A 131459-nucleotide genomic window follows, 5' to 3' on the forward strand; every position below is an offset into this window, starting at 1 on the left:
CATTGACATTGGGAGGTCGAGTCCAAGGTCACAACCTATTGTGATCGAGGGAGTCGAGGTACAGACAGTGGACTCATTCAAGTACCTCGGGGTGTGGGTGGACACTAAGCTGGACTGGACTGTTAACACGGACCACTTGTACAGGAAAGGACAGAGCAGGCTGTACTTTCTGGGGAGGCTGCACTCTTTCAATGTCTGTAAAAAACTCTGGTGGATGTACTACCAGTCTGTGGTTGCCAGTGTTCTGTACTACATCGTAATGTGCTGGGGGGGGGCAGTACATCTAAGAAGGACAGCTCCAGACTGGAGAAACTGATCAGGCGGGCCGGTTCTACGCTCGGAATAAAACTGGACTCACTGGTGACGATGGCAGAGAAGAGGACTGTGGAAAAACTAGTGAGCATCCTGGATGATGCCAGTCACCCTCTGCATACCGTTGTCAGTAGCCAGAGGAGCCTGTTCAGTGCTAGACTGCTTCATCCCAAGTGCAGGACTAATAGACTAAAAAACTCCTTTGTCCCACACACCATTAGACTGTATCTCTGGGTGGGAGGGGGGGTACTAGGATGCAAAACAATAACAGTGCAATAATTTTTCATAACATGGTCACTACTGTCTAGTTTCTCTTGTTATATTCTTATTTTACTGTTATATTTGTATTCTCATTGTTGATTTTTATTTTTATTCTATTGTAATATTTTTCTATTTTGTTTCCATTTATACCCCCATTATTTATTTTTTACTTTTTAAATTCGATCTCAACTCTGTACACTGCTGCTGGAATTTTAATTTTCCTGAGGGAACTCTCCTGAAGGATTCAATAAAGTTCTATCTATCTATCTATCTATCTATCTATCCATCTATCTATCTATCTATCTATCTATCTATCTATCTATCTATCTATCTATCTATCTATCTATCTATCTATCTATCTATCTATCTATCTATCTATCTATCTATCTATCTATCTATCTATTTGAAAGGATCTGCTCCTTTACAATAGACGGCCATAACTACGCAATGCCAATGGGTCTTTTGTGAATGATCGGGCTCTTTTAATCAGGAGTAGTGGATTTAGTTTGGCTTCTTGTCTGTGTTTACATTAAAGCCACATGTGATTCGTATGTGACGTATTAAATATCCTATTGAGACTTCCTCCTCCCAATAAGCCTATGTCTTTCCCTCCCTTGCAGCAACCTTGCAGTGTGCAAGACAACCGCGAGGATACAAGTAAGGAGTTGTTCTCTTTTTGTATTACTTTGTCTTTTGATTTTAACATTTCATCTTTTTATTGCACTATTTTGTTATGTCCTTGTGTGTTCTGTGTTCAGTGTGAGTGACTTACATGTTGATTTAGGAACAAGTTTAGGTTTTTTTTGGGGGGCGGGGGGTCTATCAGAGGCATACAATCATGGAACAGGCTGCCAGCCCATGTCAGAAACTGTGACACCTATTTAACATTTAAAACTGCACCGAAACAGTGGTTGAAAACTAATCAGACATGCACGCACAATTAGGTTATTCACATGTTGTTGTTTTTTTGGTTGTTTGTTTTATTTTTTTGTCCATGGTCTGGTCTATTTACATTGTTGCTCTGTTTAAGAATATGCATTGTCCTAATTAAAATAAATAAATACATAAAGTTTAGACTTACATTGCAGTCGTAGAAATGGAGTTAGTTTGTAACCCGTCACATATTCCATATTATATCTCACATTAGTTCATGCCTTATCATATCTCATGTCTTATTATGTCATATATCTGATACCTTTTGATGTTTAAAAAAATGTTAAAGGTTGGTCATTCCAGACTCTTTTTAGGTTCCAAATTTTGATCATTTTTTTATTTTATTTGTTGCCATTATTACTATAATTATTTTCACTACCATATGTTTGTGTTCATTTATTATTGTATAATTTAAATCTTATTTTTACATATATTTCAAAATATGTTACTTTTTAGATATATATATTTTTTAGTTATTCTCCAGTGTGGATGCCTCAAAGGTGGCTTTTTTTTTTTTTAAAGGTTCAATTTATTACTTGCTTGAGGCACAAAACGAACAACAAAACCAGTCTGGGTGGAGTACCTGTCGATGCAGTGTCTGGAATTAAAAGATCATGTTAACATGTCTATACAATGCACCTTGTTTTTAATTGTCAATCTCTTCCAAAAGATCAGATGAAGACTGAATCGTACATAAACCGAAGCAATTTTTCCAAATAGGAAATAATGTAAATTCAATTCTCTCCAAAAACCGCAAAACGTTAACCAAAAACACATTAAATAATAGTACGAGTTTTTCATACAATGTGTTTCAGTTATGAGTAAATGGATTATTGATAAAGTCAGCTCAAAGATACAACAGGATAAAAAAAGGATACTGGAGGATTATTTTAAGCGAAAATTGACTAACTCAGCTCGAGCCGAGGTAATGAACTTGAAAAGCACATTTTATTTATTTGAAGATAAATTGTGCCACATCTATGAACTGACCTAGTATCAATTATAGCATAAAATTAAAGTGTAACTTTTATTCAAGGAACTGTACCATATTGCATAATTTTGCATCGAATTGTTGCAATTTAAAATGTATCCTGTTGGAATTGTATTGTACTCCATGTATCTAAATAGGACTGTAGCGGCTCAACACACCCCTAATAAATGGACATTTAACGTTACCGTTACCTTTTTATTGAAGACTCTCGCTGAAAAATGAAATTGCTGGAGAGGAAATACTGTATGAGCCTGAGCTACAGTGCTGAGATCCAAATAACACGTGTTAAATAGTGGGTAGAAACGGTAAAGTTGCGTGTTGTATTAGTGGGCGTGTTGCTGGTGGTCTACTAAGACTGTGTGTACAATTAACAAGTCTAAAAGTGATGCAGGCCGCCTTATTTAAATGAGAATTTAGCATGTACTACCAGCATTATGTGGACATGAAAACACTCATTTCCCTCCACATTCATGTTATCATAAACTCCAACCTGCGGCGTTTTGCCATGTAGCACACGCAGCACACATTTATAATCTGTGACACCTTTTCTGCAATATAGAATCGATATATAGACGACAAACGATTATAAGCACGCTGACGGTGCGTTGTGCAGAAGGTTGGCGGACCATCACAACACCACAGTGCATTCTTGTATTTGAAAATTATCCAAACACAAGAAAATGCATACTGCAAAATATGTTTTTTCATGTAGCTAATATATTATAATACTTTTCCTAAATGTAAAAACAAAAGCATTAAAAAAAACAAAAAAACACCAGCAGACACCAAAACGCATCAATTTAATTTGCTTTAATCAGCCCCTTGAGTCATTCAGCAGCTATATGATTTTGCTGAATTGACGATATGTACTTTTTAAAAAAATATCTGGCAGTCTGTATATGTACACACACACACACACACACACACACACACACACCCTTATATTTCTTACCTTCATGAGACCTCGAAAAAATGCCTACCTCTTTAGGACCACCCTTTCTACATATATAAAGATTTGTATTTACAACATTAATAATATATACATACTATGCAAATATAAAAAAGGTAAGCTTTGAGTTAATTTATTTATTTAATTTTTTTGTTTGTAATTGGTTTTTAATCTTCACTATTTACTTATAGTTATTACAGTATGTCTCTATATATATTTATTATTATTATTTTTTTTTCATTAATTTTGGCCAAAGTGGGCGCATTTCAACTTCTTACACACACTTGTTATTACATATGTTGGCCAGAGGGGGAGCACTTCAAATTTTTACACACACTTGTTATTTAATATGTTGACCAGAAGGGAAGCCCTTTAAAAACCGACACACAGTTCAATTTAAAAATCCCTTCTTTTTGGGACCACCCTCCTTTTGATAGATGTCACCACAAGGGGTGCAAATGAGATCTTTATTTTTTATTTTTTGTAATGATGACAAATGAGTCACGGACCACAGATCCGTGCCACACTTTGGGCAACCCATCTGTAGAAGCTAACTGTTAATGGCCACTATAGTCTTAGTACCGTAGTGTATTTATTCATCCTATGGTCACATATGTGACGCGGGTTGTCTTACGTCAGCACCGGAAGTCGTAAAATCAGCTGTTCATCTGGCGGGTTTTTTCGGGGATGAATAGGGAAGTCCTTCTTCAGCTGCCGTCTTGTTTTATCATATATTGCTTCCTTTGCATCTGTCAATGTTTACTTTTGTATGCACATTAAATCAACCAAAAATCCTGACTTTGGAGCAATGTTCACGGACTATAGTATTTGGCTCTCTATTAGATGCAATGGTTTTCCGTATTGGGACCACGACTTCGGTCCTAACTTGTTCACTGGTCCTCATATGGAAGGTACTTTTCCTTGTTGATGTCTCAAGAAAGGTAGAAATACAAGAACACGTACGCACGCACACACACACACACACACACACACACACACACACACACACACACACACACACACACACACACACACACACACACACACACACACACACACACACGTATGACGGTGAAGTCTGTGCGTAACTGTCAGTTTGCAAGTACTTTTCAGACGAGCTAAATAAAGACGCAACATAGCGCCCGTAGAACAGTTTCAGACTTGATAAATCACACTCTGTGTGCTGAATTATTATATTTGCATTTTTTCCTCCTGTATCTATTGGCAGGCTTAAATAAGTCAAAAATAGTATCAATAATTATCGATTTCGATCAAAATAAAAAACGTATATCGTGATATAGTTCTCGGCCACATCGCTCCAGCCCTAATGTCTTCTATCCCACTTTTTCCAAACCTGAGCAGCTATGGGGCGCCTGGACGAGATCATCGTAACGTTGTCAGAACTCTTTGAGGAGTATGCCGACGATGAAGCCGCCAAGAAAAAAAGTTTGGACAAGGATGAGTTACAAGCCATGCTGAAGAATGAGGTCGACATCGAAAAGTTTGACGTACGCCAACGCCGCAAACAGACTCACAACACAGGTCAACATAGCCATTGCTGACGTTGCGTAACTTGTTCTTGATTTGGCTTGGACAGGGGAACGTCACTATGGAGATGATGGAGGAGATCTTTGACAAGATGGACAAGAACGGCGACGACGAGCTCAAACTCAATGAGTTCTGCAGAACTGTGTGCAAGCTTGCAGTCGTCTACTACCGCAAGAAGAAAAAGGGGAAGAAGAAATAACAGGATATTGGTGATCCTTGCAGTGAATAAGCACTGCGAATAAATTTTTTTTTGATTCTGTCTCTTTATTGCATTTATAATATCATTCCCACTGGGGAAGGACTGCTAATGATCGTCCACAAAACCATCTGCTGTGTCAGTCATCAGGGGATTTGAATCAAAGGAAGGTTACATTTGAAAAATGTTTTCATTTCATATATTTTTATTCTTAACCTTAATTTTGATATGTCATAAAAATATCAATGATTGCTATCAACCAATCCAAAACACTTATACCATGATACAGTTTTCAGCTATCTCGCCCAGACCTACCCACACCTACAGTAGGAAGGGGATTCATATGGCCCTCATTCGTCTTGGTTTACCTGACACATGAAACATGATATATTGGGGGGGTGCACAATCCACTTTAGCCACCAGATGGCAGTAGTGTTTTGAATATCTTGAAATATGTTTTGTGGCAATTCCAAATTCGACCACAGCGTCAGTTGCTATGCAGAGTGGCGCTTTCCATCATTTTCAGCAGACTGCAGTGCAAAACGATTAACTTCTCACACGAGATCCACCAAGGAATGGGACCATATGATTCCCTTTGCTACTGCATAAAATACAGGTGATTTTCAGATTAAATTAAGAATCTTCTCTGGCCATAACATGAGGTAATTAACCTGCAACTAATGAGATTTTTAAAAATGGCGGTGAAAAAAAAAGAACCCCTGCCTTTTACATTAATGATAGTGTTATGTTTCGGTGTATATCTGGACCCCGGTACGCAGAGACGTTCGCCAAGTGCAGAAAAGAAGACATTTTAATGGGGGGAAACGCAGAATGTGCAGCGGGGAAGTGCACAAAGAGCAAACATTCGTTTGTATAAAGCACAAAGCAAGCAAGGCAAAATGATCCTGGTGGCCAATCAGGTACAGGTGAGGGAGCCAGCGCTCAGACCCCAAAAAAAGAGAGGGACACAGGAAATGGAACGAAAAATAAGAGTGCTGGACAGAAAAAAATACAAACAACTAATGTTAACTTTTTCAACCTATATTCAATTGAATAGACTGCAAAGACAAGGTACTTAAAGTTTAAACTGGAAAACGTTGTTATTTTTTGCAAATATTAGCTCATTTGGAATTTGATGCCTGCAAAATGTTTCAAAAAGCTGGCACAGTGGCAAAAAAGACTGAGAAAGGAACATCCCACAGGTGAACAGGCTAATTGGGAACAGGTGGGTGCCATGATTGGGTATAAAAACAGCTTCCATGAAATGCTCAGTCATTCACAAACAAGGATGGGGCAAGGGTCAACACTTTGTGAACAAATGCGTGAGCAAATTGTTTAAGAACAGCATTTCTCAACCAGCTATTGCAAGGAATTTAGGGATTTCACCATCTCCGGTCCGTAATATCATCAAAAGTTTCAAAGAATCTGGAGAAATCAGTGCACGTAAGCAACAAGGCTGAAAACCAACATTGAATGCCCGTGACCTTCGATCCCTAAGGGGGTACTACATTAAAAACCGACATCAGTGTGTAAAGGACATCACCACATGGCCTCAAGAACACTTCAGAAAACCACTGCCAGTAACTACAGTTTGTCGCTACATCTGTAAGTGCAAGTTAAAACCTACTATGCAAAGTGGGATATAAACTGAAAGGTTATGTGGTAAAAATGCCCCTGTGCCCCTTTTTGCAATGTGTTGCTGCCATTAAATTCTAAGTTAATGATTATTTGCAAAAAAAAAAAAAAAAGTTTCTCAGTTCAAACATTAAATATCTTGTCTTTGCAGTCTATTCAATTCAATGTAAGTTGAAAAAGATTTGCAAATCATTGTATTCTGTTTTTATTTACAAATTACACAACGTGCTAACTTCACTGGTTTTGGGTTTTGTAGTATACAGTAGTCGTTCTTAACCTTTTAGGGACCCCAAAAAATATCTGTTTCTCAGCTGTGGTCCATATGGGCCACAGCGGTACTCAGTTGTAATACACGTTTCCACCACTTGTGGCAGTTTTGACAATATAAAATAAACAGAACAAGTCTGGCGCTAAAGTCATAACTTCTTCAGCACAAAAATTATGACTAAAGTGGTGAAGCTGTATTTTCAATTGCACTTAAATTGTCTGAGAGTTTATAAAATAAACCCTATATGTTTTTATTATGTATTATTCATTTTGTTAGGGTGTATTTAGTTTAGCACAGCAAAATTGTATGTAAGTCTTTCATCATTTTGCAATAAGCCTGACCTAAGCCTTGATAATAATCTTTGTGATAAACACATGCTCTCATATCATTTCACAGGGTTTTTCATGTTAAACTATAAGTATGTCTGATATTATTATTACATATGACTAAAATTAGTCATTTAGATGACTAATTCAGTGTTAAAATGTGTAGTGGAGAAGTTGGGCCCAAAAATCAGAAAAGTATACTCTACTATTATCCACCAGATGGCGTCATTTTAGCCATAGCATATGTTTTATATGTATATGAATATACCCTTTAATAAACATTGTAATTTAATACTTCTGTGAGAGTGTCAATCATTGTAGTTGCTAAATTAACTTGTGCAGGTGTACCTAATATATTGGCAAGTTTAGCATCTAAAAGAGAAGGGCTTGTACACACATTTGAAATGGCAAATGTGTATGCAGCATAACAAATACATCGTCTACATTCAACACCAAGATACCCTACAGGAACACACACGGGGTAAAAGGAGTTAATGACCCTTGACCTTGTTCAAAACTAACTATTGTGTGTCGGGTGTGTGTGCAATAGTTCATTTTAATTATTGAAAGGACCAAACTGCAAGCCCGAAGGTGCGGGAGAGAACCTGTTGCAGACGAAAACAAGCAAAGGGGGTGTAAGGTAAATCCGACAACAAAAGTGCAGCTCATGTGCAATGACTCATTGGGTGAATACTTTCTTCCCGCATTTTTGCCAACAGGCGTGGCAGGAGGTAATGTTTGTGCCTGCATGACTCACAAAGCGGTTTGACTTTAGGGAGTGCCAGAGTGAAAACTAACAATAGAGTGTTAAAAATGTGGTCAATCGTGTCCAGTAGACATGATCGTGAGGAAGTAAATGGGGGTAAAATTGCAGGCAACAGAGGCGCTGTTGACATCAGCTAATATCCATGCAGAAGTCTATTATCTGGTCCATTATCTGGTCAGAATGCCCCCGAACACATGTTTAGGGTGTGTCCGACCGGTAGGAGACCACGGTACACGATTGAGAGACTATGTCTCCCAGCTGGCCTGGGAACGCCTCGGGATACCACCGGGAAGAGCTGGACCAAGTAGCTGGGGAAAGGGAAGTCTAGGCTTCTCTGCATAGGCTGCTGCCCCCGCGACCCAACTTCAAATAAGTGAAAGCTGGGTGGATGGATGGATGGATGGAAGTATTTTAAGACACAACTCCTCCAGGTAGCTACTGTATCTGTGACAGAGTCTGAAACAATGCATTATGTAATAAAGGTGCAATACAAAATACATTTTAAGTAACAATGCTGCATTTTGTAGTATAAATCTTAATCGCAGTTTGTAATTAACTTTGACACATTTTGAAATAAAGTTACATATTGCTTTCTTTATTACAAAATGTGGGTGCTGCATTTTTATTTATTTTTTTAAATAAAATGTAACAATATGGTGCATGATGTACTAAACCAGGGGTCCCCAAACTTTTTGACTTGGGGGCGCATTGGTTTAAAAAATTTTGGCCAGGGGCCAGGCTGTACTATATATATATATATATATATATATATATATATAAATATATATATATATATATATATATATATATATATATATATATATATATATATATATAAATATATATATATATATATATATAAATATATATATATATATATATATATATATATATATATATATATATATATATATATATATATATATATATACATATATATATATACATATATATATAATAATATATATACACAGTAGACACTCTGGGGGCCTTGTACACATGCATGGGGGGTTTGGGGTTCGGCGCACCCCTCATTGCCTCGTCGGCCGGCGGGGACTGCGGTCTGGTGGCCTGCCAGGCTTTTATTCATTTATTATTGTTATATATATATATTTTTTTAATGTATTTATTATTTTTATTTTTATTATTTACTTATTTTTATTTTATTTTATTTTTTATTTTATTTTATTTTTTTATTTTTTATTTTTTTAATCTTATTATTTATTTGTGTGTGGCGTCGCGCGGGTCTCACTTCCTGTTGGATGGGGTCCGTGCCCGTGTGGCCCGACCTTGCGCTGTGGGGTCTCTGTTGGTGACTTGGTGTGGTGGCGGCGCAGCCACCGTGTCTGGTCTGGATGCTGTGTCTCGGTTGTTTGGGCGGTGGTGTGTTTGTGCGGGTTTGGGTTGGGGTGGGGGGCCTTTTGGTTGGGGGGGTTGTTGGTGTCTCTTGTTTGCGTGTTGGCGTTCGGGCTGACCGGCGGGCTGGCGCCGGCTGGTCTCCGTGGCCCTGGTGGCGTGTGGTTGCTGGTCGCAGTTTTTTTTTGATCGCTTTGATTTGATTGGCTGGTGCTGGCTGTCTGGGGTTATTGCGGCTGCTGTTTCTGCTGCCGTTTGTTTGTGGTGTGGGCGCCCGTGGCTGCTGGGTCTGGTGCAGGGGTGTGGCTGATGTTGTGACTGGTGGCAGCGCGCGCGCGTGATGGCTGTCGGGGCTGACGAACTGTGTATATGTATGTATATGTGTGTGTATGTATGTATGTTTATATATGTGTATGTGTACATATGTGTATGTATATGTGTACATATGTGTATGTATATGTATATATGTGTATGTGTGGGTATGTATACGTGTATGTGTGTATGTGTATGTATATATGTATGTATGTATGTATATTTCTGGGGGTACGCTCTGGGCCTGCCTGTCAGACGGGGGTCGACGCCTCAGGCTACTGCATCCGAACTGCGTGTCTGGAGCTCCTGGGTCCCGCTGTCCATCCCTTCCGGGTGCCCGTCTTGGTTGGGGCCTGTTGGGCCTAGTCCCTGCGTCTATTGTGGTAGCTTGGTGCTGCAAGGTATTCCGAGGTGCTGCGAGTCGGCCAGTTGCTGGGGTAGTGACCTTGTTTGTCAGCATGTCTGTGATCTTCTTTTAATTCTTTTTTTTTTTTAAATTAATTAATTAATTAATTTATTTATTTATTTATTTTTTAATATATTTTATTAATATTATTTTTTAATTTTCCCCTCCCTCAGGGGGGGGGCTCGGCGGGGCGGTTGCTGGTTGTTCCATCTCCATCGTTGGGGTCCCTGCGGGTGGGGTGGGTGGTTCCCGTGGCCCTGTGCCTGGGTGGTCCTGCGGCGGCCGGTTTGGGTGGGGTGGCCGGGGGCTGGCCTCGCCGCGCTCTCCGGGGGTGGGGGGTGGGCTCGTGGGGGCCCGGTTGCCGGTGGGGCGGGGGCGGTCTTCCCGTCCGGTTGCGGGGAGTCTCTGGGTCCCTCGGGCGGGGCGTCTCGCCTTTCTGCCCGTGTGGGGTGTGGTCTCTCGCTGGCTTGGGGTCTGGCTGTCCCCTGCTTTTCTCGTGCCCTGTCCTCTGCCGGGTGCGTCTGTCTGCGGCCTGCTGCTGGCCCTTGTGGGCGGTACGGTGGGTCGGGCTCTGGGGTTCCTGTCGCTGGCCGGCTTGGCTGCGTGGGGGCGGTGGTCCCTGGTTCCCTGGGCACCACGCCTCCTGTTTGTGGGTTGGGCTCTCGGGGGTGATGGGGCCGTGCTCTGGCTCCCACGCACTCTGGGAGTCGAATGTATTGTACATGCAAATTCACATATGCTCACATACGTACATAGGTACCTACGCTCCCACATACATACACAAATACAGTACATATTTACCTACCTAATGTTCGTACATCCACACGCACATTCAATATACAAACATACACATACTGTACATATACATTCACTGTACAAACACATATACACATTCTGTACATATACATTCATTGTACAAACACATATACACATTCTGTACATATACAAGTACATATGCATACTTACACTCATGCACATAATCACGTTTCATCAAACATATATTAACGTTGTTGCCCTAGGGTAAACTGGGTGTAACACATGGCACACTGACAAAGCTTAACCTATTGTGACTATAACAATCTACAAGGTTAATGTAGGTTGCTTCTCTTTCTCCCCCTCCATTTTTCTGCATTCTTTCGTATCTCAAGTTATCATTACGTATATGTATTGTTGCATTTAAACAACTGTATTGTTGATAATAAAGGTAAATTATTGGTATTGTTCATTATCAATAGCGCTATTTCTATTGGTATTTGTATTGATCCATTTGTAGTGTAATAATGCTCATTGTCATTTCTGTATTATTTTTTATTTTTCGCTAACTGCTTATTTGCTATTACTTTTACCATCATATTTGTACATGTCATATTTGCTGATGTTGCTCTATTGTTGTTGTTGTTGTTGTTTGCTGTTGTTGTTTTTGTCTCTCTGTCTAATCCCCCTCTTGTCCCCACAATTTCCCCCTCTGTCTTCTTTTTTTTTCTCTTTCTATCCCCTCCTGCTCCGGCCCGGCTGCACTAAATGATAATATAAATACATTTAATAAAGTCAAATACAAATAAGGCAACAAGAGAAGTATCCTACACTTCTCTTTTGTAAAGTAAATCTGAACAGCCGACATGGGCATCTACATCAACTATATGATTTGCCTGAGAAGCTGGACAGGACAAAAAAAAAAAAAAAAAAAAATATATATATATATATATATATATATATATATATATATATACATATATATATATATATATATATATATTCCGAGCGCGATGATTTGCCTGAGTGGCTAGGAGACACTGAGAGTAACAAGTGGTAAAAAATGGATTAGAAAGGACAGATTAACAAAAAATAATAATAATAATAATAAAATTATATATATATATATATATATATATATATATATATATATATATATATATATATATATATATATATATATTGTATTTATTTATTTATTTATTTATTTTATTATTTTTTTTATAATTAATTTTTTATTTTTTTTCAACTTGGTACTTCTTGCGGGCTGGATTTTGGACGCTGGTGGGCCGTATCCGGCCCGCGGCCCGTAAATTGTGGAAACCCCTGTATTAAACCATTGAAATTGATTCTCGAATATTTTCTGTTACGCCACCTCTAGGAAGAAGTGAACATTTTGTGCCACTTACACTACAGTAGTATTATTATTTGTCTATAAAATTGTTATAAGTACACCTCTGCATAACATAGTATCCTTATCAATATGTAACAGAAATATTTAAAGTGCATCAATTTGACTATTTAAAAAAAAAAAAAAAAACTTGTTTAAACTATGCAAGATTTTGAGCAAAAGAACCACCATTAGATGTTATGTAGACCACAAAGAATGATTTTAAATGTAGAAAAAGATCATAATATGACCCCTCTAAAAGTTCCCTTTCTAGTAGAGACGAGTACAATTGAAATATTATTTTTGCTATAACAACACCCGTCCTGTTTCCTTTTCTCCAAGGGTTACAGAATACCGTATTTCCTTGAATTAGCGCCGGGGCGGTAATTAATTTAAAACCTCTTCTCACTCCGGCGCTTACCAAAGGCATGCGGTAAAGGCGAGCATGCGCTAATTATTTTAAAACCTCTTCTCACTCCGGCGCTTACCAAAGGCATGCGGTAAATTTAGGCCTGCGCTTTGAGTGTGATGTAAGGATACCATCATGAAAAGCACATTTAATAAAAAAACGTTATTATGGTCTTACCTTTACTTATAAATGAAGTCCATGCACAGCTCCTTCTGACCAAAAGGATCGATAACTTGTTTATAGAAGTCTTCCTTATCTTTTTTCAGTTTTAGAAGTCTCTCTGGAGATGGAGATCTTCCTTTAATTATTACCTCCTGCTTCGATTGTAAGTCCAGTTTAGAAAACTGTTTTATTTTAGATATGTAATCCTCCATGTTAGAAGTGCAAGCGAGAGGAAAAAAATAAACGATCGCTGCTCACTGTTGCTGCTTGTTGTCACTTCTTCTGCAGCCGAGTAGTCGCAAGAAGGATCACTAGCGCCCTCTACCACCAGGAGGCGGGAGTCATTTAATGACTCATATTTGACACACGCAGCTACGGTATAGCTGCTTACTGTTCTTTTTAGCATATTCAATAGCTTGAATCTTGAATCCTACTGAATAGCTCTTTATCTTCTTCCCTTTATACAATTTTAAATGATTGAAATCAGCCTCCTCCATTTTGAAAATTATGACAGGTGAAGTGTCACTCATGACGTGACGAGTTTGACCCGGCGGAAATTCTAGACATATGCTAATTATTTTGCGAAACAGGTTTGACCCGGCGGTAATTCTAGACATGCGCTAATAAAAATAATATTTTGCGAAACGAGTTTGACCCGGCGTTAATCCTGAGCCGGCGGTAATGCTAAGCATGCGCTAATTATTTTGCAAAACGAGTTTGACCCGGCGGTAATTTTAGGCAGGCGCATACTATATACCCGGTGGCAATTCAAAGAAATACGGTATGTCTGACGCATCCAAATAAATCACACTTACGTACAATTCTTTGATCATGGAATCTGTAGGTCTTTATAATCAACTAAATCAATCAACGTTCATTTATACAGCCCTTAATTACAACTGCCTCAAAGGGCTGCAAAAACCACAATGAAATCCCTTGATCTGAAACCCACATTCGGGCAAGGAAAAACTCAAAACCAAGATTAGGATAAAGCAGAAACTTTTGGAACCGGCCGCAGATGTGGGCACCACCTTCCTGAGTGACCGGCTGTAATGGATGCCAAGTGGGCACAATTATTGCATTATTCATGATAATAACTGGCCAAACAGAGGGTCATGGTCGGTCTTCATCCATGTCATAGAGGAGTGCTCCACACCGGGTCATGACTTGGAAAAGCTGGCGCCTTGTCCAGACTGGTACCTATCCAGGGATTATCTGTGGCTACCTGGTAACATCTCCAAGCGGGAGAGGGGGGGGGGGCAAAAAAGAGAAGCGGCGGGTCAACTGGTCTACAACAGAGTATATTTAAAGGCCTACTGAAACCCACTACTACCGACCACGCGGTTTGATAGTTTATACATCAATGATGAAATCTTAACATTGCAACACATGCCAATACGGCCGGGTTAGCTTACTAAAGTGCAATTTTAAATTCCGCGCAAAATATCCTGCTGAAAACGTCTCGGTATGATGACGTCTGCGCGTGACGTCACGGATTGTAGAGGACATTTTGGGACAGCATGGTGGCCAGCTATTAAGTCGTCTGTTTTCATCGCAAAATTCCACAGTATTCTGGACATCTGTGTTGGTGAATCTTTTGCAATTTGTTCAATGAACAATGTAGACAGCAAAGAAGAAAGCTGTAGGTGGGAAGCGGTGTATTGGGGGCGGCTGCAGCAACACAAACACAGCCGGTGTTACATTGTTTACCTTCCCGAAAGATGACAGTCAAGCTTTACCATTGGCCTGTGGAGAACTGGGACAACAAAGACTCTTACCAGGAGGACTTTGAGTTGGATGCGCAGACGCGGTACCGTGAGTACGCATGCAGCTGCGGCTTCCAAACATTTGATCGCTTGCCCGTACGTGCGTGGCGCTATGTGCATGTCACGTACGTAACTTTGGGGACTTTGGGGAAATATATGTGCTGTATGAACTTTGTAGAGGTGAACGGTACTTTGGGCTGTGGGATTGAGTGTGTTGTGCAGGTGTTTGAGTTGTATTGGCGGGTTATATGGACGGGAGGGGGGAGGTGTTTGTTATGCAGGATTAATTTGTGGCATATTAAATATAAGCCTGGTTGTGTTGTGGCTAATAGTCTTGTGTTTATTTACTGTTTTAGTCATTCCCAGCTGCATATCAGGTCCCACCCGCCTCTCACAGCATCTTCCCTATCTGAATCGCTCCCACTGCCCTCTAGTCCTTCACTCTCACTTTCCTCATCCACAAATCTTTCATCCTCGCTCAAATTAATGGGGAAATCGTCGCTTTCTCGGTCCGAATCGCTCTCGCTGCTGGTGGCCATGATTGTAAACAATGTGTGTGAGGAGCTCCACAACCTGTGACGTCACGAGCATATCGTCTGCTACTTCCGGTACAGGCAAGGCTTTTTTATCAGGGACCAAAAGTTGCAAACTTTATCGTCAATGTTCTCTACTAAATCCTTTCAGCAAAAATATGGCAATATCGCGAAATGATCAAGTATGACACATAGAATGGACCTGCTATCCCCGTTTAAATAAGAAAATCGCATTTCAGTAGGCCTTTAAAAGCTAGAGTATATAAAATGAGTTTTCAGGCACGATATAAATGGCTCTGAATTATGTCTAAATATAAAACAAACTAATAATCCTTCTTAAATCTTTACTAAAGTATTGGAGTTCTGTTGAACAGCACTTTTTACATACATATTTGTAATCTCGTTTTTTTTGGTACAGACATCCTCAGTGCAAATGAAGTCGCAACATACAGTGGACGCACGTTTGCTCCGTGAACAAATTTAGTGCAGCCCAGTTTATAACCAAGGGAGGCACAGCAAGGAGAAGCACGAGATTGAAAACCCTGCGTCTCTTGTATGGGAACACCTGATGTTCCCAGTGAACTTGGCAAACGGACAAAGACAAAAGCATGTGAATGGACAAGGTGCGGTTATTTAGTCCTTTAGCCCTACTAGGTGTGTCCGTGGCAAAGACAAATATGGCCGTAGGGTGGAAACTGTTGTTCTATTTGCTCTAGACTTTGCTGCTTAATACCTCCTGCCAAAAGCAGCAGTTGCTGTCATGTATTCAGTCATTTGTCTTTGCTCTGTTCAGGAAGCTGAAGATGACTGCTGAGTCCTCCAGAGGTGGCAGTACTTTCAATTTTTTTATCTGTTTTTTGTTTTTTTTCAGAATTCTATTATTTGAGGTTTGATTTTTTTTTTTAAACAAATAAATTATTCTAAGAGCCATTGTTCTCCGCAGTGGACATTTGTGTTTCGCATTACGGGGTTATAGTTTTCTGAAATTCTCTCTAAAAAAAAAGTAGAGTGGCTGTGCCAGCAATCGGAGTGTTGCTGGTTACTGGGGTTCAATCCCCACCTTCTACCATCCTAGTCACGTCCGTTGTGTCCTTGGGCAAGACACTTCACCCCTTGCTCCTGATGGCTGCTGGTTAGCGCCTTGCATGGCAGCTCCCGCCATCAGTGTGTGAATGTGTGTGTGGATGGGTGAATGTGGTAATACTGTCAAAGCGCTTTGAGTACCTTGAAGGTAGAAAAGCGCTATACAAGTATAACCCATTTATCATTTATCATTTATTAAAAAGTCAACTGCATAGGCTGCTAACTCTCAAGAGGAAATACGTGTTGTTGTTTTTTTATATATTGTAATTTAATTTAGTATATTGATATTTTTAAAGAAATGGCCAAATTGGGCACACCGGATTATAACGCACATTTTAAAGGGGTCGTTTAATTATGTTTTTTTCTAGTCCTCTAGTGACCGCACGTCACTGCATCACACGGACAAAGATAAGACCTTCTGGAGGAAAGGTCTGTGGTCAGATGAAACACAAATTGAGCTGTTTGGCCACAATACCCAAGTGTATGTAAACTTTTGATCGCGACTGTATGGTTATGGTCATGGTGTTAGTTTATTCCAAACCTGCATACAATTACAATATAATACATTACAGTTTACATCATGTCTGAAAAGGGGTACAATGTGTGAACATGTCATGAATGTCATGACAGGAATACAAAGGAATAAACGGAATACAATGATTTGCAGATCCTTTTTTTAAACTTTTTTTTTTAGACATCCTTTTTATTGTCATTCAAATTTGAACTTTACAGCACAGATAAGAACGGAATTCCGTTATATAAGCTCATGGTAGTGCAGGATAAAAAAGCAATAAGGTGCATATATAAATAAATAAATATATATAAATAATATATAAATATATATATATAAAATAAATAAATACATATAAATATATATAAATAAATAAATAGATTACTGTACAGATAAATATATTGCACTTTTTCACATGCGTCCACATTTATGGATGTATGTTACATTGTCTTTTTTATTCCAGCGAGTTAATCCATTTTGGGGGGAGTTGAGGGGATAATTTAATTATGATGCGTTCAAGAGTCTTACGGCTTGAGGGAAGAAGCTGTTACAGAACCTGGAGGTTCTGCTTCGGAGGCTGCGGAACCTCTTTCTAGAGTCCAGCAGTGAAAAAAATCCTTGGTGGGGGTGGGAGGAGTCTGCAGATTTTCTGAGCCCTGGTCAGGCAGCGGCTTTTTGCGATCTCCTGGATAGGAGGAAGAGGAGTCCTGATGATCTTTTCTGTCGTCCTCACCACTCTCTGGAGAGACTTCCAGTCTGAGGCATTGCAGGCTCCAGTCCAGACAGAGATGCTGTTGGTCAGCAGGCTCTCTATAGTGCCTCTGTAGAATGTGGTGAGAATGGGGGGAGGGAGCTGTGCTCTTTTCATCCGACGCAAAAAGTGCATGCGCTGCTGAGCTCTTTTTACAAGAGCTCCGGTGTGTAGGGACCAGGTTATATTGTCAGTTATCTACACCCCCAAGAACTTGGTGCTGCTTACTATCTCCACCGCTGTGCCGTTGATGTGCCGTTGATTTTCAACCCATATTCAATTGAATGCACTACAAAGACAAGATATTTGATGTTCAAACTCACAAACTTTATTTTTTTTTGCAAATAATAATTAACATAGAATTTAATGGCTGCAACACGTGCCAAAGTAGTTGGGAAAGGGCATGTTCACCACTGTGTTACATGGCCTTTCCTTTTAACAACACTCAGTAAATGTTTGGAAACTGAGGAGACACATTTTTTAAGCTTCTCAGGTGGAATTATTTCCCATTCTTGCTTGATGTACAGCTTAAGTTGTTCAACAGTCATAATGCGCCGCATATTTTCAATGGGAGACAGGCCTGGACTACAGGCAGGCCAGTCTAGTACCCGCACTCTTTTACTATGAAGCCACGTTGATGTAACACGTGGCTTGACATTGTCTTGCTGAAATAAGCAGGGGCGTCCATGGTAACGTTGCTTGGATGGCAACATATGTTGCTCCAAAACCTGTATGTACTTTTCAGCATTAATGGCACCTTCACAGATGTGTAAGTTACCCATGTCTTGGGCACTAATACACCCCCATACCATCACAGTTGATGGCTTTTCAACTTTGCGCCTATAACAATCTGGATGGTTCTTTTCCTCTTTGGTCCGGAGGACACGACGTCCACAGTTTCCAAAAACAATTTGAAATGTGGACTTGTCAGACCACAGAACACTTTTCCACTTTGTATCAGTCCATCTTAGATGAGCTCAGGCCCAGCGAAGCCGATGGCGTTTCTGGGTGTTGTTGATAAACGGTTTTCTTGCGTAGGAGAGTTTTAACTTGCACTTACAGATGTAGTGACCAACTGTAGTTACTGACAGTGGGTTTCTGAAGTGTTCCTGAGCCCATGTGGTGATATCTTTTACACACTGATGTCGCTTGTTGATGCAGTACAGCCTGAGGGATCGAAGGTCACGGGCTTAGCTGCTTACGTGCATTGATTTCTCCAGATTCTCTGAACCCTTTGATGATGTTGCGGACCGTAGATGGTGAAATCCCTAAATTCCTTGCAATAGCTGGTTGAGAGAGGTTTTTCTTAAACTGTTCAACAATTTGCTCACGCATTTGTTGACAAAGTGGTGACCCTCGCCCCATCCTTGTTTGTGAATGACTGAGCATTTCATGGAATCTACTTTTATACCCAATCATGGCACCCACCTGTTCCCAATTTTCCTGTTCACCTGTGGGATGTTCCAAATAAGTGTTTGATGAGCATTCCTCAACTTTATCAGTATTTATTGCCACCTTTCCCAACTTCTTTGTCACGTGTTGCTGGCATCAAATTCTAAAGTTAATGATTATTTGCAAAAAAAAAATGTTTATCAGTTTGAACATCAAATATGTTGTCTTTGTAGCATATTCAACTGAATATGGGTTGAAAATGATTTGCAAATCATTGTATTCCGTTTATATTTACATCTAACACAATTTCCCAACTCATATGGAAACAGGGTTTGTACATTTAATTCATGTTTGACCAACAGAACATCCTACTAGGTTCTTAAAAGGAATTTGAATGAAGATTAAATGTTTTTTGTTGCTATGATAGTTTGTTCCAATTAATTTGATGCCCCACATTGTTACATTTTACTTAAAAAAATGCAGCACCCACATTTTGTAATTTGTCATCAATTAAAGCAAGTTTATTACAAAAATGTGTTCAAGAATTGTATTACAAAATGGGCCAGATTATTACAAAATGTGGTGTTATTAAATAATAAGGTGGCAAAGTTACACAATACATCATTATTGCATAATGTGTTGTTAAACCGCACCCACCTAATTTTGACAAATATTATTGTGTATAGTGGAATTACAATTTACAAATTTAGTTGGTTTTTGAACAGGGTTCGTAAACAAACAAGTTTGTATTGTGAAGCAAATTTCTCTATAGGAAACAATGTAAATATAAATAATTGGTTCCAGCTTTGACAAAAGTCCCTATTTTAGTTAAGATTTGTACACTTTTAGCACAATACAAAGTGCTATACAGTACTGTATATCAAACAAACATAACCGGAGGTGAGTAATTAATTATCTCTGTATTAATACGCGAAAAACAACAACAACGGCAAGCTGAACTGTGCTCTAACCTCTGCTCTGCCATCACTCAGACACACAGAAGTCCCATTGATGGCCTCACAAACAATCAGAAATCACAAAGATCCTGAACATTAACAACCATATTCCAATAATAAACATTTTAAAAAGTAAAATCCACTTACAGTATATTAACATCTGCAAAGGAGCAGCTCACGAAAGGAGGAAAAAGCAGAGGGGGAGAAGGGAAGGGGTGGGATGAGGGGCCGTGTATGTGTTTGTGCTCTTGGAAGAGGTGTCACTGAACAAGAGGAACAGTATTCTTCTTCGCGGCTGTGAAATAAGTCAGCTTTAGCATCCTTTTCCAAAAAAGTTGTCATCACAACTAAAAACTTGTCTGCTTTCTCAATCTCTTAAATACGAGCAAGCACAAAATGGCCACCAGCAGGACAAAAAATGAATGAATGAAGGGTCCCTCATAACTGCCTTCTCTTCGGTGCAATAACCCATTCCACCAACCACCCTGTTTTTTGTTTTTTTTGTTTTTCATGTATATATTCATTTCACACCATATTCATTGCACTTCTACATTTTTTATATTTTTATATATTTGCACATTGTTTTTCTAGCATGCACACATCGCACTGTATGGAATGGCCTCAATCTCGTTACCTTGCGTAATGACAATAAAGCTGATTCTGATTCTGACACACAGACATGGTTCTCACACAGAAGCATATTTGGCGCAATCTAAAAGTTTGTCAACCGGAGAACTCTTTGAGCTCGGTCTGCGTCCTTCTCTTCGTTCCGCTCGCTGAAACGGCTGAAGTCGTCGTCTTCGGCGTTAGTGGTGGTGGATTTACATTTTTGGCCTTAGGCTTTGGGGCTGCATCGAGTGCGTTTTGTCATTTATTCTCCATAACGAGGGTGAGTCCTTAACGTACTAAATGGCGTTTGATTTAATGTGACCAATTGATTTGATATCCATCCATCCATTTTCTACCGCTTGTCGCTTTCGGGGTTGCGGGGGGGGCTGGAGCCTATCTCAGCTGCATTCGGGCGGAAGGCGGGGTAGTCGATATGACTAGGATAAATGTACTGTCGGCATGTTAAAGGTCTATTGAAACCCACTACTACCGACCATGTAGTCTGATAGGTTATACATCAATGATGAAATCTTAACATTGCAACACATGCCAAAGTGCAATTTTAAATTTTGCACGAAATATCCTGCTGAAAACGTCTCGGTATGATGACGCCTGTGCGTGATGTCACGGATTGTAAAAGGACATTTTGGGACAGCATGGTGGCCAGCTATTAAGTCGTCTGTTTTCATCGCAAAATTCCACAGTATTCTGGACATCTGTGTTGGTGAATCTTTTGCAATTTGTTCAATGAACAATGGAGACAGCAAAGAAGAAAGCTTTAGGTGGGAAGCGGTGTATTGCAGCCGACTGCAGCGACACAAACACAGCCGGTGTTTCATTGTTTACATTCCAAAAAGATGACAGTCAAGCTTTACCATTGGCCTGTGGAGAACTGGGACAACAGAGACTCTTACCAGGAGGACTTTGAGTTGGATGCGCAGACGCAGTACTGTGAGTACGCATGCAGCTCCGGCTTCCAAACATTTGATCACTTGCCCGTACGTGCGTGCCGCTTTGTGCATGTCACCTGCGTAACTTTGGGGACTTTGGGGAAATATATGTGCTGTACGAACTTTGGGGAGGTGAACGGTACTTTGGGCTGTGGGATTGAGTGTGTTGTGCAGGTGTTTGAGTTGTATTGGCAGGTTATATGGACGGGAGGGGGGAGGTGTTTGTTATGCGGGATTAATTTGTGGCATATTAAATATAACCCTGGTTGTGTTGTGGCTAATAGAGTCTATATATGTCTTGTGTTTATTCACTGTTTTAGTCATTCCCAGCTGAATATCAGGTCCCACCCGCCTCTCACAGCATCTTCCCTATCTGAATCGCTCCCACTGCCCTCTAGTCCTTCACTCTCACTTTCCTCATCCACAAATCTTTCATCCTCGCTCAAATTAATGGGGAAATCGTCGCTTTCTCGGTCCGAATCGCTCTCGCTGCTGGTGGCCATGATTGTAAACAATGTGCAGATGTGAGGAGCTCCACAACCTGTGACGTCACGCTACTCGTCTGCTACTTCCGGTACAAGCAAGGCTTTTTTATCAGCGACCAAAAGTTGCGACCTTTATTATCGATGTTCTCTACTAAATCCTTTCAGCAAAAATATGGCAATATCGCGAAATGATCTAGTATGACACATAGAATGGACCTGCTATCCCCGTTTAAATAGGAACATCGCATTTCAGTAGGCCTTTAAGCTCATGAAAAGTTCAACACGGAATGGAAAAATAGCAACTTATAGACCGTATATTTCGGTAGATGTTTTTTTTTTAATGACTCCTTGTCTGTATGCGCCTTGTCATCAAGTCCCCAAGGTGTCTGATTACTCTTCTCTGTTTTTGTCTCCTCTTCCTTGGGCTGACTTAGGCCATTTCCACCCGAACATGGGTACTTTAAAAACTTGTATACGCGTTTTTGCTACTTGTGTCATGACTCTTCATGGCTGTTTGAGCTGAGGTTTACTATTTTACTGTTTTGGTGTTATTTCCATTGCAGAGTTTCCACTTCATGTGTGGCATTTGCCTTGTCTGCCACTGAGTGCAGATAGGCAATCAGGACATACCTGTTCTTGGTTGTCAATCAGAGTGGTTCTTTATATGGCAGCCCTGTCCTTTGAACACGTTTTGTTGTGTTTTGTGCACTTGCTACGCTCATGTTATCTAAACATCTAAACATTTTTGCCACCACCTCAGGCGTAGCCTTTTTTGTGCACTCCCGAGCTGCACTAGTTTCAATTTGCATTCATTAAATATACTTTCACCTTAATTCCGCTGGTCGTCTCTGCATCTTGGGGGTCACGCTGCAAGCAACTCAGTCAGTTCCTAATCTTGCCCACACCCAAATGTATTCTTTTGTCCTTAAAGGGTCCCTTTTATGCAAAACCAAATTGTCTTACCTTTTGGTACCGGCTGTTGCATATTTGTAATCTGTGTAAACTCTGGACTTTTTAAATCAAACTATAGAGGCATGATGGTGATTTTTAAAAAACAGTTTTGCACACGAGCCATTTGGAATTTTCCCATTTGGTGACATTTTTCCCAATTGTATCTGGTAGATATTTACCCAAAATGCTTTGTGGGGTCCGCCATTGTAGCCTGGCGCTGTAATCAATAAGCTTCTCTTTCTTCATCCTCTTGTTGTGGAGCAGACTTGCTCGGACATTTCTAAAACAAAGTAACGTATGGTGCAAACATAATCTGTTGGTAGACTGGCTATGAAAGCGCTAAAAACTATAACGTGGAGAAGACGCAGTTGAGGTGGAGGCACTTAAATGAGACCGCCCACAAAACGGCGCATCCTGAAGGTCAGAAAGCGGCTTGAAGACGATCTGTAAAACATCATCTATGCAACATTTTGACCAAAAAAACACAATAGTATTTTATGTAGCCCACAAGGAAGTGTTTTAAATGTAAAACAAAAAAAATCATAATATGACATTTTTAAAATCATACACTTTTGAAAAATCAGGGTATGAGATAGTAATGTGCAGGTCGATACTCGAATATCGATACCACCGATAACAGATCTTTATGCTGTAATATCAATCCTCAAATCAAATTAACTTTTGATACTTTTGGTTCAACTTTTTCCACCAAGGGCCACAAAATGCAACGTCAAAGTATGAGGGAGCCATATTTACATTTTTTTGTAAAAAAAAAAAATGCTAAAAACAGATATTGTTTCAGCTATTTATATAGGTGACTAAGTATGTTATTATTGATTATTAGAACATTTCAGCTTTTTCTCATTACATACCAATTTTTTTTGCTCTTTTTTCATACATTTTTGCCATTGTTTTTTCCCCCATGTAAGAATAGAATAAAAAAATATATAATAATACGATTGTGTAACTGCACAACCTAGTGTGCCAAAAATTCTGCCTGTCCGAAAATATTAATGTTCAGTTACACATTTAACAGTCTTTATTATGGTTGTGGTATTTTTTTCTAATTAATTTAAAAGTTAGTATATATTTTTTTAAATTAACTAACTAAACTTTGTTTATAATTTAAGTATATTTTATTTTTATTTTGAGAGCTGCTAATATTTTAGATCAGGGGTGTCTAAACTTTTTCCACCAAGGGCCGCATACTGAAAAGTCAAGTAGGAGGGGCCATTTTAATAGTTTTTTTTATTTCTAAAAAATAAGAATAAAAACAGATATTATATGTATCTAAAGACAAAGGTTTGAGTTATAAGTGGCTCAGTATATCATTATTAATTATTAGTTTTAAAAAGTCAGCTTTTTTTACATTCCGATTGTTGGCTCTTTTTTTCTTACATTTTTACTGTTGTTTTTTAGATGGAAATGTTACTTTTGAAAATACACAACTTTGAAAATTTTAGACAGTAGGGATGGGAATTGATAAGATTTTTCCGGTTCCGATTCCAATTGCAATTCTGCTTAACCATTCGGTTCCTTAACGGTTGTCTTATCGATTCTTATTTGGAGAAAAAACAGAAACAAAGGGTTGATTAGCATTAGCATTTAGTCTAGTTTAGAGGTAACATTACCTTACAAAGCCTACAGTGAGGTATCAAGAGGCACATACAAAGTATAGGAGAAAAAAACAACTTTTTTGTAAAAAAAATATAAGAAATTAATATTCTTCTATAGAATTTAATCATGTGCAAATTACACGAGAATGTAACATTTAGTAACATGTGATATAAACTTATTACATGCAACATGAGATATGTCAAGCCTATATATATATATATGGGTATAATGTTGATGATTATGGCTTACAGTTTTTTAAAACTTTGACTTGAAAGTCTCAGAAAATGCAAGATTTTAAAAACTGTAAGTTAAAGTTAAAGTACCAATGATTGTCACACACACACTAGGTGTGGCGAAATTATTCTCTGCATTTGACCCATCACCCTTGATCAACCCGTGGGAGGTGAGGGGAGCAGTGGCCGCGGCCGGGGATCATTTTAGTGATTTAACCCCCAATTCCAACCTTTGATGCTGAGTGCTAAGCAGGGAGGTAATGGGTCCCATTTTCATAGTCTTTGGTATGACTCGGCCAGGGTTTGAACTCACAACCTACCGATCTCAGGGCGGACACTCCAACCACTAGACCACTGAGTGGGTTGCCATGATAATCAGAATTATAACAAATAAAGGCTTGACATAACTCACTTCCCATTTTAGTTTCAAATTTGAAGTTATTTGCCGACACGAGTGGACTTTTTGAGTTTCACCTGTATAATATAATGACAGAAGTTGCAGGAAAACATGCAGGTTTTCTCTGACCACAATTGAACACTCACCTACCGAAAATGCTAACTTTTGACCACAGACTTAGTCGCTGGAGCAGGAGCTGCCCGCCTTGGAGCCAGCCAGAATCTGTCACTCGTCATGCACATCTAAATGAGAAGGGCTTCATTTCAATGTAACAAATAATAGCGCTAACATGATAGGAGGTGTTAGTTAGTACCTGTTGCATTCAAATGACATGCTGGCCACTTTCATTTATAATTATTGCATGCTGAGTTCAAATGTTTCAGCATATTGCTCTCATGTCCTCCTCTTGATGAAATAGCAGCCTAATAATTGTTACAAGTAGCGCTGTTGCAATCTTTTCTTGTCAAATATAGTCAGCTGAAGAGTGTTTGCTGCACCCGGGTGTAGCTGAGTGAAAAAGTGCTATTCAAAATTTTAATTTTTTTTGTCCGTGTGTGAACCTTCTCAAATCCTGCTTGTTTTTTTTTGGCAAAATAATATGTATGTACATATTTTTCTTTGGTTCCGTCCAGTTGTCACCTAACCTTATCATTGTCCACACACACACAATGGTCGTTTAGGACCCCCGCCCCCCTCCATCCGCCGGCGCATTGCGACCTAGTACGCATGCGCGAAAAATGCGCACGTCATAGTCACCTCCAGTGTTGCCTTGTGTTCAAGTTCTTAAATTTAACTTATCTGAACAATATCCAGTGTTGTGCAGTGTTGGGTTAGTTACTGAAAACCAGTAACTCGTTACAGTTACTAGTTACTTTATTTCAAAAGTAACTCAGTTACTAACTCAGTTGCTTACACCAAAAAGTAATGCGTTACTGTGAAAAGTAACTATTTACTTCCCTTTTTTAAAAAGCTCCCATTAATGCCCTTTTAGTCTTCATTTCAGTACTGTTATTGCACTGGAGAATAATACAATGTTTTGATCAACTTGACATGCATTTGCATCACTGAACTCTGCTAAGCAATGTGGTCTACATACAACACACAAAGACAAAGATATGTTTCAAAGGGCCAATTTTTTTCAGGCCAGAACAAATTGACAAAACTATTTGAAATAGCTGCAACATAACATACATAAGTAACACACAGCATAATAACAACATAGCTGTAAACCTGGCTTCACCTAAGGAAGGCACACGTGACAAAGCCTAATCAGGCAGATTTTAATTGTTGTTTTGGGCAGTAGACGGGATCTTTGATCCAAGACACAACTTACATTTAACTAAAATGTTCTTTTCTTTGTGCTCGACCAAAGAAAAGAAGTGAGAATATCTCATACTTGCCAACCCTCCCGAATTTCAGTGACAACCATTCTCCCGAATTTCTCCCGATTTCTAGCCGGACTTAAGGCATGCCCCCTCCAGGTCCGTGCGGACCTGAGTGAGGACAGCCTGTTGTCACGTCCGCTTGGCCAACCAAAAAGTAACCACAGAACACGGTTTGCGTTGTATTGCGCAACCCCCCCCCCCCCCCCCCCCCCCGCTTCCCCTCCCCACACCCACAACCACAACCACACCCAGACACACACAGAGCGAGCCTCCGGTTTGTGACACAAGAAGATTCGTAAAAACGACACTGCAGCGCTGCAATAAAACACACTCAGATCTTCTGTTTTTAGCCGATACTACGTAAAAAATTACGTAAAATAACGCAGAAACGCATCATGTAGTAACGGTAACTGAGTTACTGAATATAAAAAATAACGCGTTAGATTACTAGTTACCACCGAAAGGTGAATCACACCTGAGACATCATAAATTAATTAAATATTTAATGGGCATGTGAAAGTAAACAATGTGATAAAGCAGTGTTTTTCAACCACTGTGCCGCACACACAAGTGTGCCGTGAGATACAGTCTGTGTGCCGTGGGAGATTATCTAATTTCTCATATTTGGGTTAAAAACATTTTTTGCAAACCAGTAATTATAGTCTCCAAACTATGTGTTGTTGTTGAGTGTCGGTGCTGTCTAGAGCTCGGCAGAGTAACCGTGTAATACTCTTCAATATCAGTAGGTGGAAGCCGGTAGCTAATTGCTTTGTAAATGCAGGTAAAAAGGTGTCTTATGCTTAAACCAAAAATAAACAAAAGGTGAGTGCCCTAAATAAAAGGCATTGAAGCTTAGGGAAGGCTATGCAGAACAAAACTAAAACTGAACTGGCTACAAAGTAAACAAAAACAGAATGCTGGACAACAGCAAAAACTTACTGTGGAGCAAAGACGGTGTCCACAGTGTACATCCGAACATGACATGACAATCAACAATGTCCCCACAAAGAAGGATAAAAACAACTGAAATATTCTTGATTGCTAAAACAAAGTAGATGCGGGAAATATCGCTCAAAGGAAGATAAGCTGCTACAGGAAAATACCAAAAAAAGAAAAAAAGCCACCAAAATAGGAGCGCAAGACAAGAACTACAACACTACACACAGGAAAACAGCGAAAAACTCCAAATAAGTCATGGCATGATGTGACAGGTCGTGACAGTACACCTACTTTGAGACAAGAGCTATATTGATGCATGCTTGGTTATGCTTTAAAGTCAGATCCAACAATAGCGACAATGACTTTTAACTGTCAACTGAGTTTATGATTTCTGCTGGTGGTGTGCCTCCGGATTTTTTTAACGCAAAAAATGTGCCTTGGCTCAAAAAAGGTTGAAAAACACTGTGATAAAGAACATTTTACATCAATCAATTTAGGGATCTAGAAATCTGGTCAGGACACTCCTCATTCTTTTGCCTTCACCTTCATTGCCCATTCGTTTTTTGGGGACTTTATATACTCTGGATTTAGACATGGCGGACAATAACTGATACAGTCTGCTTTGCCAGTCCAAAAGCATTCGCCGTTTTCTGTAGTCTTGTCTCGACGGCCAGGTAATACAAAGCACAGGCTACCTTTTTTTTTATCACATCCATGATGGGAGCCCGCATTCTTGTTTTCTCTCCTTCGACAAATGGACACATTTTTTTGGTAAGTAGAATCACAGCTGACCTGGACATTCGAAAGTTCTCTTGCCGTCTGAGAAGTGTTGTATCCCAAATAGCTGCAAACGCTTTCTCTTAAGGTATTCATGTTTTATTTCCACAAGCGTCTGTACAGACGGAAGGAGAAACACGGCATGTCTGGATGACTCGCCTCCATATTTCCAGTGGTTACTTCCGAGTTACGAAACCGCTTTATTATGAAGCTGGCTGTGGCGCGTTCTTTCTGACGTCACTTCCTGTGTGGGGCGCGGTCTTTCTGCTGTCACTTCCTCTCTGAACTCAGATTGTAAGGGATCAATGAGTCCATACCAAGCTAAGATCCGGAGATTCAAGAAATACACGGCGCACTTACCCGTGTAAAAAAGTATCCAAGGAGGGGAACCTTAAACGATGATTTAGTGTGGCTGAAACGGGGCTTAGGCTGAATAATTATTCGTTTAATTAGTTATCTGCTGTTTCTTTTCTTTTCTCCTCTGCTCCCCTTTTCCTTGTGAAGGGGGGGGGGGGGCACAGGTCCGGTGGCCATGGATGAAGTGCTGGCTGTCCAGAGTCGGGACCCGGGGTGGACCGCTCGCCTGTGCATCGGCTGGGAACATCTCTGCGCTGCTGACCCGTCTCCGCTCGGGATGGTGTCCTGCTGGCCCCACTATGGACTGGACTCTTACTATTATGTTGGATCCACTATGGACTGGACTCTCACAATATTATGTCAGACCCACTCGACATCCATTGCTTTCGGTCTCCCCTAGAGGGGGGGGGTTACCCACATATGCGGTCCTCTCCAAGGTTTCTCATAGTCATTCACATCGACGTCCCACTGGGGTGAGTTTTTCCTTGCCCTTATGTGGGCTTTGTACCGAGGATGTCGTTGTGGCTTGTGCAGCCCTTTGAGACACTTGTGATTTAGGGCTATATAAATAAACATTGATTGATTGATTGATTGGTTATCCGGCTTAATGTAGACAGGGTCTTAGAAGTGGAGTGTCAATGTTTTTCGTCAAAGAGACCATTCAAAAGTCTGCCACACGGGCATCGCCATTTCGCGCTCTGACGTCACTACGCACGTTGTGTAATGACCAGTGAAGTGTGGTGAGGTTCATGGCTGGTGAGGCACTGACTTCATCACAGTCAGATTTACAAACATATGAACCCTAAAGAGTATCTTATTTACCATTTGATTGGCAGCAGTTAACGGGTTATGTTTAAAAGCTCATACCAGCATTCTTCCCTGCTTGGCACTCAGCATCAAGGGTTGGAATTGGGGGTTAAATCACCAAAAATGATTCCCGGGCGCGGCGTCGCTGCTGCCCACTGCTCCCCTCACCTCCCAGTGGGTGAGCAAGGGGATGGGTCAAATGCATAAGACAAATTTCACCACACATAGTGTGTGTGACAACCATTGGTACTTTAACTTAACTTTAACTTTACACATACAAACTGTAGCACACAAAAAAGCACATTTAATTAAAAAAAATGTTATTATGGTCTTACCTTTACTTATAAATGAAGTCCATGCGCAGCTCCTTTTGAACAAAAGCATCGATAACTTGTTTATTGAAGTCTTCCTTATCTTTCTTCAGTTTTAAAAGTCTCTCTGTCTCGATGGAGATCTTCCTTTAAGTATTACCTCCTGCTTCGATTGAAAGTCCAGTTTAGAAAACTGTTTTATTTTAGATATGTAATCCTCCATGTTAATAGTCCAGGCAAAAATAAAAAATAAACGATCGCTGCTAACTGTTGCTGCTTGTTGTCACTTCTTCTGCAGCCGAGTAGTCGCAAGAATGATCCCTGGGATCACTCCCGCCCTCTACCACCAGGAGGCGGGATTACTACGAGCCTCACACAGTGCGTCTTCGCAGCAGTTTTATGATTGCTCAGTACAAGAAATACGTTACACACATACAGTTGTTGACAAAATACACTGTACATTATATACCTCAGCTAACTAAACTATGGAAATGTAAAATATAATTAATATAGCAATACGGTCTCACTGCACAGCAGGCCAGCAGTTAGCCGAGTCATTGCGCAATCCATGGTGAGGCTCAACTCAGTGACGTGCCTCAACTGGCTGGTGACTTACCGCAAGTCTCTTCTCAGTATTTGAACGGCAAATGTGAAAATTCAGCGATTTTGAATAAAAATAATCTAAAACTGGTGAAGTTAAATGGAAAATAACTTTATAGTATAATCACTGGATACATATAACAATTTAATTATCTTTTTTTCTTTTTACATTTTTTTTCTTTCCATGATGGCACGTGAGGCCCCGCCTCACCTGCCTTCCCTGACTGCACGTCACTGGTACCGTATTTTCCGCACTATAAGGCGCACCGGATTATTAGCCGCACCTTCTATGAATTACATATTTCATAATTTTGTCCACCAATAAGCCGCCCCGGACTATAAGCCGCGCCTACGCTGCGCTAAAGTGAATGTCAAAAAAACGCTGCGCTAAAGTGAATGTCAAAAAAACAGTCAGATAGTTCAGTCAAACTTTAATAATATATTGAAAACCAGCGTTCTAACAACTCTGTCCCAAAATGTACGCAAATGTGCAATCACAAACATAGTAAAATTCAAAATGGTGTAGAGCAATAGTAACATAATGTTGCTCGAACGTTAATGTCACAACACACAAAATAAACATAGCGCTCACCTTCTGAAGTTATTCTTCATTCGTAAATCCTTCGAATTCTTCGTCTTCGGTGTCCGAATTGAAAAGTTGCGCAAGCGTGGTATCCAAAATGGCCGGTTCCGTCTCGTAGAAGTCATCGGGAGTCAGTGTCGCTGTTGTTCTGTGAATCCTGCCTTCCGGAAAGCTCGGACCACAGTTGTGACCGAAATATCTGCCCAGGCATTTACGATCCACTGGCAAATGTTGGCGTATGTCGTCCGAGGCTGTCTGCCCGTCTTAGTGAAGGTGTGTTCGCCTTCGGAGCTGTGTGAAAAAAGCCACCCGGCCTCTTCGCGTAAACTTCCCTTAACCACTCGCTCATCTTTTCTTCATCCATCCATCCCTTCGAGTTAGCTTTTATGATGACGCCGGCTGGAAAGGTCTCTTTTGGCAAGGTCTTCCTTTTGAATATCACCATGGGAGGAAGTTTCTGGCCATTAGCATGGCAAGCTAGAACCACAGTGAAGGACGACTTCTCATTCCCTGTGGTGCGAATATTCACCGTACGTGCTCCCGTTCCACAGTGCGGTTCAGTTGCTGTGAAATACGGTAGTAATCCGTGTGCGGATGGAGAGATTGCGTCTTTTTATGAACCGGATCGCTTAGTAGGAGCCATTTTGTGGTCTTTACAGATGTAAACAGGAAATGAAACGTACGGTGATATCCGCGCGTTTTTTCTTCTTCTTCCGGGGGCGGGTAGAAGAAGAAGCGCTTCCTGTTCTATGGGGGCGGGTGCTTTCCTTGGCGGTTGCTTGCGTAGAAGAAGAAGCGCTTCCTGTTCTACCGGGAAAAAAGATGGCGGCTGTTTACCGAAGTTGCGAGATCGAAACTTTATGAAAATTAATCGTAATAAAGCGCACCGGGTTATAAGGCGCACTGTCAGCTTTTGAGAAAAATTGTGGTTTTTAGGTGCGCCTTATAGTGCGGAAAATACGGTAATAACATTATCCCCACCCGGAAGAATCAATAAGAAAAACCGTTTGAAAAAATGGCAAGCGATTCCAAAGAATTGATACACTGGTAACCGGTTCTGAATAAGAACCGTTTTTTGATTCCCATCCCTACACGTTACTTCTATTTGCACAAAATATCGGTATCGGATCGGTATCCCCTATACCAGCCTGAAATTTACTTGGTATCGGATTAGAAAGAAAATATCGCACATCACCAGTATGAGATTCAAAACTCTGTCTTAACTGTGCGTACAGCTTTAGGGAGGAGTTAGGATTGACCTCAGTCTAATGATACCATCATTTTCCCCCTTAAAAAGTTTGATTGCAATCAACGCCGGCTTTCAATATAATGAAAGCACTTACTGCATTTTTAAGCGCAAATATGCTTATACTTTCGCTCTACATTGATAAAAATAGGGCTTTTTTAAAATTAATCAGTCCAACAAAATCATACACAATACTACCATAATAATACAATTCCAATTCCAAAACCAAACCCGGCCCAGCAACATCCAGAATAGCAATCAACCGAGAAGACACACAAACATGACACAAAACAATCCAAAAGTAGTCAAACAAAAATGAATAGTATCAACAACAGTATCAATATTAATAAGAATTCCAACATAGCAGTGATTAGAAATCCCTCATTTACATTATCATCACAGCCATTTATAAGAAATAACATAAAAATATTTAAAAATTAACAATAGTGCCACAGTGGCTTATGCTTGTTCAGTGGCCTTGTGGTTAGAGTGTCCGCCCTGAGATCGGTAGGTTGTGAGTTCCAACCCCGGCCGAGTCATACCAAAGACTATAAAAATGGGACCCATTACCTCCCTGCTTAGCACTCAGCATCAAGGGTTGGAATTGGGGCTTAAATCACCAAAATGATTCCCGAGCGCTGCCTCCGCTGTTGCTCACTGCTGCTCACTGCTCCCCTCACCTTCTAGGGGGTGGAACAAGGGGATGGGTCGAATGCAGTGAGTAATTTCACCACACCTAGTGACTATCAGTGGTACTTTAACTTGCATTGCATCGCATCTCATAAGCTTGACAAGCTTGTGTCCAATATTTTAGGTTCATTTAATAGTTCAAACAAAAAAATAAAAAAAATACAACAACAAAAAATAATAATAATAAAAAGAGAGCTTGCTATGGCCCTTTCTTGCTGTTGCTCGCCATGTTCCCTTCAGTGCCGCCTTCGGAAATGACGTCATGGCTAAAATTGCCATGCATTCCCCTGCTGTGTATGCGGAACAGAGATCGTTTTTGATCATGCAGCACACGTGTGTTTCAACGCCTTCTAAAAGTCTCCTCGCTCATTTGGACGTGACGTTAATACTCAACGTGTGGCGTTTGTTGGAAGCTGAGGCCCTATACGCATAGGCGTAGTCTGCCTGTAGAGACGCAACCTTACTTTACAAAACACCCTGCACAGGTTGGGTCTTGTGATTGCTCAACGCGAAACCACAAGTCACGTGTTTCGCAAGTATCAGGTGAGGCGGTGTCCGGGGTGAGGGTGTGTCCTCATGTGCAATATAAGAGGTCTGAGAGGTGTATTCTTGCTGTCCTCCATTGACATCTGCAGCAGCATTTTGAACGACACTGAAATCCAGACAACTTTGGTAAGTGCAGTAGATTCATTCCAAAATTCTTTAAAATATGTATTTATATACTAAGAATAAACCGCACTCTTCAAAAGCGTGTTACTTTCTAACTGCAGTGGAGTGAGCTATGCTTTTTATTGACAGCCAACATGTCCCAGCCACCGAAGCTAATATGTGGAATGGTCCTGCTCCAGGAATGCTTCTATGAGCATGCAAAGAAAAGTGGAGACCCCAAAACTATAACCAAGGGAGATTTTGCTGAAATGCTTCGCAAAGACTGCTGCATGGATGTGAGAAAAGAAGAAAAAAAACACATCACAATGCTAAAACCGTTTTCGGCTTTTGACTTTCTGCTTTTTACTTGCGTAGGTCAAGGACGCCGACAAGAAGAAGAGCTTCTTTGAATCTCTGGATTCCAATGGGGATGGCGTTATCGACTTCACCGAGTTTTGTGTTCTCATGGCGTCTTTTATGATGATGATGGAGTCTTTTACAGCATAATAAAGAAGAAAAACACATCTGGAATTTTTGTTCTCTCCTGTTTCTTTTGTTTTTGCAGCAGGTCTTTAAAGAGCATGTCCTTCAAAGAACCTGCAATGGACCTTTGCTTTTGATGTATTTATTTTGCCAAATTACTAATTCTAGAGAAAAAATAAGATTTTTACTGGTTCTCGGGAGGATATACTGCACTGACAGCAGGTGACCTCGACTACAATGGCCGGATGGTACCGTTCAAAATAAATATGTAAATAAATGTAATTATTTATTGTATAATACGCCACATAATACAATCTATATGTATATATACTGTATATATATATATATATATATATATATATATATATATATATATATATATATATATATATATATATATATATATATATATATATATATATATTAGGGGCGGCATGGCGTAGTGGGTAGAGCAACCGTGCCAGAAACCTGAGGGTTGCAGGTTCGCTCCCCGCCTCTTACCATCCAAAAAAAAAAAAAAAAAAAAAAAAATCGCTGCCGTTGTGTCCTTGGGCGGGACACTTCACCCTTTGCCCCCGGTGCCACTCACACCGGTGAATTGAATGATGAATGATAGGTGGTGGTCGGAGGGGCCGTTGGCGCAAATTGCAGCCACGCTTCCGTCAGTCTACCCCGGGGCAGCTGTGGCTATGAAATTAGCTTACCACCACCAGGTGTGAATGATTGATGGGTTCTACATGTAAAGCGACTTTGGGTACTTAGAAAAGCGCTATATAAATCCCAGTTATTATTATTATTATTATTATTATATATAAATATATATATACATATATATATATATATATATATATATATATATATATATTATAATATACTTACACAGAAATCCGACTATAAATTGTACCATTTGTCTTTAAAAGTGTTATAAGTCAACCTCTGCATAACATTGTATCCTTATTGACATTAAAGAAAAGGAAAAAGAAAGGTATATAGATCTTGACTTACAACTCTTCTAAATAAAGGGCACCATTAAAATGTCATTATTGGCTTTTTGTTTTAACTAAACTATTTAGGGTACAATAAACATAAGTTTATTATTGCAATCAAAGAACAATTTTGGCCTTAAATAAAATAGTGAACATACATTGTGGCAATTAGTGGGAAAAAAACAAAACATTAAATTAGCTGCACCATTTAATAAGCCGCAGGGTTCGAGGTGTGGGGAAAAAAAATGTTTTGACTTATAGTCCGGAATTTACAGTGTAACATTTCTGTTGGTCCATCCTTCTCGGTCGCAATATTTCATGGAATCACGGAACTAGTGTTGTCCCGATACTAATATTTTGGTACCGGTACTTTTCTAAATAAAGGGGACCACAAAAAAATTCCCCAATGTCCATGAGCTGAAACGTTGCATGTGTGCGGTGTAAACTCGCAATGGAACATTTGCTCCAGGCTGCTTGGCTGTCGGGAGGAGAAAGGACCGCTGTGTGGCCGCTCAGGTGCCGCATCCTGCAGGGGCAACCCATGGCGGCAGCCCGACCCTTGTTGCATTGAAAGTGTTCTTATATTCTCCGCTGAAGCCCTCAAATTATGAAGTGGAGCTCCCGCCACGGTTAAGCTACTTGTCGGCAGACATTTTGTCCACAACTTGGCTTTAAAATAAAAAAAATAAAAAACTTGTCTGAAAAGGGGCAGGGATTATTGGTGACCGGAACCGGAATGCAACATCACTCACACACACTAGTAAGTGTGTTTATAAGAGTGTTTCAGTAGTGTATGTAAGAGCATTTCAGTTGTGTATGTAAGAGCATTTCAGTAGTGTTTATAAGAGTGTTTCGGTAGTGTATGTAAGAGTGTTTCAGTAGTGTAGGTAAGAGTGTTTCAGTAGTGTAGGTAAGAGTGTTTCAGTAGTGTTTATAAGAGTGATTCAGTAGTGTATGTAAGAGCATTTTAGTAGTGTATGTAAGAGCATTTCAGTAGTGTTTATAAGAGTGTTTCAGTAGTGTATGTAAGAGCATTTCAGTAGTGTTTATAAGAGCATTTCAGTAGTGTTTATAAGAGCGTTTCAGTAGTGTTTATAAGAGCATTTCAGTAGTGTATGTAAGAGCATTTCAGTAGTGTCTATAAGAGTGTTTCAGTAGTGTATGTGAGAGCATTTCAGTAGTGTACGTAAGAGTATTTCAGTAGTGTATGTGAGAACATTTCAGTAGTGTGTATAAAAGAAAAGGATTTCAGTTGTTTATGTGAGAGCATTTCAGTAGTGTATGTAAGAGGTAATTCTGAATAATGTCCCTAACGGCCCCTCATACCTTATTGTCTCATGTCTGCTCTGTCGTCGACAAGTGGCAGACACTCCCCGCGCATGTTTTATGTTCAAAACGTGTTTGGATAAGTAAAGATTAAATAAATATATAAAATACATGTAAACGAGGAAGTTAAGACGCCAGTGTGTTGCAAAATGTTCATATACAGCATTACCCAGAAGGCTTAGCATCATACACAGGAACCAGAAACAGGTCTGAGTTATGCGAGAGGACGACCGTTGAGCTCTTTTAGCAATAAGGAGATGATAATTAAACATTATTATATCATATATAGCGGGGATTGGTTGAATTTGCATGGATTGGCGCGACCGTGATATCCTAGAGCAGGGGTCGGCAACCCACAATGTTGAAAGAGCCATATTGTACCAAAAATACAAAAAAAAAGACTGTCTCGAGCCACAAAAAATTAAAAGCCATATATAAGTCTTATAAAGAAGGCAACACATGATGTAAGTGTCTATATTAGCTATAATAGCCTACTATCAAAATTACTATGTGTCGCAGGCTGAAGCAAATCTTCGTTGACAGAAATGTTGAAATTTAATATTTATTCTACATATTTTTACAACATTAGAAACCATTAGTAAATCAGAGGCTACTCAGAAGGTGAGATAACTCCTTAATTTTTGTTTCATCTGACCACAGAACTTTCCTCCAGAAGGTCTTATCTTTGTCCATGTGATGTTAGATGAAACAAAAATGGAGCTGTTTGTCCACAATACCCAGCAATATGTTTGGAGGAGAAAAGGTGAGGCCTTTAATCCCAGGAACACCACTCCTACTGTCAAGCATGGTGGTGGTGGTAGTATTATGCTATGGACCTGTTTTGCTGCCAATGTAACTGGTGCTTTACAGAAAGTAAATGGGACAATGAAAAAGGAGGATTACCTCCAAATTCTTCAGGACGACTTAAAATCATCAGCCCGGAGGTTGGGTCTTGGGCGTAGTTGGGTGTTCCAACAGGACAATGACCCCAAACGCACGTCAAAAGTGGTAAAGGAATGGCTAAATCAGGCTAGAATTAAGGTTTTAGAATGGCCTTCCCTAAGTCCTGACTTAAATGTGTGGACAATGCTGAAGAAACAAGTCCATGTCAGAAAACCAACAAATTTAGCTGAACTGCACCAATTTTGTCAAGAGGAGTGGTCAAAAATTCAACCAGAAGCTTGCCAGAAGCTTGTGGATGGCTACCAAAAGCGCCTTATTGCAGTGAAACTTGCCAAGGTACATGTAACAAAATATTAACATTGCTGTATGTATACTTTTGACCCAGCAGATTTGGTCACATTTTCAGTAGACCCATAATAAATTCATAAAAGAACCAAACTTCATGAATGTTTTTGTGACAAACAAGTATGTGCTCCAATCACTCTATCACAAAAAAATAAGAGTTGTAGAAATAATTGGAAACTCAGGACAGCCATGACATTATGTTCTTTACAAGTGCATGTAAACTTTTGACCACGACTGTATGTTATATTTTATATTTCTACTGTGGTACTTTTGTTTTCACCCTCTTTTTGTGCCCTTGTGTGCATTATCCTTTCCATCCTTATCCTTTCCATCCTTTGTAATTGAGCTACTGTGTGGAACAATTTCCTTTGTGGATCAATAAAGTTTGTCTAAGTCGAAGTCGAAGTCTAGACGTCAAAGTGGACATACTCTTGATAATAAAAGATTAATCATTTATTTAAAGAACTTTCACAATAAACATGATTTAACACTCCTGTTTTGGACTGTTCTGTGTCTAAAAAAATACAACTCTTTTATTGCCCCCTGCTAAAATCTTTGGGCCCTGCGGAGTTCGCTCTGTTTGGTTCTTCGTACACCCTACCCCTTTACCTCCCAAGAACATGAGACATGGACTGTTGTGACTGTGGCAGAAGATTACAACTTTATAGTGTATTTTGGTTAGAGGTTACTTTCCAAATTGGATTGTTTTGTGATTGATGCTATATTACTGCCTTTCCCAATGGTTAACCGAAACATTTCTGTTCACAATCAGATAGTTTCCCTCCTAAAAACGGGTGACTTTGCCCCGAACCTTCCCCCTCTCTTCTCTCATTCCCAACGTAAATATAGCAATCTAAAACGTTTTCCTTCTCTCTCTATCGCTCTCTTCCTTCTTCTGTCAGCAGCATAGACTTGCTTCTCTGTAAACTGATGTTATTTGACATCTCAAATAAATGACTAAAAGGACTTGCTTTCTCTGGACATTTATTATTGAGAAGGAGAAATTCCACAACAGTACGCACAAAACAGTTCGTTAAAAAAAGCACTTTTTAGGTCAGTGTTGTGAATTTAAAAAACAGAACAAAAAACAACAAAAAGGCGGTGGCAAACTTTGAGGTTGTAATTCATACATTTTGGAGGCTGAGTAATCTGGAGACTTGAATAGGGACATGACGAATAAAGTCACATGACACAAAATAAATCACTTCTTATCAAAACCGAACCTACTGCAACCTACTTGTGCTCTTACACCATAAATGAAACCCATTTATTTGTACATGCCTTGTATTACAAAGTGCATGCTTATCATACTATAACTATTCCACTCCCTTTTTTATTTCAAAAGATCAAATTCAATTTGGACTAGAGTTGGACTAGGGTTGTCCCGATACCAATATTTATACCAAAATGTATTTTGATACTTTTCAATACTTTTCTAAATAAGGCTTTATTTTAACAAAAAATCTTGGGGTACATTAAACATCTGTTTCTTATTGGAATCTAAGAACAATATTGTCCTTAAATAAAATAGTGAACATACGAGACAACTTGTCTTTTAGTAGTAATAAACAAACAAAGGCTCCTAATTAGTCTGCTGATGTATGCCGTAACAGATTGTGTCATTTCTCATTCTATTATTTTGTCAAAATTATTAAGGACAAGCTGTAAAAAAAATATTATAATCTACTTGTTCATTTACTGTTAATACCTGGGTTTTTTCAGTTTCAACATGTTCTATCGACATTTCTGTTAAAAAGTAGTAATCACGTATTCTTCTGTTGTTTGGATATTTTACATTAGTTTTGGATGATACTACAAATATAGGTATCGATCCGATGCCAAGTAGTTACAGGATCATACAATGTTCATAATTCCAGGGATGTATTTCCTGAGTTTATGAATATAATATGAATTTAAAAGAAAACATATTTAGTGACGATAAAAAATATTAATGTAATCATAGTAGTATCGACTAGATAAGCTCCTTTACTTGGTATCATTACAGTGGATGTCAAGTGTAGATCCACCCATGGCATTTGTTTACATTGTGTGTGTGTTACATTGAGCTATTGTATCCTCCTACGGTGTGTAGTGAAGCACGTTTAGCTATTCCTCGTCCTGCAGGGATGATACTTATAAGGAACTCACTTTATTTGTCGCCAAGCCGAAAGGCATAGCTCTCAATTTTACCGGTTGATCTATGTTCCCATCCTCACCTATGGTCATGAGCTTTGGGTTATGACCGACTGAAAGGACAAGATCACGGGTACAAGCGTCCGAAATTAGTTTCCTCCGTCGGGTGGCGGGGCTCTCCCTTAGAGATAGGGTGAGAAGCTTTGTCATTCGGGAGGAGCTCACAGTAAAGCCGCTGCTCCTCCACATCAAGAGGAGCCAGATGAGGTGGTTCGGGCATCTAGGCGTCTTGGGAGGTGTTTAGATCACATCCGACAGGTAGGAGACCAAGGGGAAGACCCAGGACACGGTGGAGAGACTATGTCTCCCAGCTGGCCTGGGAACGCCTCGGAATCCCCCGGCAAGAGCTGAACGAAGTAGCTGGGGGAGGGAAGTCTGGGCTTCTCTGCTTAAGCCGAAGCCCCCGCAACCCGACTTTGGATAAGCGGAAGAAGATGGATGGATGGATAGAAAAATCGGTGCACATGATATCAAAAAAATGCCTTGGATGTTATTGGCCAGTGATAAGCAAAAAACATACATTATACAAAACATACACACGTTACATGATAACGGCATTGGTTAATTACTTTTACGTACAATACGTTTTAACGCTGTTACCAATGTGTTTGATGTAACGTGGCATGCTACTTTTTAGGTGGTTGTATGTCAACAAGACAGCGTCAGAAGCACAGCAAGTTCAATGCAGGAAGTAACTTTTTACTAATGAAAGCAAATTAAACTGATGATAAATAGGAAAAATCAACGTCACACAGCAAACAACATGTAGGCTTAGTACACACACACACACACACACACATAAATACACACACTGATAATACTACGAGGGCATAATTAACAGCAAATGCATGATTGACGCGGCAAGCTTGCAATCCCACACACCCGTTTGTGGACAAGGAGACTATGGCCATCGAAGCGCATTTAATCTCTCGCTAACACAATCAGTGAAAATATTAAACAGAGCTGTCGTCACTGCCGGCAAATGGCTGCTGCTAAGAATCAGAATCAGAATCAGAATCAGCTTTATTGTCATTACGCAAGGTAACGAGATTGAGGCCATTCCATACAGTGCGATGTGTGCATGCTAGAAAAACAATGTGCAAATATATAAAAATTTAAAAAATGTAGAAGTGCAATGAATATGGTGTGAAATGAATATATACATGAAAAAACAAAACAAAAACAGGGTGGTAAGCTGACAAACACAGCTGAGCTAAAATGCTGCTCTGAGCGCGCTCTCGCTGACATCACACTTCACTTGGCAACAGGCACCGTCTTTTAAAGACACACACACACTCTGCTTTCATGAAACGTCTCTCAGCTGCATATGCCAGATATTTAAAGTTGTATTTAGGTAATGTATTGATTACTTTCACTAGTAACTAATTACATGTATTAAAGAATAATTATTTTAGTAATTTAATTACTTTTTTGTGAAGTACCAAGTAACTATAATGAATAACTTTTTAAAGATAATTTTCTCAACAGTTTTGTTAGCCCTATCAGAAACTGACCTGGGCTCATGCTAAAGAAGAGAGATAATCTAGTCAAAATAGGAGAAATAAGGAGGAATCACATCAGCCCTTACCTGTTAATGGATTTACTGACACTGTTTTGTTCACTTATTTTTGTGCAGATACAAATTTGAATAAGCAAAAGTAAGAATGCAAATGTAAGCAAATGAATGCAAAAAATGAGGCAATAATAATCCCTTATCCACACACAACACCTAAGTAAAGTTAGGTGGCAAATGACACAACATTTCCATTTGGGAGTCGTAGATAAAAGGCAGAAAGAACAATTTAGTATTTTTAGGAACAAAGTGTGTGTGGACTCTAGGGTTGTGTGTTTGCTGGATTGAAAGTAGTGTTAATTTTGTTGACTAAAAATGTTTGTCTTAGTTATCGTCAATGACCTGGTTTCCCCTGACTAAAATAGGACGATAACAAGTCAAAACAAATTGACGTTGACAAAAAACAATGACGGAATTAATTGACAATTTAGTCGACGAATAAAAACAAGATGTAAATAATTGACAGACGAAATCCAATCCTATTTAATGTCATCTTTAGGTGGGTGGGACAGGTGAGAAATCCATCTAATCGCAGTAGCATGCGAGGGCTGGGGGTAAATCAAGACAAGGTATTTGTATTTTTCCAAATTATATTGTAGGGATGTAATGATAAACGGTAATAATGGTGACAGCGACAACACTCCCGACAGTTAGTATTACCCTTTTAAATGAAAATGATCTTAAAACCGAAATTGATAGCTGCACTTTTATAAACTCACGGTTCACGGCGGACTTACTGGTGCCCGCTCACTATAGTTTAAATACTAACATAAAAACAAGAGACATACGTACTTGTTAAAACAACATACCACAATGTAAACTTCTATAAACACATTACTATCTGAGCAACTAAGTTATTCAGTTGTGCACACTGAACCTCTCTTAGCACGGAATTATGATGATCGATCTTTCCTGAGATGAGGTGTTTTTAAAGTGTGTTCATGTACCGCTGAACAAAGTGGGACAGACACAACGCCTGCCAAAAGTTTGAGCACATTCCACAATAATAATAATGATAACCCTGAATATTTTGGTCACAATAACCGGGATACGAAATTCTCAAATCGTTACATCCCTATTTCATATTGCTACACACATCATTACAATATGTCTTTGTAGCAGGTATATAGATAGATAGATAGATAGATAGATAGATAGATAGATAGATAGATAGATAGATGGATGATAGTACTTTATTGATTCCTTCAGGAGAGTTCCCTCAGGAAAATTAAAATTCCAGCAGCAGTGTACAGAATTGAGATCGAATTTAAAAAGTAAAAATTAAATAATGGGGGTATATGTTATTGTTTTGCATCCCCTGTCATCCTAGTACCCCCCGTCACCCCCAGAGAGGAGTTGTACAGTCTGATGGTGTGTGGGACAAAATAGTTTTTGAGTCTATTAGTCCTGCACTTGGGATGAAGCAGTCTAGCACTGAACAGGCTCCTCTGGCTACTGATAACGCTATGCAGAGGGTGACTGGCATCATCCATGATGCGCACTAGTTTTTCCGCAGTCCTCTTCTCTGCCACCATCACCAGTGAGTCCAGTTTTATTCCCATCGCCGGAGCCGGCCCGCCTGATCAGTTTCTCCAGGCTGGAGTTGTTCTTCTTCGATGTACTGCCCCCCCCAGCACACTACGATGTAGAACAGAACACTGGCAACCACAGACTTAGACTTAGACTTCCTTTTTATTGTCATTCAAATTTGAACTTTACAGCACAGATAAGAACGACATTTCATTACATAAGCTCATAGTAGTGCAGGATAAAAAAGCAATAAGGTGCATATATAAATAAATAAATATCCATCCATCCATCCATCTTCAACAGCTCCAGCAGAGACCCCCAGACTTCCCTCTCCAGAGCAACATTAGCGACTTCCTCCTGGGGAATCCCGAAGCGTTCCCAGGCCAGAGAGGAGATGTAATCCCCCCCATCTGGTCCTTGGCCTGCCGTGGGGTCTCCTCCCAGTGGGACGTGCAAAGAGGACCTCCCTAGGGAGACGCTCGTGAGGCATCCGCACGAGATGCCCGAACCACCTAAGCTGGCTCCTTTCCAAGCGAAGGAGCAGCGGCTCTACTCCGAGTCTTTCTCGGGTGACTGAACTTCTCACCCTATCTCTAAGGGAGATGCCAGCCACCCTTCTGAGGAAACTCTTTTCGGCCGCTTGTATCCGCTGAGATCATTATTCATGCGTTCGTTACATCTCGTCTTGATTACTGTAACGTATTATTTTCGGGTCTCCCTATGTCTAGCATTAAAAGATTACAGTTGGTACAAAATGCGGCTGCTAGACTTTTGACAAGAACAAGAAAGTTTGATCATATTACGCCTATACTGGCTCACCTGCACTGGCTTCCTGTGTACTTAAGATGTGACTTTAAGGTTTTACTACTTACGTATAAAATACTACACGGTCCATCTCCATCCTATCTTGCCGATTGTATTGTACCATATGTCCCGGCAAGAAATCTGCGTTCAAAGAACTCCGGCTTATTAGTGATTCCCAGAGCCCAAAAAAAGTCTGCGGGCTATAGAGCATTTTCTATTCGGTCTCCAGTACTATGGAATGCCCTCCCGGTAACAGATAGAGATGCTACCTCAGTAGAAGCATTTAAGTCCCATGTTAAAACTAATTTGTATATTCTAGCCTTTAAATAGCCCCCCTTTTTTAGACTAGTTGATCTGCCGTTTCTTTTCTTTTCTCCTCTGCTCCCCCTATCCCTATAGACACACAGGTCCGGTGGCCATGGATGAAGTGCTGGCTGTCCAAAGTTGGGACCCGGGGTGGACCGCTCGCCTGTGCATCGGTTGGGAACATCTCTGCGCTGCTGACTCGTCTCCGCTTGGGATGGTTTCCTGCTGACCCCACTATGGACTGGACTCTTTCTATTATGTTGGATCCACTATGGACTGGACTCTCACAATATTATGTCAGACCCACTCGACATCCATTGCATTCGGTCTCCCCTAGAGAGGGGGGGGTTAGCCACATATGCGGTCCTCTCCAAGTTTTCTCATAGTCATTCACATCGACGTCCCACTGGGGTGAGTTTTTCCTTGCCCTTATGTGGGCTCTGTACCGAGGATGTCGTTGTGGCTTGTGCAGCCCTTTGAGACACTTGTGATTTAGGGCTATATAAATACACATTGATTGATTGATTGATTTCGGTCATGACCCACACTTCATGACCATAGGTGAGAGTAGGAATGTAGATAGCTCGGTGGACCGAGAGCTTTGCCTTCTGGCTCAGCTTTTGTTTCGTCACAACAGTGCGGCAGAGAAACTGTAATACTGCCCCAGCTGCTCCGATTCTCCGGCTGATTTCCTTCTCCATCTTTCCCTCACTCGTGAACAAGACCCCAAGATACTTAAACTCCTCCATCTGGGACAGAGTCTCGTCCTCTACCTGGACTGTACAATCCATCGGTTTCCTGCTGAGAACCATGGCCTCAGATTTGGAGATGCTGATCCTCTTTCCAGCCGCTGAACACTCGGCTGCAAACCGATCCAGTGAGAGCTGAAGGTCACGAACCGAAGGTGCCATCAGGACCACATCATCTGCAAACAGCAGTGACCCAACCTTTATCCCCCCGAGACGTATACCCTCTCCGCCATGGCCACGACTCTGCCTAGAAATCCTGTCCATGAAAGTCACAAACAGGATAGGTGACAGAGCACAGCCCTGGCGGAGACCAACCCCCACTGGAAACGGATCCGACTTACATCCAAGCACCCAGACACAACTCTCGCTTTGGTTGTACAGAGATTGGATGGCCCTCAGCAGTGCTCCCCTCACTCCGTACTCCCTCAGCACCTCCCACAAGATCTCCTGGGGGACCCGGTCATACGCCTTCTCCAAATCCACAAAGCACAAGTAGACTGGATCGGCATACTCCCAGGCCTTCTCCAGGATTCCAGCAAGAGTAAATAGCTGGTCAGTTGTTCCACGACCAGGACGGAATCCACATTGCTCCTCTTGAATCTGAGGTTCGACTAGCGGCCGGACCCTCCTTTCCAGTACCTTGGCGTAAACTTTCCCAGGGAGGCTGAGTAGTGTGATACCCCTGTAATTAGCACACACCCTCTGGTCCCCCTTTTTGAAAAGGGGAACCACCACCCCAGTCTGCCACTCCCTCGGCACTGTCCCAGACTTCCACGCAATGTTGAAAAGGCGTATCAACCAAGACAGCCCATCAACACCCAGAGCCTTCAGCATTTCTGGACGGATCTCGTCAACCCCCGGAGCTTTGCCACTGTGGAGTTGTCTGACTACCTCAGTGACTTCACTCCGAGAGATCGACGTCGACCCCCCATCATCCTCAGGCTCTGCTCCTATCAGGGAGGGTGTGTCTGATGTAATTGGGTTCAGGAGTTCCTCAAAGTGCTCTTTCCAACGCCCTACGACTTCCTCATTTGAAGTCAGCAAAGTCCCATCCTTGCCGTACACAGCTTAGATGGTTCCCTGCTTCCCCCTCCTGAGGTGCCGTATGGTCTTCCAGAACAGCTTTGGTGCCGCCCGATAGTCCTTCTCCATGGATTCCCCCAACTGAATATTAAATAAATATATATAAATATATATATATAAAATAAATAAATATATATAAATATATATAAATAAATAGATAGATTACTGTACAGATAGATGTATTGCACTTTTTCACATGCGTCCACGTTTATGGATGTATGTTGTATTGTCTTTTTTATTCCAGCGAGTTAATCCATTTTGGGGGGAGTTGAGGGAATAATTTAATTATGATGCGTTTAAGAGTCTTACGGCTTGAGGGAAGAAGCTGTTACAGAACCTGGAGGTTCTGCTTCGGAGGCTGCGGAACCTCTTTCTAGAGTCCAGCAGTGAAAACAATCCTTGGTGGGGGTGGTAGGAGTCTTTGCAGATTTTCTGAGCCCTGGTCAGGCAGCGGCTTTTTGCGATCTCCTGGATAGGAGGAAGAGGAGTCCTGATGATCTTTTCTGTCGTCCTCACCACTCTCTGGAGAGACTTCCAGTCTGAGGCATTGCAGGCTCCTGTCCAGACAGAGATGCTGTTGGTCAGCAGGCTCTCTATAGTGCCTCTGTAGAATGTGGTGAGAATGCGGGGAGGGAGCTGTGCTCTTTCATCCGACGCAAAAAGTGCATGCGCTGCTGAGCTCTGACTGGTAGTACATCCACAATATATATATATATATATATATATATATATATATATATATATATATATATATAGGTAAAAGCCAGTAAATTAGAATATTTTGAAAAACTTGATTTATTTCAGTAATTGCATTCAAAAGGTGTAACTTGTACATTATATTTATTCATTGCACACAGACTGATGCATTCAAATGTTTATTTCATTTAATTTTGATGATTTGAAGTGGCAACAAATGAAAATCCAAAATTCCGTGTGTCACAAAATTAGAATATTACTTAAGGCTAATACAAAAAAGGGATTTTTAGAAAAGTTGGCCAACTGTAAAGTATGAAAATGAAAAATATGAGCATGTACAATACTCAATACTTGGTTGGAGCTCCTTTTGCCTCAATTACTGCGTTAATGCGGCGTGGCATGGAGTCGATGAGTTTCTGGCACTGCTCAGGTGTTATGAGAGCCCAGGTTGCTCTGATAGTGGCCTTCAACTCTTCTGCGTTTTTGGGTCTGGCATTCTGCATCTTCCTTTTCACAATACCCCACAGATTTTCTATGGGGCTAAGGTCAGGGGAGTTGGCGGGCCAATTTAGAACAGAAATACCATGGTCCGTAAACCAGGCACGGGTAGATTTTGCGCTGTGTGCAGGCGCCAAGTCCTGTTGGAACTTGAAATCTCCATCTCCATAGAGCAGGTCAGCAGCAGGAAACATGAAGTGCTCTAAAACTTGCTGGTAGACGGCTGCGTTGACCCTGGATCTCAGGAAACAGAGTGGACCGACACCAGCAGATGACATGGCACCCCAAACCATCACCCAACCATGCAAATTTTGCATTTCCTTTGGAAATCGAGGTCCCAGAGTCTGGAGGAAGACAGGAGAGGCACAGGATCCACGTTGCCTGAAGTCTAGTGTAAAGTTTCCACCATCAGTGATGGGGTACTCCAGCTTCCTCCCACCTCCAAAGACATGCACCTTGGGACAGATTTATTGTCTATCTGTGCTGGCAATGCAATTAGGTGGTGACTGTATGCAGCACCCCTCGCAACCCCGATAAGGACAAGCAGTACAAAATGGATGGATGGACTGTAACTAACTCTAAATTAAAAACAGCTGTCAAAATTGACACCGGTTGAGAGAGGCACTCGTCATTCAGCATTCAAACTTGGAACCTATCCCCACCTGTCAGTGACCTGTCAGTGACCACCAGCGTATTTGATCCCAACAGCCGCAAAACACACACTAATAGTAGCACACATTGGGCCTGATCTCATAAGATCCAAATACCACGCTCTAAACAGCGTGTGCAAACTATACAATTGTGTGTACAATAGGGGTAATTATATGATAGTACAATATATTTACAATACATGTAATTGGCCCTATTACAGGCACATAATATTATGATACACTTCTTTAAATGAACTAACAGCAGTGTTGAATTAGATCTACCACTGGCAGAACAGCGCCCCCACCTGGCTGCAAAGAGGCCCGTGAAACAATGCACAACAAATGCAGTGCAGAATGTATCCTGTTTGTGTTTGCTGATATCATGTATTGGAGGGCTCAAATGATCCTACATTATGCCATTTTGGAAGTATTTTTGTAATCTTGTTTTATTTATTTGCATTCCTATTTTTATCAGCTAGGTCCTGTTTCTATCATCGTGTTGATATTTTATTCAATACATTTATACATTTTCATTCTTATCTACTAATTTAAATTTTTTTATTTAGCGTTTAAATGTTATTGTGTGGGAAATGTTCCAGTAAAATTACTTTGTATGTCAGTTTTTATTACGCCATAAAGTTTTTTTTTGTTTGTTTTTTAGGCGAGGGAAAATTCTAAATAGTGATCTCACTGTCAAAGCATGGGGATTTGGCTTCATCTAATGGACTTTACTGTATCATTTATGGAGGTAATTTGTGTCTTTATTACGAAAGCTATTTTTTTCACCGAATTTATGTAAATTATTTTTCTGTTTGAATTTTGTGAACTGATTTTTTTTTTTACATTGAATAAACATTTGTAAGCAAAATGTGCGTGTTAAACAATTAATTTGGTCAAAATACAGTGTTAATAAACTCTGTAAAAATTCAGTGCAAAAAAAATCAGTGTATAAAAATTCCGTGTAAAAAAACTTTTGTGCTACTTGTTGCTTCAAAACTCACCTCATTGGCTGAAGGTTTGAGACATGATCGATTATTTAGTCTGAAATGAGTATTAAGTTTTGAAGCAATTAATATTTCTGCACTGATTCTTTTTTATCCACTGCGACCCCGGAAGGAACAAAACGGTAGGAAATGGACGGATGGATGGATTTGAAAACCCATATTTTTTTTAAACTGAAATGTTTAACACTGAATTTTACAAACCGACGTTTAAAACACTGAACTTTGACAAACTGAATGTGTAAACACGTGAATCTTGCTCACAAATTTGCATTCAATGAAATTGTCAACATAATTTGATGTAAAAAAATCAGTTACATAAATTCAGTGTCCCAATTCAATTTTTCGTAATAAAGACACACATTCATCTCCATTAGAATCAATAACTAAAACCAAAATTTATATTCAGTTCAGTTCAGTTCAGTTTCAGTTTATTTCGAACATGCATAAGATACACAATGCATCACACCATTTCAGTTGTTTCATTACAGCACGTCCGAAAAGGAGTAGGAAGAAGCAGAGCTTATTTAATCCTACCCCTTTTCACCATAGCAATTTTATCCAATTTCCTTGTTCTCTGTAACAGAACAGTGAATAAATAAATAATACATACATAATATATATTATTAAGCATGTATATTAAGCATACAAATATTAGATACATCAATAAAAAAAGAAAACAAAAAAGAAAAAAAAGGGTTCAAGATGTTCATCATAATTCTTGCGTACTTTGTGAACACTTGTAGTTTGAACAGTTTCTTAAACTGAATCATATTGGTGCTTTGATGGGACATATACGTTTAAAAATATTCTAGTCAGTTTAAATTTAAATTATAATACAAACAGGGGTGTGTTGTCTGTCTATTAGTAAATAATGCAGACGAGGCGTGTTGGCTGAGTTCTAAACGTTTACTCATAAAGCGTGCTCATAACCACATTCTAGCTGCAGGCATCGCCACATACCACCTTCCGGGCTTGCCGTGCATGCTCATCATTCCTGTTGCATGCTGGGTAGTGTAGTTCTTATATTCCCTGGCACATAACATCACATCTTTCCCCCTATAAAGAAATAGTGTTTAACTTTTCATTCTTTTAGCATTGCAACCACATCTGCAAATAACTTTTCTCTACATAGACATTTCTTTCAATAAAGACAAAGTGCAAAAATGTCAAAGCATCATAAACAGTTATGTCAACCCTTTTTTTTTTTTTTTTTTTTTGAACAACTCTCAAAACCTCAGAGTCCTTAACAACTCTCAATCAGCCTCTTAGGTGGCTGAACATGTCTCTTAGGTCTAGAGTTAGACAGTCTCTCAACAGCAGGTGACGCGGACACTGCTGTCAGTCCTTGGTCAGCAAGGTCAGGCTCAGTGTCAGCAAGTTCTGCAGGTCCAGCTGAGTCCTGTTGAGCCTTTTCCTGAGCTGCAATGTTGCCTTCAGTCAGCTGTAGTTGAAGATCCGTGCGGTTCCTTCTCAGAGTCGGTCCATTTTCCATCTGGATCCTATACAAACGTGGAGCAACTTTCTCTTCCACCTGTCCATTTTGTCTCCAAGTGCCTGTAGAAATGTCTCTGAGACGCACAACGTCTCCCGGCCTCAGCATAGGCAGGTGTTTTGCTGTTCTATCATGCAGCTGTTTTTGCTTTGCTTTTTGTACTTCCTTAGCGTGTCTGACTTTGTGTGCGCCTTTGGGTGTCAGCAAATCCTCGTTGACTGGTAGGTTGGAGCGAATGCGCCTACCCATCAGCATTTGGGCTGGTGACAGTCCATTTTGTAGAGGTGCACTCCGGTAGATCAGTAAACTTTTCTGAAAGTCATCTTTGTCCTGTTATTTTTTAACAAGTTTTTTACTGTTTTTACAGAGCATTCTGCCAAGCCGTTGGACTTTGGATAAGTTGGACTTGACGTGGAGTGTTGAAACCCCCATTCCTTGGCAAAGGCAGCAAACTCACAACTAGAAAACTGGGGACCATTGTCAGAAAACAGTTCGCATGGAACACCATGTCTGGCGAAAACAGTCTTTAAATAACTGACAACTGCTTTGCTCGATGTTGACTGCAACGCTCCAATTTCCGGATAGTTTGAAAAGTAGTCTGTGACTACCACGTAGCTCCTTCCATCAAAGTCAAATAGATCAGTTCCTACTTTGTAGTACGGTCTGTGGGGCACTGGATGAGTCATCAGTGGCTCAGCTTGTTGTTTTGGCCTGTAAGTTCGGCAAACTCCACATGACGTTGTTGTTTGGCTAATATCCTGATTGATCCTTGGCCAGTACATTACTTCTCTAGCCCTCCTTTTACACTTGACTTCACCGAGGTGGCCTTCGTGTATCTTTTCGAGCATCTGTTTGCGCAGTGAGTACGGAATAACAAATTTGCTCCCTTTTAGCACAATGTCATCCACCACTGTGAGCTCAGCTCTACAATTCCAATAGTCTTGTATTTTCAAGGGGCAATCCTTTTTGTTGTCAGGCCATCCATTCTGTACTGTGCTCTTGAGTTCTTTCATAGTTTCATCTGCAATAGTCTCTCTCCGTATGTGTTCTGTTCTGTCTGCAGTCACCGGCAAAGATGTCACTACCATATCTACATATGCCTGTATCTCTGTGCTATTTTCACTGTCTGCAAGTTCTCTCTTATCCACTGCTCTAGACAATGTGTCAGCTGTGTACATATATTTTACTTGTGTATACATCATGTGCACGTCATATTTTTGCAGTCGAATTAGCATGCGCTGTATTCGTACTGGACAGTCATTCAATGGTTTGTTCATGATGGACACCAACGGTTTATGATCAGTTTCCACTTGAAACATCTGTCCATATACATATTGATGGAAACGCTCACATGCATACAAACTTGCTAACAGTTCTTTTTCAATTTGAGCATACCTGGTCTCGGCACTTGTCAGTGCTCTGGATGCATAGGCGACAGGTAGCCACTGCTCTTGATGTTGCTGCAGTAGCACTGCTCCCAGGCCGTACTGCGATGCATCTGCCGAGATCCTGGTGCTCTTCTCGGGGTCATAAAACTTTAACACAGGCTCCTGTATAAGAGTCTCTTTCAGTTTCAGAAAACATTGTTCTTTCTCGTGGGACCATATCCATTCATTCTTTTGTTCAAGAAGACTCCTGAGAGGTGCTGACTGTGTTGACAGTTGTGGGACAAACTTGGCAAGATAGGTGACCATCCCTAGGAAACGTCTGACCTCATCTTTGTTGGTTGGCCTTTCCATGTTGTTGATTGCTGAAGTTTTTCTCGGGTCTGGCTTCACGCCCTCTTCACTCACAACATCTCCCACAAAGGTAAGTGACTTCACTCCAAACTCACATTTTTCTTTGTTAAGTTTCAGGTTCACCTCCCTTGTCTTGTCTAGCACTTGTCTCAGTCTTTCGTCGTGTTCTTTTCGGGTTGAGCCCCACACTATGATATCATCCATCATTGTCTCAACTCCAGGTATGTGCTCAAAAATCATGTGAATGGTCTTATGATATACTTCAGGCGCTGACAAGATGCCGTATGGTAGACAAAGAAACCTGTACCTGCCCTCCGGGGTGTTAAATGTGCACAGTCTTGAACTCTCCTCGTCAAGCTTCATCTGCCAGAAACCTGATGAAGCATCTAATTTGCTGAACCATTTTGCTCCAGCAAATTGTGCCATGATCTCTTCCCTGGTTGGTAACTTGAAGTGCTCTCTTCTGATCGCTTTATTTAAGTCTCTTGGATCCAAGCATATTCTTAGGGCACCTGTTTTCTTTTGCACAACAACCAGCGAGCTGACCCATTCAGTTGGCTCATCTATTCTTTTAATGACTCCCAACTTTTCCATTCGTGCTAGCTCATCTTTCAGTTTTTCCCGCAGAGCAAATGGGACTTTCCTGCACGGGTGCACAACAGGAAACACATTTTTATCTACACATATTTTATGTAGTCCAGGTAGACATCCAAGTCCTTGAAAGCAGTCCTTATACTCTTCCATGAGTGTGTCCTGAGCATTTGTAGTTTCTTGAGATGTCACCACAAACACTCTTTTGACAAGATTGAGCTTTGTGCATGCACTGAGTCCCAGGATTGGTTGTACACTCATATCCACGATCAGTAGCTGTGCTCTCATTTGTCGACCCTTGTGTTTAAAAGTTGCAATACATCCGCCTTTAACAGGAACTCGTTCTCCAGTGTATCCACTTACTTTGGTTTTTACTGGATGGATTTTGCTCTTTACAGTCAGTGTTTTGTAATCTTCCAAAGATAGCAGGTTTACGTGAGCACCTGTATCTAACTTGAATGGTATTGTCGTCTGATTCACTGTGATTGGAACAATGCATTCTTCTTTTTCAATTGTGTATGCTTGCACCACATTGACAAGAAACTCCTTATCATCATCTTCTTCAACTGTGTGAACTTTCTGTCTTGAAGCTGATTTGCAACACTTTGTATAGTGATTGCTCCTTCCACAGTTGTTACATGTTTTTCCATATGCAGGACAATATTTTGGCTTGTGGCTGCCTCCACATTTACCACATTTAAATTCCACAGATTTGTCTTTTTGATCCTTTTGTTTGGTACACATTTTATTTTTCCATTGTTCTTTATGTATGGCATGCACTGTTGTTTCACCTCTCCGTAGCTCTTTTGCTTGAGCTCAGGTGGTCTCAGCTGCTCTACACATACTGACACACTTATCTAACGTAAGCCCAGTTTCTCGAAGCAGTCTTTCTCTCAGTGCATTATCCATTGTACCACAAACAATCCTATCTCTCACTAATGAGTCTCTCAGAGTGTCAAATTCACATGGTTTGCTTAGTGTATGAAGCTCTGCCATGTACTGATCAAAAGGTACTCCTTGCTTTTGGTCATGTGTGAAAAACTTATACCTCTCAAATGTCACATTTTGACGAGGCACAAAGTATTCTTCAAACTTTGTCATTAGCTGTTCCAAAGTCAAATTAGCTTCATCCAGCTGAAAGCTATTATATATGTCCAAAGCATCTTCTCCAATAACATGCAAAAGTATATGAGCTTTCAGCTTTTCATTATCACCTCCTGCTCCGCTTGCTGCTAAATATATATTAAATCTTTGCTTAAAACGCTTCCAGTTATCAGCAAGATTAGCAGTTAGTAGCATTGGGCTAGGTGGACTTAGCTTTTCCATGACTGCACTTTGGGGTAAGTTACCGGGACTCCACAGCTCTTTGTGTTGTTGGCTTTCCTCCAACTCGGGCACAAGATCCTCTTCTATTTGTTCAATTTGTCCCTTGTCCTCTGTGTCACTTTACCGCCGCTCATAGTCTTCACACACAGTAGCAAACTCCTCAGAAATGTGGCGTCCTTCGCACGTTTTCACTCACGCGACCAGAGACATCTTCCTTCCGCTCGTCTTTCGTGGTTCCCTCGTGGCAAACATTCCGTCCGACGCTGCTCACGGCCACTTCTGACACCATGTGTTGTCTGTCTATTAGTAAATAATGCAGACGAGGCGTGTTGTCTGAGTTCTAAACGTTTACTCATAAAGCGTGCTCATAACCACATTCTAGCTGCAGGCATCGCCACAGACCACCTTCCGGGCTTGCCGTGCATGCTCATCATTCCTGTTGCATGCTGGGTAGTGTAGTTCTTATATTCCCTGGCACATAACATCACAAGGGGTGTGCAGATTATTGACCCAGATATCAATACTGTCGTTACCGAGGGTAGTGTTAGTATTGAATCGATTTATTTTTCCCCTTGTCCTGTTTTATTCACATAACTTGGATATGTGTGATAATGAGTTTTGGGTCGACACAAAAACTTGCGGTATCACCCATCCCGTGCACTGAAGCGCAGTCTCGGGAATCCCCGGCTCCTCTCGGCATTTTCCGCCGCTCTTCGGCCAATAAACCAGCACAGCTGATTAGCCTGCTGCCGATTAGCATGCTGCTTCTCCCCAGCCCGCACCGCTCTGTCGCCTATTATCTCGTGTGTTCCTCGCCGCGGCGGATGGCACGGATGTGGTAAACAAATGGCAGATGTCGAGGGACAATTGGGGTGTCGTTCGTCGCTCACTCAACACTCGGCGAGTCACGGCACTGGGAGCGGCAATGTTACGCCGGACGCCGGCGGCGGCGGCGGCTTCCGGAGCCCAGGAAACGACGTCACTGCGGGACCGCGCCTCGTCCGAATTGTGAAGTCCGACTCGGGCTATGGCTTCAACGTGCGCGGCCAAGTCAGCGAAGGGGGCCAACTCCGAAGCATCAACGGGGAGCTGTACGCTCCGCTGCAGCATGTCAGCGCCGTCTTACCCGGGGGTGCCGCCGACAGAGCCGGCATATCAAAGGGGGACAGGATCCTTCAAGTGTAAGTGGATTTAATACTTTATTTTGTTAAAAGTGCAGCTTCAGTTGTGTTTACAGAGTCACGTGATGGCACCGGTGTGTGTGTGGATGAATGCAATGGTTGTACTGGCTTGTTGATAGAGGGCTCGTTTGTTCCCTGAAAGATTGAGGCATTATTCATTCAGCATTCGTGTCACACTTTAACCTTCTCCATCTTATTTACATCCATGCATCCTGCACTCTCATCAGCATCACTGCCTTTGACTTGCTACAACCATGGAGACCAGCTGATGTTAGCTTCTGTCACTATGGAGAGGAGCATGTGGGATCTGCATCAAGTGTGTGTGTGTGTGTGTGCAGTTAAGGTATGCAGGAAGACAGAAGCTGTTTGCTTCCTTCCCTGATTGGCTTTGCCCTGCCTAAGGCTCCTTCTTATTGGATGGCTGCTCTTTGCAGCTTTGTGTATGGATGTCCCACAGCTAGTAACCTGGCAGTTTGGTGACCCCATTATTTCTGTGTCTCATTCCTACTTTTCCCTTGCTAAAACACACATTTGGTAATGCCTTTTCGACTCATGCACAAACTGACTGGAGTGGTTCCGGTAGTATATGTTCATTTGTTTGTAGTGGTCCGTTGCAAGTAAATTTAGAACACCCCAAATATATTTGACACACGAGTTGGGCCCTCGCTCAGGTCCCTTCTACACTAAGGTTCCATCCATCCATCCATTGTCTACCGCTTATTCCCTTCGGGGTCGCGGGGGGCGCTGAAGCCTATCTCAGCTACAATCGGGCGGAAGGCGGTGTACACCCTGGACAAGTCGCCACCTCATCGCAGGGCCAACACAGATAGACAGACAACATTCACACTCACATTCACACACTAGGGCCAATTTTAGTGTTGCCAATCAACCTATCCCCAGGTGCATGTTTTTGGAGGTGGGAGGAAGCCGGAGTACCCGGAGGGAACCCACGCAGTCACGGGGAGAACATGCAAACTCCACACAGAAAGATCCCGAGCCTGGGATTGAACCCCAGACTACTCAGCACCTTCGTATTGTGAGGCAGACGCACTAACCCCTCTTCCACCATGCTGCCCCGGCTAAGGTTATCCAGGGTAAATCCCACCTAACCATATCCTTGTCCACACACACACAATGGTCGTTTAAGACCCTACCCCCCCTTCCTTCTTGAAAATGGCCTTGCAAATATATGTGTTGTCTTGTCTAATCATAAAAGATGCAGACGAGGCGTATTGGCAGAGTTCTTAAAGTTTACTCCACAAGCTAGGTGCTCATTAAAAACATCCCGCTGCCGGCATGGCTAAACGCGGCTACTGCGCATGCTCTTCACTACTGTGGCCTGCTGGGTAGTGGAGTTCTTATGTTACCTAGCTCATAACATCACAATATATATCTGCCTTAGGCCATCTAGAAGGCATTAATGACAACTCGTGATCCGATTGGCTATCGCAACTGTCTATCAACTGTATGTGCCCGTTCACTTACTGACGCCAACATTGTTGATTCTGACGGCTTCGGGCAGATTTGGTAAGCTAAGTGAATTCTGATTGGATACAAACTCCATACCCTAAAAACAACAGTGCTGGATGGAGCATTATAGGACATGAAGAGAGTATGAATACTTTTTAGATATTCAGGGAAAGTAAAAAAAAAAAAACTTTTATCTTTAATTATGATCATGATTTCTGGTTATGTTAGGCCAGCAGAGAAGGCCTTGGTGACCCTGACGGCACACCACTGGATTTGACACTATAGTTGGGCCCTCGCTCAGTTACTACGTTTACACTGCAGGCCAAAGTGGCCTAAATCAGATTTTTTTTTTTATCTGATTCTTTCCATCTGACTGTTTACACTGCATGGAAAATGTGATTTTCATCAGACTCCAGTATAAACGCACACAGGCCCCAATGTGGCCTCGACGTCACTTCCATGCACACTTCGATACAGTGAAAACAAAGGAAGTTGAGAGGGAGGAAGTCGCTACTACTACAAAATAAAATAAAAGTGGAAATACCTTAAAAATGAGTGGTTGTTTTTACATGTAAGTGAATTAAAGTAATATAATGTATGAACGGATGTATGTAGTTTAATATATTTGGGAGGGTTGTACGGTATAACGGTATTAGTATAGTACAGCAATACTAATTAATCATATTCGGTACTATACCGCCTCTAAAAAGTATCGGTCCCCTTCCCCCTCCCTTTTTTTAACGGGTATGACGGCGCGTCGTGGCATTGCTGGTTTTACGAGCAGACGAGCATGTTTGGCAACGCACAATCACGTAGTACTTACAAGCAGACACGCTTTATCTTGCCTCTGATTGGCCAGTCCGTAATGTTTTGCGCTAACCTTAGCCAATTGTGGCTCATCATATAAACACCAATTAATCATGATGGATTTTCTCCGTATGTATGGATGTTCTCATTCATCCAGGTCATTGTAATTTCTCCATATTTTTTGGGCCTGTTTTCGCAGTCCATTCTCTCTCTTTTTAAATTTGTAGCTTTGATGTTAGCTTTCTGGTTGAATTCAGGATATCATTTTTGGCGCCATTTATTAAGTAAACATTTTGAAAACAAATCTTGTTTACGGTTTTCTGGACAGTACAATGGTGATGCAACAGGGTAGTCACATTATTATTTGGAAAGGATTTACTAGTATTGACAATCTGCTCTGCATACTTTTAATATTAATATTTGAATATTAGTACTATTTGGTGTAATATTTGAATATTAGTACTATTTGGTGTCATTTTGAATTCCTTCGGTGGAGCATTGTGATATTTTGTCTGACTTATCTATTTTACATACAGTCCAAGTTAGGGTTGTACGATTCATCGGTACTAGTATAGTATCGCGGTACTAATGAATCGAAAACATATACATATAAACTATTATTTGCGCACTATTGACAAGCGATGCACCGAACATTTGGTTGTCTTAAAACCATATAAAATAAATAATCACTGATACTATATTTTTTATGACCTAATAAAAATAAGGAGCAGTAGAAAAATGAATGAAATGTAAACATTTTTATTTCAAATGTAACCTTCCTCTGATTATAATCCCCTCAGCTATCAAGTTAGAAAGTAAAAGAAATGTCAACACAAGCATGGAAAACACTCAAACAATGTTAACAAAATTGTGAAGTAGCACATTTAACAATTACCTCTTAAAATGAAAGTGCAAAACTATGGAAATATGTAAGAAATGTGTGATAAAGTGTAACAAAATAGTGCAAAGTGTTAAAAAAGGAAACATAGAGAAACCTGAGAAGAACTACTGTATTGGCTTTTCCAAGATTTCCCAGGTTTTAAACCAAAGACCGCGGGCTGAGCCAGGACAGGTGGTGCACTTTCAAACGCACTTCTGACTCCAATATAAGTTTCTCAAAAATAGATATGTTTGCAAAAAGGTCTTAATTTCATGTACATCCAAGCTGAACGAAAATACGTTTAACTGCATACAAAGCTATAAACAAAAAACTAAGGCTCAAGTGTTACGTTAGAAGTGGTCAAAAACTGTTTTCACCGCCAGTCGCTCAACCCGACATTTACCCAATCAATTTCACCTGTGCGCCCCTATATGCTCTTGTTACAGTTGCTGTAAATTACACAGAATGTAAATGACGGTTTCTAATTCAATAAATTAACTTGCAATATTTTCAAATATATTTTCATGGCAATTATAAAATAATAATAATTTAACTTAATATATGCAGTACTAGAGAAATATAAATAACACAAAAATGGCTACCACAACCATAATGAGAAAAATGTAAGTACAGTAGCACAGTAGGCCAAAGTATTCATCAAGCACTACCACAATGACCAACACCAAAGTGCAGTAGTGCAGTAGGCCCAAGCCATCTTTCAAAAAATGGCTACCACAACTACTCTGCAGGTTTAGTGCCGGGAACTTACGGCTGTGTAACATTTAATTTGGTTTGTTAATCTTATATAAGTATTGAAATAAATGTATGGTTTGCAGTAATCGTTTTAACTATTATTGGACCAAAATACTATTATTTTTTAATAGCACATTGTCATATTTTGTACTTTATTTTATTTATACATTCCTGCACTTCAGTTCCTACCTGTTGTTTTGATGTACCCGACGGAACAGATGAGAATTGAAAAGAAAAGAGGTTAACGCAGCTGAGGACTACGGTCCGTTCGAAAAAATACTGTCGAGGTGACGTTTCATGTTTTCATCCACAATTTCTTCGCTCTCTGCAGCAGTCATTTTTACTGCACTCCATGCAGAGAATAAGCAGCGAGTCAACAAGATGGCGCAACCAAACTTGATAGTTAATACTGTTAGCGTGTCACAGTGATCAGTGATCACTTCCTGCGTTGCTTGGTTACCAGAGAGCGAGTGCCTTTGTTCATGCAATCAACCTTGCCCCGTAACTTCAGGTTTCTTTTTACCAAAAAATATATACTTATCAAACACATTTTTATTGATGTTGATGACATGTTTATCACAATATAGCGGTATAGCTCGGTTGGTAGAGCGGCCGTGTCAGCAACTTGAGGGTTGCAGGTTCGATCCCCGCTTCCGCCATCCTAGTCACTGCTGTTGTGTCCTTGGGCAAGACACTTTACCCACCTGCTCCCAGTGCCACCCACACTGGTTTGAATGTAACTTAGATATTGGGTTTCACAATGTAAAGCGCTTTGAGTCACTTGAGAAAAAGCGCTATATAAAATGTAATTCACTTCACTTCACAATATATATTGATATCGTTTTATCAACGCAGCCCTAGATGGTACCGAATTCCGTACTTTTCTGGCACTGACTGAATCCCGCCGGTCTTCCCAATTTACGTGAAATCCAACAGTGCCATGTTATGGTCCCTGGGTTGCGTGTGACGTCATGTCCGGTTGCCGACTCTTTGCACTTTGACACATGGCGCTCAAAACGTAAACAGGCTCTACTTTTTCGAAAATAATACATTGGCTTTGCTATTGTCATGCTACTGATAAGGCTTACCGATTTGACATAGCAATTTCAACACCTCCAAATTTGTTAATGAAAACTACAACTAAAATGCACATTAGAATCAAACAGCTGGTACGTAATAAGTCCAATACGTACAGTACTAACACTTTTAGGGCGCAGTAAAAGACTACAACTGTAATTGAGACTCAGACATGTGATAATAAAACAAAATATAACAACTGGACAGCAGTTATTATAATCAGCTCATTTTTAAATAGTGCAATACAAAATGAAATTTTATTATCAAAAACAATTAATATTCATTAATACACACAAAAGTTCGAAAAATTGTACCGTTGAGTATTGGTATCGATTCCCAGGAAAGTTAAAATAAGATAATCCGTTATTTATCCCACAACGAGGAAATTTACAGCATTATAGCAGCAAAGGGCATAGATTGCAAATCAAAGAACTAAGTACACAAATTAAATTAAAATAAGGCTAAAAAAAAAATAAACACACACACATATATATATATATATATATATATATATATATATATGTATGTATATATATATATATATATATATATATATACACATACATACATACATACATACAAAAAAAACATTCACTAATTCGATTCAGTGTCTCATTTAGTCATCTGCTTTTAAATCTAGCATAAAATGTGACTAATCCATCCCAAAAAATTTTTTTGTACATTCATAGACATTTTTTATACTTAAACTGTGCTGCTCATCAGGCTGTTACAAAAACAAAATAACTATCATGTTTTTGTCCATTTAAAAGCAAGGACAGGCCAGTGCTGACCAAACAAGTATACTGTTTTATGAAAACAAAGGACAATAGAAATATCAGCAAAAAAACCAAACACTGAAGCTATCTAACTTCCTCAAAAAGAAACAAGCATTTTGTGATGATGTGTTTAGAAAGTTGCACACATGTAAATGATTGATTATTGATTAACTGCTGGCATTTTAGCAGGTTAATTATATTGGGATCCCAACTAATGAGATGCTTATATCTTCTTGTTGAGATGAAGAATTAATCCTAATCCTCACTCAGGTAAAAAACTAAATAAAATCGGTGGCCGCAAACGAGCGTCTTTGTGTCATTCTTGCTATCTCCGGGTATAAGTTAATTGTCAAAGTTGACAAACTTCTCAGTTTATGGCCACAACCTTATACTTGATGCGCCACGTCTGACTGTGCTAACAAATTAAATATTAAAAAAAAAAAGTACCTTACGCAAGCATAATTAGTTTAAAGCACTTATTGATACATGTACACAATTATTATGCTTTGACCTAAAATACTGGTCAAAATTGTCCAAAGATGTATTGCACTAAAAATGTGAGAGATTTTGCATTTAATTAACAAACATTTGATAAAAAAAATATTTGACACAAAAAGCACAGACTCTATGGTGGTAAAATAAGTGTTAAAGGTAAAAAAAAAGAAAAGACATTAAAGACAAAACGTAAAAAAATTAATTGTGTTGTTTTTTATATTGCTAATTTTTCTTTAAATGTATTGTTATTACTATTATTTTACTTGTTGTGGTTTGTTTGTTACTAATTTATATCAGTTTTTTAACTATTTAAAATTGAGTTTTAGTGGAACAAATACTTGTTTTCAAATTAATGAATAATCCTGTAATTAATCGTGATTACAATATCAATCCTAATAATCGTGATTATTATTTTTGCTGTAATTTTCCAGCCCTAAGACAAAGTAGGGGTACATGTACTTGGAATCAGATGTTTCCGTATGGAACTCTATGATATGGATAAAGTATTGGCTCATACACGTCCGTGGGACCACTGCGGTGTTCGTAATAACGTTAGATAATAACGGCGTTAGTAAGGTTACTTTTACTAATAACACATTATCTAATTAGTTACCTTTATGTATGTTAGCGATACACTTAATTTAACATGGCCCGCTTCTCTTGATGTGGTTGTATGTCAACTAGGGATGTCCCGATCCAGGTTTTTGCACTTCCGATCCGATACCGATATTGTGTTTGCACTTCCGATACGATACCGATACTGACCAATACCGATACTGACCGACACTGGCCTATCCGAGCATGTATTAAAGTTTAAAGTTATTTAGCCTACTTAGTTGTCAGAATCATGTTGAAAAGGGTTTTAGTACTCTTGATAACAACTAGCCAGCTGAATTAGGGGAGTTTGAATAATACACAATGGTTGGTAACAAGAAACTGACCTGTTTATTCAAGGATAAACACAAAATAGACAAAATTATACATGACAAAAAGAAATGGCATCATTGAAACTAGGGCTGGGCGATATGGCCTTTTTTTAATATTGCGATATTTTAAGGCCATATTGCGATACACGATATATATCTCGATATTTTGCCTTAGCCTTGAATGAACACTTGATGCATATAATCACAGCAGTATGATGAGTCTATGTGTTTTGATTGAGACTTTTATTAGTAGGTTGCACAGTGAAGTACATATTACGTACAATTGACCACTAAATGGTAACACCCGAATAAGTTTTTCAACTTGTTTAAGTCGGGGTCCACTTAAATTGATTCATGATACAGATATATACTATCAGATATATACTATGATCATAATACAGTCATCACACAAGATAATAACATTGAATTATTTACATTATTTATAATCCAGGGTGTGGAGGGGGGCGCCGGATGTAAGTGTCAAAAAGACAGCCAAAAGAGTTTGATATGAGAATAAATCTAAAGTTAAAATATAGGGTAGAAATGCACCCATTTGCAGGAAATGTAGTCTTGATTTTCAAAATTTTCTTTCAATTCATGTCTACATTAAAACATTCTTCTTCATACTGCATTAATATATGCTACTTTTAAACTTTCATGCAGAGAAGGAGATCACAACTAAAAAAATCACTAATTTTTTCATACGGTGTTGATGTGGAAATGTTTGCCTCGGCATTTTGATGGTGTGGGCATGTGGCACCGAATGGAGATAAGCGTCTCGACAGACGTTACAATATTTGAACAATGATGACGAAAACTGTTTTCTCTGTCGTGTCCGTGTGTCGAAAATTGTTATGCGCTTATTTTTTTATTTGATTTTGTGCGTGGCATATAATTGCTATGCGCAGAGGACGTTTGAGCAGTGCGTAATTGCGCAGGCGCGCACCTTAGAGTGAGCGTTGCTGGCACGGCTGCGCTAGCATCACAGCTAACGTTAACCATGCTGCTACCTCTCTGCTGGGAGAGAACGTATACGTATGTGACGTATGACGTGACAGTATGTGACGTGTGTCGTGACAGTATGTAACGTGTGTAAGAAGGTGCGCTTGCTGTCCGTGAGAGGGAGACACAGACAAGAGTGAGAAGAGCCTGTCGTGTAATGCCAGCAGCTAAAAGCAACTGCGTGAGAATCCACAGACCTGTGGATGTGTTGAAGGTGTGCTGGAAAATGCGGAACGGAAATTAGGGAGCAGCAGAAAAGTGGAATGTATTATTTAAATCGGTGCGTTGGAAAACACGGACCGGAGTTTTTTTTAAACTGGATCTGGATCGGCATTTTCCCATGCCTTGCCGATACGCATTTTTTGGCAAATATCGGCGGCCGATCCGATCCAAATATCGGATCGGGACATCCCTAATGTCAACATGACAATGTCAGAAGCACGGCAAGTTCAATGCAGGTTTTACTAATGATAGCAACGATAAACATCACCAACAACTTGATATCAAAAAGGAGGAAACATCACACAGCAAACAACACACTGTTAGTATACGCACACATACACACTACTAGGGATGTCCCGATCCAGGTTTTTGCACTTCCGATCCGATACTGATATTGTTTTTGCATTTCCGATCCGATACCGATACTGACCGATACCGATACTGACCGATACTGGCCTATCCGAGCATGTATTAAAGTTTAAAGTTATTTAGCCTACTTAGTTGTCAGAATCATGTTGAAAAGGGTTTTAGTACTCTTGATAACAACTAGCCAGCTGAATTAGGGGAGCTTGAATAATACACAATGGTTGGTAACAAGAAACTGACCTGTTTATTCAAGGATAAACACAAAATAGACAAAATTATACATGACAAACAGAAATGGCATCATTGAACTAGGACTGGGCGATATGGCCTCTTTTTAATATTGCGATATTTTAAGGCCATATTGCGATACACAATATACATCTCGATATTTTGCCTTAGCCTTGAATGAACACTTGATGCATATAATCACAGCAGTATGATGATTCTATGTGTTTTGATTGATTGATTGAGACTTTTATTAGTAGGTTGCACAGTGAAGTACATATTCCGTACAATTGACCACTAAATGGTAACACCCCAATAAGTTTTTCAACTTGTTTAAGACGGGGTCCACTTAAATTGATTCATGATACAGATATATACTATCAGATATATACTATCATCATAATACAGTCATCACACAAGATAATCACATTGAATTATTTACATTATTTATAATCCAGGGTGTGGAGGGGGGCGCCTGATGTAAGTGTCAAAAAGACAGCCAAAAGAGTTTGATATGAGAATAAATCTAAAGTTAAAATATAGGGTAGAAATGCACCCATTTGCAGGACATGTAGTCTTGATTTTCAAAATGTTCTTTCAAGGCTTGCATGTCTACATTCAAACATTCTTCTTCATACTGCATTAATATATGCTACTTTTAAACTTTCATGCAGAGAAGGAAATCACAACAAAAAAAATCACAAATTTTTTCATACGGTGTTGATGTGGAAATTTTTGCCATTTTGATGGTGTGGAGTCTGGATGTGTGTTTGATGGTGTGGAGTCTGGACGTGTGGCACCGAATGGAGATAAGCGTCTCGACAGATGTCACAATATTTGAACAATGATGACGAAAACTGTTGTCTCTGTCGTGTCCGTGTGTCGAAAATTGTTATGCGCTTATTTTTTTATTTGATTTTGTGCGTGGCATAGATTTGCCGTGCGCAGAGGACGCTTAAACAGTGCGCACATTAGCGGCTGCGCTAGCATCACAGCTAACGTTAGCCATGCCGCTACCTCGCTCTCTGCTGGGAGAGGACGTATACGTATGTGACGTATGACGTGACAGTATGTGAGGTATGACGTGACAGTATGTGACGTGTGTAAGAAGGTGCGCTCGCTGTCTGTGAGAGGGAGACACAGGAAAGAGTGAGAAGAGCCTGTCGTGTAATGCCAGCAGCTAAAAGCAACTGCGTGAGAATCCACAGACCTGTGGATGTGTTGAAGGTGTGCTGGAAAATGCGGAACGGAAATTAGGGAGCAGCAGAAAAGTGGAATGTATTATTTAAATCGGTGCGTTGGAAAACACGGACCGGAGTTTTTTTTAAACTGGATCTGGATCGGCATTTTCCCATGCCTTGCCGATACGCATTTTTTGGCAAATATCGGCGGCCGATCCGATCCAAATATCGGATCGGGACATCCCTAATGTCAACATGACAATGTCAGAAGCACGGCAAGTTCAATGCAGGTTTTACTAATGATAGCAATGATAAACATCACCAACAACTTGATATCAAAAAGGAGGAAACATCACACAGCAAACAACACACTGTTAGTATACGCACACATACACACTACTAGGGATGTCCCGATCCAGGTTTTTGCACTTCCGATCCGATACTGATATTGTTTTTGCATTTCCGATCCGATACCGATACTGACCGATACAGATACTGACCGATACTGGCCTATCCGAGCATGTATTAAAGTTTAAAGTTATTTAGCCTACTTAGTTGTCAGAATCATGTTGAAAAGGGTTTTAGTACTCTTGATAACAACTAGCCAGCTGAATTAGGGGAGCTTGAATTATACACAATGGTTGGTAACAAGAAACTGACCTGTTTATTCAAGGATAAACACAAAATAGACAAAATTATACATGACAAACAGAAAGGCATCATTGAACTAGGGCTGGGCGATATGGCCTCTTTTTAATATTGCGATATTTTAAGGCCATATTGCGATACACAATATACATCTCGATATTTTGCCTTAGCCTTGAATGAACACTTGATGCATATAATCACAGCAGTATGATGATTCTATGTGTTTTGATTGATTGATTGAGACTTTTATTAGTAGGTTGCACAGTGAAGTACATATTCCGTACAATTGACCACTAAATGGTAACACCCCAATAAGTTTTTCAACTTGTTTAAGACGGGGTCCACTTAAATTGATTCATGATACAGATATATACTATCAGATATATACTATCATCATAATACAGTCATCACACAAGATAATCACATTGAATTATTTACATTATTTATAATCCAGGGTGTGGAGGGGGGCGCTTGATGTAAGTGTCAAAAAGACAGCCAAAAGAGTTTGATATGAGAATAAATCTAAAGTTAAAATATAGGGTAGAAATGCACCCATTTGCAGGACATGTAGTCTTGATTTTCAAAATGTTCTTTCAAGGCTTGCATGTCTACATTAAAACATTCTTCTTCATACTGCATTAATATATGCTACTTTTAAACTTTCATGCAGAGAAAGAAATCACAACTAAAAAAATCACTAATTTTTTCATACGGTGTTGATGTGGAAATGTTTGCCATTTTGATGGTGTGGAGTCTGGATGTGTGTTTGATGGTGTGGAGTCTGGACGTGTGGCACCGAATGGAGATAAGCATCTCGACAGATGTCACAATATTTGAACAATGATGACGAAAACTGTTGTCTCTGTCGTGTCCGTGTGTCGAAAATTGTTATGCGCTTATTTTTTTATTTGATTTTGTGCGTGGCATAGATTTGCCGTGCGCAGAGGACGCTTAAACAGTGCGCACCTTAGCGGCTGCGCTAGCATCACAGCTAACGTTAGCCATGCCGCTACCTCGCTCTCTGCTGGGAGAGGACGTATACGTATGTGACGTATGACGTGACAGTATGTGAGGTATGACGTGACAGTATGTGACGTGTGTAAGAAGGTGCGCTCGCTGTCTGTGAGAGGGAGACACAGGAAAGAGTGAGAAGAGCCTGTCGTGTAATGCCAGCAGCTAAAAGCAACTGCGTGAGAGTTGTGGATGTGTTGAAGGTGTGCAGGAAAATGCGGAACGGAAATTACGGAGTAGCAGAAAAGTGGAATGTATTATTTAAATAGGTGCGTTGGAAAACACAGACCGGAGTTTTTTTTTAAACTGGATCTGGATCGGCATTTTCCCATGCCTTGCTGATACACAATTTTTGGCAAATATCGGCAGCCAATCCGATCCAAATATCGGATCCGGACATCCCTACACACTACTACTACAAGGGAATAATGAACAGCAGATCAATGATTGAAGTGACAAGCTTGCAATCCGGTTTGTGGGCAAGAAGATATGACAGCCATCAAAGGACATTCAATCTCTTTATTAACCAGAGGCAATGACACAATCCAGTGAAAAGATTCAACAGAGCTGCCGTCACTGCAGGCAAATTGCCGCTGCTAAGCTAACAAACACAGCTGAGCTAAAATGCTGCTGTTGATGCTATAAATTGGAAGTTATTTTTTTTAAAGTAACACATTAATTACTTTCCCTAGTAATTAATTACATTTATTAAAGAGTAATTCCGTTTTTTGGTCAAGTAACCAGTAACTATAATTATTTGTTTTTTAAAAATAATTTTCCGAACACTAGACCTTTGTGACTTATTTGAAATTGTTGAAGAATGCTACACAATGGGGCCTTTTGAGTTTTGCACTGAGTCATGAATAAGAAACAAAGAAACCCCTAAAAGGTAATCCTCAGCAAATGGAGACATCATTACCTTGTAAACGGCGATCAACTGACTACATGATGCAGTGGAAAAGACAAAAAGTGCTGAAGCTACTGGACCAAAAGTCACTATATCAGGTGCTTAAAGGGTCGTAAAGGTGCTGCCAAAATGCTAAGTCTGTGCTTTGCGATGTAACAAGTTTTTTTTTTTTGTCACTCCACCTGCAAGTTGCCTCACACGCTTCCTCTCCCCTTGCCTGGGTTACTCTGACTTTATTTTCCTATATCCCCACAGAGAGCTTGAATAAACTCAGCAGACCAAATACGACTGACACCAAATCAGCTGCCTGTCACAAGTTCCACTTAGAGCCATTTCCTGTTTGTCTGTGTTCCAGCTGACTATTGCAAAGTGTTTGCCTCCACACTATTATGAAACCCCAATACAAAACAGAACGATAGTAAAAAACGGTTTGTTGAGACTTTCTTAAGCATTTGAATGCGAATGTGCGTCCAAACCTTCAACAGGTACTGTATATACTAGTTTAGGAGGAAAGCATTGCACATGGAAACTTTTCCATTATCATAAAACCCACCATGTTTGAACTAAACATTTGAACATTCTTAGCTGTCACTTAAGTGTACAAAGAAGTTAATCCCTGTTGTTGGAAAAATATCAATACATTAAAACACTGTATTAAATGCGAATCTCCTTACTTGATGCAACTTAAGATGTAGATCAGTCTTCTATTAATAACCCCTGTTAAGGGCTTGTCCATGTTTAGCAAAAAAAGCCAAAGAAAAAGCAACATGTTGACACAGCTGCCTGAACACAGGTCCGACGGTGGTTTTGTGTGACTTTAACACACTGCTTCTCAAATATTATTTGTTACACCCCTTTCCAGTCCCCCCAGGAAGAACAAAACATTTTGCGCGCCCCACTCCACTCTCCATTGCACATATAAATAGTATCATTTGTCTATAAAATTGTTATAAGTACACATCTGCATAACATTGTATCCTTATTAACATTAAATAAAAAGAAAGACCTATAGATCATCTCATGGGGCGGCGTGCTTCGGTTGGGAGAGCAGCAATTTGAGGGTTCCAGATTAGATCCCCGCTTCCACCATCCTAGTCACTGCTGTTGTGTCCTTGTGCAAGACACTTTACCCACATGTTTTTAGTGTCACCCACACTGGTTTAAATGTAACTTGGATTTAATAATAAAATGTAAAGCGCTTTGAGTCACTAAAGAAAAGCGCTATATAAATATAATTCACTTCACTTCACAACAAAGAATACATTTATTAACAATATTATAGTAATCTGTAACAGAAAATATTTAAAGTGCATCAATTTGCCTGAAATTAAATAAAAGTATCATTATTACAGCTATAAATTTTTTTTGATTGACTTGAACCATTTTATGTGTTATGGTTTACTGAGAGGAGGTGACGGCAAACAGACACCAGGGGGCAGTATATACAATTATTTATTATATATATAGTCAAAATATATATATATATATATATATATATATATATATATATATATATATATGTATGTGTGGGGAAAAAAAATCACAAGACTATTTCATCTCTACAGGCCTGTTTCATGAGGGGGGTACCCTCAATCGTCAGGAGATTTTTTTCCCCACACATACATATATTGCGCTCTACTACGGTATCGAGCACTATTTTTTGGATAACCTTATTAAGACATATATATATATATATATATATATATATATATATATATATATATATATATATATATATATATATATACATATAAATAATAATAAACAATACTACTGAACTAAGGAAATGAAGTGTGAACTAGAATACAAGAGTGTGTGGTGTAAGACTATGTGTGTAGTTAGCTGAAGTGTGTTACCAAGTGTTGAAGAGAGCAAACGAGGCAGTCCATGGGGCAGGCAGGTGATCCGGGGCGAGAGAGAGGCGTCAAAGTCCAGGGGCACGCGAGGAGTCAAGGAAACGAAGGAGGCAGTCAAAATCCAGGGAAACGGAAGGTAAACACTGCGAAGGCACGGGAGAACAAACAAGGATGTCAGACACGAGGGAAAACACGCAGAGAGAGAGACAGAGAGAGATCATAAGCCTTACGGTACACCATGAGAAAACTAAGTTCCCGCGCCGATCCTTGGGTCCACTGGTCTTTTATACATCTCGCCCTCGTCAGTCCCAGGTGTGCAGGCTTGTCGCTGCGTGGGCGTGCTGCGTGGGCGTGCTGCGTGGGCGTGCTGCGCTCAGCGCGAGCAGGGGCGTGTCCGAGCGCGCTGTCAACGGCTCCTCCAAGTGCTCCCGCAGAGGAGGGAGAAGTAGACTGCGCGTGCGCCGTAACAGTATCCCCCCCTATGGACAGATTCCAGATGTCCAACATACTCACGAAACAAGGAAGGGTGGAGGGGAGAACTGGTGGTGGGTCGCCGGCCCCAGTGTCCCCGAATCCACCGAGGACGAGTCTGATGGCGGCGGCGAGAAGAACGCCGCTGAAGCCGGCGAGGCGGGCGACCAAGGGACGGCCACCATCTTGGCCGTCGGGAAGGCGGACGTGATTGGCGCCATGGTGCGTCCCGCCGGAAACGAGGATATGACGTCGTCGGCAGCGTGGAAGCGGCAGACATCGGCGGCGGCATGGAGGAAGACGTCATCGGCGAGGCAGGCGTGGAGGAAGACGTCATCGGCGGTGTGGAAGCGGCAGACGTCATCGGCGCCGTGGAAGCGGCAGACGTCATCGGCGCCGTGGAAGCGGCAGACGTCATCGGCGCCGTGGAAGCGGCAGACGTCATCGGCGTGGAAGCAGCGGACGTCAAAGGCGTGGAAGCAGCGGACGTCAAAGGCGTGGAAGCAGCGGACGTCAAAGCCGGAGACGAGGAGGGCAGCTGAGGAGCTGGCCGAGGTGCTGAAGTCGGCGGAGCAGGGCGAGGTGCTGGAGTCGGCGGAGCCGGCAGAGGTGCTGGAGTCGGCGGAGCCGGCCGAGGGGCAGAGGTCGAGGCCAGCCTGTGAGCTGGTGGAGACGTGGGGGCCAGCCTGGGAGCTGGTGGAGACGTGGGGGCCAGCCTGGGAGCTGGTGGAGACGTGGGGGCCAGCCTGGGAGCTGGTGCTAGCTCAGAGGCTAGCCTGGGGACTGGTGCTAGCTCGGTGACTAGCCGAGGGGTTGGTGCTAGCTCGGAGGCTAGCCGAGGGGCTGGTGCTAACTCTGATGCTAGCCGAGGGGCTGGTGCTAGCTCGGACGCTAGCCGAGGGGCTGGTGCTAGCTCGGACGCTAGCCGAGGGACAGGTGCTAGCTCGGACGATAGCCGAGGGGCTGGTGCTAGCTCGGACGCTAGCCGAGGGGCTGGTGCTAGCTCGGACGCTCGCCGAGGGACAGGTGCTAGCTCGGACGCTAGCCGAGGAACAGGTGCTAGCTCGGACGCTAGCCGAGGGACAGGTGCTAGCTCGGACGTTAGCCGAGGGACAGGTGCTAGCTCGGACGCTAGCTGAGGGACAGGTACTAGCTCGGACGCTAGCCGAGGGACAGGTGCTAGCTCGGACGCTAGCTCGGGACAAGTGCTAGCTCGGACGCTAGCTCGGGGACAAGTGCTGGTAGCGTGGTTGGTGGGTGCGGCCAGGCAAACTGAAAGATCGATGGTAGCGGTCTTGCTGGCCGCAGCTGTGCTACCTCACCAGCACGGCTGTCGGTACCATTCCCCCCCTCCAAAGGCGGATTCCAGACGCTTCCAGTAGACTGAGGAACAGACACTGAGGGTGGAAAGAGGGTGTCCAGGCGGCGAGAAAATTCCTCCTTGCTCACATCACTGCTAAACATGCCTTTCCACGACAGTTTGGCAGGACAAGACAACTCCTCCGGTGTGGAGCGAAAAAAAAAAAAAGACATGGTGAATGGGGCAAGAGGCAGAAAAAAAAAAAAAAATTGTCACAGGGGGCGGAACGAAAGTCACTAGGGGCGGGGCTAAGGAACTGTGCCGTCAGGTCCTTAATAATTTTGGCGGGAACTTACTGTTATGGTTTACTGAGAGGAGGTGACGGCAAACAGACACCAGGGGGCAGTATATACAATTATTTATTATATATATAGTCAATATATATATATATATATATATATATATATATATATATATATATATATATATATATATATATATATATATATATATATATATATATAAATAATAATAAACAATACTACTGAACTAAGGAAATGAAGTGTGAACTAGAATACAAGAGTGTGTGGTGTAAGACTATGTGTGTAGTTAGCTGAAGTGTGTTACCAAGTGTTGAAGAGAGCAAACGAGGCAGTCCATGGGGCAGGCAGGTGATCCGGGGCGAGAGAGAGGCGTCAAAGTCCAGGGGCACGCGAGGAGTCAAGGAAACGAAGGAGGCAGTCAAAATCCAGGGAAACGGAAGGTAAACACTGCGGAGGCACGGGAGAACAAACACGGATGTCAGACACGAGGGAAAACACGCAGAGAGAGAGACAGAGAGAGATCATAAGCCTTACGGTACACCATGAGAAAACTAAGTTCCCGCGCCGATCCTTGGGTCCACTGGTCTTTTATACATCTCGCCCTCATCAGTCCCAGGTGTGCAGGCTTGTCGCTGCGTGGGCGTGCTGCGCTCAGCGCGAGCAGGGGCGTGTCCGAGCGCGCTGTCAACGGCTCCTCCAAGTGCTCCCGCAGAGGAGGGAGAAGTAGACTGCGCGTGCGCCGTAACATTATGCCAAGCAATTTAATAAATACACTCAATAAATGATAATACATTCAAATTGATCAGCACCATTAACTTAGAAGCACAACAGTTAAGTCAGTGGTTCTCAAACTTTTTTTGTCATCCCCCACTTTGGACAAGGGGGAGTTTTCAAGCCCCACCTGCCCCCATCGCCCCAACAGAGCGCTAATGCCAAGCTTTAACATTTTCAAATTTATTGAACATCAAGTTGTATACATTCGAACTCAATAACATAAAATAACATTAAGTTCAATAATAAATAAAATAACTGTGCAGCTGTGGTATAACTTGCATCAAGTTCAATAATAAATAAAATAACTTCCATCAAGTTCAATAATAAATAAAACAAAAGTGTTATAACTTGCATCAAGTTCAATAATAAATCAAAAAAAGTGTTATAACTTGCATCACGTTCAATAATAAATAAAAAAAACTGTTATAACTTGCATCAAGTTCAATAATAAATCCAAAAAAGTGTTATAACTTGCATCACGTTCAGTAATAAATCAAAAAAGTGTTATAACTTGCATCAAGTTCAATAATAAATCAAATAAAAGTGTTATAACTTGCATCAAGTTCAATAATAAATCAAAAAAAGTGTTATAACTTGCATCAAGTTCAATAATAAAAAAAAGTGTTATAACTTGCATCAAGTTCAATAATAAATCCAATAACTTGCATCATGTTCAATAGTAAATCAAAAAAAGTGTTATAACTTGCATCAAGTTCAATAATAAATAAAACAAAAGTGTTATAACTTGCATCAAGTTCAATAATAAATCAAAAAAAGTGTTATAACTTGCATCAAGTTCAATAATAAATAAAACAAAAGCTCGGCCACCTCCGCCAAGTTCACGGCTAACCTCAGCCCAGGTGCTCCTGAAGACACCATCTGAACCTGCGGCTCGAAGGCTAGCATCTGAAACTGCTGCTCCTCGGCTAGCATCTGATCCGGCTGCTCCTCGGCCAGCGTCTAAACCTGCTGCTCCTCGGCTAGCGTCTGAACCTGTTGCTCCTCGGCTAGCGTCTGAACCTGCTGCTCCTCGGCTAGCGTCTGAACCTGCTGCTCCTCGGCTAGCGTCTGAACCTGCTGTTCCTCGGCTAGCATCTGAACCTGCTGTTCCCAGGCAAGCATCTGAACCTGCACCTCCCAGGCAAGCTCCAGTCGCTGCACCTCCCGGGCAAGCTCCAGTCGCTGCACCTCCCGGGCAAGCTCCAGTCGCTGCACCTCCCGGGCAAGCTCCAGTACCTGCACCTCCCGGGCAAGCTCCAGTCGCTGCACCTCCCGGGCAAGCTCCAGTCGCTGCACCTCCCGGGCAAGCTCCAGTACCTGCACCTCCCGGGCAAGCTCCAGTACCTGCACCTCCCGGGCAAGCTCCAGTCGCTGCACCTCCCGGGCAAGCTCCTGTCGCTGCACCTCCCGGGCAAGCTCCAGTCGCTGCAACTCCCGGGCAAGCTCCAGTCGCTGCACCTCCCGGGCAAGCTCCAGTCCCTGCACCAAGGCTAGCTCCAGTACCTGCTCCAAGGCTAGCTCCAGTACCTGCTCCAAGGCTAGCTCCAGTACCTGCTTCAGTACCGGCTCCAAGGCTAGCACCAGTCACCGCAGCTCCAAGGCAAGCACCAGTCGCCGCAGCTCCAAGGCTAGCACCAGTCGCCGCAGCTCCAAGGCTAGCACCAGTCGCCGCAGTTATCGCCTGGCTCGACGACGTCTGCCGCTTCCTCGTCTACGGCGGGCCTTCCCACGGGCCGCCACCTTCCTCCTCTACGGCATCGTCGTCCCAGCGACCTTGAGCTGTCCGGCTGCACAAGCAGCAATCAGGAGCCCGCACGCGGCTCTCTCAGAGGTCAATTCATGGACGTCTACGAATTGGGCGTAAAACTCTTAGGCTGCTGATGTTCTCGGGTCACTCACGTCCACCTCTTCGTTGGCCATGGATGTGGCCTTTCCGTGGTTGCCCGCCTCGCCAAGTGCAGCGGCGTTCAACACGTCGCCGCCACCAAAGTGTCCCCGCTGGTTGCGGGGACACTTTGCCTGGCGACCCACCACCAAGTCCTCCCTCCGGCCTCCCTTGACTCTTGAACTGTCTCTTAGATTTTGGGGTTTTATTTTTTCCAAGGGACATCTGGAATCTGTCCTTTTAAGGGGGGTACTGTTATGATCCGCTGCCCGGATCATAGTCTGTTAACGTTTTTCGAGTCACCTGTGTTTTCAGCACCTTTTGAGTTTGTGTGTTTATTTGCCATGACGGCAGATTACACTCACCGGCCTCTGGTTAGTGTTTGGGACGCTCACCTGTTGCCTGGGCACTAATCAAAGAGCTATTTAGTCTATGCCCTGGCCTCACTCGGCCTGGTGGTCTTGTTTGCTCCCATGCAACAAGTTACGCCCTCGTTTATGCGCCTAGTCTGTATTTTGATACTAGCATCTTTTGGCTACCCTTTTGTTTTCCGTGCCGTGGGCACCGCGCAGCATATTTCGTCTGCAAATAGAATCAATAATTTCTTCTCACCTGCAAGCCGCTTCCTGACATCCCTCTGCATCTTGAAAAGACGACCTCCGGCATCACAATGCCTCGCCAGCGTAGCAATTGTTTCACAATTTTCTGGGGTCCACTTTGGAAATTGTACAACCTGAGATGTGTTGGTCAATGGCGGCGCGGCTCTATGCACAGCTAAAATAGTAGTTACATTATTATTATTTATTCTTTATTTTTTGCGCGTACATACTTATGTACAATTAGTTTTTTTTAGTTTTTTATGTTTAATACATTTGTAAATTAAAAATATATATATTTTTTAAATTTTCATAATGGGGTATTTTCTGTAAACTATTGAGGACAAAAATAAAGTATTGCTTTTTGTAATAAGGCTGTAACATAACAAAATGGAAAAAGTTAGGTGCTGTAAATATTTTCCGGATGCACTGTATATGTATACGTATGTATGTATGTATGTATGTATGTATATATCGTATACATATATACTGTATATATAATGTGTGAGTGTATATATATATATATATATATATATATATATATAATGTGTATATATGTGTATGCATATATATATGTGTATATATGTGTATGCATATATATATATGTGTATGCATATATATATATATATATAAATGTATGCATTAGAGATGCGCGGTTTGCGGGCACAGCCGCGGAGTCCGCGGATTATCCGCGAATCGGGCGGATGAAATTTTAAAAAATTAGATTTTATCAGCGGGTCGGGTCGGGTCGGGTCGGGCGATTGAAATTTAAAAAAATTAGATTTTAAATAGATTCAGGCGGGTGGCAGTTAAACCAATTCGGAAATATATATACATAGTTAAATGTTGTTACCCACATACGAAAAACGAGCAGGCACCTGCAGCATATGCCACAACAGAAGAAAAAAAGAAAAAGAGATGGACACTTTTACGGAGCGGAGAAGGCCCCCGACGCCTCGCCGGGGTCCGGGACCGAGGCCCCTTCCCCCGAGAGGGCCCCACCGGGAGCCGTAGCTGAGGCGATCCGCGAGAAGGGCCCGACGCACGTCCAGGGTCACCACCGCGCCCACCGCACCGACACCCCGCCTCGTCCGCCTTCGCCGCGGCCGGCGTCACGCGCAGCAGGTAAGCAGCTTACCTGCCCGCCACCCCCGTGGCCGGGGGCTCGTAACAGGGGTCACTCCGCGCGCTCCGCCCGCGCAGCTTACCTGCCCGCCACCCCTGTTGCCGGGGGCGCGTAACAGGGGTCACTCCGCGCGCAGTGCGCTCACGAAAGGGGTGGGGCTCACCCTGGTTGATATAGACAGCAGCTAGGACGGTGGCCATGGAAGTTGGAACCCGCTAAGGAGTGTGTAACAACCCACCTGCCGAATCAACTAGCCCTGAAAATGGATGGCGCTGGAGCGTCGGGCCCATATACCCGGCCGTCGCCGGTAGCGAGACGCGCTTGGAGGTGCGCTCAGCGCGGCTCCCATATGATTGCGCACTGGTGTGCGTCTGGGTCGTGACAGCGTGGCACGCGAATGCTGCATTGGATCAGTCTCTTTTCTTTAACAGGCAAAAGCTTTATAACCTCACTAATGCCTTGCATCGTCTATATTAGATATATAACAACGGGCGGGTGCGGGCGGATGGCGGGCGGATGCGGTTCTGATCAAATGTTAGATCGGGTGGATTGCGGATGGTTGACGACTTTCTGATGCGGTTGCGGATGAAATAATTGCCTATCCGCGCATCTCTAGTATGCATATATACATATGTATATTTGCTAGGTCAGGAAAAAACATTGAGGCTATTTCATCCCTACATACCTGTTTCGCAGGTTTCCCTGCTCTTCAGGAGAGTTATTGAAGCGTCTGTGGTTGTTACATATATATAGGGTACATTACATGGGGGTGTGGCCATTGTTACACAGTAGTGCCTTGCTTCTGTGCCGGCATGATGAGACCAGTTTGTTGCGTTTGTTTAATGTGGACATGCTGGGGTGGTATATAATAAATTGTTTTTCTTTCAGGCACAGGTTACATCTTTTAGTTGCAGTGTTGTAGGGTGAGATGGATGCGACAATTTGCCATGTAATAGCGTAATCAATTTTATTGTCTTTAAGAGTCCATATGTATTTGCTCAGCTATGTAGAGTTCTTGAGTTGGGGCCTACGGAATGACACTGTGTGGCTGTTACAACGGGTTTTAAAGGTGTTTTCTGTGAGTCCAATCTATGTCTCTGTTAGGGATGTCCCGATCCAGGTTTTTGCACTTCCGATCCGATACCGATATTGTTTTTGCATTTCCGATACGAAAGCGATACTGACCGATACCGATACTGATCGATACTGGCCTATCCGAGCATGTATTAAAGTTTAAAGTTATTTAGCCTACTTAGTTGTCAGAATCATGTTGAAAAGGGTTTTAGTACTCTTGATAACAACTAGCCAGCTGAATTAGGGGAGTTTGAATAATACACAATGGTTGGTAACAAAAAACTGACCTGTTTATTCAAGGATAAACACAAAATTATACATGACAAACAGAAATGGCATCATTGAACTAGGGCTGGGCGATATGGCCTTTTTTTAATATTGCGATATTTTAAGGCCATATTGCGATACACAATATATATCTCGATATTTTGCCTTAGCCTTGAATGAACACTTGATGTATATAATCACAGCAGTATGATGATTCTATGTGTTTTGATTGATTGATTGAGACTTTTATTAGTAGGTTGCACAGTGAAGTACATATTCCGTACAATTGACCACTAAATGGTAACACCCGAATAAGTTTTTCAACTTATTTAAGTCGGGGTCCACTTAAATTGATTCATGATACAGATATATACTATCAGATATATACTATCATCATAATACAGTCATCACACAAGATAATCACATTGAATTATTTACATTATTTATAATCCAGGGTGTGGAGGGTAAGTGTCAAAAAGACAGCCAAAAGAGTTTGATATGAGAATAAATCTAAAGTTAAAATATAGGGTAGAAATGCACCCATTTGCAGGAAATGTACCGGTAGTCTTGATTTTCTAAATTTTCTTTCAAGGCTTGCATGTCTACATTAAAACATTCTTCTTCATACTGTATTAATATGTGCTACTTTTAAACTTTCATGCAGAGAAGGAAATCACAACTAAAAAAATCACTAATTTTTTCATATGGTGTTGATGTGGAAATTGTTGCCTCGGCATTTTGATGGTGTGGACGTGTGGCACCGAATGGAGATAAGCGTCTCGACAGACGTCACAATATTTGAACAATGATGACAAAAACTGTTTTCTCTGTCGTGTCCGTGTGTCAAATTGTTATGCGCTTATTTTTTTATTTGATTTTGTGCGTGGCATAGATTTGCTATGCGCAGAGGACGCTTAAACAGTGCGCAATTGCACAGGCGAGCACCTTAGAGGGAGCGTTGCTCGCACGGCTGCGCTAGCATCACAGCTAACGTTAGCCATGCTGCTACCTCTCTGCTCGGGGAGGACGTATACGTATGTGACGTATGACGTGACAGTACGTGACGTGTGTAAGAAGGTGCACTTGCTGTCTGTGAGAGGGAGACACAGGAAAGAGTGAGAAGAGCCTGTCGTGCAATGCCAGCAGCTAAAAGCAACTGCGTGAGAATTCAGACCTGTGGATGTGTTGGTGTGCTGGAAAATGCGGAACGGAAATTACGGAGCAGCAGAAAAGTGGAATGTATTATTTAAATCGGTGCGTTGGAAAACACGGACCGGAGTTTTTTTTTAAACTGGAACTGGATCGGCATTTTCCCATGCCTTGCCGATACGCAATTTTTGGCAAATATCGGCAGCCGATCCGATCCAAATATCGGATCGGGACATCCCTAGTCTCTGTGTTTGAGGTGTCCTTACAGGTGACGCTGGCTTGGTAATCAACTGATGTTTTTAAACGGTTTCCGTTAAGTGTGCAATTAAGCCTTTATCTGCAATTGCAGTTATGTGTGGAGTTAGAGTCGTTAGCTGTTGCTTGTCTGTGTGTGCTCAGCTTATCTATTTTATGGCGAAACGTAGTTAATCTTAGAACTGGAATCCAATGTATATCAAATTATAGATTTTGAATCGAAAATTGTTTTGACTCGAGAATACATTCTGAATCGAATCGTTACCCCCAAGAATCGAATCGAACCGTGTGGTGCCCGAAGATTCACAGCCCTAGAATTTACCTCTCTTGCCTGCTTGTCTGTCCTCTTTCAAATAGTAACGGAGTGAACGTGGAGGGCGTGACGCACAAGAAGGTCGTGGATCTGATCCGGGCCGGCAATAGCGAGCTGGTTCTGGCTGTGCTCTCAGTCCCGCCTCAGGAAGCGGACTGCCTGGACCTAGGAGACGACAGCTCGGCCCAGTTCTGCTACGACTACTCAGACAAGCAGGCCGTTCCCATCTCTGTGCCCAGCTACAAACACACTGAGCTCAACCAGGAGAAGTTTGTGGTAGGCGTGTGGCTCTTTTATCACAAAAGACAATGTGATACGTAAACCAGGGGTCCTCACTTACATTAGACCAATGGGCAGAATCTTTCTCAGCAGACACTGTGACAGAAGAAATAAGTGCTTATTAAACTTTAGGGCATGTTGGTGGAAGTGTGTTACTGCAGAAAGTGAGCAGTTATTAACAGGAAATTAACAAGTAGATTAATAAGAGTTTAGAGCAAAGATATTATAATAATAATAATAATAATAATAACTGGGATTTATATAGCGCTTTTCTAAGTACCCAAAGTCGCTTTACATGTAGAACCCATCAATCATTCACACCTGGTGGTGGTAAGCTACTTTCATAGCCACAGCTGCCCTGGGGTAGACTGACGGAAGCGTGGCTGCAATTTGCGCCAACGGCCCCTCCGACCACCACCTATCATTCATCATTCAATTCACCGGTGTGAGTGGCACCGGGGGCAAAGGGTGAAGTGTCCCGCCCAAGGACACAACGGCAGCGATTTTTTTGGATGGTAAGAGGCGGGGAGCGAACCTGCAACCCTCAGGTTTCTGGCACGGTTGCTCTACCCACTACGCCATGCCGCCCCTCATGCCATTATGACGGCAACTAAACACAGGTGCTCTGTTGCTGTGTAGTAGCGGTCCGGCGTACACGTAAGGAGAGGGCGGATTGATCCGTATAGCTGTAGTGTCCATACCAAGGGTAGTATCAGTATACAATTGGTACTAGAGTGATTAGATTGATATTTTCATTTCAGCAAAGTAATTGTTATTATTAATGTTCACAAATTCAGGGGATAAGTCCTTGGACACAGGAGGATTTCTGATTTAAATGAGTAGTAGATGGTCGTTTTTTGCTTTAGAGTTTGTTTAGTTACTGTGTAGTATTGTTTTGCTCAAATGATTGTTATGTAATGGAAGAGAATAAGGAATAGTTTAAATGTTGTAACAAATGAGAAGAAGGAATTAGTTTAAGGATAGGATAGTATACAACGGACTTAATTTATCCCACAATGGGAAAATTATGTGGTTGCCGTGCGGATACAAAAACTACGATAAACAACTCATGAAAACAAAAGGGAAACATCAAAGAACACAAAGGACATTAAATACATCAAAATAGCACAGAGCTGATTCAACAGGCTGCTACTTCAGCGGTCCATTTCTACATACAGCTACAAAAGTAAAACAACGAAAATACCAAAACAAAGACCAATAAATAATACATATTGCGCGTATATTATTGCACCATGCATAGATGAACAACAAAACAAAATAAAACAAAACAAAAACACCATTTCAACACCCACATACCTGTACACCATCGCCTGCTGTTGTGGGTACAGCACAACCAGTATCAGGAACATACCCAACAAAGCAAACAAGAGACCCGACTCCATCCTAGGCTGCCCACAAGCTCTCAGCCAATTTTCAGTCCACGCAGATGAGTGAGAACCTGTCCAGGGAGACCGAAGTGTCATATTAAAGTTAAAGTTAAAGTACCAATGATTGTCACACACACACTAGGTGTGGCGAGATTATTCTCTGCATTTGACCCATCACCCTTGATCACCCCCTGGGAGGTGAGGGGAGCAGTGGGCAGCAGCGGTGGCCGCGCCCGGGAATCATTTTGGTGATTTAACCCCCAATTCCAACCCTTGATGCTGAGTGCCAAGCAGGGAGGTAATGGGTCCCATTTTTTTTATAGTCTTTGGTATGACTCGGCCGGGGTTTGAACTCACAACCTACCGATCTCAGGACGTACACTCTAACCACTAGGCCACTGAGTATATAGATGCTCATTCAACCAGGGCTCTGTGAAGCTCGGCCAACTCGACGCTCAATGCTAGCGCCGCTGCCCCATCTCTTCCCCCATCTAACAACTGATATTTTTTCTACTGCTACCCCTTTTACTGATACTTAACTTATACGTCGTCTTTAAAAAACGGTCTTGGGGGGGTGGGGGGGGAAGAGTTTGCGTAATAATGTTGAATAGTGATATAAAACAAAATAACTAGCGTATTTTCCGGACTATAAAGTGCACCGGCATATAAGCAGCACCCATTAAATTTTTTGATTTTTTTTTTCTTCCATATATTAGCCACACTGGACTATAATTCACAGATATATATACGTTGTGAAATGAGTTATTTACATAGAAAGACATTGTAATTATTCATTCACATAACTTAGTTGTTTCCCAACGGTGTCTGTACCACGCCAGTGAATTTACTAAGGAATTTGTGATACTGAAAACAGTACAAAAATATTGCCCTTGTAAGTTAATAATACTAACACAACACTCGTAAAACGTGTTCGCATATTAGCTAATGCTAACGACGCTCACCTGATAACCTTATGATAGCATGTACAAATATGCATAAAAACACTCCTACAGACATCACACAAGGGACTGTTCAATCGCTATGAATTGTTTGTTATACTGTAAAAAAAAATTACAAATGTTGTTTGGAGAGATGAATGAAGAATTCATAAGAGTAGAAACGCTATTGTTGATTAGAAGATGGAACGGCACTTGTATGTGCGGTTCAATGCTTTAAAGAGCAGGAAACACTGTAGGCATTCACCCAGCAGCACCTGTCCAAAAGATGGTGCCATAACACAAACAATAACACACTATTTCAGAGTGTTTGCATGTGTTTCATGAAAACTATCTTCATTATGGACGTCAGAAGAAAAAAAAAGCCATACATTAGCCGTACCGTTTTATAAGACGCAGAGTTCAAAGAATAGGAAAAAAGTAGCGGCATATAGTCCAGAATTTACGGTAATAATAGTAAAAAAAAAATCAATTGCAGGAATCAAACCCCTCAACCTGTTTCCCTTGATACAGAGTACTCTCTGCAGTTTAGTACACAAACTGCGCTATTGGAGGAAATCAGTGTATATTTATAACCAGGATATTATCTTCTCTCCAGGTATATAATGTCTACATGGCGGGAAGGCAGCTGTGCGCCAAACGCTACCGGGAGTTTGTGATTCTTCACCAAAACCTCAAGAAAGAGTTTGCTAACTTCACGTTCCCCAAGCTCCCCGGGAAATGGCCATTTACTCTGTCGGAACAGCAGCTTGATGCACGGCGTAGAGGCCTTGAGGAATATCTCGAGAGAGGTGAGAAGGCTCCTAAAAAGAAATCTACATCTTGGTATTTACTGACTGTAATTCTTGTGCTTGTGGTCTGCAGTGTGCTCTGTGAGGGTTATTGGGGAAAGCGACATCATGCAAGAATTCCTGTCAGAGTCGGATGAGGTACGAAGTAATGATGACGCTTTGTATCTTTAGCTGCTTCCTCAACAAGTCTTTCCCCCAGAACTATAACGGAGTGTGGGATGTGGAGTTGAGAATAGCAATGCCTGATCAGACCACACTCACTGTGCGGGTTCGCAAAAATTCCACCACAGACCATGTCTACCAGGTACCAAAACAACAACAGGGGGTCCTGATTACACTACTTATCAGGGTCATTCTGTATAATGTACTTTCTTTATCTTTCAGGCTGTCGTCATGAAACTAGGGATGGATAGCGTCACGGCCAGCTACTTTGCACTGTTTGAGGTCATCAACCACACCTTCTGTGAGTCCAAACTTAATTGGGCCCCTTTTATATGGATACAATGCAACAGTACATTTGTAATCAGACTTTTTGGTACAAAAACGTAGGCGTTCCTCGGGAAATGCGTAAGCAAACAAAGACAAGTAGGTAAGATGAAAAGCAGTGTGCCGCCATTGTTCAGTGGAGATGGGAAACTGAACTACAAACCGGAAATACACTTCATTATCATACTAATGTCCGATATCGGCGGGAAAAACAAGTATAGGATGATATCAGCTCGCATCTAAAAACTTTTGATACAAGCAGACCTGCAGCACGTTGTATTTGTGCAAAGCTGGACAGCCGGTTAACATCTAAATGTCCTCCAATAATTTATGTATTACTAAATGTCCTCCAATAAGCACACAAGGTTGATGTTTTCGTCTACGTGTTTTAATTATGCAATTTACAAAAGGTAAACATGGTAGGCTATGGGCTACTAGGAGCTAGCGGCTACACAACAGCTAAAGCTAGATGTAAGTAAAAAGTATCTCAATCTATGCGCGCATAATCCAATTTGCGTGTGTGTGTACCAATTTGTGTGTCTGGATATCATCTGTGTGTCTGTACTGTATATCATCTGTGTGTTTATTCAGATCCACTTGTCTGTCTGTCCCTAATCAGAAAGAACCCTCGATAGGCTGTCTACTTACATGTGACTTTTGCGACACTTCTGCCGTCTAAGATTTGAGCGCGTGCATCCAGATGTGTGAGCATGTAATACAACTTGTGCGCGCCCATTCAGACGTGCGTGCAAGTAGCACAATCTGCATGTGCGTATCTGAGGTGTACCAACATTTAACCAACCACGGAAGACACCACGCAATTTAAACCAATGCGAAACTACGTACAGTTGAGGTGTGCGAAAGGGAGACGTCACACCCACCTAATGTTGTTTCGGACTGGTTTAAATTGTGTCGTGTCTGTGGTTGGTTAAATGTAGCCACAGTGGATTGATGGCTTGGTCTGAGATTGGGTATTTCGATCTGTCTGTGCAGCGATTTGACTATGTAAAAAGAGTTGTCTGTCTGGAACTCCCCCTTGCCTTTATTTATACTCGCCACGAGTCGGTGCCTTGCAGCCACTGATCATGTTGTTCTGCATTGAAGTCAACAACAATAAACCACTCTCGTACACTTGCTCAGAGCTGCCAAGCTTCACGCTTTGAGTGTGACAGACACACAATTTAACCCTTTCACACACTGTATGTCACACTTTACATTCCTTATGCTTATATTCCTCATTTACTACTCCGATTTTTTTCAGAATAATAAACTTTGGTTTTCGCAGCTTGCCGTGGTTCGAATAACTCTGACTGATTGATCGAAATACCCAATCTCAGACCAAGCCATCAATCCACTGTGGCTACATTTAACCAACCACAGAAGACACTACGCAATTCAAACCCATCAGAAACAAGGTAAGGCGGGTCTTGACGTCTCTCTTTCACACGTGTCAGCTGTACGTAGTTTCTGATTGGTTTAAATTGCGTGGTGTCTTCCGTATTTGGTTAAATGTAGGCACACCTTAGATACGCACACGCAGATTGTGTTACATGCACAAGTTCTATTACACGCTCACGAATCTGGATGCACACGCTCAAATCTTACACGGTAGAAGACAACTTAAAACACACATACGCGGATCTGAATACCCAGACTCAGATGATATACAGACACACAAATGAGTAAATTCACACGCTAATTGGATTACACACGCACATATTGAGATACACGTTTGCAAATAATTTTGCTACAATAACACTTCCATATAATTGTCCTAAATTGAACAGTTGTAGTCTAAAACACACTATTTGCAAATAAAGAAAAAATATAAAATAATTATGGTTGCGTATTACTTATACATACAAAGTCTCCAAAGTAGATGGGTTATAGAAAATGTCCAGTAGCAATCGTGTCCGCATCCCTCCACTAACTGAGTCATGAGTTAACATGAGGTGACTTAATCAATTATTGTGACCTTTATGTGTCACCAATAATAAATTACCACTTCACTTAAAAAGCATAAGTCTGTTATTGTTTTTTTTATTTTTTATATTCCTACCATTTTTATCTGCTCTGCTCCTCTCTGAGCTGCCACCTTACTGTGGTAGAGGAGTTTGCGTGTCCCAATGATCCGAGGAGCTATGTTGTCCGTGGGATTTATGCCCCCTGGTAGGGTCTCCCAAGACAAACTGGTCCTAGGTGAGGGATCAGACAAAGAGCAGCTTGAAGACCTCCATGAAGAATAAAAACAAAGGACCCAGATTTCCCTTGCCCGGGCGCGGGTAACCGGGGCCCCCCTCTGGAGCCAAGCCCGGAGGTGGGGCACGATGGCGAGCCCCCATGGGGCCCGGCCGGGCACAGCCCGAAGAGGCAACGTGGGTAGCCCCTCCAATGGGCTCACCAATCATAGCAGGGGCCATAGAGGCCGGGTGCAATGTAAGCTGGGCAGCAGCCGAAGGCAGGGCACTTGGCGGTCCGATCCTCGGCTACAGAAGCTAGCTCTTGGGACGTGGAACGTCACCTCGCTGGGGGGGAAGGAGCCTGAGCTAGTGCGCGAGGCGGAGAAGTTCCGGCTAGATATAGTCGGACTCACTTCGACGCACAGCAAGGGCTCTGGAACCAGTTCTCTTGAGAGGGGCTGGACTCTCTTCCACTCTGGCATTGCCAGTAGTGAGAGGCGACGGGCTGGGGTGGTAATTCTTGTTTCCCCCCGGCTCAGAGCCTGCACGTTGGAGTTCAACCCAGTGGACGAGAGGGTAGCTTCCCTCCGCCTTCGGGTGGGGGGACGGGTCCTGACTGTAGTTTGCGCTTACGCGCCAAACGGCAGCTCAGAGTACCCACCCTTTTTGGATTCACTTGAGGGAGTACTTGAGAGTGCTCCCCCGGGTGATTCCCTCGTTCTACTGGGGGACTTCAACGCTCATGTTGGCAACAACAGTGAAACCTGGAGATTCGTGATTGGGAAGAATGGCCGCCCGGATCTGAACCCGAGTGGTGTTTTGTTATTGGACTTTTGTGCCCGTCACAGATTGTCCATAACAAACACCATGTTCAAACATAAGGGTGTCCATATGTGCACTTGGCACCAGGACACCCTAGGCCGCAGTTCCATGATCGACTTTGTAGTTGTGTCATCGGATTTGCGGCCTCATGTTTTGGACACTCGGGTGAAGAGAGGGGCGGAGCTTTCTACCGATCACCACCTGGTGGTGAGTTGGCTGCAATGGTGGGTTGAGGATGCCAGACAGACCTGGCAGGCCCAAACGCATTGTGAGGGTTTCCTGTCAGAGAGAGTTTCAATTCCCACCTCCGGAAGAACTTTGAACATGTCACCAGGAGGTGCTGGACATTGAGTCCGAGTGGACCATGTTCCGCACCTCTATTGTCGAGGCGGCTGATTGGAGCTGTGGCCGCAAGGTAATTGGTGCCTGTCGTGGCGGTAATCCTAGAACCCGTTAGTGGACACCGGTGGTGAGGGATGCCGTCAAGCTGAAGAAGGAGTCCTATCGAGTTGTTTTGGCACATAGGACTCCTGAAGCAGCGGACAGGTACCGATAGGCCAAGCGGTGTGCGGCTTCAGCGGTCGCGGAAGCAAAAACTCGGACATGGGAGGAGTTCAGGGAAGCCATGGAAAACGACTTCCGGAAGGCTTCGAAGCGATTCTGGACCACCATCCGCCGCCTCAGGAAGGGGAAGCAGTACACTATCAACACCGTGTATGGTGAGGATGGTGTTCTGCTGACCTCGACTGCGGATGTTGTGGATCGGTGGAAGGAATACTTCGAAGACCTCCTCAATCCTACCTACACGTCTTCCTATGAGGAAGCAGTGCCTGGGGAATCTGTGGTGGGCTCTCCTATTTCTGGGGCTGAGGTTGCTGAGTTAGTTAAAAAGCTCCTCGGTGGCAAGGTCCCAGGGGTAGATGAGATCCGCCCGGAGTTCCTTAAGGCTCTGGATGCTGTGGGGCTGTCTTGGTTGACAAGACTCTGCAGCATCGCGTGGACATCGGGGGCGGTACCTCTGGATTGGCAGACCGGGGTGGTGGTAACTCTCTTTAAGAAGGGGAACCGGAGGGTGTGTTCTAACTATCGTGGGATCACACTCCTCAGCCTTCCCGGTAAGATCTATTCAGGTGTACTGGAGAGGTGGCTACGCCGGATAGTCGAACCTCGGATTCAGGAGGAACAGTGTGGTTTTCGTACTGGTCGTGGAACTGTGGACCAGCTCTATACTCTCGGCAGGGTCCTTGAGGGTGCATGGGAGTTTGCCCAACCAGTCTACATGTGCTTTGTAGACTTGGAGAAGGCATTCGACCGTGTCCCTCGGGAGGTCCTGTGGGGAGTGCTTAGAGAGTATGGGAGTATCGGACTGTCTGATTGTGGCGGTCCGCTCCTTGTATGATCAGTGTCAGAGCTTGGTTCGCATTGCCCGGAGTAAGTCGGACACGTTCCCAGTGAGGGGTTGGACTCCGCCAAGGCTGCCCTTTGTCACTGATTCTGTTCATAACTTTTATGGACAGAATTTCTAGGCGCAGTCAAGGCGTTGAGGGGATCCGGTTTGGTGGCTGCAGGATTAGTTAGGTCTCTGCTTTTTGCAGATGATGTGGTCCTGATAGCTTCATCAGGCCAGGATTTTCAGCTCTCACTGGATCGGTTCGCAGCTGAGTGTGAAGCGACTGGGATGAGAATCAGCACCTCCAAGTCCGAGTCCATGGTTCTCGCCCGGAAAAGTGTGGAGTGCCATCTCCGGGTTGCGGAGGTGAGTCTGCCCCAAGTGGAGGAGTTCAAGTACCTCGGAGTCTTGTTCAGGAGTGAGGGAAAAGTGGATCGTGAGATCGACGGGCGGATCGGTGCGGCGTCTTCAGTAATGCGGACGCTGTGTCGATCCGTTGTGGTGAAGAAGGAGCTGAGCCAGAAGGCAAAGCTCTCAATTTACCGTTTGATCTCCGTTCCCATCCTCACCTATGGTCATGAGCTTTGGGTTATGACCGAAAGGACAAGATCACGGGTACAAGCGGCCGAAATGAGTTTCCTCCGCCGGGTGGCGGGGCTCTCCCTTAGAGATAGGGTGAAAAGCTCTGCCATTCGGGGGGAGCTCAAAGTAAAGCCGCTGCTCCTCCACATCGAGAGGAGCCAGATGAGGTGGTTCGGGCATCTGGTCAGGATGCCACCCGGACGCCTGCCTTGGGAGGTGTTTAGTCCGACCGGTAGGAGGCCACAGGGAAGACCCAGGACACGTTGGGAAGACTATGTCTCCCGGCTGGCCAGGGAACGCCTCTGGATCTCCCTGGAAGAGCTGGACGAAGTGGCTGGGGAGAGGGAAGTCTGGGCTTCCCTGCTTAGGCTGCTGCCCCCGCGAACCGACCTCGGATAAGCGGAAGAAGATAGATGGATGGATGGCATTTTTATCTGGGTAATTTCACTTGATCAAGTTTTTTCTAATATTCTATACTACAAAATATAAAAGTATGTCCTTTGACTCATGCTGATATCGCATTGGATTAATATCAATATTGGCCAATACTCAAGGCTCCACTATCGACATCGCATCGGAAGTGAAAAAGTATCTTATCTTTGGCTTTATTCAAATTGCAGGTCAATTACGATTTTTTTTCCCATAATTGCGCTATATCCGATTTTTTTTCATGTCAATGTGAACAGTACAATTTTGAGTTTTTCAAATTCGACCTGGGCCTCTTTCTTATGTGGACATCAATCGGATGTGTCAATGTCGAGTTAATCCGAACAATACCTCATTAAAAAGTGCAACGCTTCATATTTCACACCCAAAATAGATGGTTGCAGAATAGTTAACCTATGAGCAAAAACAGGCGAAAATAATATGCTTTAGGAACTCGCGTCTGTGTTCCACCATTCCTGTCTCTGTAATGACTTGCAAACTCCGTAACTTACTATTCTGTAAACATAGCAGCACCTGTGACATCATGACGTTTGGTTTCATTACATTTGGACTATTGAAACTAACTTTGTTGGAGTGAACCAGGCCTCACTCGCTTGATTGCAATTTGTCCAAAATGCTGCTGCCCGCCTTTTAACTGGCACAAAAAAACATTACACAATACCCCCATTTTAGCATCGTTTTACTGGCTCCCAGTTCATTTTAGAATTCATTTAAAATGCTATTGTTTTTAAATTTCAAAGGATTAGGACCACAATATATTTCAGACCATGTAAAAGTCTACTCCCCAACAAGGTTTCTGATGTCTGCTGAACATTTTTTCTCCTTGTTGTCCCAAAAACCTGATTAATATCCAAAGTGTATTGTGCATTTTCGGCTTTGACTCTGAAATTTTGGAAGGATTTTCCTCTGGTTATTCGGACGTCTTCCTCTGTAATAAGTGTTAAATCATGTCTTAAAAACATTTTTTAATTATTGGCTTCTAAACCAGCATGATAAATGTGTGATCTTAATCTATTTTATTTTATTTGAATGTATTTTATGTTTTTTTTCAGTTAAATGTTTCTTACATTTGGCTGTCCTTAATTTTTTATCCTGCTTTTATGTGTGTTTTAACTACTGTGCAGCACTTTGTGAAACCTTTATTGTTTTTCTAAATGTGCTATATAAATAAAATAGATTGGATTGGATGATGTCATGACTTTATGCGGGTCAGATTACGTTCACAATAGACATCGCATTTTTCTTGTAATATGAACGATTACATAAAAAGATCGGATTTGAGAAAAAATATCCATATAGGGCATCCTATAACCTGCAGTGTGAACATAGCCCAAGGGTCGGCAACCCAAAATGTTGAAAGAGCCATTTTGGACCAAAAAAAAAAATTTAAAAAAAATTGTCTTGAGCTGCAAAAAATTAAAAGCCTTATAGATGTTATAATGAAGGCAACACAGGATGTGTCTATATTAGCTATAACAGCCTACTATGTGTCGCAGGCTGACGCAAATCTTCATTGACAGAAATTTTGAAATGTAATATTTATTCTACACATTTTTACAACATAGGAAAACCTTAGTAAAATGGAGGCTTTTCAGAGGTTGAGATAACTCCTGGAAATTACTGACCATTAATGTAAACGGCACGCTGTTTTCTTCTAATAAATATATTACAATCTTTGCAAGCCGGGTAACGATTGCTGTGGTTTATAATGACACACAAACAACTATTAGAAATACAGTCAATATTACATACAGATACTATGTCATGAGACATGCAAATATAAATTAAATACCCAAAGGACATAAGTAAAGGAAATTAAATGAGCTCAAATATACCTACAAACGAGGCATAATATTGCAATATGTACATACAGCTAGCCTAAATAGCATGTTAGCATCGATTAGCTTGCAGTCATGCACTGACCAAATATGCCTGATTGGCACTCCAACAAGTCAATAACGTCAACAAAGCTCAACTTTGTGCATTCACGCACAGTATAAAAATTTGGTGGACAAAATGAGACAAAGGAGTGGTATAAAACATGTCTTACTGTGGCAGCATCAGAGAAAGTTGTACATGTAAACAAACTACAGTGAGTTCAGGGTCCGCCGAAATTAGCTTGTTTAATTTACCCTGTGCAATGTTTAAAAATAAAGCATGAATGTGATGTTCGTATTGCTTAGCATATATTAAGCGACATTGGATTGTATTAATAACTAAGTGGCCGAATACATTTTTCTCTACGCTAGTTTCTTTTTCTTTCCATTTCATGATTTTGTTCATTTTCATTTTAAATCCTATTAAAGATGCTTACACAAAAGCATAGCAGTTTCAGGTTTTACATTTTGTTCTCCTACTGTACGGAAAGTTAGCCAATCCGATATGAACCAAGATTACCGGGTAACGTTGCAACACTAACCCTTTTTTTTGCTGATGCTTCAGTACGCAAACTCGCCCCCAACGAGTTCCCCCACAAGCTGTACGTGCAGAACTATACCTCGGCAATCCCAGGAACCTGCCTCACCCTGCGGAAGTGGCTCTTCACTACGGAGGAGGAGAACTTGCTCAATGACAACCAACTTGCCGTCTGTTACTTCTTCCACCAGGTAGGTGTGTGTGTGTGTGTGTGTGTGTGTGTGTGTGTGTGTGTGTGTGTGTGTGTGTGTGCGTGTGTGTGTGTGTGTGTGTGTGCGTGTGTGCGTGTGTGTGATGGTTTTTCTCTCCATCTGTAAATAGATCCTATATAATTTTGCAGGCTGTGGAGGAAGTGACGAAAGGTTCCGTCAAAGTGGAGCAGAAGTCCTATCAGCTACAAAAGCTGGCAGAGCAGCAGAAGATGTCCATGGTAAACACTAAAGATGTGAATAACGACTACTGCAGCTTTTAATGTCGACTCCACCTTATTTATGATTTGGAATATGTCATCCTGCAGTCCTTTGAATGACAAGCTCGTACTATTTATGGCAGGCAAAGCAGTACTGCACTGTAATTTTGAGTATTTGGCAAAAACTACAGAAGGTCTTGCTGTTGTTATGGGGGCGGTATGGCGTAGTGGGTAGAGCGGCCGTGCTAGAAACCTGAGGGTTGCAGGTTCGCTCCCCACCTCTTGACATCCAAATCGCTGCCGTTGTGTCCTTGGGCAGGACACTTCACCCTTTCCCCCGGTGCCGGTCACACTGGTGAATGAATGATGAATGAATGATAGGTGGTGGTCGGAGGGGCCGTAAACTTGCAGCCTCGCTTCCGTCAGTCTACCCCAGGGTAGCTGTGGCTGAAAATGTAGTTTACCACCACCAGGTGTGAATGAATGATGCGTTCCCACTTCTCTGTGAGCGCTTTGAGTATCTAATAATAGAAAAAGCGCGATATCAAATCTAATCCATTATTATTATTATTATGCACATTGCACGACTCACAAACAGTTAAGCATATTCAGTTATCGGGCGGAATTTAAGGATTAAGATCAAATGTATAACAAGTTAATTTGACCTATTCTAAACTTTTCAATGACCATGGTTTGTGTTTCAGTACTTTTTGCACTACTCAATGTTTTAGGATCTGAGCTGTAGAATGCACATCAGGTGATTTATTTTATTTATCATATTCAATAAGTCGCTGTGTATTTGGGTTGCAACCTGCCCATGACTCTAAAACTCTGAGCTCAGTGGGCACCTACCTCTGAGAACATCCTGTTTGAAGCTGGCAAAGACGAGGTAATGTCGACAAATTAGGTGTCGTCTTGTCAAAATATAAAAAGCATGATGAAAAGGATAGTATATATCCCATTTCTAATTGAAGCAGGACATTATTGGCCCGATTCAATCACACACATGCTGTGAATTTTGCTATTCTTGTGTCAAAATTTGAACAAACAAGTGAGGGATATGACAAAAGTTTCATTACGTTTGGCTACGGATAGAGATGGGTACCGTTCACATTTAAACCGATACAGTACCAATTCCCTGTATACCTAATAGCGCTGTAAATCTTTGGGCAACACACGATTCGATTTGATTCTTGGGGTTATTCAGAATTGATTCTCGATTAAAAACGATTCTCTATTTTAAAAAAACAATACTTTAATAATATTGGGTGATATTGTGTTATTGTGTTATATGATTAACTATATTCCTCCATAAAATAGATAAACAGCTTTAATAAAAGTATGTATTAAGAAAAATAAATCTGGTTTTGTTTAATGAAATTCCACCCAAACATGTTATAAAGTCAAAAACAAATAAAGCAACAAGAGAAGTATTCAACACAATTTTTTTTTTTAAATACATTTTTTATTTAGTTTTTTAATCGAATAAGAATCATTACAAAAAAGAATCGCGATTCCTTCAAAAATCGTTTTTTTTTTCACCCTTAACATTTGGAAATTGATATCTCAATGGTACTAATTTGTGTTACTTTTGTGTGTGTTAATATTTTAGTTTTTGTTTTTGGTAATAATACTTTTTTGTATTGCAACATTAAAAAATAAGCTTGTAAGCAAATATTTACAAGTATATTTCTGTCATAGTGTTTTCTGACCAGTAAGCATGTAAACAATTACAGCGTGAGGAACTAATAATTGACGCTAATAATGAAGAAATTATGAAATAAAAGAAGACAGAGGAGGGAAATTGCGGGGACAAAGGGGGGATAAGACATAGAGACAACAACAATAACAACAACAGAACAACATCAGCAAATACGATATGTACAAATATGATATCAACAATGATAGCAAAGAAGCAGTTAGTGAAGTAAATATTAATAACACAAAAAGGAAATTTAACATAATTGCACTACAGATGGAGCAATAAAAATACCAATAGAAATAACACTATTGTTAATGAATAATAATAATAATTACCTCTATTATCAACCATACAATTGTTTCAAATGCAACAATACATACATGTAATGATAACTTGTATTACAAAAGAAAGATTAATTGAGGGGAAAAATAGAAGCAAACTATATTAACCTTGTATATTGTTATAGTAACAATAGGTAAGCTTTTTCAGTGGGCCATGTTTTACCCAGCATTATTTGATGGTTAACATGCCTGTTAGAATGTGCTTCCACTATATGATGTAAATATTAGCCATTCTACAGTGGCAGCGTTTTTTAATGTCTAAATTGATGTTTCGAAAGTTAAGGTAGCATATTTTGATAAGACTCCGCTATTGTGCAATTGGTAGCTTTTTTCAACGAAGCATCTCATTTCAACAGAACACCAGCAAAGTTTAAGTTAATTTTCATAAATTGTTCAATTAATCGACTTAACTATCAGCAGGCCTACAAGGGGACGGCGTGGCGAAGTTGGGAGAGTGGCTGTGCCAGCAATCTGAGGGTTACTGGTTCAATCCCCACCTTCTACCAACCTAGTCATGTCCGTTGTGTCCTTGAGCAAGACACTTCACCCTTGCTCCTGATGGGCCTGGTTAGCGCTGTGCACGGCAGCTCCCGCCAGCTCCCGCCATCAGTGTGTGATTGTGTGTGTGTGTGAATGGGTGAATGTGGAAATAGTGTCAAAGCGCTTTGAGTTCCTTAAAAAGGTAGAAAAGCGCTATACAAGTATAACCCATTTACCATTTATGACATTTTAAATGCCTGATTAATTTAAAGGGGTCCTGTTATGTTATGTAAAACCAACTTTTCGTACTTACAGGTACATGTTTTTGTGTATTTAGGATCTGCATGAGTCCTGAAAATTTAAAATGAAACCTTCCGGGAATGTGTCGCTATTGGATTTTACGTGAATCAGTGCCCGGTCGGAATGACGGAATTCAGTCGGTGCCCCCAAAAAAATACCGGATTCAGTACCCTTCCCTAGCGAGCGGCACATATTACTGTCATCACAGAAATCAGAAATACTTTATTAATCCCAGAGGGGAAATAAACATTTTCAGCACAATCCCATTCAAGATCAGACAAACATTACAGGGAGACAGAACAGTATCGCTGACGGGTCTGCCAACTTCCGGCGCCCCTTACAAAAAGTATGGGGGAGGAATGGGGTAAGAAAAAAAAATTAAATGAAAAAATCGGCCTAAGCCTGGGCCCAGACTGAGGCCAAGGGAAAAAACAACTCATAGCCATAGCATACATCCCTCTTACATGTGTGTAAAAGGGAAACAATCAAACATCAAAGAATACAAAGGACATTAAAAGAGCAGAGCTGATGCAACCGACACTTCTACACACAGCTATGAATAAAAAGTAAAATAAACATATACACTGTAGTGGCCTCTGCGGTGTTCCACGCCATCGTCTGCTGGGGTGGAGGGAGCATGGCCAGAGACAGGAGCAGACCCAAAAAGCAACCAAGAGAGCCGACTTCACTCTCGGCCGCCCACCAACTCTCGGCCAGTGCTCAGTCCGCATGGATGAGCGAGGATGCGTCTAAGGAGACTGAGGTGTCTGATACCTGCTCATTCAGCCAAGACACTGTGAAGCCTGTCTGTCCCGGCGCTCAGTGCTAGCTCCGCAGCCCTGTCTCTTCATTCGCATCTCCTCCAGTCTCTCCAAACAGACTCTGGTGTGGCAGAGACCCAGCAGCTGGTTTCCATTGGCCAAAAGGCTCCCGGGAGTCAGATCACATCGTTAAACAGTCAATTTTGCATAATAGATTAACTTTAAGGCTGAAATTCAGTACTTATTTACATTTAGTTATTTAAAATCTTTTTGTCCAAGACTTTTTGACATATGGCATGCAATGATTTCAATGCTGGTTTAAGATCAGTGTGTGTTTTAAAATGGAAAATCCAACAAATGTTTTTGTGCCTTCTAGTATCTGAATCTGTTGAGGGGCTGCGAAGGCTACAATGAAATCTTGTTCCCTCACTGCTCCTGTGACTCCAGACGCAAGGGCCACGTCATTGCGGCCATCAGCATTCAGCACTTCAAGCTGCATGCCTGCACCGAGGAGGGGACACTCGAGGTAAGGGCAGCTGTTTCTTTAGGTAGTGTGTGACACTAAAAATCTATTTAACTATTGGTCTTCCTAATATTTTGACTTCAGTTGCTAAATAATACTATGTTTGAAGAAATGTTACAAAAAAAACAAATCTGCACAATTTATGGTAAAATACTGGGAGCTGTGGGCAGCACGGTGGAACAGGGGTTGGTGCATGTGCCTCAGAATACGAAGGTCCTGGGTTCATTCCCGGGGTCTTTCTGTGTGGAGTTTGCATGTTCTCCTCGTGACTGCGTGGGTTCCCTCCGTGTATCCCGGCTTCCTGCCACCTCCAAAGACATTGCACCTGGGGATAGGTTGATTGGCAACACTAAATTGGCCCTAGTGTGTGAATGTGAGCGTGAATGTTGTCTGTCTATCTGTTGGCCCTGCGATGAGCTGGCGACTTGTCCAGGGTGTACCCCGCCTTCCGCCCGACTGCAGCTGAAATAGGCTCCAGCACCCCCCGTGACCCTGAGAGGGACACGCAGTAGAAAATGGATGGATGGATGGATGGCAGCTGTGGTTGCCAGGAATTCACCATAAATAAACACAAGGTATAAGACATTACGGTATCTTAATGTCGAATCTGTTAATTCTACAGTTGATTACTGTTTTTGCTTAAGATAAATTACTATGGAAAAAACTGATGTTTTAAACCTGTTTACATATTGAATTTATAGTAAAATATTGGTATTAGTGGTTGCCAGGAATTCACCGTAAAACAAATAGACCCCTAGTCTGGGAATCGAACCAAGGACCCTCTTACTGTGAGGCACAAGCGCTTACCACTGTTCGCACGGTATCTAGTATCTGCAAAATGCCTGTGTTTCCGAGACATGTGAGTGGTCCATGAGGATTTCAACTTGAAAGTATAGGTACAACCTTTTACTAGACAACTCACAACATGGCCTTCTGCAACAAGTTCCTTCAAGTGAGCTATTAAAAATTAGCCTTAAATGTTCCGTATCTGCTTTCAACCAGTTTCAACACACTTAAACACACAGTGTGGTTCTTTTCCATGCAGTTTACAATGAAGTACATAGACATAACCCCTCAACGTCGGAAACCGCTTGCCACAAAAATACAAGAAAACATGTTGTTAGCCAAACGTTAACTCAGCTAATGCTTGAACACAAAACCCTAAAACAATTACCGTATTTTTCGGACTATAAGTCGCTCCGGAGTATACGTCGCACCGGCCGAAAATGCACAATAAAGAAGGAAAAAAACATATATATGTCGCACTCAGTGACGTGCGGTGAGGTTCATGACTGGTGAGGCACTGACTTAATCACAGTCAGATTTACAAACATATGAACCCTAAAGAGTATCTTATTCACCATTTGATTGGCAGCAGTTAACGGGTTATGTTTAAAAGCTCATACCAGCATTCTTCCCTGCTTGGCACTCAGCATCAAGGGTTGGAATTGGGGGTTAAATCACCAAAAATTATTCCCGGGCGCGGCGCCGCTGCTGCCCACTGCTCCCCTCACATCCCAGGGAGTGAGTAAGGGGATGGGTCAAATGCAGAGGACAAATTTCACCACACCTAGTGTGTGTGTGACAATCATTGGTACTTTAACTTAACTTTAACTTTACACATACAAACTGTAGCACACAAAAAAGCACATTTAATAAAAAAAACGTTATTATGGTCTTACCTTTACTTATAAGTGCGGGAAGAGTGGTGTTCGTGTTGGAGGAGTTGTGAATGAATGAAATATGAAATCCGTGCTGCAGTCTGCAGGTGTACCTAATGTTGTGTCCCTGCAGTCGTTCACGGCTCCTCCGGCGCGAGCATTGTTGTTTTTGCACTTTTTGGCTTCTTGTTAAGTGACATTTTTTGGGTGGATTCGGTCTTGCATGTGGAGGGTTTGGGTGTTGGCTTTGGTAGGTGTGGCGCTCCCGTCGGGGGGTGCATTCTGCAGCGGAGGTGCATTACCCGGCACCAGGAGGCGGGATTACTGCGAGCCTCACACAGTGCGTCTTCGCAGCAGTTTTATGATTGCTCAGCACAAGAAATACGTTACACACATACAGTTGTTGACAAAATACACTGTACATTATATACCTCAGCTAACTAAACTATGGAAATGTATAATATAATTCATTAAGCAATACGGTCTCACTGCACAGCAGACCAGCAGTTAGCCGAGTCCGCAATCCATGTTGAGGCACAACGCAGTGACGTGCCTCAACTGGCTGCTGATCACCGCACCGTCTCTTCTCAGTATTTGAACGGCAAATGTGAAAATTCAGCGATTTTGAATACAAATAATCTAAAACTGGTGAAGTTAAATGGAAAATAACTTTATAGTATAATCACTGGATACATATAACAATTTAATATATATTTTTTTCTTTTTAAATTTTTTTTCTTTACATGATGGCAGGTGAGGCCGCACGTCACTGGTCGCACTGGAGTATAAGTCGCATTTTTGGGGGACATGTATTTGATCAAATCCAACACCAAGAATAGACATTTGAAAGGCAGTTTAAAATAAATAAAGAATAGTGAACAACAGGCTGAATAAGTGTACGTTATATGACGCACAAATAGCCAACTGAGAACGTGCCTGGTATGTTAACGTAACATATTATGGTAAGAGTCATTCAAATAACCATAACATATAGAACATGCTATACGTTTACCAAACAATCTGTCACTCCCGATCGCTGAATCCGATGAAATCTTCCTCCCCGGTGTCGCCTCTGGTATGTCCTTTCTTTCTGCTGCTCGATTGCCGTTCTCTGCTGCATATTTCACTACGTCCAGCTTGTAATCTGCAGTATATGATTTCCTTTTCGGTGCCATTTTAGTTCAGCCCTTCTTAGTTTTTATAAGTTACCGCCAATGTTGATGTGATCCATTTTAATAGCTACGGCAGTAGCATATAGCATATAGCAGTTAGCATCCCAGGACCCACAATGCACTTCTGCCATGACCCTCCCCCGCCAAATTTTTATTGGTTGACGTGTGAGTGGCGATTGCTGACGTGTGTGTGTGACGATTGCTGCCATTTGCTTCGTTTCTTACGCGAATGAGATAAATAATATTATTTGATATTTTACGGTAATGTGTTAATAATTTCACACATAAGTTGCATGCACCTGGGGATAGGTTGATTGGCAACACTAAATTGGCCCTAGTGTGTGGATGTGAGTGTGAATGTTGTCTGTCTATCTGTGTTGGCCCTGCGATGAGGTGGCGACTTGTCCAGGGTGTACCCCGCCTTCCGCCCGATTGTAGCTGAGATAGGCTCCAGCGCCCCCCGCGACCCCAAAAGGGAATAAGCGGTAGAAAATGGATGGATGAAGTTGCTCCGGAGTATATGTCGCACCCACGGCCAAACTATGAAAAAAAACTGCGATTTATAATCCGAAAACTACGGTAAGGTATGCAGTAAATTTAAATGTACAATCGGCAAAATATTTCATTTAGACAGAATAATAGCGCAATTTTTTTAGTATTTGCATGCTTGTGACATTACAGTATTTGTAAATGGTTTGTATAATTTTTCATTATTTTCACAGTAAAGTCACGTGTTTTCTACATATTATAACCATAGTCTTTTAGGTTATCTACTGTTTCTTGGTTTGCAGGAATGCACTGCATTTACTACTGTGATAAACAATTTTTGATTTTACGGTGTTCTACTGTTGCTATTTAACAATTGCTTGCTGCAGTTTTTAGGGTATTTTTTTTTACAGTGTAGCACTGGTATTGATTTACAAACCCAATTGGTTCTTGGACAGGGTTCATAAATAGAAAAGTTAGAATATTGAAGCAAAGTTCTCCATAAAAAAACTATGTAAATATGAATAATGGGTTCCTGCCTCGACAAAAGTCCCTATTTCGGTAACAGTTTGTACACTTTGAACACAATAGAAAGTGGGGAGATGGATCCACTCATTTGTAGCCGCCATGCACAAACTTTGTCACTAGTCCTGTTTGAAATGACAAAAGTCCTCAACTTTGACAGACAGGCCGGTACAATGATTAGGAATAAAAAATAAAATCCCCTTTTAACTTGTTGGTTTATTTTCTTCAAGTGTAGCGGAAGAAAAGGGATGGGTAGGTCAATGTCGACAACGCTGGTGATGCTTCCTGGATCTTTCAAACCACACATCGCTTGTTCATTGCTTTCTTTTGACTCATATTGAGCTAGCACAGCTAGAAACATGTTGTAAAAAGGCAAACATGCTAAGCACACATCTAGTAGTAGCTAACAGCAATGGATGTGCTGCCAGGCACAAAATAGCTGCCGAGTTGTACGAACCTACATAAATCGAGGTTCCACCATATTGCAGTTTTATGCCACAGTAATTAATATGTTATCCAATGGGTTACTATGTCATTACAATAGAATGGATCAGTCAATTTCACGGTTCCTTCTGTCCGTTTGTCAGACACAAACGAACACACTCTAATGAGTTTATTGTGTTTCAGAACCAGGCGATAGCCTTTGAGTGGGGGGAGATGCAGAGGTGGGACGCGGACGAAGAGGGCATGGCCTTTTGCTTTGAGTATGCGCGCGGGGAGAAGAAACCACGCTGGGTGAAGATTTTTACACCTTATGTGAGTGGATGGCTCTTCGGTTTTGATCTTTTTTTTTTCTGTCCTACATCCAGAACCGACCTCTGATTTGTCCTTTTAGTTCAACTACTTGCATGAATGCTTCGAGAGAGTTTTCTGCGAGCTAAAGTGGAAGAAGGAGGTAAGAACAGTCCACTTGTGACACGCAGTACTGTCTCTAATTTACACAGAACATTTCCCAAATATATGGCAATGCAGTGGCGCTCTGCTTATGTCGACAGTCAATATGTTGGCTATCTCATAAAGTCTTGGTTCACCGTGGTCTTAAAGGGGATGATTTTCCACTTTTTCTGAGTGATAAATGTTACAATGATGGATACTCATGTTAAAAAATACCAAAACATTAGAGTAAGTCTCTGGATACAAGAAGGCTTCGAGGACAAAATACAAGAGATTTACCGTATTTTCCGCACTATAAGGCGCACCGGATAATAAGGCGCACCTTCAATTAAAACATTGTTCATATATAAGGCGCACCGCATTATAAGGTGCATAGAATAGACGCTACAGTAGAGGCTGCATCCATTAGATGGAGCTGCGCTAAAGGGAATGTCAACAAAACAGTCAGATAGGTCAGTCAAACTTTATTAATAGATTACAAACCAGTGTTCTGACAACTCCGTTCACTCCCAAAATGAATAAACAGATGTTTTATTATTTTCCCCGAGGTAAAGTCAGTGACGTGGTGTTTTGTTTATCTTTTAACAACAGCAAAGTATAACATGTAGTGCAACATTTATATCACATAGTGGAGGGGAACTTTTCCTCGATTCAATAAAAACGTAAAAAACAGTCTGATACTGTTACGGTAAATCAAACGTTAGTGCAATCACAATATAGTAACACTCGAAATAGTGCAAAGCAATAACAATATATCAATGACTCAACGTTGCTCAAACGTTAATGTCACACAACACACAAAATAAACATGTAAAGCTCACTTTAAGTTATTCCTCATCCACGAATCCCTCAAATTTTTCTTCTTCTTGCTGCTCTCTGTTCAACAACCCACTGTTCGAGTTTGTCCTCCAACTGTAGCCATCTCGCTTTGTTCCCTCGGAAACTCTGTTTAGTCTTCTTTACTTGGCGCAGGTCATCTTGTTGCTTCCTCCACTTCCGCACCATTGATTCGTTAATGTTAAATCCTCTCGCTGCTGCTCTATTCCCATGTTCTACTGCGGGACTGAACGCCTTGAGTTTAAACTCTGCGTCGTAAGCGTGTCTCTTAATAGGAGCCATTTTGGGGTCTTTACATAAACACAAATGGAAATGAAACGGCACGCCTCGCACATTCATATATCCCAGCATGCACCGCGCGCTTCTTCTTCTACGGGGGAAAATTAAGTCGGCGGCTGCTTACCGTAGTTGCGAGACCTGTTGTAGCTCAATACTGGTCCATATATAAGGCGCACCAGATTATAAGGCGCACTGTCAGCTTTTGAGAACATTTTAGGTTTTTAGGTGTGCCTTATAGTGCGGAAAATACGGTAATTGGAGCCAATAGTAGGGATGGCTACACAGGCATCAATTCACTTAAAACCAACAGTGCCATGTTACGGTTTTGGCATTTGGCGATCACTCGAGCAGACCAAGCCAAACTACCTCTAGGTAATGTTGCAATTTCCAACGCCAACAAAGAAATAGACTCAAAAAACGCTCAAACGTAAGTAAACTAAAGCTCATCTTTTCCAAAAATGCGCTACCTTGATGCTAATAATAATTGACGTTGCCATTTAAACTCTACTGATTAGCATTAGCGATTTTGCATGGCGGTTTTAACACCTCCAAATGTGTTAATGGCAACTTTAACTAAGATGAACGTTAAAATTAAACTGGTGTGTAATCAATAGAATAGTACAATAGAACAGTAATACCACTTTTTAGGGCGCAACAAAGACAAAAAAAACCCAGCATCAATTTATCCACCACTGCCATAAAACGTCTTGGAGTTGCAACTGTAATTGCAACTTATTGCTATGCTTGCAAATTATAACATGGTGATAATAAAACAAGATAACTGGACAGCAGTTACGATAATCCGCTCATTTTTAAATGGTGCAATAAAGAAATTAGATTTTATCATCAAAAACACACACACAAAAGTACTGAAAATTGGTACCTTTTCATTATACATTATCGATTCAAATGTAAACGATATCCATCCCAAGCCAAGAGTAGCTTTTGCTTTTTTTAGTTATTGTGCACAAGTTACTTGATTTTGTTAAAAAAAAATATTGTATGTTGCATTCAATACCACAAATTTAATACACAATCTGATTCACATTACAAGCAAATTCTAAATTAAATACAGTACGCCAGCCGGTGTTTCTCTAACTTTTTTCACTTTTTTTTTAATTAAGTACCACCTCAGAAAACACTTGGCTACCACCATAATGACCAACATTAAAATACAGTAGCGTAGTAAGCCTAAAATATTCATTAAAAACAAGGTAGAGGTTTTATCTAACAAGTATATTTCATAGTTTGGCCATGTAACATTACACACAGTTTGGACAGTAAAACTGTGTTTGAATGTTCAATTAAGTGATAATTTGGCGTACCTCTAGGTGGAGCCCATGTACCACTACAGTTTCAGAATCACTGCAATAAGCTTTCTAAAAATATTTTATGTTTTATAATCTACTTTCACATAATCGGATCGGGACTGGAAATCGAATCGGCTCCGAGGCCTAAACCGAGATATCCTTAATTCCCTAGTATCAGTTTGTCTCACTTGGAACAGTGGCTGAAATACAGGTTCTACAAACAGTATCTGTTTTTGTCAATGGACAAGGGAAAGGAGCCATGGTGAGCTAATTGAAAAGGGAGTCATCATACTGTAGTTAAAAAATAACCTGCTCCACTAAAATTTATAGTTGTCCACAGGTGGAGGAGGAGGCCACAGACCAAAACAACAGGAACTGCTCCAACGACGGCATGTGCGGCAAGGTAAAGCTCTGCATTTTTGTAGGTTACGATGCCCTTTACTGCACGAGAAGGACACAGTCCTATTTATGTTTGTGAAAGAGCGAACACACCAAAGTGAGACAAAATTAAAAAAATTGGAGCAAAATCGTTTTGTGGCGGTACAATTTTAATTGCGGCGGCCCCCCACAAATACTGTATATGAGTCTATGGAAAACAATGCTATTTTCCCCAATTTAATTGATCTCTGCTTAGCGCTCGAACACAAACGTCAACCGTCTAATCAAAATGTATGATTGTTGTTTGTGCAGATGAAACAGGAACAATAATGTGTAACAATGTATCAACGTTTTACTGCTTAGCCAACGTAATTGCCGTCCTCTCACGTAGCTCAGACATACTTCCTGTTCCTGTCTACATTCTGGGTGATGTAGTATATAAGTATTTACGTCTTTGTTTACCTGTCTTAACATATTTATTCAGGGTAAGGCATTAGGGAAAAGATTCTCATTTGCAATGCTGACCAATTAAAGAGGCAACATTTTCACGTTGGAGATGTTGACGTGTGATGATAATCTCTCATCTCTCATTTACCAACAAAAATGGTGGGGTTTCGTTCTGAAATTTTAGTATAATCAATTATTACCATTATTAGTTATGATGAATTAAAACAGTACAGTCATTTACCAATGTGCTGCTTTTACTGACATCCAGTGTCTAGTTTTAAATCTGTGTGGTATAAAATGTCAATACAGTATTGGTATTCCGATTTCTGTTGAAATCCTGTTTTTTATGGTTAAGGTTACAAGGAACTCTAAAGACAGGAGTTCTTAATTTTTTTTTACCTCGGGGCCCAACTTTTTAACTACAGAGGCGCCTGGGGCCCACTCAAATATTAACACTAAATTAGTTATCTTAATAATAATTATATCTGATTATATCTTGTCAAATAATATGAAAGCATTTGTTGATTAAGGCTTAGGTCAGGCTGATTACAAAAATAAATACAAACAAATATATTGCATGAGAAGGGACTCATAAAAACTGATTAACAAAAATAGATTTACATACAATTGTGCAGTGCTAAAATAAATACATTCTGAATAAATCAATAATAAATGATAATGTATATGTTTCTTAACTGAACTGTGCAAATTAAAATACAGCTTCACCAGTTTGGTCATAATTGTTGCGCTTAAAAAACTTCTCTATGACTTTAACTCCAGACTTATTTTGTTTGTTGCGGTAGGAAATGGATGGATGGATGGATATTGTCATTACTGCCACAAGTGGTGGAAAAGTGTATCACAACTGAGCACCGCTGTGGCGCATACAAACCAGAGCTTTGAAACATATATTTTTTGGCGGCCTTACACTATCTTAAAGGGGCTGTTTGCAACATTTACACAGATGCTAGAGGGTGCTAACTTTATATTGTATTTGACGCCCCCCCTCCGTGCGTCGGTTGAGGTGGGCGGGGTTTGGTAGCGGGGGTGTATAATGTAGCCCGGAAGAGTTAGGGCTGCATGGGATTCTGGGTATTTGTTCTGTTGTGTTTATGTTGTGTTACGGTGCAGATGTTCTCCCGAAATGTGTTTGTCATTCTTGTCTGGTGTGGGTTCACAGTGTGGCGCATTATTAGTAAGAGTGTTGAAGTTTTTTATACCGCCACCGTCAGTGTAACCTGTGTGGTTGTTGACCAAGTACGCCTTGTTGTCACTTTCGTGAGCAAGCAGAAGTCCCATACAACGTGTTGCTGGGCCGGCACGCTGGTTGTGGTGGGTGCTAAATGCTGTACCATCACGGCACGCTTGAGAGAATAGCTACCCTGAAATACGTAGTATGCCGGGAAAAATTGGGAGGATTGACAATTATGACGCTGTCAAACTCCACTCATATAAAACTCGCGGGCGCACTGACATTCAAATTTTATATTAAGGTGTGGGCCGCGTGTCTGAGACCCTTGGATTATACATAGCACAAAGCAAAAAAAAAACTTTGTATGCAGTGTTATTTCATTTTAAATTTCAAAAGATTTTTGTGGCTCCCATTGTTTTCTTTAATTTGTGAAACTGGTCAAAATGGCTCTTTGACTGGTAAAGGTTGCCAACCCCTGCCCTAGGGCAACAACGTTAATATATGTTTGATGAAACATGATTATGTGCATGAGTGTATGTATGTATATGTACTTGTATATGTACAGTATGTGTATATGTATGTTTGTACAGTGACTGTATATATACAGTATGTGTATATGTATGTTTGTACAGTGAATGTGCGTGTGGATGTATGAACTTTGAGTACGTAGGTATGTACTGTATTTGGGTATGTATGTGGGAGCGTAGGTACCTAAGTATGTATGAATAACGGTGTGTATGTGAGTATACTGTCGTCATGAACGGCCTCCAGCTCATCAAAGCTCTGCTTCCCCCACCATCACCCTCCCCACCAACGCCAGCACTTCATTAAAGGACTCAAAGGACTCCAAGGACATCACAGGACTGTAAAGGCCCTCTCCATCCAAGAGGAGGATGTACGCCGGCAGTTCTTGAAGCTGAATACGTGGAAGGCCCCTGGGCCGGATGGTGTCTCCCCCTCCACTCTCAGACACAGTGCGGATTAGCTGGCTCCTGTCTTCACTGACATTTTTAACAACTCTCTGGAGCTATGCCGTGTGCCGTCCTGCTTTAAGACCTCCACCATTGTCCCTGTCCCCAAGAAAGCACGGATCACAGGACTTAATGACTGCAGGCCGATTGCACTGACGTCTGTGGTCATGAAGTCCTTTGAGCGCTTGGTCCTGTCCCACCTCAAGGACATCACCGCCCCCCTCCTGGACCCACTGCAGTTCGCCTACAGAGCCAACAGGTCTGTGGATGATGCAGTGAACCTGGCCCTCCACTTCATCCTAGAGCATCTGGACTCCCCAGGAACCTACGCTAGGATCCTGTTTGTGGACTTCAGCTCTGCCTTCAACACCATCCTCCCTGGACTGCTACGAGACAAGCTCTACCAGCTCAGCGTGCCCGACTCCCTCTGCAGTTGGATCAATGACTTCCTGACAGACCGAAGACAGCACGTGCGGCTGGGGAAGATTGTCTCGGACAGTCGAACCACGAACACTGGTACTCTTCAGGGCTGTGTACTCTCCCCCTGGCTCTTCTCCCTGTACACAAACTGCTGCACCTCCAGTCACCAGTCCGTAAAACTGCTCAAGTTTGCGGATGACACTACCCTCATCGGGCTCATCTCGGATGGCGATGAGTCCGCCTACAGGAGAGAAGTGGGCCGGCTGGCGCCCTGAAAACAGTGGAGATGATCATGGACTTCAGGAAAGTCACAGCCCCACCATCCCCCCTCACCCTGATTGACTCTTCCACCCCCGTCTCCATCAGCTCCCTCATCAAGAAGGCCCAGAAGAGGATGTACTTCCTGCGGCAGCTGAGGAAACTTAAGGTGCCGACCGAGATGCTGGTGCAGTTTTACTCAGCCATCATCGAGTCCATCCTGACCTCCTCCATCACCGTGTGGTTCCTCGGCGCCACAGTCCAGGATAAGCATCGCCTGCAGCGCATCGTACGTGCTGCTGAGAAGGTGATTGGCTGCAAGCTCCCATCTCTCCTGGACTTGTTCTCCTCCAGGACCAGGAGGCGTGTGGGGCGGATCACAGCTGACTCTTCTCACCCTGGACACACACTATTCTCCCCTCTCCCCTCAGGCAGGAGACTACGGTCCATCCAGACCCACACCTCCCGCCACCTGAACAGTTTTTTTCCCCTCGGCCATCAGGCACATGAACAATAACTCCTAACAGTAGCTCCCTAGAATTCCTTCTAAGTCTATAACAAGATCTGATAGCTCAGTTACAGCTCGTATTACCAAATCTGTGTTATATGTGTTTTATGTTGCACGATTGCACCAAGAAAAATTCCTAGTTTGTGAACCCGTTCTCAAACAATGGCAATAAAACGATTCTGATTCTGATTCTGATATGTGTATTTGTATGTACAATATATTTGACTCCCAGAGTGTGTGGGAGCCAGAGTACAGCCCCAGTCACCCAGAGAGCCCACAAACAGCAGGTGTGGCGCCTAGGGAACCAGGGACCACCGGCCCCACGCAGCCAGGCCGGCTAACGACAGAAACCCCACCGTCCGCCCGGAAGAGCCAGCAGCAGGCCGCAGACAGACGCGCCCTGTAGAGCACAAGGCACGGGAGAAGCAGGGGGAAGCCAACCCTCAAGACAGCAAGAGACCTACCCCACACGGGCAGAAATGTGGGACGCCCCGCCTGGGGGGCCCAGGGACTCCCCGCAACCAGACGGGAAAACCGCCCCTGCCCCACTAGCAACCGGGCCCCCACGAGCCCATCCCCCCACCCCCGGAGAGCACGGCGCGGCCCGCCCCAGGTCACCCCACCCATTTCGGCCGCCGCAGGACCGCCCAGCACGGGGCCACGGGAATCACGCACAACACCCACAGGTACCCCAATGATGGAGATGGAACAACCAGCAACCGCCCTGAGGGAGGGGAAAAATAAATTTTTAAAAATTATAAAATATATTTAAAAAAATATATATATAATAAAAATAAATAAACAAATAATAATTGAATAATAATAAATAAATAAAAAATTAAAAGAAGATCAAAGATATGCTGACACACAAGGTCACTACCCCAGCAGCTGGCCGACTTGCAGCACCTCAGAATACCATGCAGCACCAGGCTACCACAATAGACGCGGGGACTAGACCCAGCAGGCCCCAACCAAGACGGGCACCCGGAAGGGATGGACGGTGGGACCCAGGAGCTCCAGACACGCAGCCCGGATGCAGTAGCCTGAGGCGCGCACACACACACACACACACACTCATATATATATATATATATATATATATATATATATATATATATATACAACAACAAATCCATACACAGGCCGGCGGGATCAAGTCCCGGCACCCACTGCCCACTGAGAACCAGCCGATCCCCTCCCACAGGTCAGGCCGCGCACCCCCGTCACCCAGGGACAAGGGCATCCCAGGCCCACACCCGACAAGCCAACCAACACGACAACAAACGAGTATGAAGCCGGCAAGTTAGTCAGCCACGACAACCACCACGTGTGCGCGCTGCCACCAGTCACAACATCAGCCACCGGACCTAGCAGCCACGGGCGCCCACACCACAAACAAACGGCAGCAGAAACAGCAGCAATACCCAAAGACAGCCAGCACCACTCGATCAAATCAAAGCGATCGAAAAATTGCGACCGGCAACCACACGCCAACAGGATCACGGAGACCAGCCAGCGCCAGATTGTTCCTTGCCTGGACTGGTTTTGTATGTGTGCACATGTTGACGACACCAAGTGAGTGACCGGCGTAAACACCAATTGTTTTATTCGGGCCGGTAAAAAAATGTATTACATAAACTTTGTGATTGTGAAAAATATAGACAATTGTCAAACAAGTGTGTTCTGTTGAACCACTAATGGTAACATAAGCTAGCCGGTAGTGGTTCTTGTTATATGTTTTGCTTAGAAAAATGTTACAGTGAGCAAGTTGCAAACATTGATAACAAATTCATAAAATCAGGAATTGATTTAATGTTATTGAAACAAAATAAACCGCAAAATATTGCAACTTTTGTGCAACTTTCCAAAAAAGCTACTGTCAATTCAGCCCTATTTAGACCACAACAAATTCTAAAGGCACTAATTGTCGGGTGCTATTGATGTGTATTTCTGGTCTTGTCATCCTCGTCCGGACAGAACAGTGTGGCTGAATCAAAAGAAACGTCGGAGACGCTTTACTGAATCAAAAGTTCCTTTATTACAAGCGAGCGTCATTATACAGGACTGCAGTTTTTGGTGGAGGTCAGGTCAAAAAATTAGGCACTCCTAACTTGGAGTAGCCAAACCATCAGTTTTATATTCCTCCTTCCTGTCTGTGGGTGTGTGCTAAGTCAGGACAGCACACCTTGACCATAAAATGAGATGTTTGTGTGCAAGTGTCTGGAAAGACAACAGATGCAGGTCGTATCTTAGATGCTGGCATTAAGCCACACATGTAGTCTCTTCTCACGGATAGGGCCATCATCTTTGCATACCAAGGTCCAATTTTATTGCCTTTTCTTCCGCGAAAACTAATCCAATCCACACACAAATGTCAATACTAAAGGGCCCTATGTTATTATGTGCCCAAACTGATATACTTACCTATTGGTGGTTTGCCTTCTCTCAGATGAATATAAACATTCACCATATGCAAAACATAATACGAGTTTTTTAATTCACTTCACTATTTACAATGTTATTTTAATCAACCAAGCTACATGTTGTTACTACACCTGAGCATGGCGACAATAAAGACTTTTTAAATCCTTCTACCCGTTTGTTTGCCGCAGAATATCTTCCAGCTGTTGAGACATCGAAGGGATGGAGGCGCCCGGCGAGAGAGATTGTTACCTCTTGACCACACGCCAGCATCCCCCACTCTGCTTAGCCCGGCACTTCTGTAAAAACTCAAGAGACATACAAGTCAGCATTTACGCTACTCTCCACTCCACATTCATGCGAACATCTGCAAAAGAACAAAGCATATAGTGAACTCCTGCACATAGTCAGGAAGGACTTGAGTGAAACATGGACAAAGCGAGGTAAGTCAACCTCATAGACTAAAACCACAGTCCTTACTGGATGGAAAAAGGGAAACAGTTGACAAGGAATCATCAAGCAGCGGAACATTTTGTCAATCAATTGTTTAGTTGTGTATTGTGTATAGGAGAAGATGGGAAGATGTGAGCACACAGACCTTTAAAATGGCACCACACTCTATCTACAAATGTTTAAAACCTACAAATGTGTGAGGTGACATTTTTGATGGTTATAGTAAACGCTTTAAAACTTCTTTTTTTTTTAAATGCACCTCCTAGAAACTGCTGCCCTGGGCAATTGTCTTGCACCGCCAGTGCGCATGAATATGCACACCCTATACGACTGAAGCACCTTTTGGCTCACAACAAAATATTATTTCGCATGGACTTAAAGGTTCCATATTACAGTATTTTTCAGCAATGTTAAGCAAGTCTAAGAAGTCACACAAGATTGTATTGTCCAAAATGTCTTCTTGATGCTGAAATTTAGACATGTTGATAGTGCTTTAGTGTGTGTCTTTAGCTTTAATGCTAACGCATTGTTTGTCCACGCCTGTCTCCAAGAAGCACTATTGTGCACTTTATCCACTTTTGACATATACACTGTAACTCTGCACTTAAAGGGGAACTGCACTTGTTTGTGGAATTTTGCCTATCGTTCACAATCCTTGTGAAAAACATGTTTTTTTGGTTGTTTTTTTTAATGCATTCTAAATAGTTAATAAATGCTATCAAAAGTCTGCTTACAATTGAGCCTATAGGAGTCGCCCTTAAAAAAACATTCAGACATCTCCAATAAGGTTTTATATGCATGCTGTTAGTAGGCACATTATAGTAATATTCACTTTTTTAGAATCACTGATTACTGCTCATTGCAGACTTCATTAGAGCCAACAAACATAATAAAACATCACTTAGTGTACAAAGTCAGCTGTCATTAGGATGCAGTCTGATAGATGTTCATATATTCATATTTAGATGAAGAATGACTAATAATCTTTGTGAAGAAACGGGGGGTGGAACCAAGCGTCTTTTTGTGTCGTTCTCTCCATTTCCGGGTATACATTGGATGTCAAAGTGTACCAACTTGCCAGAATACGTCCTCATCCTTCTACTATCAAAGTGAGAGGTATGATTTATGATAGAGCTGGGCGATACGGATCAAAACTGTTATCGCTGTATTGTTAGTCCAAATACTGGTATACGGTATATGCCGGTATCTTATAAAAACGTTGCCTTAGTGTTTTACGGCTAGATAACCAGTGTTGAGCGTACTCAGATTATTTTTGTTGTAAGCAGTTACGTAACGTGTTGTTTATTCTCAAAACATAATTAGTTAGCCGTTAACTATGTCGAAGCATTTTTCGTTCAGTTGTTCATCAATGTTAGCCTCACACGTGCGCGGACAAATGGAGCTTTTACTTGCTCACTGCAGTGAAAGCCGCTGGCTGTTAAGTTTCAAACTACTTTTCAGCCACCCAGCCGCTACACTACAGTATCTTAGTCTGCATGGGCTATGGGAAGAGGCACTTTTAAAAAGAGTTGGAGTTAGACATGTGACACACCGAGCGAGCAGCAGAGAGTAGCTATCGTTAGCTTCTGTGTTATGTCGCTAACAGTAGTGAACAACATTAGCAGAGGAGATTAGTGAAAATCGCTACAAGGAGAGCTATAGGTTCTAAAGCAAATTTGTGTAAGTGTAAATAAAGCTGTCGTAACTCACCAATCGCCAAATGCAGTCGCTTTCCAAAGCATTGCATAACTCGGGAGTCGAGAAGTTGGCATTTAACATTGACATTGACAAGTTGACATTTTTTTTTTTTTTTTAACTTTGATGCACGTTATCATCAGACAAGCGGTGGGGGCGGGGGTGAGCCAAAGAGGATGCCCTGTGCTTCGCCTTTCAGGCGCAGAAAAGAGCAAACGGCGTAACAAAGGCACATCAAAAATATGATCTCAAATACATACCGCTTTCTAAAATATACCAGTATTAACTATATTACCGCCCAGTCCTAATTTATGATTTATAATAAAGTTTGACTAGCAAGAAAACGAGGAAGCAGCTTATTAGTCACTTTATTCACAAGCTTGCGACCACGGCGCCGCTATGAATAGTTTGTCTGCGTTAGCGTTTATGATAACAATATCACTAATACTAGGTTAATATTAAAGTCACAAATTGTAAATAGAGCTTTGTTGGCTTTTTTGGGACGTTTTTTTATTGGGTTTTATTGGCAAATTTAGAGTACCTCACATTGGCTCTGCTGTAAGCAGACTTTTATTTACAAGTTGGGAAGTTATGAAAAGTGTTTTTTTTTGGGGTTTTTTAAAAACATTTGTCGCCATGTCTGTTATAATAATTATGACAATAACCAAAATGCTCCAAAAAGTGCAGGTCGCCTTTAGTAAATGTCATATATCGCATACTAGGTCTGTCTTCAAATAGTCGAAGACTCTAATTGGAGATGTCTGATATTGAACCCCCCTGTCCCCTCAGTGGAAGGAGGGCAAGTTAAAGGGGAACTGCACTTTTTGGGGGGAAATTTGCTGATTCACAATCCCTTTGTAATACAAACCCCGTTTCCATATGAGTTGAGAAATTGTGTTGGATGTAAATATAAACGGAATACAATGATTTGCAAATCATTTGCAACCCATATTCAGTTGAATATGCTACAAAGACAACATATTTGATGTTCAAACTGATAAACATTTTTTTTTGCAAATAATCATTAACTTTAGAATTTGATGCCAGCAACACGTGACAGAGAAGTTGGGAAAGGTGGCAATAAATACTGATAAAGTTGAGGAATTCTCATCAAACACTTATTTGGAACATCCCACAGGTGAACAGGCAAATTGGGAACAGGTGGGTGCCATGATTGGGTATAAAAGTAGATTCCTTGAAATGCTTAGTCATTCACAAACAAGGATGGGGCGGGGGTCACCACTTTGTCAACAAATGCGTGAGCAAATTGTTGAACAGTTTAAGAAAAACCTTTCTCAACCAGCTATTGCAAGGAATTTAGGGATTTCACCATCTACGGTCCGTAATATCATCAAAGGGTTCAGAGAATCTGGAAAAATCACTGCACGTAAGCAGCTAAGCCTGTGACCTTCGATCCCTCAGGCTGTACTGCATCAACAAGCGACATCAGTGTGTAAAGGATATCACCACATGGGCTCAGGAACACTTCAGAAAACCACTGTCAGTAACTACAGTTGGTCGCTACATCAGTAAGTGCAAGTTAAAACTCTCCTATGCAGGGCAAAAACCGTTTATCAACAACATCCAGAAACGCCGTCGGCTTCGCTGGGCCTGAGCTCATCTAAGATGGACTGATGCAAAGTGGAAAAGTGTTCTGTGGTCTGACGAGTCCACATTTCAAATTGTTTTTGGAAACTGTGGACGTCGTGTCCTCCGGACCAAAGAGGAAAAGAACCATCCGGATTGTTATAGGCGCAAAATTGAAAAGCCAGCATCTGTGATGGTATGGGGGTGTATTAATGCCCAAGACATGGGTAATTTACACATCTGTGAAGGCGCCATTAATGCTGAAAGGTACATACAGGTTTTGGAGCAACATATGTTGCCATCCAAGCAACGTTACCATGGACGCCCCTGCTTATTTCAGCAAGACAATTCCAAGCCACGTGTTACATCAATGTGGCTTCATAGTAAAAGAGTGCGGGTACTAGACTGGCCTGCCTATAGTCCAGACCTGTCTACCATTGAAAATGTGTGGCACATTATGAAGCCTAAAATACCACAACGGAGACCCCCGGACTGTTGAACAACTTAAGCTGTACATTAAGCAAGAATGGGAAAGAATTCCACCTGAGAAGCTTAAAAAATGTGTCTCCTCAGTTCCCAAACGTTTACTGAGTGTTGTTAAAAGAAAAGGCCATGTAACACAGTGGTGAACATGCCCTTTACCAACTACTTTGGCACGTGTTGCAGCCATGAAATTCTATGTTAATTTATATTTGCAAAAAAAAAAAAAAGTTTATGAGTTTGAACATCAAATATCTTGTCTTTGTAGTGCATTCAATTGAATATGGGTTGAAAAGGATTTGCAAATCATTGTATTCCGTTTATATTTACATCTAACACAATTTCCCAACTCATATGGAAACGGGGTTTGTATCAGCAAATACGAGGTGGCTAACAATGCAGCTAATTGGAGTACACTATTCCTCCCATAAAGCCCTCCCCCCAAAAAACCCACCAACAATACTCTATTTACATCTCATGACCTGAATATTAATCAAGTATTAGCGATATGATTACAAGCGTTTACGCAGACAAACAAACAGCGCTGTGATAACAGAGAGCTAACTATCTTATGCTGCTATATTGACATACTAAATGCTGCAGCACCTCTGAGTTAGTAGAAGTTAATTCTAGATGATAAATTATGCCTCTCACCTGGATAGTAGAAGGATGTGGCCGTAAACTGAGTGGTTGGTCAACTTTGACATTCAACTTTGACCCGGAGATGGCAAGAAAGACACGAAAAGTCGCTCATTTGTGGCACTTCTAACCCATCGTTAGGATTATGATTAATTCTTCATCTAAATGGGAAGATATAAACATCTCATCAGTAGGCATCCCAGTGAGATCAGACATTGTACAGAAAGTGATTGTTTTATTATGTTCGTAGTTTGTATTTCTTGTTCAGCACTCAGCAATACTGCTACACAATTCTTAGTGTTTGTCGTTGAAGGGTTAAGCAAATGTGATGCGTCTGTAAAATTAATACCGCCATTCTGCTTAAATGAGCAAAATATGTAAATATTACATTTTATTATGAAAGTTACTACATTCATTTTTTACTTACAGCATTTATATAAAACAATAATGGAGGCTTTTGCATGTTTTTAGAGAGCTTTGTAGGCGGAATAGAGGACCTCCCATGGGTTCCATTGTTAGCTGACTTTTGCTAACATTTATTTACGAGTAAGAATGCAAAAAAAAAAAAAAAAAAAAAAAAGGACGTGTTCTTGTCTTACATATGGATTGTGAATGATAAACAACATTCTAAAGAAACTGCAGTTCCCCTTTAAGTGCCTACTTTCACATTACGGCTGTCACAAAGAGAGACGTACTGCTCCCTATTTTGCAAGGGTAATGACCCCTCCGCAGTTTCACATACGGAAATGTTGTTACTTTCGCTATTTAGTCAAGTTCTAAGTCTTCTGGTGCTGCACCAGAGCAAGATTCTCACAAACTTTTTTTAGTGGAAGAAGTTGCAAATCAGATCTTTGCTCACCTTTTTTTTTTAAATAATTCCTTCTACAAATATATGTTATTATCTTGGAATATCCAGCACCCCTTGCAACCCTGAAAGGGACAAGCGGTAGAAGATGGATGGATGGAATATATACACATGCTTGAGCGCATCAATGTGACTTTACTGACACGTAGTGACCAGTCAGTATACACCACTAAAGGGGTGTCCAACATTTTTCCAATTAATAGCGTGCAGGGGCATTTTTTATATTTTTCATTTTCAAAACCAATACAATATATATATATATATTTTTATATATATATATACCGTATTTTTCGAAGTATAAATCGCTCCGGAGTGTATGTCGCACCGGCCGAATATGCATAATAAAGAAGAAAAAAAACATATAAGTCGCACTGGAGTATAAGTCACATTTTTTGGGGACATTTATTTGATAAAACCCAACACCAAGAATAGACATTTGAAAAGCAATTTAAAATAACTAAAGAATAGTGAACAACAGGCTGAATAAGTGTTTGTTATATGACGCATAAATAACCAACTGAGAACGTGCCTGGTATGTTAACGTAACATATTATGGTAAGAGTCATTCAAATAACTATAACATCTAGAACATGCTATACGTTTACCAAACAATCTGTCACTCCTAATCGCTAAATCCCATGAAATCTTATACGTCTAGTCTCTTACGTGAATGAGCTAAATAATATTATTTGATATTTTACGGTAATGTATTAATAACTTCACACATAAGTCGCTCCTGAGTATAAGTCGCACTGCGACTTATAGTCGCACTGCGACATATAGTCCGAAAAATACGGTATATATTTTTTCTAGTTTGCTCCCTGGGATCTGGAATAAAATGTGATTATAATTTATTTTTTTAAATAACTCATATTTATTTTCCATTCAACATTTAAATCTCTAGACCAACTTCAAGTCTGTCGATTTATATTTCTTGTTTTATATTTTATGGTGTTTTTTTTTTACCTTGTCTTTTATAGCAAACACACAAAATATGCAACATTTTCCCCAAAAAATATTTCATAGTGGAATATATGATGTGAAGTAATTGGAGCCATAAATAGGTCAATAATTCACAACGACATTGATTTTAATTCATTATTATTTTTTGAGCAAAGGCCATTTCGAAAAGAAAACCCACAAAAATGCTTGGGGATCCAAAAGGGCTCCAATCATAAAAGTGTTAAAAATAAGTGTTCCTTGTTTGTTTCACTATCAACATTTACAGTACCAGTGGAGTGGAAAAACAAGTTGACTTTATATGCTTATTTGTGTTTTATTGTTTCCATTAAACCATATCCAATTGTATTTACAATCTGCAAAGTATGTGAAAACCATTAAGAATGCTCCTCACTTCGCTGCCGAGCTATTGCTTGGAGCAGTGAATGCAACTACTAGCATGCGCCCTGCGCCTGAAGATAAGGGTGGGGGACTTTTGGACTGGGGAATCAACCAACACGACGTCTTATGGACAACATCCCAATGGAGATTTCACTCCAAAACATTGAACTACACACGATGGGGACAGAGGGAGGGGGGGAACAATGGGGTGTGAGTGTTGTGTATGTGTGAATCTGAGCATGAATGTGGAGGAGAGAGGTGCACAATCATATTTCAACTTACCAATTACTAAGGTTTTTTTTCATAAATACCCTAAAAAACTTTAATGTCAACTTGTAAGAAAAAAAATTACACTAATTTCATGGAGCGTCAGGGCCTTAGCCAAAAATATTAAAGCAGGGAAGGTTTTTCACACTTAAATTCATTAAAAGCAGATGTTTTATTCTTACAAGAAACACATTTCTGTAAAGACAACCAACACAAACTTAAAGCTAGCTGGATATCTCAGGTTCATCATGCACCCTTTACTTCACAAGCTAGAGGTGTAGCCATTTTATTTCATAAAAATGTGCCTTTCATACTTACATCAAAAATAATTGACCCTAACGGAAGATTTATTTTATTAAATGGTCATATTATATCCTACCCAGTAACTTTTTTAAATATCTATAGACCAAACACCGATGACTCAAACTTGTATCATAGAGCCTTTGGTCTTCTTCCTGATGATAGCTCCTCTCAGTCATATCTACATTGGTGGTGATTTTAACTGCCTTTTGGATCCCACTTTAGATAGATTGTCAACTAAATCTCATGTAATTGCTAATTCAACTAAAACCATTAATAATCTTATGAGATCAAGAAATATCATAGACATATGGAGAACAAAACATCCTAATAAAAGGGAGTATTCATTTTACTCCGCTGTACACAATTCTTACACGAGAATCGATCACTTTTTAGTGGAAGCCTCTGCCCTCTCCAATGTCAGTAATCCTGAGTACCACAGTAGAGTCATCTCAGATCACAGCCCTGTGAGTCTGCAGATCCAAATTGATCTCCTTAAAACCAAACAAAAATGGAGATTTAATCCACAATTATTGTTATATGAAGATTTTAAAGAATATATGAACAAGATTATCCAAGATTTTTTTGAGGTGAATGAAAACGGACAGGTCTCAAACTACATTGTGGGAAGCCCTTAAAGCTACTGTGAGAGGATAAATTATTTCATTTGAAAGCTCAAAACAAAGAGAAGCAAAAAAAAAAAGGCAGAAAGAATTGGAAAAAGAAATTAAAGAAATGGAGGAAATTCATATAAATTCTCTTTTGCAGTCTGACTACAATAAGATGCTGAAACTGAACAATGAATACAACTCTCTTCTTCACGGGGAAGTATCTAAACTCTTACTGAAAAATAAACAAAAACATTTTGAAATATCTGATAAACCACAAAAACTTCTGTCTAGACAGCTCAAAGGAGATCAAGCCAAAGCTGCTATCCACAAAATATGCTCAAAAACGGGTGAAACATGTACAGATTTACAGGATATCAATAATGTCTTTAAATACTTTTATTCAGAATTATATAAATCTAGTTCAGCTATATCGGTTAATGATTTAAATGATTTTTGTACTCCATTTAACCTACCTCAACTGAGTCCAAATCGTCAGAACTCTTTAGACAATACTATTTCAACTGAAGAACTGCTAAAAGCACTGAAATCTTTCTCCGTGAATAAAGCCCTGGTCCAGATGGATTTGGTACGGAGTTTTATCAAGCTTTTAGTGAAATACTGTCCCCTATAATACTTAGAATGTTAAATGACTCTTTCGTAAACAATACACTTCCAAGCTCATTGTATGAAGCTCATATATGTATAATACCAAAAAAGGGAAAAAATCCACTCGATCCAGCCAATTATAGACCTATCTCCCTGCTCAATCTAGACCATAAGATTCTAACTAAGGTACTCGCAACAAGGTTAAGCAACCACATAACAGAAATTATTCATCCGGATCAGGTTGGTTTCATCCCGGACAGACCTTCTTTTGGCAATGTACGGAGATTATTGAACTTGTTGTACTCGGACTGCACAGGAAACAACAAAGCAGCCGTCCTGACTCTGGATGCTCATAAAGCTTTTGATTCAATTGAGTGGGCTTATCTATTTCATGTTCTCAAATTATTTGGGTTGTGAGAAAATTTTATAAAATGGGCTAAAATAATTTATTTTGCACCAAAATCATATATCATAACCAATAATTTAATATCGGATAGTTTTGAATTGCATCGCGGCATGAGACAGGGCGACTGCCTTTCGTCCTTACTTTTCAATTTGGCCCTAGAACCACTGGCTATTGGTTTAAGAATGAAGTCTAATATTAAAGGCTTTCCAGTGGGCACATCAGAGAGTCTCATCTCACTTTATGCAGATAATGTACTTGTTACACTTACTGAGACAGAAATTACATTACCACTTTTTTTAGAATATGTTGACTCTTTTGGTAGAATATCTGGTTATAAAATAAACTGGTCCAAAAGCGAGTTTATGTTCCTAGGAGATAATGTTAAGATCAGTCAAAACCAAGTTAAAGTTGCAGAAAACTATAACTATCTCGGCTTAAAAATATCAAAAAATTATGAATCATTACTAAAATTGAATTTTACTGAAGCCTTTGAGAAACTGAAAGTGTGTATAGAGTATTGGAAGACCCTACCTCTCTATATGTTAGGTAGAGTGAATGCTATCAAAATGATTACCGTGCCAAAATGTATCTATCTTTTTCTAAATTTACCAATTCTAATTCCTGCAGATTTTTCCAAAAACTTGAATCTTTAGTTCTAGATTTTGTTTGGGGGTATAAAAAACGTAGAATATCCAAAAAGCACTTATTCAGATCTACAAAAGAAGGGGGACTGGGTCTTCCAATGTTCAGAAATTATTATTGGGAATCAAATCTGAAGCATTGACCTATTGGAAGATGGGGTTCCCAAAGAATGAATCACTTAATTCTGCTCCCTTGTGGCTGAAATTTGAACTGCAGTCATTAGTTAAACCTTACACATCATTGCTATCTCTACTTTTTACTAAACCAGTCTCTTCTATTAAATCAATAAGCGTAGAGTAGTAGTAAGAAATTCTATCAAATTATTTCTCAAATTAAAAATCAATTGAATATTTCCAATGTAACTATGTATTCACCAATGTGTCACAATCATGCATTTATTCCATCGATAACAAGACAGAACATTTTTTAACTGGTGAATTGGAATTAAATGCATAAAATACATTTATGTCGAGGTCAGTCTTGCGTCATTTGAGCAATTGCGAATCAAATTCAATTTGTCCCAATTCAGTTGGTTTTACTATTTGCAGGCAAGAACATTTATTAAAGAAAACATTTCAAAGTCTCAGCTGGTAAATGAAAAACACCCTCTCTTAGAATTACTAAATTTACCACCCACAAGTAAAAAGCTTATCGCCAAATTTGCCAGCTGCTTCATTATGCCCATGACATCAGCAGCAGACTTAGGCTCATGCAGTTTAAAGTGATTCATCGTTTTTATTACTCCAAAGTCTTATTACACAATATTTATCCTGATACATTTCCACTTTGTGATAAATGTAAATGAGCTGAAGGATCACTGTCTCATTCGTTTTGGGAATGTCCAATTATTCAATCATTTTTGTCCAGCATTTTATTTTTTTACTCGGGGGTATATCAGAGAAAACTTGTCCCTGACAGGGATATAATCTTGTTTGGGTGGTCTTCAGAAACACAAAAACTTCCAAAATATATTACAGCTGTGTTGCTGCTCGGGACGGTTTTGGCCAAAAGAGTCATTCTCAAAGACTGGAAAACCCCATCTGCACCCAACTTCAGGAACTGGTTAAATGAACTTGTGAATGTAATGACTCTTGAAAAAATAAGATTTATAAACTCTACAAATATGAATAAATGGGAACTAACCTGGAAACCTTTACTGACATATATTGAATCATAACTTATAGACATTTAAAGAAAAAAAAAAAAGAGAAAAAAAACTGCCATCTTTTTTGTAATTGTATTCCTTTATTATCTTTATTATTTTTTGTATTGATCCTACACTACTATTGGTTTTTTGTGTCACTTTTGATACTGTTTTGTCACGGTTTATTTGTTTAATTTTATTTTTTTTTTGTTTGTGACTTTTTATTTTGTATTGTATCCTTTTCTTTTTTAAGTATGAACGGTGGAGAGGTCCTCGGGAAGTGATCTTGTGATCACTTCCTGAGGATCCTTGATGCCGAGCAATATTCATCCATCTTGTTATGGTCTGGATAGCCTGCTGATCCTGAGCCAGAGTGGGACCCTGCAAAAAATGTTCTATAGAATCTCTATAGAAATATATAGAACGCTATAGAATTTCGTTGGAATTTCTTTAGAATTAAAGATTCTATAGAATATGTATTCAAAATTCTATAGAAATTCTATAGACATCAGCTTCAGGTCTTTTCACTGTTCTATAGAGCTGGGAATTCTATAGAATATCCTATAGAAATTCTATAGACATTACATTATCTGATGAAAAGTCCATAGATTGTTCTATAGAACTGGGAATTCTATAGAATGTCTAACAGAAATTCTATAGACATTACTTTATCTGCAGAAAGGTCTATAGATTGTTCTATAGAACTGGGCATTCTATAGAATGTCTAACAGAAATTCTATAGACATTACTTTATCTGCTGAAAGGTCTATAGATTGTTCTATAGAACTGGGCATTCTATAGAATGTCTAACAGAAATTCTATAGACATTATCCTTTATCTGCTGAAAGTTCTATAGATTGTTCCATGGAATAAAATTCTATAAAATGGCAGCAGCCCTATCACCATAGCATTGATTAATCTCATTAAGTTGATTCACCAGACTTCAGCTTGTTTTTTGAACAATGCAGGATGTCTCCCTCAATTATGAAAATGTTAATTTTGTATCATTCAAAATTGTGAGGTGTCATTTCGAGGCGGACACCCAGAACTTCGGCAGAAGATAACTGGGTGAAAGGCTGTAATTTATACAGAATGAACTCCTTGTCGCATATTCCTTGACAGAATTTGAATGCAAATAAAATAAGAACACATATTTTTAAAGCAGGTGCTCTTCACTTTTATTCAAAATGTGGGGAAATAAAAACAGTCTGACATAAGCATGCCATTTACCATGTTTTTGTATACAAATCAAATCAAATGTTTATTGCACAATGTGACACATATGCCACAAGGGCTAAAGGCAAAGTACAAGAGAAACAGAAATATAATGGATGGATATATATACAATATCTGGGTATTTTTTCTAATAATGTTTATACTGTAAACCTTGAGTTGTTAAAGTTCAAGTGCACCTCTCTCCTCAAGTGTGCATGTGAGTGTGTATGAGTGGATATGTGCTTGTATGAAGTGTTTGCGTGAGCAAAGTATGACTGTTAAATGTGATTTTAACTGTAAAATTCAATAAAATATCCTTGTAGCGGAGATCGCGACCCCAAAAAGTAGGAGACCGCAAGCCACGTGTAAATGGGAATTTAATGTCAAAAGGTCCAAAAATCTAAGGTTGAATGCAACATGGATAAGCACAAAGCAAGCACAGGGAAACTGTGCAAGAAAAGACTAAAGAGAGCACACCAGAAAGAAATATTAAAAAAATAGTTGAAAAATGCCACAAACCGTGACAGTTACTCCGAACACCAAGACGCCAAACATTTGGAACGATCCCACAACCAACAAAGAAAATAGACCAACGCAACGCAATCAAGCCACGGTGTGGAGACAAGCGCTCAGAAAAAGAGTAAAGCCAAACGGAATACAAACCAAACAGAAACTGGAACCAAAATAAGAGCGTAAAACAGGAAGTGAAGCCAAAAACCCAAGCACAAGAATGGACTGGCATAACAGGTTGTAACAGAAGACACTGTTTAAACATCACAAAACGCCACAAATTCGGTCAGCCATTTTGAATATTCTGCTCCAATTTCCATAGACTCTATATCACTGTAACAACGCTCCTGCACTCCCACCTTGATATCAGATCAGTCATATCGGAAATACGCAAAATGTATAAAGAGATGTGCTGTCAATCGTTCACAATTCTTATGTAAGAACATATTTGCTTGGCTTTTTTAAGCATTCAAAATCATAAATAGCTAACAATTGAGTCAACAGTTCGAGGGTCCTCTGTTGCCATACTTGCCAATGCTCCCGGATTTTCCGGGAGACTCCCGAAATTCAGCGCCTCTCCCGAAAACCTCCCGGGACAAATTTTCTCCCGAAAATCTCCCGAAATTCAGGCAGAGCTGGAGGCCACGCGGACCTGAGTGACGTGTGGACAGCCTGTTTTCACGTCCGCTTTCCCACAATATAAACAGCGTGCCTGCCCAATCACGTTATAACTGTAGAATGATCGAGGGCAAGTGCTTGGTTTCTTATGTGGGTTTATTGTTAGGCAGTTTCATTAACATCCTCCCAGCGCGGTAACAACACACAACAACAGCAGTCACGTTTTGTCTACCGTAAAGCAGTTCGTCTGCCGTAAACAGCAATGTTGTGACACTCTTAAACAGGACAATACTGCCATCTACTGTACATGCATATGTGACAATAACATCTACGGCTTTTAGAGAGTGCAGTGCACAACTGCGCACACAACAAGGAGACGAAGCAGAAGAACGAGGAAGATACAGCCATGCCGACGCCAACGATGAGTAAGATGAAGAAATACGCTTGTAAGTTCCAAGCCACAGCTGCGATTGGACCTGGATAGTCTCCGGGAAGAAGTAGTGGAGCACCAAGTGCTTGGCAGTGAAGATCTTCCTCAGGAAGCAAAGATTGACTGGTTTTGGGCCATGCTAGGGAGAGATGGAAGATTCCAGACTCTAGTGCATTTGATGAAAGCACTTTTGTGCGTGCCACATAGCAATGCAGCATCAGAGAGGGTGTTCAGCATATATATATATATATATATATATATATATATCTCAGTGACGTGCAGTCACTAGAGGCAGGTGAGGCAGGGCCTCACCTGCCATCATGGAAAGAAAAAAAATGTAAAAAGAAAAAAAAACATTTAAATTGTTATATGTATCCAGTGATTATACTATAAAGTTATTTTCCATTTAACTTCACCAGTTTTAGATTATTTTTATTCAAAATCGCTGAATTTTCACATTTGCCGTTCAAATACTAAGAAGAGACGGTGGAGGCACGTCACTCAGTGCCTCAACATGGATTCCGGACTCGGCTAACTGCTGGCCTGCTATGCAGTAAGACTGTATTGCTATATGAACTATATTATACATTTCCATAGTTTAGTTAGCTGAGGTATATGTACAGTGTATTTTGTCAACAACTGTATGTGTGTAACGTATTTCTTGTGCTGAGCGATTATAAAACGGCTGCAAAAGACGCACTGGCTGAGGCTCCAGTAGCCACGCCTCCTGCACCCCCGCCGTAGAATTGTTATATCAACTAAAGCCCACACTTAAACTTTCCACGTGCAAGATTGAATCTATTTAAAAAAAATATTTCATAAGAAGCCAAACAGTGCAAAAACAATAATGTTCGTGTTGGAGGAGTTGGGAATTAGATACACCTGCTGAATGCAGGTGTATCTAATTCACAACTCCTCCAACACGAACATTATTGTTTTTGCACTTTTTGGCTTCTTATTAAATAACTTTTGTAACCTATTTTCATGGGCTTTCCTCTTTGTGATGTTAAGTTCCTGTTATGCGCTGTTATACAGTATATGCCTTGAGCTCTTATTTTGAAGGCGCTAAGAGCGGAAGTGATGTCACGTTGCGGAGGTTTTTGAAAGAACGTAAATAAAGTGGTTCTCGTGTAAACTGGAGCCTCCGTGTTTGTTATTTTGTAGTTTCATACAGTATAGGCGACATTTATAAACCCTCGGTTACACTTTTTTAAATAGATTCAATCTTGCACGTGGAAAGTTTAAGTGAGGGCTTTAGTTGCGGCGCATGGACTTAATTTCTAAGTAAAGGTAAGACCATAATAACGTTTTTTTAATTAAATGTGCTTTTTTGTGTGCTACAGTTTGTATGTGTAAAGTTAAAGTACCAATGATTGTCACACACACTAGGTGTAATGAAATTTGTTGTCTGCATTTGACCCATCCCCTTGTTCACCCCCTGGGAGGAGAGGGGAGCAGTGGGCAGCAGCGGCGCCGCGCCTGGGAATCATTTTTGGTGATTTAACCCCCAATTCCAACCCTTGATGCTGTGTGCCAAGCAGGGAAGAATGCTGGTATGAGCTTTTAAACATAACCCGTTAACTGCTGCCAATCAAATGGTGAATAAGATACTCTTTAGGGTTCATATGTTTGTAAATCTGACTGTGATGAAGTCAGTGCCTCACCAGCCATCAACCTCACCGCACATCACTGATATATATATATATATATATATATATATATATATAATAAAATAATTATATATATATATATATATATATATATATATATATATATATATATATATATATATATATATATATATATATATATAATAAAATAATTATATATATAGCTAGAATTCACTGAAAGTCAAGTATTTCTTATATATATATATATATATATATTATATATATATATATATATAATATATATATATATATATATATCCATCCATCCATTTTCTACCGCTTATTCCCTTTGGGGTCGCGAGGGGCGCTGGAGCCTATCTCAGCTACAATCGGGCGGAAGCCGGGGTACACCCTGGACAAGTCGCCACCTCATCGCAGGGCCAACACAGTTAGATAGACAACATTCACACTCACATTCACACACTAGGGCCAATTTAGTGTTGCCAATCAACCTATCCTCAGGTGCATGTCTTTGGAGGTGGGAGGAAGCCGGAGTACCCGGAGGGAACCCACGCAGTCACGGGGAGAACATGCAAACTCCACACAGAAAGATCCCGAGGCCGGGATTGAACCCAAGACTACTCAGGACCTTCGTATTGTGAGGCAGATGCACCAACCCCTCTTCCACTGTGCTGCCCTATATATATATATATATATATATATATATATATATATATATATATATATATATATATATATAAGAAATACTTGACTTGGTGAATTCTAGCTGTAAATATACTTCTCCCCTCTTTCCATTCTACTGCTACTTTAACTCTCTTGATCAACTTCAGATCTGCACGACAATTATATGTTTTTATTATTTTTTCATGTTTTTGTTTTGTCAAAGAAAACTTTGTTTTTTATATGTATCTTATATTGATTAAAGGTATGTTCTTTTATATGTTTTATGCCCTTTTTGGCAAAGAACATTTTTAATTTTCAATACAGCAAACACAAAATATGCAATATTTTCACCAAAAAATATTTCAAAATGGAATTTTTGATGTGAAGTAATTGGAGCCTTAAATAGGTCAATAATTCATAACAACATTGATTTTTATCAATCAATCAATCAATGTTTACTTATATAGCCCTAAATCACGAGTGTCTCAAAGGGCTGCACAAGCCACAATGACATCCTCGGCTCAGATCCCACATCAGGGCAAGAAAAAACTCAAACGAGAGAGTTGGGTCGAAGATAATATCCCAGCGGCAGCATGTAGAGGCTGAAGAGTGCAGGGCCAAGAACCGAACCCCGGGGAACTCCACATGTTACCTTAACATACTCCGAGATCACATTGTTATGGGAGACGCACTGCATCCTGTCTGTAAGATAAGATTTAAACCAAGACAAGGCTAAGTCTGACATACCGGTACGTGTTTTTACACGCTCTAATAAAATATTATGATCGACGGTATCGAAAGCAGCGCTAAGATCAAGAAGCAGCAACATGGATGACGCATCAGCATCCATCGTTAGCAATAGATCATTAGTCATTTTTGCAAGGGCTGTCTCCGTAGAGTGATTTGCCCTGAAACCGGATTGAAAGGGTTCACAGAGATTGTTAGACGCCAAGGGTTCATTTAGCTGTTGTGCAACAATTTTTTCGAGGATTTTCGAAATAAACGGAAGGTGGGACACGAGGTTAGCTCTTTTGAGCAGAGGATGAATAACTGCTTTTTTGAATGCTAGGGGAACAGTGCCAGAGGAAAGTGATACGTTTATAATATTTAGCACTGATGGTCCTAATATTAAAAACAGTTCCTTGATAAGTTTCCCAGGAAGTGGGTCAAGTAAACATGTTTGTTTTGTTTTATGCATTATTATTTTTGAGCAATGACAGCCTTGAAGAAAAAAAACACCCTTTTTCTCAGTACATTTCAGCTGTTTTCTCCTTAATTCCACATTTTTATGTTTTTTTTTTAATTGTATTTTAAGAGTGGGCCGTTAAAAATTACCTGCGTCCACAAATACATATCATTTATTTATTTCTCTTGGAGAAAAAAAACGATTGATCGTCGATGATGGGCAAACTATCGAATCAAATTCAGCAATGACAATTATAGTCGAAGACAGTTTTATCACAAACATTTGTGTAGTCCAGGGGTCCGCCAGCGTCCAAAATCCGGCCCGCGGGAAGTCCCAAGTTAAAAAAAAAAATATATATTTTTTTTTATTATTATTTTTTAAAATCTGTCCTTTCTAATCCATTTTCCACCGCTTGTTACTCTTGGGGTCTTCTAGCTACTCAGGCAAATCATATTGTTTAAAAATGCATTTTCCCATCGATAACGTGACATTGCGCTCTTTCAGTCAAATGGTGCGCGAGGAATATGTATATATACATATATATGTTTATATATACATACATACAGCCCGGCCCCCGGCCAAATTTTTTTAACCCAATGCGGCCCCCGAGTCAAAAAGTTTGGGGACACCTGGTGTAGTCACTTGTGTAATAGGGGACCTTTAACTCTTTATTCTTCCTTGCATAAGTGCTCCAAAGTTTCTTTCTTCACAGCCCCCCTTTTATGTCACCTCAAATAATTTAATTTGGGTAATTCCAAAGGCAGCACGGTGGAACAGAGGTTAGTGCATGTACCTCACAATACAAAGGTCCTGAGTAGTGCTGGGTTCAATCCGGGGCTCAGCATCTTTCTGTGTGGAGTTTGCATGTTCTCCCAGTGACTGCGTGGGTTCCCTCCTGGTACTCCGGCTTCCTCCCACCTCCAAAGACATGCACCTGGAGATAGGTTGATTGGCAACACTAAAAATTGGCCCTAGTGTGTGAGTGTGAATGTTGTCTGTCTATCTGTGTTGGCCCTGCAATGAGGTGGCGACTTGTCCAGGGTGTACCCCGCCTTCCGCCCTAATGCAGCTGAGATAGGCTCCAGCACCCCCCGCGACCCCAAAATGGACAAGCGGTAGAAAATGAATGAATGAATTAATGATAATTCCCATTTTACACTGATTATGCTTTTGTTCATTTTTTTTAAATGCTTCAGTAGGGAAAAAAGCAGTATTTACAGATAGCTAGTCACATAAAAAGATTGCAGTAGCTAATAAGAGCCATGCATTCAACTCTCACCCATCATACAGTATTATATCAACATTACCCTGACCAAACAGCAGGGGTCCCTCTCCTCCTGCCTGCCCTCTTACTGGCTGACAGTGATGATTTTTTTCTCCCATGAGCTCCTACAAGATTTATAATAGGCCTTAATATAACCAGGCCATTTATTTATCTCTGCAGATGGTTCCTGGCTCTGCGGGTAAAAAAAACCCCCCAAAACTCTCCGTTGACTCTCCGCTGTTTAAATTCATGCTAAATGTGATAGTTTGTGTGCATTTCAATAAGGGCTGTACACACTGTCAATGTGATGACGTGTGTAATTGAATATCCTGTTTTTGTTCTGATTCCCCAAGTGGTCTAATGATGGCAAATGTAATTAGCGCTCAAGATTGTGTTTGTAATTTATCCTATGATTCAAACTGGACGCACAACAATACCAACCTGTTCAAAAAATACGAATGTATATTTGTTTTGATGTGGATTCAGGTAAGTTAGTTAATTCTGTCATCATTTTTTTTTTTTTTGTATACATGCACAATGTAATGGAAACCACTACAGAGATATACCATAGAAATCAGCCTTAACAGAAATAATCATGCTGAGTTTTGACACTGGTGCATCTCACATGCTCTAAAGCAGGGGTGTCCAAACTTTTTCCACTGAGGGTCACACACTAAAAATTCTAAACATGCAGGTTGATATTTTTCATTTTCAAAACAAATACTGTGTGTGTGTGTGTGTGTGTGTGTGTGTGTGTGTGTGTGTGTGTGTATATATATATATATATATATATATATATATATATATATATATCAGTGACGTGCGTTGAGGTTCATGGCTAAAGAGTATCTTATTCACCATTTGATTGGCAGCAGTTAACGGGTTATGTTTAAAAGCTCATACCAGCATTCTTCCCTGCTTGGCACTCAGCATCAAGGGTTGGAATTGGGGGTTAAATCACCAAAAATGATTCCCGGGCGTGGCGCCGCTGCTGCCCACTACTCCCCTCACCTCCCAGGGGGTGATCAAGGGGATGGGTCAAATGCAGAGAACAAATTTCACCACACCTAGTGTGTGTGTGACAATCATTGGTACTTTAACTTTGGGGACGGCGTGGCGCAGTGGAAGAATGGCCGTGCACGACCCGAGGGTCCCTGGTTCAATCCCCACCTAGTACCAACCTCGTCATGTCCGTTGTGTCCTGAGCAAGACACTTCACCCTTGCTCCTGATGGGTGCTGGTTAGCGCCTTGCATGGCAGCTCCCTCCATCAGTGTGTGAATGTGTGTGTGAATGGGTAAATGTGGAAGTAGTGTCAAAGCGCTTTGAGTACCTTGAAGGTAGAAAAGCGCTATACAAGTACAACCCATTTATCATTTATTTATTTAACTTAACTTTAACTTTACACATACAAACTGTAGCACACAAAAAAGCACATTTAATAAAAAAAAACGTTATTATGGTCTTACCTTTACTTATAAATGCGGGAACAGTGGTGTTCGTGTTGGAGGAGTTGTGAATAAATGAAATATGAAATCCGTACTGCAGTCTGCAGGTGTACCTAATGGTGTGTCCCTGCAGTCGTTCACGGCTCCTCCGGCGCGAGCATTGTTGTTTTTGCACTTTTTGGCTTCTTGTTAAGTGACTTTTTTTGGGTGGATTCGGTCTTGCACGTGGAGGGTTTGGGTGTGGGCTTTGGTTGGTGTGGCGCTCCCGTCGGTGGGTGCATTCTGCGCGGGGGTGCATTAACCGGCACCAGGAGGCGGGATTACTGCGAACCTCACACAGTGCGTCTTTGCAGCAGTTTTATGATCGCTCAGCACAAGAAATACTTTACACACATACAGTTGTTGACAAAATACACTGTACGTTATATACCTCAGCTAACTAAACTATGGAAATGTATAATATAGTTCATATAGCAATACGGTCTCACTGCATATCAGGCCAGCAGTTAGCCGAGTCATTGCACAATCCATGTTGATGCACAACTCAGTGACGTGCCTCAACTGGCTGCTGATCACCGCACCGTCTCTTCTCAATATTTGAACGGCAGATGTGAAAATTCAGCGAGTTTGAATAAAAATAATCTAAAACTGGTGAAGTTAACTGGAAAATAACGCTATAGTATAATCACTGGATTACATATAACAATTTAATAACAATTTTCTCTTTTTACATTTTTTTTTTCTTTCCATGATGGCAGGTGAGGCCCTGCCTCCAGTGACTGCACGTCCCTGATATATAGATATATGTGTGTGTGTGTGTGTGTGTGTGTGTGTGTGTGTGTGTGTGTGTATGTATATATATATATAAATATATATATATATATATATATATATATATATGTGTATATATATACACCTACTATATATAGACCTACTCAGTGGCCTAGTGGTTAGAGTGTCCGCCCTGAGATCGGTAGGTTGTGGGTTCAAACCCCGGCCGAGTCATACCAAAGACTATAAAAATGGGACCCATTACCTCCCTGCTTGGCACTCAGTATCAAGGGTTGGAATTGGGGGTTAAATCACCAAAAATGATTCCCGGGCGCAGCCACCGCTGCTGCCCACTGCTCCCCTCACCTCCCAGGGGGTGATCAAGGGTGATGGGTCAAATGGAGAGAATAATTTCGCCACACCTAGTGTGTGTGTGACAATCATTGGTACTTTAACTTAAACTTTTTATATATGTGTATGTATGTATATGTATCAAATCAAATCAACTTTATGTCATGACTTGGACTGTGGAGTTTTTGTTTTCCCAAGATGCAAAAGGATTTGGATCGGACATGGCTTGAAGGTAAATACATATTTAATAATATAACTATAAAGAAAGGATCAAACAAAAAGCGCGCACAGGGGCGGAGGTACAAAACTTGACTAATGAAAACAAAAGACTTGCACGGGGGCAAAAAACTATGAACAATAAAAAACACTAACTGTGGCAATAATAAACAAACTTACTTGGCATGGACATGAAGTGCGCAGACGTGGACAGAGTGTGACAGGGGGCATAAATGCGAGGATAGCAGGGTGAGAAAGGCTATGACTCCAGGACGAACAACAGAAAATCAAAAGCTTAAATAACACAGACATGATTAACAACAGGTGCGTGACTCAAAACAGGTGCGTGACATGACAGGTGAAACTAATGGGTAACTATGGTGACAAGACAATGGAGTGAAAAGACAGAAACTAAACAAAACATGACTTAAAACAAAACATGATTACACAAACATGACAGAGCCCCTCCCTTAAGGACAGATACCAGATGTCCATAAAAATTAACAAGAGTCTTGGGAGGGCGGGAGGGGGACATGGCGGTGGGTCGCCAGACCACGTGTCCCCGTATCCACCGGGGCAGAGTTAGGTGGCGGCGGCGAGTGGAACGCCGCTGCAGCAGGCGAGGCGGGCGCCCAGGGATTGGCCACATTCGTGGCCGACTGGGAGGTGGGCGCACTTGGCGTGGCGGGCGACCAGGTAGCGGCCATATCCGTGGCCGACGAGGAGGCAGGCGCGTCGTCAACTTGGCAGGCGTGGCAGCTCGGCGTGGCAAGTCAGGCGGCGAAGCTCGGCGTGACGCGTCCAGCGGCGAAGCTCGGCGTGACGCGTCCAGCGGCGAAGCTCGGCGTGACGCGTCCAGCGGCGAAGCTCGGCGTGGGTCTTGGTCTTGGTGTGGGTCTTGGTCTTGGCATGGCGAGTCTTGGTCTTGGCATGGCGAGTCTTGGTCTTGGCATGGCGAGTCTTGGTC

General features: G+C 41.2%; 1 protein-coding gene and 1 long non-coding RNA gene across 6 annotated transcripts; both read left to right on the forward strand.

Moving 5' to 3' along the window:
• Positions 1-33417: 33417 nt before the first annotated feature.
• Positions 33418-34081, forward strand: LOC133621345 (uncharacterized). Its single transcript, XR_012051067.1, has 3 exons — positions 33418-33574; positions 33701-33846; positions 33926-34081. It is a non-coding gene; the product is annotated as an uncharacterized lncRNA (long non-coding RNA).
• Positions 34082-54361: 20280 nt separating this feature from the next.
• snx27b (sorting nexin 27b) lies at positions 54362-113651 on the forward strand. 5 transcript variants are annotated; one of them, XM_072915583.1, is made up of 13 exons: positions 54362-55008; positions 79188-79419; positions 82365-82557; positions 82631-82695; positions 82757-82861; positions 82942-83020; positions 90907-91070; positions 91220-91309; positions 95249-95398; positions 99867-99995; positions 100075-100134; positions 102900-102948; positions 109346-113651. In XM_072915583.1, the coding sequence occupies exons 1-13, from the start codon at positions 54674-54676 to the stop codon at positions 109411-109413; spliced, it is 1719 nt and encodes a 572-aa protein (XP_072771684.1). In that variant the 5' UTR covers positions 54362-54673; the 3' UTR covers positions 109414-113651. The 5 variants fall into 5 exon arrangements, 3 of the variants coding, with proteins under 3 accessions (XP_072771684.1, XP_061838527.1, XP_061838528.1); XR_009817585.2 differs by having other exon boundaries at positions 54363-55008; positions 99867-99974; positions 100049-100134; positions 102900-102962; positions 109346-109428; XR_009817586.2 differs by lacking the exon at positions 109346-113651 and adding an exon at positions 105397-105475 and having other exon boundaries at positions 54363-55008; positions 99867-99974; positions 100049-100134; positions 102900-102962.
• The last annotated feature ends 17808 nt before the right edge of the window (positions 113652-131459 follow it).

This window comes from Nerophis lumbriciformis, linkage group LG21 (assembly GCF_033978685.3).
Source record: "Nerophis lumbriciformis linkage group LG21, RoL_Nlum_v2.1, whole genome shotgun sequence".
In the NCBI taxonomy this organism is placed as follows: domain Eukaryota; kingdom Metazoa; phylum Chordata; class Actinopteri; order Syngnathiformes; family Syngnathidae; genus Nerophis; species Nerophis lumbriciformis.

Excerpts from the sequence above, each read along its gene's own strand:
- snx27b (XM_061982543.1), top strand. The coding sequence starts at position 54,674 with ATGGCAGATGTCGAGGGACAATTGGGGTGTCGTTCGTCGCTCACTCAA. Across the intron at positions 55,009-79,187 it reads GGGGACAGGATCCTTCAAGT|TAACGGAGTGAACGTGGAGG; the intron begins GTAAGTGGATTT and ends TCTTTCAAATAG. Across the intron at positions 82,862-82,941 it reads CCACAGACCATGTCTACCAG|GCTGTCGTCATGAAACTAGG; the intron begins GTACCAAAACAA and ends TTTATCTTTCAG.